General features: G+C 42.2%; 1 protein-coding gene across 4 annotated transcripts; it reads right to left on the bottom strand.

Moving 5' to 3' along the window:
• Positions 1–33,315: 33,315 nt before the first annotated feature.
• Positions 33,316–90,382, bottom strand: GNB1L (G protein subunit beta 1 like). 4 transcript variants are annotated; one of them, XM_073628894.1, is made up of 7 exons: positions 90,240–90,371; positions 77,752–77,886; positions 71,205–71,330; positions 63,864–64,020; positions 53,128–53,226; positions 40,030–40,245; positions 33,316–34,200 (listed from the first exon to the last, which is right to left on the bottom strand). In XM_073628894.1, the coding sequence occupies exons 2-7, from the start codon at positions 77,865–77,867 to the stop codon at positions 33,934–33,936; spliced, it is 981 nt and encodes a 326-aa protein (XP_073484995.1). In that variant the 5' UTR covers positions 77,868–77,886; positions 90,240–90,371; the 3' UTR covers positions 33,316–33,933. The 4 variants fall into 4 exon arrangements, with proteins under 4 accessions (XP_073484995.1, XP_073484996.1, XP_073484997.1 ...); XM_073628895.1 differs by having other exon boundaries at positions 90,299–90,361; XM_073628896.1 differs by lacking the exon at positions 90,240–90,371 and adding an exon at positions 89,136–89,355.
• Between the last annotated feature and the right edge of the window lie 53,797 nt (positions 90,383–144,179).

Raw genomic sequence — 144,179 nt, 5'->3', positions numbered from 1 at the left:
AAAAAAATGTATGCATCAGTTTAGGCCAATATATTCTGTTCTTACATATTTTTGGTAAAAAAAATTGCAATAGGCATATATTGATTGGTTTGCTCAAAAGTTATCACGTCTACAAAATATAGTATGGATTTAGGGACACTTTTTTTAAAGTTGTTTTTACGGGTAATGACGGCGATCTGCGATTTTTAGCGGGACTGCAACATTGCGGCGGACAAATCTGACCCCAAATGACACTTTTTGGGCACCAGTGACATTTCTACATTGATCAGTGCTATAAAAATGCACTGATCAATGTATAAATGACACTGGCAGGGAAGGGGTTAACACTAGAGGACGATCAAGGGGGTTTAGGGTGTTCCCTGGGTGTGTTCTAACTGTAGGGGGGATGGGCTACCAGGGACATGACAGAGATAGCTGTTCCCGATCATCTGGCAGAACAGGGAATTGCCTTGTTTACATATGCAGTTCCCCGTTCTGCCTCTGTACACCGCAATTGCGGGTCACCGGCGGACATCGAGTCCGCCGGAACCGCAGGCACTCACGCTATCTACTGTGCAAAGACCGACGTACACCTATGGCAGTTTGCACAGGAGAGCCGACCTGCCGCAGTATAATGACGGTGGCTGGTCAGCAAGTGATTAAAGTATGAACTTTTGAAGATAGTTTCCCCTCATCTAGCTCTAAAAAGATCTTCTGAAAAACTTGAAATGGTATAATTTAGGTTTTCAGGTTAGCTCAGGCTAAAAGCATAAATTAGTCTCATAATCATTCTTTCTGATACAAAATGAGAGCATTATATGAAAAAAATACACTATACCAATATGCTTGTTTTTCCTGCCAATGCAGCATAAATATGGTATATTTGTTTTTGAACTGTAATAACAAAGTGCAAAGTGGGCGGGGCTTTAGGTTACATAATCTAACGTTGAATGTTTCAATATCTCAAAAACCGGACAAACAGAAAGTTTGTTTTTGTGATACAAATCAGCACAAATGCAGCACAAATTGTATAGTTTTTAAAAAATGTGGGAAAAACGTGGTGCAAAGTAGGAGAGGTTTCATCAACTATAATGCGCAATATCTCTAAAACCAATCCAGCACATACGTTCGTTTTTGCAGCAACAATCAGCACAGATGCAGTGCAAACAAATGCTATCTTTGTTTTTAAATTGTAATAACATTGGGTGCAAAGTGGGCAGGGCTTGATGTTACATAATCTGAACAAAACCGAACCGGCTGAAATATTCATTTTTGTGGCAAAAAATAGTTTTTAAGCTGAACAGCTGGTGGACCCTCACCCTGCATCTTGGTTGTGTTCTGCGCTTATGCAGTAAGCGCAAACTTTGTGTGCGCACAAGTGAGTTGTCTCAATAAGTGTATACAACGGACGTATGTTCATTTATTATAAAAATATTAGTCTGCAAATAAAATAAACATTTTGGATGGTATGTTAAGCAACATTTAAAGCATGCGAACGATATTTGTTTAATGTTCATTCTTACCTTTCAATGGCTTTGTAGTGACTTGAAAAAATTCTTGTCACTGGTGGTGCTCTTTTGTCCTAACGGGCCTCAAACGTATGGGAACTGCCTTGTGCAGGCTTTCAAAGTTCCAAAAGATGTCAAACTTTTTAAAATATACAGCATCAAAACTCGTGCGGTTGCACATTTGGCAGATATATGCGTACCGCAATTTCAGTCAAATGAAAAGATTATTTTTTCAAGTACCGGTAAATGTAACTCAATTAGAATATGGAAATGCACATACCTAAAAGTTTTGTCTAGATTACTCAGTATTATACATTATTTTAGTAAATGTAAAAGGTGTGTTTTAAGAACTAATGAAAAATAAGTAAGGTACTTAAAATATCAAAGTAAATTAATTAACATTTATTTTTATGTTGAAAATTATACATTTTTTATGTTAACCACTTGCTGACCGGCTCACGCCGATATACGTCGGCAGAATGGCACATACAGGCATATTAACGTACCTGTACGTTGCCCTTTAAGACGCGGCATTGTGGGCGCGCACGCGTCGTGAGCTCCATGAGTGTGATCGCTGGTCCCACGGACTCGATGTCCGCGGGGATACCTGCGATCGTCTCACAGAGAGGAAGAAAGGGGAAATGCTGATGTAAACAAGTATTTCCCCATTCTTCCTAGTGACAGGACACTGATCACCGCTCCCTGTAATCGGGAGTGGTGATCAGTGTCGTGACACACGTAGCCCATCCCCCCTACAGTTAGAACACATCCCTAGGACACACTTAACCCCTACAGCGCCCCCTCCTGGTTAACCCCTTCACTGCCAGTCACATTTATACAGTAATCAATGCATTTTTAATCGCACTGATTGCTTTAAAAAGGTGAATGGACCCAAAATAGCGCCAAAAGTGTCCGATCTGTCCACCATAATATCGCAGTCACGATAAAAATCGCTGATCGCCACCATTACTAGTAAAAAAAAAAAATATTAATAAAAATACTATAAAACTATCCCCCATTTTGTAGACGTTATAACTTTTGTACAAACCAATCAATAAACGCTTATTATGATTTTTGAGGAAAAAAAATGTTTTTTTTATATATTTTTGGGGGATATTTATTATAGCAAAAAAAGTAAAAAATATTGCATTTTTTCAAAATCGTCGCTCTTTTTTTGTTCATAGCGCAAAAAAAAAAAAAACAGCACAGGTGATCAAATACCACCAAAAGAAAGCTCTATTTGTGGGGAAAAAAGGACGTCAATTTTGTTTGGGAGCCATGTCGCACGACCGCGCAATTGTCAGTTAAAGCGACGCAGTGCCAAATCGCAAAAAGTGGTCTTTGGCCAGCCAAATGGTCCGGGGCTGAAGTGGTTAAAATTACAAGCCAACAGAATCATTTTTATCAGTGTAAATACAGGTGATCTCTTCAGTATTGTGCAACACATTTGTTTTATTATTCACTGTTATTTAAACTGAAGTACGAAATGACAGTTGTTTTAACCACTTCAGCCCCAGAAGATTTTACCCCCTTCCTGACCAGAGAACTTTTTACAATTTGGCACTGCGTCGCTTTAACTGGTAATTGCGCAGTCATGCAATACTGTACCTAAACTTTTTTTTACCACAAATAGAGCTTTGATTTGGTGGTATTTGATCACCTCTGCAGTTTTTATTTTTTGCGATATAAACGAAAAAAGACTGAAATTTTTTTTTTAATTATATTTTCTACTTTTTGTTATACAAAAAATACAATAAACTCAATTTTGACATACATGTAGGCCAAAATGCATTTAGTCACATGTCTCAGATAAAAAAAAATTCAATAAGCGTATATTTATTGGTTTGCGCAAAAGTTATAGCGTCTACAAACTAGCTACATTTTCTGAAATTTACACAGCTTTTAATTTATGACTGCCTATCTCATTTAAGTGCTATAATGGCAGGGCAGTACAACACCCCCCCCCCCCCCCCCGAAATGACCCCATTTTGGAAAGTAGACACCCCAAGGAATTTGCTGAGAGGCATGTTGAGCATATTGAATATTTTAATTTTTTGTCACAAGGGATTAAAAAAATGACAAAAAAAACATTTACACAAAGTTGTCATTGAAATGATATATTGCTCACACAGGATATGGGCATATGTGAAATTACACCACAAAATACATTCTGTTGCTTCTCCTGAGTACGGGGATACCACATGTGTGAGACTTTTTGTGAGCCTAGCCACGTACAGGACCCTAGAAACCAATCACAGCCTTCAGGCTTTCTAAGGGTGTAAAATGGTGATTTCACTCCTCACTACCTAACAGTTTCGGAGGCCATGATATGCCAAGATAGCACAAAACCCCCCAAAATGACCCCATTTTGGAAAGTAGACACTCCAAGCTATTTGTTGAGAGGCATGTTGAGTATTTTAAAGATCTCGCTTTTTGTCACAAAATTTGGAAAATTGAAAAAATAAAAATAAAACATATATTTCCTTTTCTTTCTTCATTTCCCAAAAAACAAATGAGAGCTGCAAAATATTCATCATGCCTCTTAGCAAATACCTTGGGGTGTCTACTTTCCAAAATGGGGTCATGTGCTATCTGGACATTTCAGGGCTTCCAAAACTGTGATAGGTAGTGAGGAGTAAAATCACCATTTTACACCCTTTGAAATCCTGAAGGCGGTGATTGCATTTCGGGGTCCTGTACGCAGCTAGGCTGCCAAAAGTCCCATACATGTGGTGTGGGTACTCAGGAGAAGCAGCAGAATGTATTTTGGGGTGTAATTCCACATATACCCATGCCATGTGTGAGCAATATTTCATTTAGTGACAACTTTGTGAAAAAAAAAAACAACTTATAAAATATAAAATATTCCATGGACTCAACATGTCCATGGTTTGAACTGTCCTGGTATTTTATGCACAACATTACAAGCTTATGCCACACATCACCCACTCTTCTAACCACTTGAAGACAAAGCCCTTTCTGACATTTTTTGTTTACATGAAATTTTATTTATTTTTTTGCTAGAATATTACTTTGAACCCCCAAACATTATATATTTTTTAAAGCAAAGGCCCTACAGATTAAAATGGTGGGTGTTGCAATTTTTTCTTCACACAGTATTTGCGCAGCCATTTTTTAAACGCAATATTTTTGGAAAAAACCTTTTTGAATTTTAATGCTCTAAAACACACTATATTGCCCAAATGTTTGGTAAAGTATAAAAGATGATCTTATGCCGAGTACATAGATATCAAACACAACATGCTTTAAAATTGCGCACAACCGTGCAGTGGCAACAAACTACATACATTTTTAAAAGCCTTTACAGGTTACAACTTTAGATTTACGGAGGAGGTCTACTGCTAAAATTACTGCCCTTGATATGACGTTCGTGGTGATACCACACATGCATGGTACAATTTCTGTTTACATATGACACGAGACCGACGCTTGCGATCGCCTGTGCGCAAGCAGGGTGAGCACGGGGGGGGGGGGGGCAGGGGTACATTTTTTAATTATTATTTATTTTGCTTTTTTTTTATTTTTATACTGTTCCTTTCATTTTTTTAAAATCATTTTTATTGTTATCACAGGGAATGTAAATATCCCCTATGATAGCAATAGGTAGTGACAGGTACTCTTTTTTTTAAAAAAAATGGGGTCTATTAGACTCTAGATCTCTCCTCTGCCCTCAAAGCATCTGACCACACCAAGATCGGTGTGATAAGATGTTTTCCCAATTTCCCAATGGCGCTGTTTATATCCGGCGAAACCGCTAATTAGCCGATAGGATTGCTTTACATGAAAGCTGACCGCTGGCTAAAAAGAACAATACCAAGATGACACCTAAACCTGCAGGCATCATTCTAGTATAACCACTCAAAGTCCAGCACATACCAGTATGTTGCTGGTCCTTGTTGGGCAAATATTGTAATGTTCTCTTTTTTCATACAGCCTGTGGGCTGAACGAAAAAATAGATTGATTGGTGGATATGCCCACCAATAAAATACCGCCTTACATCCACCCACTTCTAATGATGGGTATACATGCACTTTTTTTTTAACTGTGGTTGTGAAATCACCTCCTACAGCGCTGGAGCCGCTGATTTACGTATCGTGAGAGCAAACTCTGTTGCTGTCAAGATAAATAAATCAGTACTGCAGCTGAATGGTGTACCTGAAAAGCAAACAATGTTAACAATAAAACATTAACTCAATAAAACAATAACAATCTGTATAAAAAAAAAGTAAAAAATATGTGCTGAAGCATGGGGCAAATCGCCCCTCCACCCCTGCCCCCATGCTTCGGCATATATGCTCTTTTTTTTAAAACTGTGGTGGTGAAATCAACTCCTACAGCGCTGGGGTTGCTGATTTACGTACCATGAGAGCAAACGCTGTTGCTGTCAAGATGAATAAATCAGTGTTGCAGCTGAATGGCATCCCTGAAAAGAAAATAATAGTGAACAATAAAACACAGTAAACAGTAAAGTATAAAAGAATTACATACCTGAAAAGCAAACATGATAAAACATAGTAACAATAAAACATTGCAGTTAAAAATACAGTAAAACAGAGAAGAACAATAGAGAGAGAACAACAGAGAGAGACTAGACAGAAAAGAACAATAAAACGACAACTATTTTTGGCTTTTTTATTTTATATATATATATATATATATATATATATATATATATATATATATATATATATACTTTTTTTACACTTTTATTTGTAACTGTAATGTTTCCAGGTTCGGGTCTCTCAAAATGCGGTGGCATTTATGGAGACTCTGTGAAAGTGTGCCCTAGATTGTGCAGTGCTGTACCCTACGCTAATAATCCAATAGTGTGTGGTAGCATTGGAAACATTCACCAATGCAGAGACCAGGTTGGCCAGGACAGGAGGGACAATAATAGCGGGTATCCTGCCTATATCTGCGCTTGCTACAGACAGAACATCTTTGGGGTGCTCTTTGGGTAGGGGTACCAGGGAGGACATAGGGAAAATGCCTCTCATACAGCCGGCTCACTGCATTTGGATTGGTAAGTTGGGCCACAGCACCGTCTGGAAACAGAAAGGCTGTGATGATCTTTTCCTGGAATTTAAGGAAGGATCCAGTTCGTCCTGTCGCTTTGTATAGAACATAAGCATTCAGCAGAGCCAATTGGAATAAGTATACAGACACTTTTTTGTACCAGCATCTGGCCTTACGGGCAATTAAGTACGACACCATCAACTGGTCGTTGAGGTCCACCCCTCCCATATTAAGGTTGTATTCGTGGACACACCAGTCGCCATTGGAATTAGGGTTGTGTTTTGGCCTAGGCCGACAAGGCCTAGGGCGGCACTTTGCGGGGGGCGGCAAAATAGGCCACCCCCCCGCATGAGAGAAAGCCCCCCCACCCGTCTGGCTGATTCCCGGCTCCCGCTGCCGCCTCCCGCACACATGCAGCCCACGGCGGCCGGCTTTCTGTAGTGGCGCCGCTGTGTATGGGCGTGCTTGGCAGAGGGTGGGGGCGTGTATCTCACGCCCCCTACTCTCTGACAAGCACGCCCATACACAGTGGCGCCGCTACAGAAAGCCAGCCGCCGTGGGCTGCAAGTGTGCGGGAGGCGGCAGCGGGAGCCGGGAATCAGCCAGACGGGTGGGGGGGATTTCTCTCATGCGGGGGGGCGGCGTGTGCCACTCGCGCCCCCATAAGCAACAGGTGACAGGTGGAGCCTTAAGCTCCGCCTACCCTCCCCTGCACTGCTTTCCTGCAGTTAATCGTCTCCTCGGCCCTGGGGCTGTGACGTCAGGAGGAGAGAGAGGAGCACGAGGGAAACCCCCAGGACAGCAGGTACAATGATTTAATAAAGTATATCAGTGTTATGGGCACTGGCAGCATTTGATGGGCACTGGCAGCATTTGATGGGCACAGTGGCTGCATTTGATGGGCACAGTGGCTGCATTTGATGGGCACAGTGGCAGCATTTGATGGGCACAGTGGCAGCATTTGATGGGCACAGTGGCAGCGTTTGATGGCACAGTGGCTGCGTTTGATGGCACAGTGGCTGCGTTTGATGGCACAGTGGCTGCGTTTGATGGCACAGTGGCTGCGTTTGATGGCACAGTGGCTGCGTTTGATGGGCACAGTGGCTGCGTTTGATGGGCACAGTGGCTGCGTTTGATGGGGCACAGTGGCTGCGTTTGATGGGGCACAGTGGCTGCGTTTGATGGGTACAGTGGCTGCATTTGATGGGCACAGTGGCTGCGTTTGAGGGCACAGTGGCTGCGTTTGAGGGCACAGTGGCTGCATTTGATGGGCACAGTGACTGCGTTTGATGGGGCACAGTGGCAGCATTTGATAGCACAGTGGCAGCATTTGATAGCACAGTGGCAGCATTTGATGGGTACAGTGGCTGCGTTTGAGGGCACAGTGGCTGCATTTGATGGGCACAGTGACTGCGTTTGATGGGCACAGTGACTGCGTTTGATGGGGCACAGTGAGGCTGCAATTGATGGGCACAGTGAGACCCCCCCCGTGATAGCATTTAAACTCAGCAGCTAAAAATACTGTAGCTGCTGACTTTTAATATTAGGACACTTACCTGTCCAGGGATCCAGCGATGTCGACACCTCAGCCGATTTTCGGATTGGCTCTCGGGTTTTGCCACTATCATTCATGGTAAGGGAAACCGACTGGTTCCCTACTGCACATGTGCGAAGCGCGTTGCACTTCCTGAATGGCCCAGCGGAGGAAGGAGGAGGGGGGGCAAACTTCAGAGGGGACAGCTCAGTCTCCCAGAAGTGGGGAACGGTACCTGTCAGAAACAGGTACCCGTTCCCCCCTGAAAGGTGCCAAATGAGCCTAAAGAGGAAGGGGTGTTGTTTACAGATGATAGGGTGGGTCTTAAACAGGAAGGGGTGTGGCCTCGGCAGGATGGGGTGGGTCGTATTTAAATTAGGGGGGTGCATGCGTTTAGTCAGGCCTAGGGCAGCACAAAACCTAAATACACCACTGATTGGAATTTGGACTGTCGTATCTGCGTGAAGGGAGGACAGAACAAAAACATTCCGATTATCCCTCCACTTCACTGCGAGCAAATTATTACACTTCAGGTAGGCTCTCTCCCCCAGTCTAAGTCGGGATTCTACAAGCCGTTGGGGTAAGCCCCAGCAAATAGATCGCACAGTAGCACATGTGACAATTCCATGATAAAACAAGTAACTAAAAAGTGTCACGCTCATGTAATGTACCCCTTTCCGAATAAGGGTGACACCAAGTCCCAATCTTGCCAGCGCTCCCTATGTAGTCTGGGCAGTTCCCGGGCTCCACATGACTATCTCTTCCCTCGTAAACCATAAAATTATATGTATAGCCTGTTGCCCTGTCACAGAGCTTATACAACTTGACCCCATATCTGGCACGTTTGCTGGGAAGATACTGTTTGAAAGACAAGCGACCAGAAAATGTAATCAGCGACTCATCAACGCAAACAACTTGATTGGGAATAAACAAGGCTGCAAACTGTTGGTTGTGGTTTACGAGGGGCCGAATTTTGTGGAGCCGATCGTATTCAGGGTCACCCCCCGAGGATGACAGAGTTCATTGTTATGAAAAGGCATGAACCGCAAGATCTGTTTGTATCTAGCCCTGGTCATGGAAGCAGGAACACGGGCATATGGTGAACTGGGTCAGTGGACCAAAATGACCGCAACTCACTTTTTTTAGTTATGCCCATGAGGAGGGATAGGCCCAGAAAGGCCTTAAATTCGGAAACCGTAATAGGTTTCCAATCTCTGACAAGGGTCAACTGGGGATTAGTGGCAATGAATTGACCAGCATACAAATTGCTTTGGCCCCCACTAGATCTATAGAGATCTTTTGTGAAAAACAGTGAGTAAAAATCAAGTGACGTAAAATTAACTGTTTCCACTTGAATTCCGGGTTGGCCAGTGAATGGGGGAAGTACGGGTGCTGCAGCAGTGGTGGGCTCCCAATTAGGATTGACATATTCTGCAGGAAGGGCACTATGGGCTCCACGGGCCTGTCTTTGTCTTCTTGGTGGCTGCAGGACACTACTTGTGCTAGCCACCGCACCAGCTGGAACTGCACTTATGGGACTCACCACATCACCAGGTGATACTGCAGTGCTGGATATACGACCAGGGTGTACTGGCCGCTGGTGCTTGCCAGTTCACCAGAAGGATGAGTGGCACTAGTACTGGCTCTCTGCTCCATACAAGAGCCCTGCGGTTCTTGCACCTCAACAACAGAAGAACAGGGTTGGGTACGCCTGACCTTAGCAGGGACCACTTGTCAGGAGTGGGCTCAGCCCTTCCTTCCCAAAGCTGGCTGCTCAGCTGTCGGCTAATTGCCAGCTCCTATCTCTCCACAGTGACTCACCTGTTGATGATAACCTGCCCGTCAGTCCTGCCTACTTAAGCTGTCCAGTCCAGATGATCTCTGCCTTCGCCTTGGTCACATCTCTAGAGACACTTGCCTGTTAAAGACTTGCTTGGCTTACATTCCTTCTGGCTCTAGATCCTGCTTGCTGTTCTACTATGCTCATGTCTGGCTCCCTGACATTTTGGCTTGTCTGACTATCCGTTCCGGTTCCTGAACTCTGGCTATGTTTTGACTACGTTTACTCTGTTTACCTTTTTTTAATTATTATTAAACAAGTGTGATTTAACTGTACTTCTGTCTCAGTCTGATTCATGGATTCTGACAGTAGGCGAAGGCCATGAATTCAGAAGATGCAGTCAATCCACTTGTTGGTAATATTTTTTCTAGATTGAATGAGCAGGATCACCGCATGGATCAGTTTGCCATGGCGTTACAAACACTCCTGAGTCGCACGGCTCATCTAGAATCTTCCACTCTGGCTGCTCCAGTACAACCTGTGTTGCAGGCCATCCCTGCTCCTGCTCCAATCTCTGTGCAGGCACCCGCCTTGAGTATTACCTCTGCTTCTACCAATGCAGAAGGTTTCTCAACCAGGTTGAGATATACTTTGAGATGCTGCCCCAGGCATTTCCCACGGACAGAAGCAAAGTAGGTTTTGTAATAGCTTTGCTTTCTGAGAGAGCCTTGGCAAACCCTCTATGGGAGATGCAAAAACCTGTTGTCTTGAGTTACCCTGAGTTTGTGACTTTCTTTTAAAAGGGTATTTGACATTCTCGCACACTCCGCTTCTGCTGCCAAGTGCCTCATGTCCATCAAACAGAGTACGAGAACTGTTGCCGATAACGCCATTGAATTCCGTACTCTGGCAACAGAGGTTGCTTGGAACAATGAGGCCCTCGTGGCTGCTTTTTCCCATGGATACCATCAAGGATGAGATAGCAGCCCGAGATATACCCACTGAGCTGGAGAGGTTGATCATGTTTGCCATCTTCATTGACTCCAGACTCAGAGAGACGCCTTTTTAAGGAGCGCTTGCAGAAGCCTCCTCTACATTTGTCTCCGAACTTTGCAGTCCCACCCTTGCCTCCCTCACCTCCCATGCCTCCTGGTACTGAGTCAGTATGTGAAGATGAACCCATGTACTTGGGCTTCACGCATCTCTCTGCGGATGAGAGAACCCTTAGGAGGAAGGAGAGATTGTGCCTTTATTGTGGCCAGGCAGGTCACTTTTTGAAGTCTTGTCCTACCCATCCAGGAAACGCCTAAGAATTTCACGATTAAGAATGCCTATTCGATTCTGTTGATTACGGAGTTATTTGACTGCTTCAAGGGAGCAACAGCTTTCAGGAAGCTTGATCTGATAGGGGCACACAATCTCGTGAGGATTAAGGAGGGTGACGAGTGGAAAACTGCGTTTAATGCCAGAACAGGCCATTATGAGTACCTCATAATGCCTTTTGGCCTTTGTAACACCCCGGCAGTTTTCCAGGAATTTATTAACGATGTCCTCTTAGATTTGTTGCAGTTATGTGTGGTGGTTTATCTCAACGATATCCTCATATTTTCCAAGTCTCTGGAGAGCCACCACACAGATGTCTGTCGTGTGCTTCAGAAACTAAGAGAGAACAATCGCTATTGTAAATTGGAGAATTCCATCGTGAACAGGTTAAATTCCTGAGTTATGTCATTTCCACTGCTGGTTTTTCTATGGGCCCAGGGAAACTTTCAGCAGTCCTACAGTGGCCCCAACCTGTGGGTTTACATCCTCTGCAGCGTTTTCTTGGCTTTGCCAACTATTATCGGAAGTTTCGTAACATCTCGTCTCGGATCAAGCCCCTAACTGATATGACCAGAAAGGACGGCAACCCACAGAGTTGGTCTCCGGAGTCCATTAAGGCCTTTGAGAGTCTCAAGGCTGCCTTTGTTTCTGCTCCTGTGTTGGCACATCCTGATCCTACGTTACCTTTTATCCTTGAGGTTGATGCTTCTGAGACTGGAGTTGGCACCCTTCTGTCTCAACGTCCAACCTCTGAGAGCGCTATGTATCCTTGTGGCTACTTTTCCAAGAAATTGTCACCTGCGGAGTGCAATTACGAGATTGGTGACAGAGAGCTGTTAGCGATCATTTTAGCCCTGAAAGAATGGAGACATCTCCTCGAAGGTACCACTGTGGTGGTTCTCATTCTTACTTACCATAAGAATCTCACATTCTTGTCTGAGGCTAAACGCCTCTCTCCCAGAAGGGCGCGATGGGCTCTTTTCTTGTCTAGTTTCAATTACATTGTCTGATTCTTACCTGGTACTAAGAATGTAAGGGCTGACGCTTTGTCACGATAATTTTCCTCCACTTCCAAGGTTCCCGTGATTCCTCCTGATCGTATTCTGGCTACGGTTCGCACCAGTCTCACTTCTCACGGGTGACAAAATTCTTGCTGCTGAGGTCCATGCTCCTCCTGAGAAACCTTGTGACCGCTGCTTTGTCCCAGAGAGTCTCCATACCGCCGTGCTCCAGACTTACCATTCTCCCAAGGCTGCTGGCCACCCTGGGAAAAATCAACTCGTTTGGGCCATTTCCCAACAGTTCTGGTGGCCTAGTCTACGTGCTGATGTAACCGCCTTCGTAGCTGCCTGTTCCGTGTGTACTCAGAGTAAGACTCCACGACACCTTCCAGTGGGCCTCCTACAACCCATACCCAATGGAGAGAGGCCCTGGACCCACCTGTCTATGGATTTCATTGTGGAGTTACCCAACTTCCAGGGCAACACAGTTATCCTTATGGTGGTTGACCGATCTCGAAAATGTCCCATTGTATTCCACTTAGGAAGTTGCCCACTTCTAAGGAACTGGTTTCCATTTTTGCTCGGGAGATCTTTCGCTTACATGGGCTACCCAAAGTGATTGTCTCGGACAGGGGTAGTCAGTTTGTGTCCCGGTTCTGGCGAGCCTTTTGTGCACAGTTGGGAATTCAGCTTGCTTTCTCCTCTGTGTATCACCCACAGTCTAATGGAGCCGCAGAACGAGCCAATGTTCCGCAGAGTATTCCTGCGTTAGAGGAGCATCTCCGTGGTCTTCGTTCCACTTGGGCACAAGTCCAGGAGGCTTTGCGACATGCTAATGATAGGTACAGACTCCATGCTGACCGCAGACGCTTGCCTGCGCCTTCCTACCAGGTTGGGGACAGGGTCTGGCTGTCATCTCGCAACCTTCGACTTTGTGTTCCTTCTCTGAAGTTCATACCTTGGTTTACTGGGCCTTTCCGTATTCTTCGCAGGGTTAACCCAGTGGCTTACACATTAGACCTTCGTTCTAATATGCATATTTCGAATGTATTTCATGTCTCCTTATTAAAACCTTTGGTCTGCAACCGCTTTACCACCTCGTGCCTTGTCCTCACCCTGTACAGGTGGAGAACCATGAGGAGTATGAAGTACAGTCCATTTTTGACTCCCATAGGTTACGTTGGTGCATACAGTACCTGATGCATTGGAAAGGGTACGGTCCAGAGGAACGCTCTTGGGTCTCATCCTCGGACATAGATGCCTCTGTCCTCCTCCGTGATTTCCATAGACGTTTTCCCCTCAAGCCTGGTGGTCCTCCTCCTCCGAGGGGTCATTGAGGAGAGGGTACTGTCAAGGCTGGGTTCAGCCCTTCCTTCTCAAAGCTGGCCGCTCAGCTGTCGGTTAATTGCCAGCTCCTATCTCTCCACAGTGACTCATCTGTTGATGATATCCTGCTCGTCAGTCTGCCTACTTAAGCCGACCAGTCCAGATGATCTCTGCCTTTGCCTTGGTCACATCTCTAGAGATGCTCGCCTGTGTTCCTGTTAACCACTTGAGCCCCGGACCATTATGCTGCCTAAGGACCAGAGGTCTTTTTCCAATTTGGCACTGCGTCGCTTTAACTGCTAATTGCGCGGTCATGCAATGCTGTACCAAAACGAAATTTGCGTCCTTTTCTTCCCACAAATAGAGCTTTCTTTTGATGGTATTTGATCACCTCTGCGGTTTTTATTTTTTGCGCTATAAACGGAAAAAGACCGAAAATTTTGAAAAAAAATGATATTTTCTACTTTTTGTTATAAAAAAAATCCAATAAACTAAATTTTAGTCATACATTTAGGCCAAAATGTATTCGGCCACATGTCTTTGGTAAAAAAAATGTCAATAAGCGTATATTTATTGGTTTGCGCAAAAGTTATAGCGTCTACAAACTAGGGTACATTTTCTGTAATTTACACAGCTTTTAGTTTATGACTGTCTATGTCATTTCTTGAGGTGCTAAAATGGCAGGGCAGTACAAAACCCCCCCAAATGACCCCATTTTGGAAAGTAGACACCCCAAGGAAATTGCTGAGAGGCATGTTGAACCCATTGAATATTTATTTTTTTTGTCCCAAGTGATTGAAAAATGACAAAAAAAAAAAAAAAAAAAAAAATATTTACAAAAAGTTGTCACTAAATGATATATTGCTCACACAGGCCATGGGCCTATGTGGAATTGCACCCCAAAATACATTCAGCTGCTTCTCCTGAGTATGGGGATACCACATGTGTGGGACTTTTTGGGAGCCTAGCCGCGTACGGGGCCCCGAAAACCAATCGCCGCCTTCAGGATTTCTAAGGGTGTAAATTTTTGATTTCACTCTTCACTGCCTATCACAGTTTCGGAGGCCATGGAATGCCCAGGTGGCACAAAACCCCCCAAAATGACCCCATTTTGGAAAGTAGACACCCCAAGCTATTTGCTGAGAGGCATATTGAGTCCATGGAATATTTTATATTTTGACACAAGTTGCGGGAAAGTGACACTTTTTATTTATTTATTTATTTTTTTTCATAAAGTTGTCACTAAATGATATATTGCTCACACAGGCCATGGGCATATGTGGAATTGCACCCCAAAATACATTTAGCTGCTTCTCCTGAGTATGGGGATACCACATGTGTGGGACTTTTTGGGAGCCTAGCCGCGTACGGGACCCCGAAAACCAATCACTGCCTTCAGGATTTCTAAGGGTGAAAATTTTTGATTTCACTCTTTACTGCCTATCACAGTTTCGGAGGCCATGGAATGCCCAGGTGGCACAAAACCCCCCCAAATGACCCCATTTTGGAAAGTAGACACCCCAAGCTATTTGCTGAGAGGCATGGTGAGTATTTGGCAGCTCTCATTTGTTTTTGAAAATGAAGAAAGACAAGAAAAAACATTTTTTTTTTTCTTTTTTCAATTTTCAAAACTTTGTGACAAAAAGTGAGGTCTGCAAAATACTCACTATACCTCTCAGCAAATAGCTTGGGGTGTCTACTTTCCAAAATGGGGTCATTTGGGGGGGTTTTGTGCCACCTGGGCATTCCATGGCCTCCGAAACTGTGATAGGCAGTGAAGAGTGAAATCAAAAATTCACGCCCTTAGAAAGCCTGAAGGCGGTGCTTGGTTTCGGGGTCCCGTACGCGGCCAGGCTCCCAAAAAGTCTCACACATGTGGTATCCCCATACTCAGGAGAAGCAGCAGAATGTACTTTGGGGTGTAATTTCACATATTCCCATGGCATGTTTGAGCAATATATCATTTAGTGACAACTTTGTGCAAAAAAAAAAAAAAAAAAAAAAAAAATTTGTCTCTTTCCCGCAACTTGTGTCGCAATATAAAATATTCCATGGACTCGACATGCCTCTCAGCAAATAGCTTGGGGTGTCTACTTTCCAAAATGGGGTCATTTGGGGGGGTTTTGAACTGTCCTGGCATTTTATGCACAACATTTAGAAGCTTATGTCACACATCACCCACTCTTCTAACCACTTGAAGACAAAGCCCTTTCTGACACTTATTGTTTACATGAAAAAGTTATTTTTTTTTGCAAAAAAATTACTTTGAACCCCCAAACATTATATATTTTTTTAAAGCAAATGCCCTACAGATTAAAATGGTGGGTGTTTCATTTTTTTTTTTCACACAGTAATTGCGCAGCGATTTTTCAAACGCATTTTTTGGGGAAAAAACACACTTTTTTAAAGTTTAATGCACTAAAACACACTATATTGCCCAAATGTTTGATGAAATAAAAAAGATGATCTTAGGCCGAGTACATAGATACCAAACATGACATGCTTTAAAATTGCGCACAAACGTGCAGTGGCAACAAAATAAATACATGTTTAAAAGCCTTCAAAAGCCTTTACAGGTTACCACTTTAGATTTACAGAGGAGGTCTACTGGAAAAATTACTGCCCTCGATCTGGCCTTCGCGGTGATACCTCACATGCATGGTGCAATTGCTGTTTACGTTTGACGACAGACCGCCGCTTGCGTTCGCCTTAGCGCGAGAGCAGGGGGCGACAGGGGTGCTTTTTTTTTTTTTTTTTTTTCTTTATTATTTTTTTGCTTTTTTAATCTTACTTTTAAACTGTTCCTTTCATATTTTTTTTTTAAAATCATTTTTATTGTTATCTCGGGGAATGTAAATATCCCCTATGATAGCAATAGGTAGTGACAGGTACTCTTTTTTGAAAAAATTGTGGTCTATTAGACCCTAGATCTCTCCTCTGCCCTCAAAGCATCTGACCACACCAAGATCGGTGTGATAAAATGCTTCTCCAATTTCCCTATGGCGCTATTTACATCCGGCGAAATCTAAGTCATGAAATGCTCGTAGCTTCCGGTTTCTTAGGCCATAGAGATGTTTGGAGCCACTCTGGTCTCTGATCAGCTCTATGGTCAGCTGGCTGAATCACCGGCTGCATTCTCAGGTTCCCTGTTGAGACAGGAGAGCCAGAGAAAAACACAGAAGACGGTGGGGGGGGGGCATTCCCTCCCACGGCTTGTAAAAGCAGTCTAGAGGCTAATTAGCCGCTAGGATTGCTTTTACATGAAAGCCGACCGCTGGCTGAAAAGAATGATACCAAGATGATACCTAAACCTGCAGGCATCATTCTGGTATAACCACTCAAAGTCGTGAATGGCGTACCTGAAGACAAAAAAATGGTTAACAATGGTTAACAATAAAGCACAGTAAACAGTAAAGTATAAATAATTACATACCTGAAAAACAAACATGATGAAACATAATAACAATAACAATAAAACATTGCAGAATAGAATACAGTAAAAAAGAGCAGAACAATAGAGAGAGAGAATAGAGAGAGAGAACAATAAAACGACAACTATTTTTTTTTATTTCATATTTTTTTTTTTTTTTTACACTTTTTTTGTAACTGTAACTTTTATAACTGTAACCAGTTCCAGGTTCGGGTCTCTCAAAATGCGATGGCATCTTGGGAGACCCTGTGAAAGTGTGCCTAGTCTGTGCAATGCTGTACCCTACGCTAATACTCAACTAGTGCATGGTAGCGTTCAAAACATTCACCAATGCAAAAACCAGGATTGTCAGGACAGGAGGGACAATAATAGCGGGTGTCACGCTTATATCTGCACTTGCTGCAGACACGACATCTTTTTGGGGGGGTTCGTTGGGTAGGGGTACTCGGGAGGACATAAAAATGCCTCTCATGCAGCCGACTGCATTTGGTTGGGGATGTGAATGGGGGAAGTACGGGCGCTGCAGAAGTGGTGGGTTCCCAATTAGGATTGGCGAATGCAGCAGGAAGGGCATTATGGGCACGACGGGCCTGTGTTTGTCTTCTTGGTGGCAGCGGGACACTACTTGTGCTTGCCACCTCACCAGCTTGAACTGCACTTATGGGACTCGCCACGTCACCAAGTGTTACTGCAGTGCTGGTTTGACTACGACCGGGGTGTACTAGGCCGCTGGTGCTTGCCAGTTCCCCAAAACGCTACCAAAAAAACTGTTAGCGATCGCAGAGATCAGGCCTGACTCTGCGAACGCTGCAGTTATGCGTTTAGTGTTTTGTAAGTGACAGTGATTGATCGATACTGCACTTGGGTGGGCTGGGCCGGGCGGAGGGGCAAAACGCAGGTGCTAGCAGGTATCTGGGCTGATCCCGCTAACACTGCGTTTTTGGGAACCCTAAACTGCTGGGGACGCTAGTATAGTTCTGATCGGATCAGATATTGATGCGATCAGATACTATACCACTAAGGGAGGTGTACGGTGCGTGCGTGGGTGTTAGCGGTACTGGCGCTAATCTGACGCTGCCTGGGGCTGGTGCTTGCCAGTTCACCAAAATGTTACCAAAAAAACTGTTAGCGATCGCAGGGATCAGGCCTGACTCTGCGAACGCTGCAGTTATGCGTTTAGTGTTTTGTAAGTGACAGTGATCGATCGATACTGCACTTGGGTGGGCTGGGCTCGCCTGGGCGGAGGGGCAAAACGCAGGTGCTAGCAGGTATCTGGGCTGATCCCGCTAACACTGCGTGTTTGGGAACCCTAAACTGCTGGTGACGCTAGTATAGATCTGATCGGATCAGATATTGATCCGTTCAGATACTATACCACTAAGGGAGGTGTACACTGCGTGCGTGGGTGTTAGCGGTACTGGCGCTAACCTGACGCTGCCTGGGGCTGGTGCTTGCCAGTTCACCAAAACGCTACCAAAAAAACTGTTAGCAATCGCAGGGATCAGGCCTGACTCTGCGAACCCTGCAGTTATGCGTTTAGTGTTTTGTAAGTGACAGTGATCGATCGATACTGCACTTGAGTGGGCTGGGCGGAGGCGCAAAACGCAGGTGCTAGCGGGTATCTGGGCTGATCCCGCTAACACTGCGTTTTTGGGAACCGTAAACTGCTGGGGACGCTAGTATAGATCTGATCGGATCAGATATTGATCCGTTCAGATACTATACCACTAAGGGAGGCGTATGCTGCGTGCGTGGGTGTTAGCGGTACTGGCGCTAATCTGACGCTGCCTGGGGCGACGCATATCACCGCCGGGCGATCGGGGGGCTAAACCTTTATTCGGTAATAAACGGCGGGTGCCCTGACACTATAAAAAATAAACGAACTAACCAGCGTCACCCGTAACGGTTATACGGTGATCAGTGGTGAAAGGGTTAACTAGGGGGCAATCAAGGGGTTAAAACATTTATTAGGTAGTATATGGGGGTCCCTGACGCTATAAAACGCTGACGGCGAACCTAAATATTTACCTCACTAACTAGCGTCACCAGCGACACTAATACAGCGATCAGAAAAATGATCGCTTAGCGACACTGGTGACGGGGGGTGATCAAGGGGTTAAAACTTTATTAGGGGGGGTTAGGGGGGTACCCTAGACCTACAGGGGGGCAACAGTAACTGTGCTAACACAGTAACTGTCACAAACTGACACCATGCAGTAATAGAAAAAAAAAAAACTGCTGGTGTCAGTTTGTGACAGGGGGGGGGGGTGATTGGGGGGGATCGGGGGGCGATCGGGGGGGGGATCGGGGTGTTTTGTATGCCTGGCATGTTCTACTGTGTGTGTAGTGTTGGTGCACTCACATACCTGCCTTCTCTCCTCGGGCCGGAACGGAAACTACCGACCCGAGGGGAGATGACATCACTTCCTTTGCTGCTGTTTAGCATACAGCAGCAAAGGAGTGTTCCCATTGGCCGGCGGCGATCGCGAGGGGGGGGGCCACGAATGGATGGCCTCCCCCTCGTCTCTGATCGCCGGGGGACAGAACGGGACCGCCTCGGGCGGCGGGGGGGGGTCCGATCGGACCCCCCACCCGCGGGAGGCAAATCACGTACATGTACGTGATTTTGCCTGCCCGTGCCGCCTTGCCGACATACATCGGCGTGAGGCGGTCCTTAAGTGGTTAAAGACTTGCTTGGCTGACATTCTTTCTGGCTCCAGATCCTGCTTGCTGTTCTACTACGCTCATCTCTGGCTCCCTGATGTTTTGGCTTGTCTAACTCTCCGTTCCAGTTCCTGAACTCTGGCTATGTTTTGACTATGTTTAATCTGTTTAACTTTTTTATTATTATTAAACAAGTGTGATTTAACTGTACTTCTTTATCAGTTTGTTTGAGAAATTGCCAAATAAATGTGTACCTGAAAACAGGGTGACACTGTAGGTACACCGGTAGCAATGTGCCAACTTCCCGATATTAGACTTATAGAACATTAACAACTAGTAAATGGACTTTAAAGGCACACAGGTATACTATTTATAAAAGATAAAATGGTTTTATTTGGATATGGTCTACAAAAAATATAAAAGCAATTGATGCAAGTAAATACATAGAACAATAAATAATCGCATATAATTAGTTTTTTCTACAGTACATACAACCAGAACACCACTTCATATGATACATGTATACAATGAACCATTCAGAAACAGGTGGGGAACGTATTCCCAAGCAGGTGTTCTGATTGTGGGTGTAAGTAAGCAGGTTGTGGGTCAGATTGTAGGTCCGGGTAGATGTATTCTTAATAGCTCGACATGTTGCGCGTCTGGAAAACGCTTCTTCAGGAGCTAAGAAAACTTCATATGATAGTCAGATATGATGAAAAAGTATAGGTGTAGTAGCTCAGCTGGTAAGCTAGATATCTACTTTTTGTAATGAAAAAACAGCAGTGTGGAAAACCGCTGTGGAGGCACCACAAATAGCCAGGTATCTCAGGATAGGTATGAGCATATATAAATTTCCATATAGAAAGTTTCATAAGTAACAATACATTAATGGCTTGAGGGGGTGAAAACCTCAAGCCATTCAAGAGGGCTATAAAATAAGGTGCAGCGCACAGTAGTTGGTCAGAGTCTGTCTCAGTTTAATTCATGGTTTCTGACACCACTACTCCGTCGTCAGAGCTATCTGTCAGGGTGCCGCTGCTGTCTACAGGTTCGTATACCGAGCCTGAATCTGACAGATGGGTGACTTCCCCATCACTCCAATCTGTCATGCTCAGCAATGTGTAGGCCTCTTCACTAGTGTACCTCTGTTTGGACATTTTGGCCTCTAAATTTATAGGTACAACTAGTGCGACTCACAGGCAAAAAGAGCACCTGATTGTCAGCGACTGCTTCAATTGCTACCAAAAAAACTGCTAGCGTTCGTACGTATCAGGCCTGACTCTGCGAATGCTGCAGTTATGTGTGTTGTGTTTTGTAACAGTGACCGATTGATACTGCACTTGGGTGGGCTGGGCGGAGGGGCTAAATGCGGGTGCTAGCAGGTATCTGGGCTGATCCCGCTAACGCTGCGTTTTTGGGAACCCTAAACTACTGGGGACGCTAGTATAGATCTGATCAGGTCAAAGATATTGATCTGTTTAGACACTATACTAGTAAGGGAGGTGTATGAAGCATACATGGGTGTTAGTGCTACTGGCACTAATCAGATGCTGCCTGGGACTGACGCTAAAACCTAACTGATGTCACCCGCCGGGTGTTCAGGGGGTTAAACCTCTATTGGGTAATATACGGTGGGTACCCTGACGCTATAAAAAACTAACCAGTGTCACCTGTGACAGCTTCATTCCCGCAGCTCAGTGTGAACCTGGGCTTAAAGATGTCCTAAAAGCTATTCTCCACAGATTTTGTCTGTAATCTTCATCCACATTGTCAGCTTCCTACCACCCTTGTCATCTTCATCCCCGTCAGCTTCCTACTATACCACTGCTTGTCATCTTCATCCACCTGTCAGCTTCCTACCACCCCACCCCTGTCATCTTCATCCACTTTCAGCTTCCTACCACCCCTTGTCATCTTCATCCCCCTGTCAGCTTCCTACCACCCCACCCCACACTTTGTCATCTTTATTACCTTTCAGCTTCCTAACACCCCACCCTTTGTCATCCTCATCCCCCTTTCAGCTTCCTACCACCCCACCCCTGTCATCTTCACCCCCCTGTCAGCTTCCTACCACCCCACCCCCTGTCATCTTCATCCCTGTCAGCTTCCTACCACCCCACCCCTTGTCATCTTCATCCCCACTGCCAGCTTCCTACCACCCCACCCATGTCATCTTCATCCCCATTGCCAGGGTCCAACCACCCCACTCCTTGTCATTTTCATCACCCTGTCAGCTTCCTACCACCCCACCCCTTGTCATTTTCATCCCCCTGTTAGCTTCCTACCACCCCACCCCTTGTCATACTCATCCCCGTCAGCTTCCTACCACCCCACCATTGTCATCTTCATCCCCATGTCAGCTTCCTATCACCCCACCCCTTGTCATCTTTATTCCCCTTCAGCTTTCTACCACCCCACCCCTTGTCATCTTCATCCCCCTGTCAGCTTTCTACCACCCCACCCCTTGTCATCTTCATCCCCGTCAGCTTCCTACCACCCTACCCCTTGTCATTTTCATCCCTGTCAGCTTCCTTCCATCCCACTCCCTGTCATCTTCATCCCCCAGTCAGCTTCCTACCACCCCAGTCATCTTCATCCCCCTGTCAGCTTCCTACAACCCCACCTTCTTAAATTTATTGGTGCAAGTCACATATGATGGATGCAGGGACAATTTTACTTCTTCCAGTGACAACACGGACAGAAGGACATTTGTCCAATGGAGGGACTTTTTTTCTTTCAGTGACACCACAGATACCCAAATCCCTGCTCACCCATAGTGCAGTGACCAGTGTTTTTTTACTTACAGTGGAATGTTTTTACTTTTTTTTGCACAATTGCGTATAGTTTATATACTGTTTTTGTGCGTGTTTGCAAAATTAAAGTGGGCCAGTCTGGATGAAGTCCAAGGCCAAATTTTTGTCCCAGTCCAGCCCTGTGTGTCAGTGTAGTGTTGGTGCAACTCACTTTTAGATGTCCTCTCTCCGCACTCTGGAACCGAAAAGAATTCCAGGACCGGAGTTGACATCACTTCCTCTGCCTGTGTTTACAATTCACAGGCAGAGGAGGCATTTCATTCAGAACCAATCAGCAGGTCCAGGCCAGAAATCATTGGCCTGTACCTGAAGACCGATCAGTTCTGCAACAAATCCGATCAAAGCAACGTACGGGTAAGTAATTTTGCGCACTGGTGCCATTCTGCCAACATATATCGGCTGAGCCGGTGGGCAAGTGGTTAAGACACAGTTATGATGGTATTTGCATTGACTAAAGCTGTGTGTAATTCTTTGAACATTTTGTTGTTGGTATGATTATGACAAAATATAGAACACTTTTCCAGAGCATTTTTCTGTATAGCAACAAACAGGAGGGCTAACCCATTCCCTTCACAAGTTAGAGCAAAACTATAAATCCTTAGTACTATTTCTTAATGCAGCATAGACAATTCTTTACGGTGCTAGTTGAGGAAAGACAGTCTATAACAGATGCACCCTACAGATAGCACAATTCAACAATTCTATTTAGTGGGCTGCCAAGCCTGCATGCCATTAGAAACATGGACCATAGCCATGTTTGTGAACAGAACAAGGACAGTATGAATTGTTCTGAAAATAGCCCAGGTAACAATGGCATGAGCCAAAAAAAGACATATGATGAGTGAAAATCTATTTGACACACTTCTGCAATTTCAATAGGAGAAATTTTAAAGCACATAAAAGGTGAAAAACCTCTAGTACAATTTTTTTTTCGCTAACTCCAACTAACACTTTACAAGGAGTGACAATAATGCCGCGTACACACGAGCGGACTTTCCGGCATACTTGGTCCGGCGGACCAGAGGCCGCCGAACAATCCGACCGTGTGTAGGCTCCGGCGGACTTTTTCCCAAAAGCCCGCCGGACCTAGATTTGAAACATGTTTTAAATCTTTCCGTCGGACTCCATTTCTGGCGGAAAGTCCGCTCGTCTGTGTGCTGGTCCGACGGAAAGCCCGCTCGTCTGTATGCTGGTCCAACGGACCAGATACGACGCAAGGGCAGGGTATTGCATTTCGTGCTCGCTGCAATAGAAAAAACAAATTTTCCTAGTGCGGCAAGCGTGGGGCATACCAGGCCCTTAGGTCTAGTATGGATTATAAAGGGAAACCCCTACGCCGAAAAAACGGCGTGGGGTCCCCCTAAAATCCATACCAGACCCCGATCTGAGCACGCAGCCTGGCCGGTCAGGAAAGGGGGTGGGGATGAGCGAGCGCCCCCCCCCCCTCCTGAACCGTACCAGGTTGCATGCCCTCAACATGGGGGGTGGGTGCTTTGGGGAGGGGGCACCCTGCGGGGCCCCCCAAAGCACCTTGTCCCCATGTTGATGAGGACAAGGGCCTCTTCCCGACAACCCTGGCCGTTGGTTGTCAGGGTCCAGGGGCGGAATCCGGGAGCCCCCTATAATAAGAGGGCCCCCAGATCCCGGCCCCCCACCTTATGTGAATGAGTATGGGGTTCATGGTACCCCTACCCATTCACCTAGGGAAAAAGTGTCAATAATACAACACACTACACAGGTTTTTAAAATAATTTATTAAACAGCTCCGGGGGGTCTTCCTCCGGCTTCGGGGGTCTTCTTCCGGTTGTGTGTGGGCAAGTCCATTCGTTTTAAAGTCCGGCGCACCTGGCGGACAAAGTCCGTAGGAAAGTGTGCCGCACCAAGTATGCCAGAAAGTCCGATCGTGTGTACGCGGCATAACAGTTTTGTTCCTTTGGAGATAAAAGTTTTACTTACATGTACTGTATAAGGGTTGAGACCATTGTAAACATCCTGTAAATGGTTTTTCTCAATCCCCTGTTACATCTGCAGGACAGTTTGTTCTGTTGAAAAACAACAGACTTACTGGCTAAATCACCAGATGAAAATAAAGGAAATAAAGTCAAAAAAAGAAAACGAATGCAGCCATCACATCTAATAAATGGTAAGATGCAATACAATAAATAATTGCTTTTGGGTTGAATACCTCTTTAATAGAAGATCATAGTTTTTACCACTTGACAGAGGTCTCAAACTGGTGGCCCTCCAGCTGTTGCAGAACTACAATTCCCATGAGGCATTGCAAGACTGACACTTACAAGTATGACTCCCATAGGCATGAAGAGACTTGTAGTTCCGCAACAGTTGGAGGGCTGCAAGTTTAACCGCTTCAATACCGGGCCAATTCTGACACTTTGCTCCTACATGTAAAAATCATCATTTTTTTGCTAGAAAATTACATAGAACCCCCAAACATTATATATGTTTTTTTAGCAAAGACCCTAGAGAATACAATGGCGGTTGTTGCAACTTTTTATCTCACACAGTATTTGCGCAGGAATTTTTCGAACGTGTTTTTTTGGGGAAAAAAAACTGTTTTGTGTTTAAAAAAAAAAAAAAAAACAGTAAAGTTAGCCCAATGTTTTTGCATTTTGTGAAAGATGAAGTTACGCCGAGTAAATAGATACCTAACATGTCACGCTTCAAAATTGCACACGCTCGTGGAATGGCGCCAATGTTCGGTACTTAAAAATCCCCATAGGCGACGCTTGAAATTTTTTTACTGGTTACATGTTTTGAGTTACAGAGGAGGTCTAGGGCCAAAATTATTGCTCTCGCTCCAACGTTCGCGGCGATACCTCACATGTATGGTTTGAACACCGTTTTCATATGTGGGCGGGACTTACGTATGCGTTCGCTTCTGCGTGCGAGCACACGGGGACAGCGGCGCTTTAAAAAATTTTTTTTTTTTATTGTTAATTATATTTTATTTTTTTTATTTTGACACTTTTTTGAAAAAAAAAAAAATTGATCACTTTTATTCCTATTACAAGGAATGTAAACATCCCTTGTAATAGCAATATGACATGTCAGGTGCTCTTAATAGTGAGATATGGGGTCAATAAGACCCCATATCTCACCACTAGGCTGGGAAGCCTGAAATAAAAAAATAAAACGATCGCTGCTTCCCAGCCGAAGCGGCGCCGTTTTTTTTAATGGAGAGGCCGGGCGTGACGATCATAGAGACTCCGGGGACCATCTGGTCCGCCGGAAATCTCTATGATCTACATCCGGCGCCGGCGGATCTACTCTCCGCCTCACCGATCGTAACGGTGAGTCGGAGCAAGCACCGGAGGGCGGCGGGAGGGGGGGACGTCCCCTCTCGCCTCCCATAGGAACGATCAAGCGGCGGAACGGCCACTATGATCATTCCTATGGTGTAGAGATTCGCCGGCTGAAACCGGCAATATCTGAATGATGTCTGTAACTACAGGCATCATTCAGATATACCTGCTCAAAGCCCAGGACGTCATATGACGTCCGTGGGATTGAAGTGGTTAAGACCCCTGGTCTAGAACCTCGGATGTCAGAGGATCAAACAGGAACCGTTTCTACCATTTTCTGGATGTCTAGGTGATACTGTGTATTATTATAGACCTTCCACTGTCTACTTGGTGTGTGTATTGCATATGTTCTCAGACTCATATTGTACTACTGCTTGCCATCTGACCTTTAACCACTTGCCGACCGGCTCACGCCAATATACATCAGCAGAAGGGCACGTACAGGCAGATTAATGTACCTGTACATTGCCCTTTAAGAAGCGGTTTGCGAGCGTGCCCGCCGCGACCTCCGTGAGTGTGATCGCGGGTCCTGCGGACTCGATGTCCGCAGGGATACCTGCGATCGTCTCACGGAGAGGAAGAAGGGGGAAATGCTGATGTAAACAAGCATTTCCCCGTTCTGCCTAGTGACATGACACTGATCACAGCTGCCTGTAATCGGGAGCAGTGATTAGTGTCATGTCACACATAGCCCCTCCCCCCACAGTTAGAATCACTCCCTAGGACACACTTAACACCTACAGCGCCACCTAGTGGTTAACCCCTTCACTGCCAGTCACATTTACACAGTAATCAATGCATTTTTAATTGCACTGATCGCTGTATAAATGTGAGTGGTCCCAAAATCACGCCAAAAGTGTCCGATCTGTCCACCATAATGTCGAAGTCACGAATAAAAAATTCGCTGATCGCCGCCATTACTAGTAAAAAAAAATTATTAATAAAAATGCCATAAAACTATCCCCTATTTTGTAGACACTATAACTTTTGCGCAAACCAATCAATAAATGCTTATTGCGTTTTTTTTTTACCAAAAATATGTAGAATAGGTATTGGCCTAAACTGAGGGAAAAAAATGTTTTTTTTATATATTTTTGGGGCTATTTATTATAGCAAAAAGTAAAAAATAATGCGTTTTTTTTTCAAAATTGTTGCTTTTTGTCTATAGCGCAAAAAATAAAAACCGCAGAGGTGATCAAATACCATCAAAAGAAAGCTCTATTTGTAGGGAAAAAAGGACGTCAATTTTGTTTGGGAGCCACGTCGCACGACCGCGCAATTGTCAGTTAAAGCGACACAGTGCCAAATCGCAAAAAGTGCTCTGGTCTTTGGGCAGCCAAACCCCCCCCCCCCCCCGACTGCCACATTTGGCACCTTTTGGGGGGGAGCGGGTACCTCTTTTTGATGGGTACCCACTCCCACTTCTGGCTCAGTTTGCCACAACAAAGTGAGCTAGAAGTTCGCCCCCCTCCTTTCCACTGCAACCGGCCCATTCATAAACTGCAGCGCGATTCGTACATGCACAGTAGGAAACTGACTATAAGGCTGCAAGGCTTCACTGCCGGTTTCCCTTAGCCAAAATGGCGGTGCCAGCACCCGAGAACCGATTCAAGAATCAGCCTGGGTGAGGACACTGCTGGATGCCTGGACAGGTAAGTGCCCTAATAGTAAAAGTCAGCAGCTACAGTATTTGAAGCTGCTGACTTTTAAATTATTTGGGGAGAGGGCAGAACTCCTTTTTAAGTTAAACTTAAAGTGGTTGTGTAAAGTCAGAAGATTGTTAATCGAATAGCATTCTATGCATTAAGATAAAAAGCCTTCTGTGAGCAGCAGCCCCCCTCAGACCACCTAATACTTACCTAAGTCCATCTTGATCCAGCGATGTTGCAGGAGTGTCTCGGTTGCCCGGGACTCTCCTCCTCATTGGCTGAGACGGCAGCACGGCGCCGTTGGCTCCCGCTGCTGTCAACCAAAGTCAGCAAGTCCAATGAGGAAAGAGAGGGGCAGGGCCGGGTTGTGGCTCTGTGCCTGAATGGACACACAGAGCAGCGGCTTGGCTCGGGTGCCCCCATAGCAAGCTGCTTGCTGTGAGGGCACTCAGCAGGGGAGAAGGGCCAGAAGTGCCGGCGAGGGACCCAAGAAGAGGAAGATCTGGGTACCTCTGTGGAAAACCACTGCACAGAGCAGGTAAGTATAACATGTTTGTTATTTTTAAAGAAAAAAAAAACTGAGATTTTAGCATCACTTTAAATTTAGAGGAATCTTTAGCATCCAGTAACATTAAAGCCCACACCGAAGAAAATTAGATGTTCAAAAGATGCATTCAACAGAATCGACTTAACGTTTTACCAAAACATTTACATGCCATGAATGATAATTGTCACAGCCACTTGTGTTCTCAGCCGAACTGTCAAGCCATCAAATGATCACATGTGCAGCATCATGGCAATTGCAGATTAAACAGAGGCTAAGATAGCATCTTCCTTGGCTGTAAAGGATTAGAGGGTTTAGTTACAATTTAGGTAAAATATATCCATTAGGTCCATTAACCCCTTAAGGACCGCCCACATACATATACTACGGCAGGGCGGCCCTTAAGCGCAAAATCACATACCTGCACGTGATTTTTTTTCTTGGGCCAGGGGCGCGCGTGCACGCAGACGGCAGTGACCCACCCCTGCTCTGATTGGACACTACGGGAGGCAATCAGCGGGTCCAGCCAGGAACCCGACGATCGTTCCAGGAGAGGCAGAATGGTGGTCTGCCTATGTAAACAAAGCAGATTGCCATTCTGCTAGGAAGGAAGACAGATCTTGTGTTTCTGCTAAGCAGGAGCACGGATCTCTGTCTTCCTACAGTTAAACCACCCCTCCACACAGTAAGAAAGCACTCCCAGGGAACACATTTAACCCTTTAATCGCCCCTGATGTTAACCCCTTCCCTGCCAGTGTCATTAGTACAGTGACAGTGCATTTTTTTTAGCACTGATCACTGTATTGGTGTCCCCAAAAAGTGTCACTTCGTGTCAGATTTGTCGCAAAAAATGGCCTGGTCAGGAAGGGAGGTGAACCTTTACCAGAGCTGAAGTGGTTAAAAAGTGATAACATTGATTAACAGAGCATAGCCAACTGGATATTTTGGAAGTAATAATATATCCTTCTCAGTAGCTCAGCTGGCTATTCACAACAAAATATAGAAGTTGGGGGTTTATTTAACAAAGGCAAATTGATTGATGAAAGAGAAATTTTCCCTTAGATGAGTTAATGTCGTAAAAAGTCACATTGCACAAAATACTCATGAATCAGATGCAAGGCAAATTAAAACAAAATCAGTATTTTTGCTTGCACATGATTGGGTAATAGGTGTCAGCAGATCTTCATCTCATTCACTAAGCTAAGGGAAACTTCTCTTGAAAAATGAGCCTAAATACCTTTAGTAAATTGACCCTTGTAGGTGGATGCACCCATTCTTTACAAGAATCCATTAGACTCCCATTATGGAGCTGAGTCTGGTGGATTACTGTAAAGTGGAGGTTGGAGCTATTATCCATTTACAGGGAAAGAGTTGCCAAATTGTGATAAAAGGTGGAGGTTATAATCTCTTAAAGAGGAGGGCGCATATTTGACCTATAAAAAAAATGTATGGATCAACAACAGCGCATAATAAGCACAAAGAGCGAAGCACTTGGATAAAGTATGTTCCACATCACCGAGCACGAATTTCATTATACACAAAATAAATTTCTAATCTGATATTTCAATAGTAAGTACAGCACATGCTCATTTGTATAAAGGGTGGATATTAGGAAATTTTGGTTGAAATGTAGTAATAAGACAATTGATTAATAATTATTGGTATAATTGATGATGTCTATTGGTAGATCCCCTGCTGAATTGGAGCTGAACAGGATGGATGTCAGTTTTTTTTTACATCCGTGCCCGTTCAGTTTGTGTCTCCACAGCAGACAGGGACAAACCCATGATGACTCTATGGTTGGTCAGATGTAAACAGACCTGTGTCTGTTTACATCAAGCTACCTCTGATCCATTGGAAAAGGATGCAGTCCTTTTCTGTTTTTTTTTCCAGACCTGGACGGCCTCCGAGTTAGGCAGGTGTAAATGGATACATGTCCAATTACATCGGTCTGCCTCTAGACCTACATGGAGCTCATGAGCAGAAGTAAATATACCAAATAGAATGGAAGAGATTAATTTGAATTTGTAGATATAATGTTTCTTGATGTCAAGGAACTGACTACACTAATCCAGGCTTGGGGGGTTCAGGAGACATCCATATTTTAGCATTTATTTTCCGGCCACAAAAAGCAATTTTCAGCTAAGTGAAGTTTAGTCATTTGTCTATAAAAGAAAAACAGGTGTAGGGAGGACCCATTTCCTTAAATGGAAAACATATCACAAATACGCTGTTGTTGCTGGAAGTACTGCAGATAAATATGAGAAATGCATGTCACAAATAAATGTAACACACTCAGGGTGGGTGTCTTTGGATGTCTGCAATGTTGTGGTTTGAAGCTCTCCATATGTTCCAGCTGAACCAAGCATTTTTTTTTGACAAGTATTTTTGCCAGCTTAAACAATTTATGAAACCATTATGATAACCACTAATGTTTATGCAGGTAAAGATATTAAAGCAGGGTCAGTTCTAATAGAAAAAAAAATTACAGAACAGTTCAAAAAAGATCTAAAGCACAAAAGGTCCTTTTTCCAAAAGATTTGCTTTGTGATTTATGGTCTTCCTGTCTCACAGATACATAAGACTCCTCCACAGATATCATTTGCAGCATCTCATAAACGTGCAGAAACTACCAACACAAGAAAGACTCAGAAGGATGATGCTGGCAAAATGTTGGTAAAATGAGAACTGTCTGATACATAATTCCCAGATGATGACTCCTCTCAGCAGGTGTATCAGAACGAGCTTTTGGATAGTCTTCTGGGTCATATTTTAAAGCTTTAAGAAAACTTCTTCGTTTCAAATACAGATTTATGATAGCAGCCACATTCTTATAATAAACAAAGAAGCAGTCTATGGGAAACTAGGTGAAGAGTCTCAGACAGTTTTTCAAATTTAGAAACGTGCTATTGCTAACAAAATTCTGGTAGTCACGTTACCTTCACAGAACTTTTTATTTAGAATGTTGATACTCTGAATCATATACATGACTTAATTAAACCCAGATTGTGTTAGTAGAACTAAAACATCAAGGCTTGTCACGACTTGCTCATAGCACATCTGTATTGTATACCACCCATTTACCGTGAGAAATAATAATGACACCTTACATTTATTCATTACTATATGTGCAGTAAGGAATAATATGATGTCAAACATTATATCTGCCAAATTTCTTAGTTTATAAAATACATTTAAACAATACATCTGCTAATCTGTTTTTTCGCATATGAGTTTCTTAAGTGCTATGAAAACTCAGACATTATTTTAGTAGAAATAAAATATCAAGGTTTGCTCATAACACAATGTAAACCACCATTTATCCCAAGAAATAATGATTACACATTACATTTACTAATTCCAAGTATGACAAATTTCTAAGTTTTATAAATTATATTTAAACAATACATCTGGTATTTTATATAAGAGTTTCCTATGTGCTATGGAAATATGTGTCAGAATGCAGAAGATAAGCAGAAATAAAAACACATTCATTATTATCTGTCTGCAGTAACAAAATAGGCCTAATAGTTAGGATCTGTAGGGGGTTACTAGGTTTCCAAAGCAGTATGATATTGGCTCTAGTCATGGAAGCCAGTAGACATTGTTGTGTAAATGCCTTGTTATTTAGCTTGAGCAAATCTGGCAAAATAAGATCTGCATATTGCTTGTAGATCTCCAAAGGAAGGCCATCGTCTTGCAGGGCCTTGCATGAGGGGAAAGAGCTGGTCGCCTCCTGGATTTTCTCTAACGCAATAAGAGAATTTAAGAGAGCCCGCTGCGGATTTGAAGGTTTAAGTAAGATTATGGATTGCAAGTAATTACATAAGGAGTCTGGGGTGTATTGAGCTTTCGATTGATACAAGTGTGAGTAGAACCGGACCAGTTTGGCCATGACTAAGTCGGGGGAATTATTCAATTTGCTTCCAGGTGGGGTCAGCTCCCCAATATTGGGAGCCACTGGGCAGGCACTGACTACTTTGGCCAGCAGGAGACTAGTTTTCTCCCCCTCTTCAATGCAAGCTTAGAAAAGAACGACTTCTGCTCTGCCTAGGAGTTGGCCAACCAAACACACATTTATTATTACTTTTTTGTTCCTGCTATTGTAGATTATTTCATGCTGTTTATTATTTTTAAACAATTATGCCATAGGGTTAACCTTAATTCCTTGCAAGCACATACCACATCATGATAGATACCTGATAACTACATCCATTGTGATTTTCGGATTTATTTGCAAGCTGTTTGTGGATCTACATAATGGCCGATACTATTCATGAGAACATCAAATTCTGTGTATCTGATTCAGTTATAACCAGATGTACAAATTTCTGCTTCTGCATAACTGTTTTCTTTTTGGTTTTTCATTTTGGTTGACATTTTGTAAAGCTGATCTCCATTTTTCCTGTCACTTTAATTGGTTTGTTTGGACCAAGCTGGTCCAAACAAAATATTTCCTTCACTGAATTGCTGCACTGGCACTAAAGCAATGTATGTAGCTTCAGCTACATACAGTACACAGTGCTGGATTCTGGCTGTGAGACAGACTTCCCGTCTTACACCCGGAACAAAATAAGAGTTGGTCAGAGCAGCGCTCAGCCATTCACAGGCAGGTTGGTATTCTGTGAATGAATACTAAGCTTCCTCTAATTGGCTGTGGCAGAGGGGTGGGCTAATGATGTCACACTCTGACTCGGCCAATCAGATGAAGCTTTTGTGAAAGAAATAGTTCGTTTGGACCAGCTGGGTCCAAACAAACTACTTAAAGTAACAGGAAACATGATGATCATCTTTAAAAGACAATTTTTAGATAAGTGCAGTCACCAGTGGACCAATACTATTTTAGCTTCTGTAATAAAACAGGAAACTATTGGGGCAAGATGCATATACAAAAAGACTAAAAACACAGTGATGGCTTATTGATGATTTATATTCTAAAAGAGAAACTCTGAGGAACAAATAATAGTTGCGAAAAGAAAAATAAATGTTTGATTGCAGAAAATATTAATTCATACAAAATTTTGAGAAGATTGCAATGCTGAGAATTTCCTCTAGTGAGAAGATCCACCTGCATATGTAATCTTTTCTTGGCTGGGACCTCATAGCAGGCTTATAAGTTAGGGATTAATGAAGTATTCACATTTATGTATACATGCTATCCAGACATCAGCATGGGATGATCCGACACCTTGATAGCCAGAGCAGAGAGGCAGCCCAAAACATTACTTAAATGGATTTTGCAAGCCCAAAAAATAGCTATGATTTTAAAAATGGTACACATTTTTGGTACCCAAACTATTTTCTAGTTTACAGTGAGGAAAAAAAAAAAGAGCTTAGTCTGTTCAACTCAAGCCTCAAAACAGGCACAAACATGTAGACTTTGTGGAATAAAAGATTTAACAATTTAATGCACCTGTCTGTACAACTAGACAGGTATTCTGGTAAGTTTATTTGTAGATACCCCAAAATGTGGAAACATAACAAAATATAACTATAACAAACAAATGTAGGGTTTTGCATGAATTGGAAAGATCTATGGAAGAATATACTGTTCAAAGGTGTTTTGATTTATTAATTACTCATTGGGTATAATTGTTCTTTATATGCGGTTCCCAACATTGGACATCAAATGGATAGCAACAAACTTCTATCAACATGGCCTAAATGGTAAAAAGATATGAAAACAGAGTTCAGGCATGTATCAGGAGGCATGGTTATAATAGAGATAGCACTATAGGCGAGGAAAACACAGTCACATGTTTTGGTCTAAGGCATCTGGAGTTGCACATGAAGAACCAATGTTTTGCTACACAGAAAAACATAGTATAAAAAGTGTTTTTTCCAACAGGGCTGCACACTTCTAGATAGGAAGTACTGTATTAGGCACGACCATCGTCCTTATCCATCCACAAATACAGTATTCAACACTGCTTGGCTGTTGTAGTTTTAGCTATTTGTGAAACTCTTACATTATATTTTACCAAAATATATTGGTGAAGCAGTGAACACAATGCATGTTGTCTATGTTTGTGAATAAATTTTCCATATGCTAATACGATGATCTTTTGATCCAGCAGCCAGCAGTCTTTCTTCAGACTTAAGATGGTCTGAAAACGCCACACAATGCATACTTGCTGAATGGTACTGGAGAACAGCTAATGGCTTCATCTTCTTCCATCCAAAAATCCGAATGCGGTGGTCCCAACCTGCAGTTGCCAAGATCTTCCTGTCTTGCCTCAATGCAATATCAGCAATGCCTGGATTGATGATTTCCTGGGCTTTACAGGTCTCAAATCAGAATAAAATTTTAAGGATCAAAAAGCTCAACATAACATTCCATAGCAATAATTAAAGTTAAAGACGTCATGTACATCAATATATGTTAACCATTTACGTACCAGCCTGTAATACCCCTTCATTACCAGACCATGTTTCAGTTTTCAGAGCTGTGATAGTTTGACTGACATTTACTGGCACTGTACTCAAATGATTTTATGTATTTTTTTTCTTTTGGTGGCATTTAATAATTTAGTTTTTTTCCACTATACCTTTACCTTACTTTCGGGTAAAACAAAAATGCCAGAACATTATGACATCCCCCCAAATTACCCCTTTTTGGATCTCATTTGTACCACAATTCTTAGGATATTAAAAAAACATGCTGCTATGGGAATGGTGCACTAGACACATTAATGTTCAAGCCATACACAGAGTATGAGAAAGTAAGGGGGTAGGAGAGGAGGGGGACATGCAAAAAATCAGTGAAAACGGAATGAATCTGCAGGTTCATTCATTTTTTTCCTCAAGTACTCGATCTCTCTCCTTCCCTGTTGTAAGAAAAAGGGGAGGGATCATCACTGTAAATAAAAGCATGTGATCTCTGTGATGACCAATTGCAGTAATCGTATGGCACCCAGCCCTGCTGCTTAAAGACCCTGATAGAAAAGGGTTAAGCAGGTACACTGAGTTTCTCTGGGAAAGTCCTGCCACACTAGTGAGCTTTTGGTTATTATGAAACTTAAACAATTTACTTGCTCTGTTTAATTCTTTTCTATGATATTCAGCTATATTATAATTTAGAGACATTGTTTTCTACAAAACGTATAATATTATGCACATAAACAAAGCCATGTTCTGAATATTACAAGCCTTAAAATACACTGTTTTCTCATTAATATACTTGACTGCATGTAATGCTTATTAGGTGTTTATTTATTTTCATGATGGAACTGCAGTTGGACTGCAGCCCAGGGTTCTGTAGCTGAAGTGACTATACACAAGCATGCCAATTGGAACATGAGAGGAGCAAGCCACTGTGCTCATTTCCACATGATGTCATTAGCTCAGGTACCTGGAATGTAACATTCCACACATCTGCTTTGCATTATTAATGGATGAGTGGGAAAGGAAACCTGAAATCATTCACTATCCCTATCATTTATGTGGGAGGCACATCTATTTATTTTATTAATGCTCACTAAATACCATTTAGGGAAATACATTAGATAGCACATGGAAATGATCAAATGTCAAAACTGTCGAAAAGTATTTAAAAGCCAACATATACTATCAAACTACTATTAAACACTATTAAAAGAAAAGAAAAACAAATATCAAAATGTATAAACAATTTAACACAATATGATACCATTGATGAGAATGAACCTACCTTATAAATGAATAACAGTAATGTAACAAACTGTACTGTCAGCCTTACAAGCTTTAAAGTATATGTAAAGCAAATTTTTTTTTAAATATTTTGGATAGTATGATGAAGGGTTATTTTTTTTCACTGCTGGAGAGTTTCTGCTTTTCTGGGTCATTAGGGTAATCTTTCAATAGGGACACCTGTTCGGGTAACAACTGTCTAAGAGGAGATTTCCTCTCACTCTGGAGAAATGTATTCTCACTTCTTGTTGTGTCCCTGAGACAGGAAGTGAAGGAAACTCTATATACAAAATAGGCAGATAAACAGAGCTGCCTTAAAGACCATAACCATGAGCCACCGGGGTATGGTAACAAAAATCTAACACCAGAATCAATCTATGAAAAATACAAATCAATTGTATTATACACAAAATATAAAATAGTAAATACATATCCAGGAACCACCCACCATCACAAATAAAAAAGACAACGTTGTCTAAAATGTCTGTGGTCCAAGGTGAGGGAGGTTCTAACAACATTGGCTCACATGTCATTGTTCCTTACTATCCAGAATTGTAGGTGAGTTTCCTCATATGGTTGGCCGAAGGGCTCCCAACTGATCAGATATGCTCACCCAATCTGAATACATACAGTCCTGTAATGACCTGTGGCTATCCTCATTTCCTAGGACACGAGGAGTGGTAACCATCTGGCCATTGCCAAATTTGCACATTTGTTAAAAATACGTCTTCACTGATACGGGGTGTTCTACTGTCTATACCAGGGGTAGTGAATTAAAACTCAAGGAGGTCTGGTCACTAAAAAAAGTTTCCGGCCAAGGTCCGAAGTTTGTGTCATGAAAGATTGCACGCATCTCCTTTGCACTCTCTTGTGCTTTTCTTACTGTTTCCTCCACACACTCTGGTAATACTCTGTAAATGTCCCCAATAGTGTTCCCCCTTACATCAGGTGCCCCTACCAAAGTAATTCATTACACTGGGTTCCCTTATCAGACTACCCCTATAAATCAGTTGCCACCATCAGGGCACCCTCTTATATCAGGTGTCCCCATCAGTGTGCCCCCTTACATCAGGTATTCCCGTCAAAGTGCCCACTTACATCAGGTATTCCCATCAAAGTGCCCGCTTACATCAGGTTTCTTCATCAGGAGGCCCCTTACATCTGATGTCTGCCATCAGTGTGCCCCCTTACATCATTTGTTCCCATCAGGGTGCCCCCCTTACATTAGCTGCTGTCATCAGAGTGCTCCTTTAAACCAGGTGTCCCCATCACATCAGGTGTGTCCATCAGAGTGCCCCTTTACATGAGGTGTCCCCATCAGAGTGCCCCTCTACATCAGGTGTCCCCATCAGAGTGTCCCTCTACATCAGGTGTCCCCATCAGAGTGCCCCCCTGCATCAGATGTCCCCATCAGTGCCACCTTACTCTGGTAATTCTGTCAAGAGTACCCCCTTACATCAGGTGTGCCCATCAGAGTGCCCCTTTACATCAGGAGTCCCCATCACATCAGGTGTCCCTATCACAGTGCCCCTTTACATCAGGTGTCCCCAACACAGTGCCATCATACAACAGGTATTGCCATCAGAGTGCCCCCTTACATCAGTTGTCCCCATCACAGTGCCACCTTACATCAGGTATTCCTGTCAGGGTGCATCCTTACATCAGGTGTCCCCATCAGAGTGTCCCTTAACTTAATATGTGCCCATCAGCGTGCCCCCACTACCATAATATGTGCCCATCATATTGCTGATGGGCACATATGTTATTGACACTCTGATGGGCACAACAAAATGTGCTATCAGACAGAAGGAACCAGAGAGCCCTTTGGCACAGTACTTTCTTTATTATCATCAAGTTGGTACCTCTGGCCTTAAAGTGAAGGGCATTTTTGCTCTTAAACTAAGCAATAGACGTGGGGACTGTTCTGTCTAATGGTTTAAACAAAGAATTGAACCTACAGGTCTTTCTAGATTAGGATCCTGTTGATAGAAAAATAACTACTAGTACAAGTGGGACTATTTCTTCTCTTTTTTATCATTATCTTTACATTCATTTAATTGTTCTGGTTTACTTTCTAAACTTTATTTTTGTGCACTTGAGTACCATTTCCAAATGGGGCACCGTATGAGCATGCACATCCACCAAACATGATTGTTTGGATGTTGAGTTTGAATGTATTTTGTATTCAAAACACTTGCATGTCCCCTTTAAAGTGTAAGTTCACCCTTACAGAAAAATATCTGTAAGGTGAACTTACATAGGACCCCTCAGGCTGCTTTACGGGGCTCCGATGAACTTACCCTTTAAGTATGCTTATGAGTTAAAAAGGAAGAATTGCGCTAGGTGTGTGATAAATAAAACGTGTGATAAATTAATGAAAAAAAACATTAAGGGTATCCTGCAGCTAAGCACTATAACGCCGATATATAGGGCACAAAGAGATAAATGTAAAAATAGGAGTGCAGTGCCGGATAATATTACACATATATGTAATGTGTATGATTACAATAGTGCAAATAAAGTGTAAAATAATATATGTAAACAAATGACATCACTAGTCATGCCTTCCACTACTTCCACCTTTCCAGGAAGCTAATGCTGGACCTTTGAGACATAACGGCAGGTGTATACACGTGGAACACAGCATAGCCATAAAGAGCAGCGGCATGCAGTGATCTTCCAACCATTCTCTGAGCAGGTTTGTTCTTTTCAGTATTGATTGGATTCATTTTCTTATTGAGGATCGGTTAAGTACCAGGTTTGAAATTCATATGCTGTTTACAGCACTGCTGGGTTACCAGGACTGGCCTTTTATACCATGATCGAGCGGCTTGAGGTTGAACTGGGATTTGTATGGACTGAACTGTCACTGTCTGCCTTGCGAGTTATATACTATATCTACATATTCCCTCTGCTTCTTGCATACTGATGTCATGCTCACTGTCTTTGGTCTGGTGTCAAGACCTGCTGCTTATTGTCTGCTGCCGCTTATCTGCTCGCTGCTTGTCTCTTCCTGCAATTTTGCTTCATGTTTACCTGACGGCATAATGACCATATGTCCATCTATTATATGCCTACACTGCGGTCAGCCGCATATGGACACTAGCCTGGCTTCTTTATTTGCGGCGTGCTTATAGTACCGCCAATTGGGTACAGTTTACTTAGCATCATACCTTCTTTATTCTCATCTACTTGTGGACTGCCAGCGAACTAGACTATCCATGTTTATTCCTTGTATCTATAGTGCCTCTATCTACCCAGGGACTATACGCATTGATGCTGCAGCAGAGACAGATAATTGACCCACATTGACCTGGATTCTCCATGTCAGTTGGCTTTGCATGTGACTGCTTTGTACCTGTTGCATTACCCTGTTGAGATGTCCTAGGTGTTTTTTGTGTACACATAGTTCCCATATAGTCTACTTTATTTGCTTAGCTATATTAGGGATGATTGAGCTGTGTACATGTGAGTGTGGCGTCTGGCGCACCTTTTTTGATTTGAGACAATGTTGTCTTTTTTATTAGTAATGCTGGGTGGTTCCTGTATATGTATTTACTATTTTATACTTTGTGTATAATAATATTGATTTGTATTTTTCATAGATTGATTCTGGTATTCAATTTCTGTTACCATACCCCGGTGGCTCACGGTTATGATACTTAAGGCTGCTCTGTCCATCTGCCTATTTTGTATAAGCATTGGTTTTTGGCCATAGAGCCCCACTTTAATTCAGTGAGTCGGTAGGTGACCAAGGGTATACTCTGGATACCTTGCAACGTGTAGGTTCCCTTTTGTTTTGTTTCTCCGAAGGAAAATCTATCCAATGGGGGAAAAACACCAAAAATATTTCTCTCGACGTATAGCTATGCAATGCTGCAAAAAAAAAAAAAGTCTTAAACTGTCTTCCATTTAGGAACGATTACTTTAGGTTCAATCAAAAATTTAATTTGATTTGGACTTCATTCTTTTGATTTAGCACATTTTCTTTTTTGTTAATTTCAATATAAATTAGGATCAAAATTCTAATAATTTTCTATAAACCTTTTTTTTGATCAATTTTTATCTGTGTGCTGCAAAATAAATAAATTGAATAAATGTTTGGCATATCACACATGCTTGAATCCCATAGAAAAATATAAAAACATTTTTAACCAAACTTTTTTCTTTTTGGTCTGATTACAAAGAAATTGAAATTCACCACTAAATTTCACAGTTTGATTGTTCATATATAGAATTATACAAGTACCTTTTCTGCCTTCACGGGTTAAAAAAAAGATAAACAAATAAAACAGTCATACTGCATATTTTAAGGCACTCACTCAGAACTAGGATGTTGTAAGCAGTCAATGATGAATTGGCGAAGGGCTGCTAACTAAACATTCTTGCAGCAGCAGTACAAGTGTTGTATGGCTGAATGGGTAAACCAGATGGGATGGTAGTTCTTACCTTGAGGTTCTGCTGCTCGTCAAGAGTCCAAACACTCAGTATTTTCTCAGAGGATCCCGACACCCCCTTGGCATTAATGCAGTCAAAGTCAAGACTCATAACAGGTTCTTTGTGGCACATGATTCTGCTCATTAATTTTTGCTCAAGGACATGCCAGAGGACAACAGAACCATCTTCATAGCCAACAATCAATAAGGGACTGGACCCCGACTTAGGCTGTTGAGAAAATAAAAACAAAGAACATGAAATCATAAAGTTGTTTCTAAAACCAATGCAGTAAACAGAAATGGAAGTGCACCTCCAATCAGATAAATGAAAAAAAAAAGTTGATGTCCCAGGAAAAAAAAAAAAAAATCAATCAAAAGCATATGTTTCACAAAACGAGGAAATGTAGCTCACCTGATAAGCAGCTATATTTGTCTTTCAGAGAACTAAAACATTGTGCTGAGGCTACCTTAATTTCCTCTCTCAGCTGGTTTACCATATTGTGCCCTACTGCCTCTAGAAATGTTCAATCTGGCCCATGATCCTCACCCTAGGTTAACTGTGTAAAGCAAGTCAGTTTGGTGTTGCATGCTAGTGAAGGAAGCCAAGAACTGTGTTCTCTGGCTGTCCCATCTATTAAATGTATGTGCATTGTTAGAAGCAAGAATAGGCGGTTACATTGGCAGCGCCGTTATCGGTCATAAATCCCCTGTAATCATATTGTGAACATCTATATAATTAGTTAGCTGCTAATCCTGAGTATTCCAGGAAACCACAGTGGCATCACATACAGTATCCCACATCATATCCTGTGACACACATTTTGAAAAAGTAATGAAACTACACTTTGAAATTTATATCTTCATCTTAATCATCTGCAATTTTGCTTCCTCTTCCTTTCTCTGTCAGGGTCCCCCAAGGTTCTGTTCTTGGACCTCCAATTCTCGATCTACACCTCATCCCTGGGTCAGTTTATAGCCACCCATGGCTTCCAATACCATCTCTACATTGATGACACCTAAATCTCTCTCTGCCCCACAGCTCACTCATCACAAATTTACTAGCAGGCATAACAGCCTGGATGTCACACCTGTCACACCACTTCCTCAAGCATAATATTTCCTCCCCAATGTGTCCCTTTCCGTAACTTCTCTGTCAAAATCAATGACACAACTATCAACCCGTCCCCGCATGCCAGCTCTCCTTTTGGCCCCACATCTAACCACTGTCCAAAGCTTGCTGCCTCAACCTACGCAACATCTCCAAATTCCACCCTTCCTAACCAATGACAAAACAAAAGCTTCACTCCCTGGTCATCTCTCACCTCATCTACAGCAATTCCCTCCTCATTGGTTTACTTTACATAGGCTATTCTCTCTTCAGTCCATCATGAATGCTGCTGTCAGACTCATCCACCTATCCAACTGTTCAGTGTCTGCTATTCCTTTCTGTCAGTCCCTACATTGGCTTCCGCTCATCCAATTAAATTCAAAATACTAACAAAGTACAAAGCCATTCACAACTCGACTACCAGCTACATCACAAACCTAATCTTTCTCTTTGTTCCTCCCAAGACCTACTGCTTTCTAGCTCCCTTGAGCAAAAACAGAAAAAAGTAGAAAACGGACTTTAAAGGTTGCCTCTATAATCCCAAATAGGAAAGAGGAATGGTCTCGTATTATAATAAAAATATATATAATTTATTTGAATCACATTAAAAACACATATATTAGGGAAAAAAGGTAATATATATACACATGAACATGTCACATCTGAAAAAGTACACCGTCTCATGCAAGAGAACAGATAAGGAAGCTGAAACAAGGACGTCACATGGATGGCCTATAGGACTGGGAAGCCAGGTGGTCCTAGAAGATTCCTTCTGGCTTTGAGAGCATACAAAACTTCAATATCAGTGCCAATGGATCGCTACGCGTTTCGCCTTTAGCGTCTTCAGGAGATCCTATTGGTACTAAGAAATATATCATAGTCACTATTGAGTTCATATATAAATGTATCATATTGGATTGTTATACATCATTCAAAAAATATTTATAGACCATCATCTAGCTAGAAAATATTACTTTTTTACAGTTTTTTTCTTTCTAGCTCCCTTGCTTGTTTCCAGGACTTCTCCCAAGCCTCTCCCATCCTATAGAACTGTCAGGGCTAGGCTCAGCCCTTCCTTCTCTGAGCTGACCACTCAGCTGTCGGCTAATTGCCAGCTCCAATCTCTCCCCACAGTTACTCAGCTGTTGTTGATTCTGCTCGTCAGTCCTGCCTACTTAAAGTCTTCCAGCTCACTTGATCTCTGCCTTCGCCTTTGTCAACATCACAGAGACTTTCTCCTACGTTCCTGTTGAAGACTTGCTCGGCTGATGTTCCTTCTGGCTCCTGATCCTGCTTGCTGTAGTACTGCGTTTATCTCTGGCTCTCTGACATTTGCTTGGCACTACCCGATCCGGTTACTGAACTCTGGCTTGTTTAGACTACGATTACTCTGTTTACTTTATTATTATTATTAAACAAGTGTGATTTAACTATACTTCTGTCTCGGTCTGATTCATGGTTCCTGATAAGAACTCCCTACCCCAATCTGTCCGACTGTCTCCTACTCTGTCTACTGATCCCTGAAAACCCTTCTCTTCAGAGAAGCCTATTCTACCACCTACATAACAACTGTATTTTTACTTTCTCCACCAGCTTATCCCCCACAGTCCTTACTTTTTTTATCACTTGACCCTCCATCTTAAGCTTGTAAGCTCTAAAGGAGCAGGGCTCTCTGATTCCTCCTGTATTGAATTGTCTTGTAACTGTATTGTCTGCCGTCATGTTGTAAAGCAATGTGCAAACTGTTGGTGCTATACAAGTCCTGTATAATAATCACATCATATCTACTGCCCGTTATATAGCTATAAGCTATGTTTGGTTAGTCTCTGTTAAGCTTAAAAATCTCTAACTGAAAAAATTCCCATTTTCTCAGAAGCATCATCAAGCACACTAAAAAGTATCTAACCATTTCTGGTGTGGTATAATTATTCCAATGTGTCTGAGACGATTCCTAAAATTAACTTAGAATTCATTGTGACTGTGTTTTGCATAAATAAGTATGGTGGTCCTTTGTTCAAAATAAATGCTTCTATTGAAGGGTAAACATAGTCTTAGCCACTACTGTAACCAATAAGATATCATTTGATTAATGATGCCAAAGGTCAAAGGCCATGACATGCTGACCAGACACCTCATTTATTTTAGCCTCTGAAATAACTCAAAGGAGATGGAACCTTGGTGGATAGTGTGTCACATTTCAGAGAAAAGGATTCATCATCTCACTAGAGTGAATTATAATAACCAGTCAGACAGGAACTGGTCAAGCCGGGATAAATATCCCTAGGGAATGTCAGGTTTAAAGACTCAGCCTGTTGTATTATAACTGTCATACACTCAGCAGAGCTATGGAATGAACTGGCTACAGTGATGCATTCTCAGAAATTGCACTGTCATTTGTTTAACTTGCAGATTTCCAGGGACTCAATTTTTCATTCACAACTGCTCACATGCCACTATGTCTAAATGGCAACAACTTACTTGTGGATTACAAAGAACAATGGTTGTGATATCAAACCAAGGTAAAGAAAAGTAGGACACAATACATACTGCACTTTTCCAGCTGACCTATTAAAAATGGTAGTATACTGTGTAATACATGGAGATGGAGAAGACCCTTCGTAGAGGAGAATGATCTAGGAAAAAATGAGTTCCCCTTTGTACATCTGGCTGTTCTCTTTTTCAGCATTAGTTTGCATTTTTTTTAATATTTGTTTGAATTCTGCACTATAGAGAAAGTTTTGCATTCAAAATATTTTATCGAGAAGCCAAGAAGCAAAAACAAGACAAATAAATGGATTGAGGATTCTCTGGGCTTTACAGGTCTCAGATCTGAATAAAAATGTAAAAGGGGGCTTTCTAAATGTCATATATGTTAACCACTTAAAGCGTTTGTTCTGTTCTTTGTATTGCTTCATTTATGTGAAATCCCTGGTGTTCCTGCCAGTCCCTCTGCTTTCCTGTTAAAAACTGACCACACTAAGCAGGAGAGCACACCATAATCAATTCTCCAGCTATGCTGGGAACTCAGTCTGCTCTCCTCCAATGATCAGACTTGTCCTGGCACACCCCCGCTGCACAGCCATTCACTGGGAAGCGCACTGTACTGCTGCTTCTCCTCCGCACAGCTCTCATGCAGCTGAGAACAGAGGAAATTTGATCACCTTTAAAAAAAAGATTAAAAAAATAAAAAGATATTTATAATGTTTTTTTATATCTATACACAAATGTTTTCCATTTCATTTCTATTTTAACCACTTGCCGACCAGACGCCGTCATTATACTGCGGCAGCTCGGCTCGTTCCCACGAATCGTCGTAGCTGTACGTTGGCTCTCTACAGAGCTATATCAGGCGCGCGCGCGCCCCCTGCCCAGCAGTGGAGCCAGTACGCGTGGCCGGCGGCCGCGATGTCCCCTGGCCACACGCGATCACTCCACAGAGCCAGAGCGGGGTTCTGTCAATGTAAACAAACAGATCCCTGTTCTGACAGGGGGAACAGAGAGTGATCGTCTGTTCCTAGTGATCAGGAACAGCGATCTCTCTCCTCCTCCAGTCAGTACACTCCCTCCACTGTTAGAAATACCTCCCAGGGAACACATTTAACCCCTTGATCACCACTAGTGTTAACCCCTTTCCTGCCAGTGTCATTTATACAGTAATCAGGGCATTTGTATAGCACTGATCAAAATGTCAGTGGTCCCAAAAAAGTGTCAAAAGCGTCCAATCTGTCCGCCGCAATCCTGCTAAAAATCGCTGATCACCGTCATTACTAGTAAAAAGAAAATTAATAAAAATGCTATAAATCTATCAGCTATTTTGTAGACTCTATAACATTTGCGCAAACCAATCAATATACACTTATATGTAGAAGAATATATATTGGCCTAAACTGACAAAGAAATTAGTTATTTTTTTTTAAATTGGGGGATATTTATTACAACAAAAAGTAAAAAATATTGTTTTAATTTTTTCAAAATTGTCAGTGTTATTTTGTTTATAGGCAAAAAATAAATAAAAACCACAGAGGTGATCAAATACCACCAAAAGAAAGCTCTATTTGTGTAAAAAAAAAAAGGACGTCAATTTTGTTTGGGTACAGTGTCACAGTGCTGTATTGCAAAAAAAATGGCTTGGTCATTAAGGGGGAAAATCTTCCGGTCCTTAAAGTGGTTAAAACTAAATGGGTTGTTTTACTAGTTGATCGTTTAAAATCATTTTAAAGTGTTTGTAAAGCCTTAAGATTTTTCATCTTAATGCATTCTATGCATTAAGGTGAAGAACTCTGTGCTGCAGCTCCCCCCCCTAATCAGATCCAGCCATGTGCACGAGCGCATCAGCTCCAATTGCTGTTGCTCTCCTCATTGGACAGATTGATAGCAGCGGGAGCCATTGGCTCCCGCTACTGTCAATCAAAAGCAGTGACAAGAAAGCAGGGCCGAGTCTTGCTGTCTGAGTCAATGGACGCAGGAGCGAGCCCACACAGGTGCCCCCGTGGAAAACGACTTACTGTGGGGGCACCCGGTGAAGAGGAGGGGCCTGGAGCGCCAGCGGTGGACCCCAGAAAAAGAGGAACAGGGCTGCTCTTTGCAAAACGTTTGCACAGAGCAGGTAAGTATAGGCATGTTTGTTATTTAAAAAAAAAAAAAAGAACATTTACGATCACTTTCAGTACCAGCTTATTATACCCTTCATTACTAGGCCAATTTTCAGTTTTCACAGCTATAATAGTTTGACTGGCACACAGTCAAGTCCTGGCACACAGGACTGACACAGGAAGTTTTGCAAGCTCTCTTAGAAGCCTTTTCTCGAGTCAGTTTGTAAAAGACCCCCCAAACCATATATTTTCTGAAAGCACATGACCAGTAGAATAAAAAGAGGGTGCTACTGATTTTTAAGACTCTGTGATTTGTTTATTATAACAATTAATAGATATTTGTACATTTTAAATTGCGCCTTTTTGCGAAATGGTTAAAATAGAACGTACACAGTAAATATCCCAATTTTTTTATTTTTTTTTATTTTTCACTTACAGCTTCCAGGGTTTATAAAAGACCCCCCAAACCATATATTTTCTGAAGGCGTATGCCCTGTAGAATAAGAAAGTGCTACTGATTTTTAAGACCCTGCGATATTTGCGCAAATGTTTATCAAAGCAATATTTTTGCTAAAAATACACTAAAATCATTATAAGCAGATACAAACACAGCAAATTTTACAAAATTCCTGCTAAATTTCTGCCAAATATAAAAGCTTAAACCTGTATCGAGTTAAAAAAAATAACAAATATTTGTAAAATTTAAATTGCTCCTTTTTGCGAATTGCTGAAAATCTAACGTACCCAAAAAATGTGTCTGAAAGCTGTAAGTAAAAAATTAAGACCTCTAGATTTTTAGAGTTTGTAAAAGGCCCCCCAAACCATATATTTTCTGAAAGCACATGACCAGTAGAATAAAAAGGTGCTACTGATTTTAAGGCCCCTGTATTATTTGTGCAAATGTTTATCAAAGCAATATTTTTGCTAAAAATACATTAAAATCATTAGCAGATACATTACAAACATAACAAAACGTAAAACATTCCTGCCGAATTCCTACTAAATATAAATGAGTTAATAAATATCAAATTTTAAATTTCACCTTTTTATAAAATGGTGAAAAGGGATGGTGCACAAAACTGTAAATAAAAACAATTTACTCAAAAAAAAAAAATATCGGAGGTCATTTTTCATATACAGCTTTCGGAGTTTCTGAAAGCACATGACCTGTAGAATAAAAAAAATGTGCTACAGGTTTTTTTAGGCCCTGCAATAGTTGAGCAAATGTTTAGCAAACCGCCATTTTCACTAAAATCATTATTGGTGCACACAAAGACAACATTACTTTCCTGCTAAATTCCTAAGACTCGTTCACATGGGGCGTACTAAAGTGTATGCCATGGAAGGCGGTATTTACCTACATGGGGAATGTCCAGGTGTTCCATGCATCTCCATGCAGGCAGTCCCAATTATGTCAACTGGGATGCTGCGGCTGCATGGGCACAGCCGCTCCTCCCAATCTGACATCTGTGAGGGTGCACGACCCCGAAAGCAGACAGTATGAGCTCATGCATGAGTACACAGACCCACATGTATGTCAATTTGGGAGCAACGGCTGTGTATGTGCAGAAACTACATCACAAATTACATCAATAGGATTGCCTGCACAGGGATGCACAGAACACCTGTGCATCACTGAGCAGGTAAACACGGCCTTGCAGGGTGTACGCTGTAGTATGCTCTGTGTGAACAGGGCCTTACTATGGTGGCGATTTCTCTCTTTTGAGAGAGAGCAAAGGACTGAAAATAGTCCCTTTCTCTGCATCCTGAGAGCTGCACTGTACTTGAGTTAATAGAGAGATTCCTATTCATTCACATGATCCATCCAAAGAAAGGAAGGGGGGGTGGTAAACACATAACGACCACTCCCCACCTTCCCCCACACAGAAGCTTGCCAAGCAGAAGCTGCAGCCAGCGGTGGGGGGGGAGGGGGAGGAGGGATCCGGCTAGCAGCACAGCACAGAGGGGGCTCCTGGGATCAGGTGACCATGGGGTAACTGGAGGGGGGTTCGGAACAGCCCCTTGAGTACTGGATTCATTTTTTTTTTTTTTATATTGCTGTGGCTTCAGTGCAACATCTAAAGCCAGCAGGAGGGCAAGGAGGGAAGCTGGCAGCTTCAGGAAAGCCACCAAAGAACAATGCCAGCGATTGGTGCTGTTGGGGGGGAGGGGGGTTATCGATGCCGTGGGGACTGGTGCAGGAGGGTAGGGGGAATTAGAGTGGCAGTGGGGAGGGTAATTTTATCAAATGCAGGGTATGTGGAGGTGGGATGCAGCAGTGGCAAAGTGGTAGAGTGGCAGAGGCAGCAGCGACTTTTGGCGGGTGGGTGGGGGGTCACTTTTTGAGGGAATAGCTCTAATCAGGGGATTGTCATCTGCTGATCAGCACTATAGGCCTGCTATAGTCTGCTGAACAATTTTTCTGAAGTGACCATGAGCTTATAGCAGAAGGAGGAATGAGGTCCATATGTATGGACCTGGCCAGCTGGCAGCAGTGCCGTAGGTGCGTACGCCGTACAGACCTGGCAGTGAAAGGGTAAAAAATGGTAAAAAAAAAAAATGGCAGAACAGTAAGAAAACCCCCAAATGACCCCTTTTGGAAAGCAGACAGCCCAAGGTGATAGAAAAAAAAGTTACTACTCAAATCAATTTAAGTATTACCATAGCATGGGTTCATTTTCCAAGCACCCTTGTAATGTAGTAGAATGGGGAACAGAAGTTCCTGGATCCTCCACTGTTCTCCATACTTATAGAATTTTCAGCAGTTCTGGACGCCCAGAAAAAGGCAGTAGAGCAAGGAAGTTGGTGGAAGTAAGGGGGGAGGAATAGCACTATATAGTCACCCATATCCATTTCAAAATTTTAAATAGTGGAGGTGGAGCCAGCCTCAAATGAAATTCATGGCTGGAGCTTTTTAACCCTTTTACTTTTACTTATTAATGTCATATAGTACATTTCTATGGCCATTAAAGGGTTAATATATACCTGGCCTGGGTTACACAATAAAATACCTTAAGTGGCCTCACTTTTAACAATCTGATTGTATGCTATATTGTTGGTGGTACTGTATATCTAAAGGAGATTTTAAAGAGATTTTATAAACAGATTGTAATGTGTGCAGTCAGCTTTGGGGCCCTTTTACACGGACAGACTCCGCACATGGATCCGCCTGCTCAGCAGGAGATCTGTCTGCATGAAGGTAAAAAACCTTCTGTGTGCAGAAGCCCCCCTAATACTTACCCAAACCCCCTCTGGATCCAGCGATGTCCACGAGAGCCTTGGCTCCCGCTGCTGTCAATCACAGCCAGGGCGCCAATCAGGAGATGGAGGGGCGGGGCCAAACCACGGCTCTGTGTGTGAATGGACGGCTCTGGTCCCCCCATAGCAAGCTGCTTGCTGTGGGGGAACCTGACAGAAGGGAGGAGCCAGGAGCGCTGGCAAGGGACCAGAGAAGAGGAGCATCCTGGCTGCTCTGTGCAGATCTAGTGCACAGAGCAGGTAAGTATATCATGTTTCATATTTTCAAAAAAATAAAAAAATGAAAGCTTTACAATCACTTTATTGAATCAATAGGCATTAAAGGCACCAACCTCCCCCCAATAAAACAGTTGTGCTACCTTTTTTTTTTTTTGCGCAATGCATGAATCTGCCTTTGTGCATTGGGGTGCCATTCAAAGTGAAAGGCACTGCAATGCATACATGTAAATGGGCTCTTAATAATGTATTAATAGAGTACACAGTTGCATTAATTTGTGCATTTTACATCTGTCTGAAGTTGAGCATTATATTCACATTAATTTCCAACACCATAAATCACAGGTCATGTTGATAAGAGATGTGGGAGGAGGGAAAGTGGCAAAACTTTGGAGTTGGAAGCTGTTCATTAAAACTTTTTTTTTTTAAACTAATCTCCATGTATGTATGTATGTATGTATGTATGTATGTGTTCTATGCGTTTTCCTTTTTTTTTCTACAATTACTCATTTATATTAGGAGGATCTGTTGTGTTTATCTCTCTGTATCTGTTAACGTTACTGTTTGTATGTTTTAACATGACAACACATTTTTAGCAACATAAAAATTCTACATTTATTATTTGGAGCTATGAAATTATGTATGTCACCTGATTCCCTTCTATAGCTTACAATTTTGCAAGAAATACCTCGAGGTCATAAAGCTTTCAACAGCACATTCACAAAACATCATGTACTTCACAATTTGTACTTCACAATATGTAATTATATAGAGGCTTTCCTTATCTGAACAATTACATAGAGTGTAAAACAATAAATCAGATGCTCAAAATTAAAAAAATAAATAAAATACTAGTACAAAAATGATTTATTCAGTGCTGTTTAAGCAGTGCCATTTCATTTTCCTCCTAGTCCACAATATCTAGGACACTAAACAGCATTTTAGTGGAACCATCCAACAATATGACATAATTATAATACAGGGGAATATTTATAAAGCTATTTATAAAGGCAGCAAATCATCATTTCATAACCTTTTCACCACCAGACACTTATCAGAAAATTCACTTTCTTTATAGTCTATTAAAGTGGTATTAAACCCAAAACCAAAAAATGCATTATACTGCAGCTTAACAATCTTTAGATTTGGTGGCTGCATCCGTTCTCTTCTTTGGTTTTTTTCCCCTCTGTTTTCACCTGAAGATCTGGCCAGTAACACACCTCTTGTATTAGTATGCTCCCACTCTGGATGAGCATTGTCAGTCTGGGGGGGGGGGGGGGGGGGGAGTGTTAAATTTGATAGAATAACTTAAATACATCAACAAGTTGATGCCAAACTCCAGCTCACACTTTAGAATCAGTTACAAACAGTTTTTCCTCTTTTGGGATAAAAGTTTTACATGAATAAATCAAAGTGGATCATTTTAAGAACCCTTGCCAGTGTCTTATCCATGTAAACTGATACATTCTCCTGGAGAGCTTGTGCTTTTGACAGACTTACTGGCTGGATCACCACACGAAAACAGAATACAAGCCTAAAAAAGAAAACTAAGGCAGCCATCACATGTAGGAATTCGTAAGCTGAAATATATTACATGTTTCCTTTTGGGTTTATTACTGCTGTAAGCCCCTATTCATTGAAATTGAAAAAAAAAAAAAAAAAGTGGAGCTACCCGTCAGACTTCACCTTTCATTTTATAGAAAAATTTGCCTCCATTTTGCCAATTTGGTCCCTAGCTCAACCACTTCAAGTCTGGACACTTTCACCCCCCCCCCCTTTCCAGTCCAGGCCATTTTTCAGATATCAGTGCTGTCACACTTTAAATGACAATTACTCAATGGCAACACTATACTCAAATAAATTTTATATAATTTTTGAGACAGAGCTTTCTTTTGATGGTATTTAATCACCACTGGGTTTTTTATTTTTTGGCTATATAAATTAAAATAAGAATCCAAAGTTTTGAAAATAAAATAAGTTTCGGTTATAACATTTTGCAAGTAAATAATCTTTCTTCATGAATTTAGACCAAATGTATACCGCTTTAAAGTAATAGAGCTTACAAACCATAGTTTATATACTGTACGTATACTTGAAAATTGATCAGTCCTAATGTACGGACTGTCTATCTCATTTCTTGAGGCCCTTAAATGCCGGGACAGTATAAATGCCCCCCAAATGACCTTTTTTGGAAAGTAGACAGTCCAAGGTATTTAGTAAGGGGCATGGTGAGTTTTTTAGGTTGTATTTTTTTGCCAACATTTTTTGGAAAATTATAACAGTAAATTATTATTTTTTTTTACAAAGTTGTAATTTTAACAAGTTATTCTAGGGTCATAAATTACACACCTAAATTCCTGACTACCCATCACATTTTTGGAGGCCTTGGAGCACCGTGACAGTGGAAACTTTGAGGGGCATTGGCTCTGTTGACACTGACACTACTATGGTGGTAAGCAGGATGTTGGTAGGGTGGTGATCAGGGCACTGGTATGGCAGTACTCAGGACACTGGTATGGTAGCATTGATCAAGGCACTGGTATGGTAGCAGTGATCAAGACACTGGTATGGTAGCAGCGATCAAGACACTGGTATGGTAAGTATACAATCCACACCATCTGATATATATATCAGATGGTGTGGATTGTATCCTTCTCTCTGGGAAAAATGGTAATGGTAATGGAAACTTGAGATTGTCCATAGCAAGCAAAAAGTGTCCCTTTACGTCAAAAGTGGTTTTAGACCAGCTAGAAACCAGCGATAGTAAATTAGAACACTTGCAGAATTGAGTGATAGTGAATTGTGAGGAAATGAATTTTATTATTACTATATTATTATTTTTTATAATTATTTATAGTTATTTATTATATTATAATTCATGATTTGGTGTTTCAAACTTTATCATACCAGGGATATCTACTAGACTCTTGTTTGGACAGATTTAAGTGTGTTATTGCTAAGAATTACAGGCCTACAATATAAAACGCCAAATTTCTAAGCAAAACAATAGTATCGCTTTGAGACGCAAAAATCTGACATAATAATGCCACCAGGGAGGTTAATAAAAATACCACTAAATATATGCACCCATTCAGAAGACTAATGCAAGTTACATGGGAATGTCAATGCAAGTGAGGACAGGCATACTGTATGTTTCATCATCTGTCAGTTGCTATCTCTGTCCAGGATAACTTTAATAAAATTTGGTTGCTTCAAGGGAACCTTCAAAAAAATTTACGTTATCTGACTGGGGCCCCACCAAATACATTTTCTGTAACTAATGATCATACTTATGTAACAATAAGGTAATGATTCACAATACAGAAGAAAAATTCAGTATTTTAATATTGTTGAAAGCCATTTTATCCCATATTCACTGAAATGTAGTGTTTGATCAAAAAAATGTAAGCAGGACTTCACAAAAACTAACATAAAAAGCTGTACCAAGGTAGAGCTTATAACAGCTGTGCTAATAAAGGAAGTTCAGCCTGTTAATAAATATAAGGGGTCACCAATTTGTACCACTTGCTCTGGACCACTGGTGCTCTCCCTAACTGGAACCCCTGAGACTCAGCTATTTGTAAAGTTTTAAAGAAACAGCTCCAAAGGCTTTCTCTTTTCAGTCACTGTATGAAATGGGTTTCCAAAAAAAAGCATTTAGTTCTGCAGCACCTCATATGTGCCTTTTTTACTGTAAAAAAATTGTAGGTTCTAAGGACACCAAGGCCACATCAAAGGGAACAGTTTCCACACACGTTGAAAGCATAAAATGGCTTCAAAGATACAGTAACTCAAGTAACAGAATAATTAGAAAGCTAAACCTTAATCTAGTAAAACAATTTTGTCTGCTGTTTTCTTCTTGTAAAGCACTGTGGAAGAACTTGTTTTTTATATAAAATAAAACCAAAATATGGTAATAGAAATTAAGACTGCTAACCTGCCAAAGTTTCATGCACATCGCCATTCCCCAATTCCTGTCTGAAACAGGGTCCATGGAGCCTATTATCTTTTTGGATGCCAGGTCAATAACCTGAACCTGTTCAAAATAAGGGGAAATAAAACTTAAAGGCACTTATTACATAAAACATGTAATATAAGTCACAAAATAAACATGAAAATATAAAACTTTCATATCGTTCTTCTCAATCCCTTCTTGTGTGGTATATACAGTGGGGAAAATAATGATTTGATCAATATGCTTTGGGGCTGTTTCTCTGCTAAAGATACAGGCCAACTTTGCTGCATTTAGGGGCAAATGCAAAGGGCCATGTATTATAAAATCTAGGATGAGAACCTTCTTCCAACAGCCAGAACAATGAATCATACCACCAAGGCAACAAAGAAGTGGCTCAAGAAGAAGCACATTAAGGTCATGGAGTGGCCTAGCCAGTCTCCAGACATTAATCCTATAGAAAATGTATGGAGGTAGCTGAAACTTTGAGTTGCCAGGCAACAGCCAAGAAACCTTAAAGATTTAGAGAATATCTGTAAAGAAGAGTGGACCAAAATCCTTCCTGAGTTGTGTGAAAACCTGGTAACCAACTACAAGAAACATCTTACCTCTGTGCTTGCCAAGGGTTTTTTCACCAAGTACTAAGTCATGTTATGGGGCGGTGCAGTGGTGTAGTGGATAACACTTTCGCCTAGCAGTAAGAAGGGTCGCTGGTTTGAATCCCAACCACGACACTACCTGCCTGGAGTTTACATGTTCTCCCTGTGCCTGTGTGGGTTTCCTCCGGGTACTCCGGTTTCCTCCCACACTCCAAAGATATGCTGGTAGGCTAATTGGATCCTGTATAAATTGTCCCTAGTATGTATGAATGTGAGTTAGGGACCTTAGATTGTAAGCTCCTTGAGGGTAGGGACTGATGTGAATGTACAATGTATATGTAAAGCGCTGCATAAATTGACGGCTCTATATAAGTACCTAAAATAAATAAAAATAAATAAATGTTTTGCTTGGGGATCAAATACTTATTTTACCCACTGAACTGCAACACAATTTATAACACTTGTATCATGTGTTTTTTCTGGATTTTTGGTTCATATTCTGTCTCCATCATTTAAAATACATATATGATTAAAATTATAGACCCTTCATTTCTCTGTAAGAGTGCAAAGTTACAAAATCTGCAGGGGATCAAAATTATTTCCCCCATTATACCTTGATTTTAAATATAACTTTCTCTACTGCATAAGAAGAATCTAAGCCACAGAGCAACATCAAAAAAAAAAAAAAATCTACAGTCATGTTGTACAATAGCCAGGAAGAACGTACAATCAAGTTAGGTCAATTATATTCTAGAGCAGGGATGCCCAACTGGTGGGCCCACGGCCTGCACAAGGCCCTTGAGACCTTTTTGTAGTCCACGAGGCAGGTAGAGCGTGGCTCTGTGCTGTCAGTGACAGCTACTGAAGGATAAATGGAGCAGAGAAAATGTCTTTCACAGGGCTCTGATAATTACACAGTGAAAGGTGTTCTCCCTGTGTAATCCAAAAGACTGATCTGTCAGTTTAGGAGCTCAGTCCTGCTCCGCATCAATTTATGAATGAAAGCTACTGTTGTAGGTTTAATTCATAAACTACCATAATGTGTAAAATAAATATTTTTAACACAATTTTAGCACTTTATTAACCCTTAATTTAACCTATTAGATTGTAAATAACTTCTTCATCCCTTTTTCCCCTTTAGCATTTTTTTAATCAATTGAATGTAAACTTTAGCATTCACTTGTTTTTGTACTACTGCACATAAAAACAATAATTTTTACCTGAAACAAAATTCTATATGTCTTCATAAAATGGGAAAACTTGCAAAGTATGATTTGCAGTTATGCCTAGTTAGTTTTTTTAAATGCTAAAATTTGCAGTTAACATTTTAAATAATCCTAATTAATTTTGACATGCACTGGCAGTTTATTTTTTCCTGTCTCTAAAAGCCCCTGCTATTAAACGCTGATAAAAGCATGTGTGCATGGACACATAGGCTACCATGCAGGGGAATTTAGAGGCAGGGGGAAAAAAAATGCCCCTAACAGCAGCTGTAAAAACGTCCAGTGTGCATGAGGCCCAAACATGACAAATTACTGAATAAAACGTTTTCATTTAGAATAAAAATACTTTTGACTAACGCCTTTTTTAGATTTCTGTGTCTCAAGGCCCCGTAAAAAACATTTTTGCAAATATTATCATAAGAAAGCCTAGATTTTCTCTTGAAAAAAATGTATGTTGTAATTTATCACCAAATAAACAGGCCCATAGAGGAAATGTAAAAAATAGGATTTTTTAAAACAGCTTACCTGTAAAATCCTTTTCTTTCGAAGGACATCACGGGACACAGAGCCTCAGTAATTACTGATGGGTTATATAGGTATCACTGGTGATTGGACACTGGCACACCCTATCAGGAAGTTCAACCCCCTATATAATCCCTCCCCCTTGCAGGGATACCTCAGTTTTGTAGCCAAGCAATATAGTGTATTAAAAGAGGGGCGGGACCTCTGTGTCCCGTGATGTCCTTCGAAAGAAAAGGATTTTACAGGTAAGCTGTTTTAAAAAATCCTATTTTCTTTCTCGAACATCACGGGACACAGAGCCTCAGTAATTACTGATGGGATGTCCCAGAGCAATGCTACCTGAGGGGGGGAACCATGACCAAGTAGGGTGCAATCAGACCTGAGGACCCTGTACCGCTGCCTGCAGCACACTACGCCCAAAGGCGATATCCTCATGCCTTCTCACATCCACCTGATAGAATCTGGTGAATGTATGAACTGAAGACCAGGTTGCGGCCTTGCAGATTTGAGCCATAGAGGCCTGGTGATGCACTGCCCAAGAAGCACCAATAGCCCTTGTGGAATGTGCCTTGATCTGAAACGGGGGAACCTTCTGTTTCAAACCGTAAGCTTGAATAATCAACTGTCGAATCCATTTAGAAATGGTAGCTTCTGACACTGCCTGTCCTCTACTGGGACCCTCTGGCAGCACAAACAAAACATCCGTCTTGCGGATCTGAACAGTTGCCCCTAGATAGGCCTTAACTGCTCTTACTACATCCAACGAATGTAGAGATCTCTCTTCCGGAGAACAGGGATCTGGAAAAAAGGAAGGTAGAACAATGTCTTGGTTTAAATGAAAATCAGAAACCACCTTCGGTAAAAAAACTAGGATGAGGGCGTAGTACCACTCTATCCTTGCGTATAATCAAATAAGGCTCCTTACAGGAAAGAGCTGCTAATTCTAATACTCTTCTAGCAGAAGAGATGGCCACCAGAAAAATTAACTTCCTTGTCAACAAGACCAAAGGAATCTGACTTATTGGTTCAAAAGGCTGTTTCTGTAACACAGCCAGAACCAAGTTCAAGTCCCAGGGGTTTAGGGGCGCTTTAACCGGAGGATTAAGACGCATCACCCCCTGCATAAAGTTTCGGACCAAAGAATGCAAAGCAAGTGGCCGCTGAAATAATACTGATAAAGCAGAGACCTGGCCCTTGATGGTACTCAAGGCCAGCTTCATCTCTAATCCTAATTGTAGAAAATCAAGAATTCTACCTATGACATATTTCCTGGGATGCCAACCTCTGGATTCACACCAGGTTATATAAGCTTTCCAGACTCTATGATAAATCATCCTGGAAGCTGGCTTCCTTGCATTAATCAAGGTAGATATGACAGGACCTGAGAGCCCACGACTCTTCAGAACGTGGGTCTCAATAGCCAAACCGTCAAATTTAGCGTTTGTAAGGCAGGATGGAACACTGGACCTTGAGATAACAGGTCTGGGCGTACTGGTAGGGTCCACGGGGGACCTACCGTCATCCTTACTATTTCTGCATACCAAGTCCTTCTGGGCCAAGCGGGGGCCACCAGAAGTACCGACTTCCTTTCCTGCCTGATCCTGCGAAGGAGTCGTGGTAATAGCAGAATAGGCGGGAATGCGTAAATCAGTGAGAACCGATGCCACGGAATCACCAACGCATCCGTCCCGCATGCAAGAGGATCTTTTGTCCTTGCCACAAATCTGTCTATCTTTTTGTTGAATCGGGATGCAAAGAGATCTACATCTGGAACCCCCCATCTTTGGCATATGGCCCAAAAGACGTCGGGATGCAGAGACCATTCCCCTGGAAGTAACTGCTGGCGACTTAGATAGTCCTCCTGCCAATTCTCTATTCCCGGGATGAAAACTGCCGATATGCATGGCACGTGCATCTCTGCCCAGACTAAGATCTGGTTCACCTCCTTTTGAGCAGCTCGGCTCCGGGTGCCTCCCTGATGATTGACATAAGCCACTGCTGTGGCATTGTCGGACTGGATACTGACCGGACAACCCTGTAGCCTGATAGTCCAGGCTTTTAGAGCTAGATGTATCGCCCGGATCTCCAGAATGTTGATGGGTAAGGTCCTCTCTGTCTTGGACCATACCCCTTGGACCGCAGCCTGTTCCAGAACTGCTCCCCAACCTGACAGGCTGGCATCTGTTGTTACCACCGTCCAGGTAACCGGTAGAAAGGATTTCCCCTTCTGCAGGTTTTCGGGTATGAGCCACCATTTGAGGCTCTGACGCACCGCATGCGACAGGTGCATCGGAAAGTCTAATACCTGAACTTCCTTGTTCCAGGTCGACAGAATACTGTGTTGCAACATTCTTGAGTGAAACTGAGCATAGGGAACTGCTTCGAATAAGGACACCATCTTCCCTAGTAGCCTCATACAAAGGTGGACTGAGGGACCCTTCTTGGTCCTTACTGCCAGAATCAGCTCTCTTAAAGCAGCGATCTTTGTCTGGGGTAGAAATATTTTCTCCTGGCTTGTATCTATAATCAGACCTAAATACTCCAGTCTTCTTACTGGTTTTAGGAAAGACTTTTCTAAGTTGAGGATCCAACCCAGGTGTTCTAGATACCTGACTGTGGTCCTCAAGTTTCCATTCAAAGAGGCTACCGACCGGTCTATCAAGAGCAGGTCGTCTAGGTATGCTATGACAGCTATACCCTGAGCCCTTAATCTGGCCAGAGGAGGAGCCAAGATCTTTGTGAACACTCGAGGTGCAGTGGCTATCCCGAAAGGCAGAGCCACAAACTGGAAATGGCGCCCTCCTACCTCGAAGCGCAGAAACTTCTGATGAGCAGGAAAAATGGGCACATGCAGATATGCATCTCTGATGTCTATTGATGCCAGAAATTCTGCTCCCTGCAGGGTGGGAACTACTGTTCGAATTGATTCCATGCGGAAGGATTGAATCCTTAGGAATCGGTTCAGATCCCTTAAATCCAGAATGGGCCTGACATCCCCATTTGGCTTTTGGACCGTAAAAAGGTTGGAATAGAAGCCCAATCCCTGGTCCTTTGCGGGAACTATCATAATGACCTCCTGCGACAAAAGTCGCTCTAACGCTAGAAGGAGCGACTGCTTCTTCTCTGGGTCTCTGGGAACACTTGATCTGAGGAACCGAGGAGAAGGGAATTCCTGAAACTCCAGCTTGTACCCTAAGGTTACCGTGGAGATTACCCATCTGTCCTGGAAGTCCTCCTGCCAGAGCTCTGAGAACTGTCGCAGTCTTCCCCCCACTCGAGTGAGCGGGGGCGCCCCCTCATGCAGAGGTCTTAGTGTTTTGCCTAGTAGGCTTCTTTCCCCAGGACTTCTTTTGTCCCTGGGGTTGACTCTTGTCTCTGGACCCCGATGGAGGTGGCCGTCGAGACTGCCTGGAGGCTGAAGCCCCCGGCGCTGGGGAAAGAGTCCGTTTGAAAGAGGGACGCTTACTCTTCTTCTTGACAGGTGCTTTTCCCACAAGAGATTCTCTTGATATAGTTATCCAAGTCCTCTCCAAACAACCTTGCACCACGAAATGGAAACCCAGCCAGTAGCTTCTTACATGGTGCTTCGGCTGACCAATTTTTCAACCATAGGATTCTACGTATATGCACCAACCCCAGTGAAAGACGGGAGGTTTGCACGATAGAATCTCTAATGGCGTCAACCACAAAGCATAAGGCCGCTGGAAGGTTAGCAAACCCCTGGGCCTGCTGTTCAGGTAATACTTTGATGACCTGCTTAACATGGTCTCTTAAGTATTGACAGACTCCAATCGCTGCTACTGCAGGTTGGGCCACTGATCCTGCTAAGGAGAAAACATGCTTCAATAGGGATTCCATCCTTTTATCTACAGGATCCCTGAGCATCTGAGCATTGTCTACAGGACAAGTCAGGCTATTATTTACGGAGGAAATGGCGGCATCAATAGCCGGTATTCCCCACATTTTAATAAACTTTTCTTCCATCGGATAAAGTGTTGAAAACTTTCTCGGCGGAAAAAAACGTTTGTCTGGGTGATCCCACTCAGAATAAATGAGATTTTCAAGTAAAGTATGAACAGGAAAAGCATGTGCTGCTTGGAAAGGTTTCAGTGACCCCAAAGCAGATGAGGATTCTTTAGCAGTTTCAGGTATGGGCAACTTAAATGTGGATCGGACCAATCCAGTGAGGATCTGCACTAAGACTTTCTCCTCTTGGGAAGTTGCAGAGGGTCCCTCTCCACCTGAATCCTCGGAAGAGGAATCATCCGTCCCATCCTGATCCTCTGAAAGGGATTCATCTCCTTTATCCCAGAGCTCCTCTGTCTGAGGGTCTTGGGGAACAGAGGAAAGCCTAGTGCGTTTTCTTCCACTGAGTGAAGACGTAATCACGGCCATTAATCTTTCCTCTAGACCATTATTGGTTGAGGAAAAAACCTCTTGTGTAATATATACAGGGGCTGAAGTGCCAGAAGCAGGTGTAGCCCCTGACCCCGATGGCTCTCCCTGGCTAGCCGTCCCTGGCCCATCTTTAGGGGGGGAGGATGCTGCCGACAGGGGGCCCTCAGAACCTGAACGAGATCCCCTAGTGTCTCTGGTTCCTGGGGTGCTTGAACCTCATCTACCCATAGTGCAAAGCAACAAGGTGTGAGGTATACAAATGAACACTGCCCGCTGAGCGATGTAGTCTGGCTAAAAGCCTTGCTACCCAATGCTCAGTCTGGTGTTACTTCAGTAAATGCTGCCTAGGAGAATGCCTGTTTCCCACCTTACATGCGACCGTCAGCTCTGTGTCTCTCAGAAGGCTGTGTGCACCTGTACAGAGTGCCTTTAATAGCCTGCAGCTGGCCTGAGTGAGAGTCTAAGCACCTGTGCTGATGTCCCGCCCCCTCCTCTACCACCCCCCCCTCGAGTTTTGAAAAAAACGAGCGCTTCCCGCGCTGGCCGACTCTCCTGACGCGCTGGCCGACTCTCCTGTCATGCTTCTGGAGAAAGGCTGGGGATGGGGGGGGAGGGGGGGAGGCTGGTAACAAGATCTGCCTGAGCGGCTATCTTCAGAGATGGTGGCCATTAGGCCGCAGAGCCCGGGTGGTATAACCACTTTCTAGACCCCTGTGGCCCCTCTCTAGCCTGGGGGGGAACATTCAAACATGAGAAATCCCCCCTTCCATCTTACCTTTTTGCAGCCTGCTTGAGACGCTGAGAAAAAACATGTGCAGCGATGAAAACACTGAGACAGACAGTCAGCATGTGCAGGTTTGTGCTCTTGGCAGCCCCCGGTGGTCACAATAGGCATAGCATGCATTTACCTTAAAGGAGAAAAGCCACTAGAACTCAAAAATTCTGTGGAATCTCCTCTTACCTTATCCAGCTGCAGGGTGCTGTTTACACAGACCCAATCTTCACCTCTCACGGTGGGCTCCATTTGAAAAAACCGTCAGAGACTGGGGCCCCCTACGAATAGGGGGATCCAACAGTTCTGGGACCGTAAAGCACCTCGCCAGAAATTAGGAAGTTTAAAGCCATTTTCTGATCTGCGGGGTCCAGCTCTCTAAAAAGAGAAGCGTTACGGGTAAAACCTCGTTTCTTCGGACACGAGGCCCGGGTACCATTCAATTCGGCCATGAAAAGACACTTTGAATGGATCCGGTTCGCCTGGCTTGCCCCAGTATAGGATATAGGATATTCCCTTTGGAGCTCAGCACAGGACATCTTTACACGTCCATCACCTAAGACACTGGCGTTATTAATGTTACCTACAGGTAAGCTTTATTATAAGCTTACCTGTAGGTAAAAATGTCACACAAGAGTTTACTACCACTTTAACAAATGTTGCATCCCAGTGTCTTACAAGCCCAACTTTACCCTGAGACAAAAGCTTGCACTTTTTACACAATGCAGAGGATTAAGTTCCACAGTGAGTATAACGAGCATGCTATTCTGCATATACAGACTGATTTTACTGTTGTGGGTTTAGTAACACTTTAAGCATGAGCTCAGAGAGTTTACCATTAGCACACTGGAGAAATGGCTGCCGGAAAAATGATTGAGTCATATGAAAATAATAATTTGTAAATCAGTCATTTCAAGCAGTAATAATCATTTACAACATTGGCAAGGCAATGGCTATATTATTAAATCAATTTAGGGTACCTTAATTAAAAAATGGATCAGTGGTTTAAAAAAAAATAAAGATATTTTCAAACTTTTAAATGCTAAAGTATATTTTTGTGCATTTTTAATAGCACTTTTTATTCATTTGCTAAGCAATGCAAAATTATTTTTGGTGCAGTTGCTCAAAGAACATCTTTGTGCAACTACCATTGATTTTAACCTCTTCCTGACTAGCCACTGCAGTTATACTATGGCAGGTTGGCTCCCCTGGGCGAGCCATCGTAGCTATACGTTGGCTCGCCTTTTGACCACTTTTGACCACTAAGGGGGCGCGCCACCAGAGGCGCGCCCGCGACGCCAGAGCCGATGCACGTGCGGGCACCTGCGATCGCTCCACACAAAGACAGAACGGAGATCTGTCAATGTAAACAGACAGATCTCCGTGCTGTCAGGGGCGAGGAGACGATCTGTTGTTCATACTAAGTATGAACAACGTTCGCTCTCCTCACCCAGGCAGTCCCATCCCCCACAGTTACAATCACTCCCTAGGTAACACATTTAACCCCTTCATCGCCCACTACTGTTAACCCCTTCCTTGCCAGTGACATTTACACAGTAATCAGTGCATTGTTATAGCACTGATCGCTGTATAAATGCCAATGGTCCCAAAAGTGTCCGATCTGTCCGCCATAATGTTGCAGTCCTGATAAAAATCGCTGATCACCGCCATTACTAGTAAAAAAAAAAAAAAAAAAAAAAGATAAAAATGCCATAAATCTTTCCCCTATTTTGTATAACTTTTGCGCAAACCAATCAATATATGCTTATTTCAATTCTTATTACCAAAAATATGTAGAAGAATACATATCGGTATAAACTGAGGAAAAGATGTGCTTTTTTTAAAAAAAGCAATTATTATTATATTATTATTATTATAACAAAAAGTACAAAATATTGTGTTTTTTTCAAAATTGTCGTTCTTTTTTTGTTTACAGCGCAAAAAATAAAAACCGCAGAGATGATCAAATACCACCAAAAGAAAGCTCTGTTTGTGGGACATAAAGAACATCAATTTTGTTTGGGTACAACGTCGCACGACCGCGCAATTGTCAGTTAAAGCGGCACAGTGCCGCATCGCAAAAAATGGCCTGGTCATTGAGCAGCCAAATCTTCCGGGGCTGAAGTGGTTAAAGTGCACGCTTCAAAGATAACTGTACTTGTAGCCCTCTGCTCCCAGCTACCCCTGAACCTCCCAGTCATATAACTGTCTTCGGTTCTCCATGATCCCTGCTTGTGTAGCCTGCTGGGAGCTGCGAAGCCTCTTCTCTGATTCTTCTGCTTATCTCCATTAAATCCTATGGAAAGGTCATCCACTGTTGGGACAACTAATATACTGCTTTTCAATAGGAATAAATAGAGATTCATGGAAGAAACACTATTCTGCCAGGGGAAAAAGCTGTGCATCTCCAAGCAGGTCACACAATGAAAATATTCCAGAAACAGATCAATTTGAGATTTGGGGGTTGATGGGGGCACATTTACAGCATAACTGCACCAGCAGCTATTCTATCAGAGAACTGCGCAGTGCAATGTTCATGGAAAATCTAAGTAACCTTATCTACAGTTCAAGGCAAAGCCTCCCTAGCAACATGTAATCATTCTTTTCTCTCCCTCGCACTATACAACTGCATGGGCAAAGCATGTTTGTTTTAAAGTGTGTGTTACCCTAAAAAGATCCTGTTCCTTTAAAGCATGTTATACAGCACAGTGCTTGTGCTGTGTAGTTTGGCACCCTGTAACACCTAAAAATACCTAGCTGATCCTGCCTGGTTCTCCACTGTAAACTGACCACGGTATATCTCATGGCTGCTGAGTCCTGACAGTCCTGTGGTCAGTTTACGTGCCTCCGTCATCCACAGCTTTCCTGTCTCTCTTCCGTCCTCTCCCCCCTCCCCTCCCTGCCTGTCTGCTCTGTGTTAAGTGTCCGCCCCCTCCCTTCCTGCTGCTGAACATTTAATGCAGTATATACCAGATGTCAGAGCGCCGCTCGGCGCATTTTTTTTTAATCAAAATTTTTTCATTAAATCACAGAGACAGGAGCGCACAGGATTACAGTATATAAAGTTAAATGAATGGGTTAACAAAGTTTTTTATTTAAAAATGACTAATTTGGTGTAAAGTTGGGAAGGAGGAAGACCTTTTAGCCATTTTCACAATGAAAGTGCTGTTGTCCTTTGAAAGATAACCAAATACATATATTTCTTACCTGTGAGCTTTCTTTTCCTGGCATTGCTAGTAAACAATTCTCATTATTTAATAATGAGCACTTACAAAAACCAACGCTATCTACTGCAATAGAGTCAGTCACTTCATTCCTTCCTTCTGCCAAATTCCAAGTATGTATCTGCAGATCACGACCCTGACTGGGAGAAAAGGAGGAAATTATTAATGTACTGACCGTATCAAGATCATTTTCTGGAAAAATTCTTGTCCAATGTTACACGATTTAGAATTGACAATAGAAAAACCATATAGTTTTTATATTGTGGTATGCCTGCTAAATCAATTACATGGATGATTAGGATTCAAATATTATGTTATACACATAAATGTAAGATATCAAGAGGAAGTGTTCTGGGTAACACTCCCATTGCTACTGTCTGTCACATAACTAAATCTAAGTGAGGTTGCTTTTAGTGAGACCCCAAATCTACTTTAACCTCGGTAGCTTTACTGTATATTTGTACTCCTCGTGTTATAACAAACCAGCACCAATTATAGTACCATATGGTCTATATGTGTAGAAATTTCCTCTTGCCTAAAGCTTTCAATATTAAAGCATTTGTAAAGTCATTTTTTTTCTTTTAACCACTTGAAGACCAAGTAATTTTTGGCACTTTTTGTTTACAAGTTTAAATCAGCATTTTTTGCTAGAAAATGACTTATAACCCCCAAACTATAACTATAGTATATATATTATATATATATATATATATATATATATATATATATATATACACACATATATATATATATATATATATATATATATATATAATTTAGCAGAGACCCTAGGGAATAAAATGGCGATCATTGCAATTTTTTATGTCACACGGTATTTTAAAGAAATCCCATTATAGACAATTGCCACAGGAACAGGTATCCTTACCTGCACATTTCCCTTCACCTCCTGTTCCAGTGACAACTGTGAAATTTCCCCTCACTGTCTGTCCTGGGGACAACAGACATCAGCACAGAAAACCAGAGTGAATCTCCACACTAGGGAAGACAACAATTAAAAAAAAACAAAACAGAGGCTCTAACCCTTCTACGCTCAAAAATAGTAAAAATAAAAATGGCTACTGTTTCACTTTAACAGTCTAAAAAACTAATAGCACAAGAGAAAGATATACCGTTATAGAACAAAAATTACATGTCCACCAGCAATCACTTAGATCATTGCTTTTTTAAATACCACACTACCATCACGGAGTAAATTTCACCCCTATGTGAAAACCTGCTGAATTAGCATAGTTGACAGAAGATTCGTTGTACATGAAGCGTAATGCGCTGCTATCATACGGACCATTAAACTAACACGATATTACAGAAGGGATATGATTTTGGTTGAAAGACAAATTGGGATCATTGTCCATACTGTTAAGAGATGGTTTGGCACTGCCTCTTCCTTGGAATTTTGTCCCATTAAAAGTACTATTCAGATTAATATAGAACAATGACACCCTGAAAAAGCTTTTCTCCAACCTGAAAGACACTGGGTTACAGCAGATATGTTTCCATGAAAAGCAATAACTTGTTAATTGCCTTCCGGGTAAAATTACAAGCAATTGCAAGTACAGTTCACTTCTAGCCAACAGTTTTCATAAATCTGATCCAATGATTTGATGAAAGATAAAATGTAATAGTGGTTCTGCCCTAGACTAATCAGTTGGTTAAAGAGCCATGAAAAAAAAAAAAAAAAAAAGAATCCTCTAACAATCCACTTAAGAGACACAAAAATTGCAGTAGACAATATACAGATAGGACAGGATTTTTTAGGTGCTCAAATATTGACATAATTCAAGTTTACAAAATCATTTATTTTTTCAATTAAAATATTATTCGGTCATTCCAAAAATCATAGTATGATGCCATACAACAATGTTTGATCCGAACGAAAGTCGATCAAGCTACACATGTTATATTCTCTACATGTTTCGCTATAAACACGGCTTCTTCGGGAGTTATTGTAGCAAGATACAATTTTCAGATGATGACTGTTGTCAAACCAGAAAAAAATCTTCCATATGTATACTGTGATTTTTGAACTTTTCGTGCACACACAGGATGCAGCTTATCGGTGATCATGGGAGAGACAACGGTCCTGGATATGGACCATATGAATAATACATATATTTTTCTCTTCTATTGTCTCTCCTATGGTTACCTATAAACCGCAAGCCTATGGCATTGTTTACTCCCACCAATGCCAGGGCATTTTCTACTCCCACAGGCCACAGTCAGGCCCCCTAATGTTTGAAGGGCAGTAAACCAGTCCTTTGTTTCAAGTTTGGAGACTCCTGATCTACATGAATAATTTAAAGCTTAAAGCGGATGTGCACTCCCGATTTTTTTTTTTTCTTTTTACATAGTTAAAAATTCCCATCTTTCCAATGTCACACTCACTTTTAGTGTTCTTTTCCTCCATCCATGTCCGTTTTTCTTTAAAATTGTAACTTATATAAATAATATACTGCAGTTTTCATCTTGCTTATGGGCATTTGAAGCAATCACTTCCTAGTTCCAGTACAGTAGATATACCAGCATTCCTTGCTGGTTCCCGCACATGCTCAGGGGTAACTGCGCCGAGCGGCGTAAACATCTTTGTTGCCATCACAACGGGTGGCGTCTTAGGAAGTTCCCGCCCCCGTTGTGATGAAATCCAGTTGAAATCCCGCGAGATTTCACGGCGGCTCTCCGCCGCACTGACTCCTGGATGAATAACACGAGATCCCAGGAGACAGTGCGGCGAGGACAGGAAATGATGCGAATACCCACAAAATCCCCGCCCACAGCTGCAGGGACATAACACAGGCAACATAAACCGGACCACATATCTTAAGGTACGAGCAAAAAAAAAAAAAAAAAGGTCCATTGAGCACTCTGTTCTATATTTATAAACCAGTGAGCTTAACTTGCAATATTGTGTGAAGATCCGCTTAAAGTACAGCCGATTAGTTAAACAGTTGAAATGAGCAAGGGATTTGTAATTCTGTTCAGCCAACCTGTGATCCGGGCATGCCTGCCAGACACAACAGGGAGCTCCATCCCCTCTGCAGCAGTATGGTCAAGAAAACTCCCCTAGCAGTAGCTGGACAATAAATCAGCAGCAGGACACTAATAAGGTTATCCCCCTGCCCACTATGTTTTGGACAGCACATAGCATAACTGGCTCCTAATGCTGCCCCTTCTTCTATTCCTTTCTACTCCAAACAGTAGTTAATCTAATCCCCTTGAATTATGTATTTATATTACTGGAGAATATAATGGAACTTACTTGCTCATTGCACTTTACTTCAAGTAGTACACAGCAATAATAGCCTCAAAGATAAAACAATGAATACCCGCAGGCACCAACCTTGTTGGGAAATAGAACACTTGAGTATTTAATGGGGTTGTGAAATCAGAAGTTTTTTTATCTTAATGCATTTATTAAGATAAAAAGCCTTCTGTGTGCAGCTGCCTCCTAACGCTTACCTGAGGTCCCTCTTTGTCCAGCGATATTCACGAGTGTCTAAACCACACGAGATTCTCCTTCCTGATTGGCTGAGACACAGCAGCATCGCCATTGGCTCACCCTGCTTTCAAAGTCAGCTAGCCAATTAGGGGAGAGAGGGGGCGGGGCGGGCCGGGTCGGGGCTCTGTGTCTGAATGGACACAGGGAGCTGTGACTCAGCTTGGGTGCACCCATAGCAAGCTGCTTGCCGTAGGGGCATTGAACAGGAGGGAGGGGCCAGGAGCACCAAAGAGAGACCTGAGAAAAGGAGGATCTGCAAATCCACTGCAACAGAGCAGGTAAGTATAACATGCTTGTTATTTTTATATGAAAAGAAATAAGACTTTACAATCACTTTAATAAAATAACATCTAATTTTACAAGACCACTGAGTTAGCCTTTGAACAAATGTAGACACAATTATAAAATCGCATCATTACCTGTATAGGTTAGAAGCTGTGCAATGTGATATACTGCATTGCAATATGTAATATTTCCCAAGATAACAGAGGCATAATAGATAGCATCTCACTGGCATAAAATACAGAGGCTCATGCCAAGTAATTACAACAGTAGCGAGACAACTATCCTAGACTGTATCTACCCTGGCTCCAAAAAAATAAAAGGCGGGCTCCAGGATCTTGTTTAAAATGATCTGTCCATTTCTTGCCAGCACACTGGGAGTTACCTCTAAAGACTAGTACACAAAATTAAACAAAAAAACGATTATACAAGGTGTATACTATAAAAATTTTAAAACATTCAATACTAAATGGACCACAAGAAGGTTATCTCTCAAATAAAAGCAAACATTAGAAATATTTCCTTAAATAGGTTTTTTATATAATAGTTACACGAAATAGGTTTCATACATGGTTACACAATTTTAACCTGATTCATTATGTCCTTGGGGAATCTGGGAATGTGGCATTTTACCATCTTGTAAAAGGCAAACAAGTGCTCCAAGTGTTCTGCCAGTATGTTGCCACTGTTAATAATACTGATTGTTGCAACCCTTACGCATTCCAGAAGGACTTTTGCAATATGCAAACCTCTTTTTAATGCCCTGCATTTTTCACTGCCTCAGAGCACATGCACCTAATATTTAAACATTCAAAACTTATTGCAATATGCTTCAAGTAGCAATATTGTCAATAATGCATATGCAGGTCACGTGTCATCTGCAGATCCAGCATGCCACTTGATACAAGCATAGGGGTTGATTACTAAAGACAAATACAATGTTCACTTTGCAAATACAGTGGGGACGGAAAGTATTCAGACCCCCTTAAATTTTTCACTCTTTGTTATATTGCAGCCATTTGCTAAAATCATTTAAGTCCTCATTAATGTACACACAGCACCCCATATTGACAGAAAAACAAAGAATTGTTGACATTTTTGCAGATTTATTAAAAAAGAAAAACTGAAATATCACATGGCCCTAAGTATTCAGACCCTTTGCTGTGACACTCATATATTTAACTCAGGTGCTGTCCATTTCTTCTGATCATCCTTGAGATGGTTCTACACCTTCATTTGAGTCCAGCTGTGTTTGATTATACTGATTGGACTTGATTAGGAAAGCCACACACCTGTCTATATAAGACCTTACAGCTCACAGTGCATGCCAGAGCAAATGAGAATCACAAGGTCAAAAGGAACTGCCTGAAGAGCTCAGAGACAAAATTGTGTCAAGGCACAGATCTGGCCAAGGTTACAAAAAAAATTCTGCTGCACTAGAGCATAGTTGCCTCCATAATCCTTAAATGGAAGACGTTTGGGACAACCAGAACCCTTTCTAGAGCTGGCCGTCCGGCCAAACTGAGCTATCAAGGGAGAAGAGCCTTGGTGAGAGAGAGGTAAAGAAGAACCCAAAGATCACTGTGGCTGAGCTCCAGAGATGCAGTCGGGAGATGGGAGAAAGTTGTAGAAAGTCAACCATAACTGCAGCCCTCCACCAGTCGGGGCTTTATGGCAGAGTGGCCCGACGGAAGCCTCTTCTCAGTGCAAGACACATGAAAGCCTGCATGGAGTTTGCTAAAAAACACCCGAAGGACTCCAAGATGGTGAGAAATAAGATTCTCTGGTCTGATAAGACCAAGATAGAACTTTTTGGCCTAAATTCTAAGCGGTATGTGTGGAGAAAACCAGGCACTGCTCATCACCTGTCCAATACAGACCCAGCAGTGAAGCATGGTGGTGGCAGCAACATGCTGCGGGGGTGTTTTTCAGCTGCAGGGACAGGACGTTTGGTTGCAATCGAGGGAAAGATGAATGCGGCCAAGTACAGGGATATTCTGGATGAAAAACTTCTCCAGAGTGCTCAGGACCTCAGATTGGGCCGAAGGTTTACCTTCCAACAAGACAACGACCCTAAGCACACAGCTAAAATAACGAAGGAGTGGCTTCACAACAACTCCGTGACTGTTCTTGAATGGCCCAGCCAGAGCCCTGACCTAAACCCAATTGAGCATCTCTGGAGAGACCTAAAAATGGCTGTCCACCAACGTTTACCATCCAACCTGACAGAACTGGAGAGGATCTGCAAGGGGGAATGGCAGAGGATCCCCAAATCCAGGTGTGAAAAACTTGTTGCATCTTTGCCAAAAAGACTCATGGCTGTATTAGATCAAAAGGGTGATCAAAATACTGAGCAAAGGGTCTGAATATTTAGGACCATGTGATATTTCAGTTTTTCTTTTTTAATAAATCTGCAAAAATGTCAACAATTCTGTGTTTTTCTATCAATATGGGGTGCTGTGTGTATATTAATGAGGAAAAAAAATTAAAATTAAATGATTTTAGCAAATGGCTGCAATATAACAAAGAGTGAAAAATGTAAGGGGGTCTGAATACTTTCCATCCCCACTGTAATACACTATCACACGCAAATAAAATAAAATAAATTCTGTTGCTTGCACATGATTGGATGATGGAAGTCAGCAGTATTTTACCTCATTCACTAGGCTCTGGGGAAAATTCCTTTGCAGAGTGCAACTTCACTTGCAAATTGAAGTCTGTTGCTTTTAGTAAATTTCAATCACCAGGCCATTGCATCATACACAAAGGCACAGATAAAGAAATGCTCCCAGTACGAAATGATTTGAATAAAATACAGAAAAAAGAAATTGCACTCACAAACATATACTTAGCATTGGGAATATAGACATGAACCAAACCGCATACTTCCTCCTCTTGGTCGTCAATATAAATCCATAGCCCAGAGTCTGTGCAAGAAAGTCCTGGCAGGTGGCAGGTCCAAATACCCCATTTCTTAGCCCCAGTCCAATAGAAAAAAGGGGGTTCTGTTTTGAAATTATGACAGAAAATGGGCTCATCACGTGGGACAAGGTGTTCTCCATTCCATTATTCATGGCTGACGACCTAGATACTGGAGATTTGGAAATAATCTTGAAGAAGGAAATCACAGTCCTAATTTTCTGATGGTAAATGTACAGAACTTAGTCATGTATGTAATGTTTGTATGCCTGAACTGGGGCTCAGAAACCAAGACAGTTTTTTTAATTTTGTGAATGTGCATGTAAGGATGATGTATTCACCATGGAGTCCTGCACAACTTACATCCTATTAGATCCGGGAGGGAAAAAAAAAAAATCTAAAGATTTGTTTACAGTCTATGTCAGGAAAATACTGTATTTATAAAGCTATCCTCCTCATTTGCAGGAACGTTTTTAACAATCTACATTACAGTATACTCTTAAAAGAGCAAAAAATTGCTGACGGAAGAAATTATTCAAACAGAATTATGTAGTGCAGAAACAGTACCTATCGTTTCCAGAAATAAGATAGGTTGTAAGGTTTTATTACCTCATAAGACAGTCTTTGCTGTGAAGAGTATGGATCCAGTAGACAGATTTGCCATCATGTCCATTTAGTACAGTCTCTGTTCTTCGTGTACTTACATTCCAAACATGAACTAATCCACTGGATGACCTGGTCATAAAAAAAATCATATCTTAAATTAGGCATATTTCAATTATATCATATAAATATAAATCATATAAATCATATTATTTGTCCAGTTCTGGAGACCTCACTTATAAAAATATATTGATAAAATAGATATTGATAGAATAGAGTCCAGAGACGTGGAACAAAAATGGTGAAGGATAAAACATATCAGGAAAGACTTGAGGAACCTAAAGCGGTAGTAAACCACTGTAGAAAAAAAAAAAAACCTGCAAGACAATGGCATAATACTGCATGCCTCGAAAAATGTAGTTCTGACACCTGGATCAGCTTCTTGGTATTCCAAAGCTGTATCAGCTGAACTCCGGGTTCCGGTGACGTCAATGGCGGTGACGTGAGTCCCTCTGGTGTTCAGTCGTGGCAGGCAGTCTCTCAACAAGGATCTGCTTCCTTCTGGGTCCCCCGACATATTCCTCCTGCTGCAAGCCCGTGCCTGGTCAACCACTGGTAATACTGAATAACATCCGATCAGGTTTCTCATGCTTTTAACTTGTTTGGAATAAACTTTTGACCTTTTCTTGGACTTTTATTTTGCTCTCAGCCTTTTATACACTCTCCACCCATAGACGGTATCCATGTGCTTTTTCAGGAGCGCCTACTGGCGTTTTGTTTTTACGTCTCTCCCCATCAATTCCAGTGGTCACTTTGGGTCAGCTGATCCCCCAGGAATCTTCTAGATTTCTGGAGGTCCCCTTAGGATAAGTCAAAAAAGGTCATCTGACACCCAGGAATGTTCTGGAATTCCTGGTGGTCCCTATGAAAAGGGCTCAGTGTAGGTGCTTTTTGCCAGTTTCCAGAAAGGATTAATCTGGGCAGCTCCCTGTCCCCTCCTACTGAGCCGTCGGCCTTGTGATGTGGTGGGTCCCTTTTGTTTTTACAAAAGGGGACAGTTAATAAAGTTTTTTGATGCTGAAGTTTATTGCGGAATAAGAGATATACTGTCTTACTTATTACTACAATGTAGTCTTTTGTAGTTTGGTTGGCTGTACACATTGGTCAATCTTTAATCTGTCTGTTGATTGTTCTGGTTTGTACACTTTGAGCGTCAATAAACTTTGATTTAAGAAAAAAAAGGGGATTATTGTGGCTCAAGTCTCAGTGGCTAGGCTGTTTACCAAGTAGTGGTTTACTTTATTCTAACACAATTTGCAGTTTTATTTGTGAAATGCGTTTTTTAAAATTATTAATCAGTTTGAAAACCAATAATGAAGGCCGCAGCCATTATTCATCCAGTTGGGTTCTTTGTTTAACAATTTATTTGTATGCTTGCCTGGAATGACTGCTGTCTCCAATCCCATGAATGTATTCCAATGAGCCTAGTTTACACCAGTGCAGTGTTTTCATGCGTGTTTAAAAAAAAAAGTACAGCATGATGCATTTTTCCACACTGGAACGTCCCCAAATGCATGAAAACACGCACAAAGATGCATGAATGTGTGCAAATGCACCACAAATGTGCATTAAAATGTGTAAATGCAACTTAGTAAAGAAAATACATTGAAATATATGAAAAATAAATTACAAAAAAAAAAAAAAACACACGAAAAACCACTGCAAACACACTGAAAAACACATGCACCTGAGCAGGCAGAAATGCATATCGCAGAGACAGTGGTGTAAATGAGCCCTTAGGCACATTGCTGTACTTTTTTTTTTTTTTTGTTTTTAAGTAGCACAATGGTCTTGGTAAGGCCATAGATTTGACACCTACGAGCCCCGTCGCAGGGGCCAGCGCCGAGATGGCTCACTCATCGCGAAAGGAAAACTTTGTTTTCCTTCCGCGATGAGTGACAGGCAGTGCTGAGAGCTGTCTGGTATGAATCCTGAGGCGGGAACACCGCGCCAAATTTTAAATGAAAAAACCGGCGTGGGTTCCCCCCTCGGAGGCATACCAGGCCCTTAGGTCTGGCATGGATTGTAAGGGGAACCCCCCTATGCCGAAAAATCGGCGTGGGGGTCCCCCCCAAATCCATACCAGACCCTTATCCGAGCACGCAGCCCGGCCGGCCAGGAAAGGGGGTGGGGACGAGCAGGCGGCCCCCCCCCTCCTGAGCTGTACCAGGCCGCATGCCCTCAACATGGGGGGGTGGGTGCCTTGGGGGAGGGGGGCGCCCTGCGGCCCCCCCCACCCCAAAGCACCTTGTCCCCATGTTGATGAGGACAAGGGCCTCTTCCCGACAACCCTGGCCGTTGGTTGTCGGGGTCTGCGGGCGGGGGGCTTATCGGAATCCGGGAGCCCCCCTTAATAAGGGGGCCCCCAGATCCCGGCCCCCCACCCTGTGTGAATGAGTTTGGGGTACATGGTACCCCTACCCATTCACCTAGGGAAAAGTGTCAATATAAAAAACACACAGTACACAGGTTTTAAGAGTAATTTATTAGTCAGCTCCGGGGGTCTTCTTCCGACTTCGGGGGGTCCCCTTCCGACTTCTCCCGGTGTTCGGCCTCTTCTCCCGGTGTTCGGCCTCTTCTCCCGGGCCCCACCGCTATCTTCTTCCAGCTCTATTGCCAGCGAGGGGCCCGGTCTGCTGCCGCTGTCTTGTCGCCGCTGTCTTGTCGCCGCTGTCTTGCCGCCGCTGTTTCTCTTCTTTTCTTCTTCCCCGATGTTGACACGACGCTCTCTCCGGCTCGAATGCTGTGTGCGAGCTGCGGAGCCATTTATATAGGCGGTAACCCCGCCCCCTTACGACGTCATGGTCCCAGCATGCGCAGGGACTCTGGGGTCACGCCCCCTTATGACGCCAGAGTCCCTGCGCATGCTGGGACCATGACGTCGTAAGGGGGCGGGGTTACCGCCTATATAAATGGCTCCGCAGCTCGCACACAGCATTCGAGTCGGAGAGAGCGTCGTGTCAACATCGGGGAAGAAGAAAAGAAGAGAAGAAGCGGCGAGACAGCGGCGGCGAGACAGCGGCGGCGAGACAGCGGCGGCGAGACAGCGGCGACAAGACAGCGGCAGCAGACCGGGCCCCTCGCTGGCAATAGAGCTGGAAGAAGATAGCGGTGGGGCCCGGGAGAAGAGGCCGAACACCGGGAGAAGAGGCCGAACACCGGGAGAAGTCGGAAGGGGACCCCCCGAAGTCGGAAGAAGACCCCCGGAGCTGACTAATAAATTACTCTTAAAACCTGTGTACTGTGTGTTTTTTATATTGACACTTTTCCCTAGGTGAATGGGTAGGGGTACCATGTACCCCAAACTCATTCACACAGGGTGGGGGGCCGGGATCTGGGGGCCCCCTTATTAAGGGGGGCTCCCGGATTCCGATAAGCCCCCCGCCCGCAGACCCCGACAACCAACGGCCAGGGTTGTCGGGAAGAGGCCCTTGTCCTCATCAACATGGGGACAAGGTGCTTTGGGGTGGGGGGGCCGCAGGGCGCCCCCCTCCCCCAAGGCACCCACCCCCCCATGTTGAGGGCATGCGGCCTGGTACGGCTCAGGAGGGAGGGGGGCGCTCGCTCGTCCCCACCCCCTTTCCTGGCCGGCCGGGCTGCATGCTCGGATAAGGGTCTGGTATGGATTTGGGGGGGACCCCCACGCCGATTTTTCGGCATAGGGGGTTCCCCTTACAATCCATGCCAGACATAAGGGCCTGGTATGCCTCCGAGGGGGGAACCCACGCCGGTTTTTTCATTTAAAATTTGGCGCGGTGTTCCCGCCTCAGGATTCATACCAGACAGCTGTCAGCACTGCCTGTCACTCATCGCGGAAGGAAAACAAAGTTTTCCTTTCCCGATGAGCGAGCCAGCGCGACATTCACAGTACCCTGTCGCAGAGAACCAGCGCGATGGTATCGCGCTGGAAACACAATCTCGCAGTCAGGTACTGTATATGTCCAATCACCAAGTGCATCAGTGGCCAGACAGTTCCAGCACAGAACTGACAATTTGTTACCGGACATTTACTTGTCAAAGTAATTAAGAAATACATATTTTTTAGACACATTTGTTTCTTATTTCCACTGCCTCAGTACCGAGTACTCATTTTCTTCTGGCAATGTCAATGTAAGCATTACATTTCCTCCTCATGCCCAGGAGAGCTGTAAAAACGAACAAAACCTGTAACATCAAACACTAGCTAAAAGAGAATCCCAGTTAGTAATAAAAAAAAAGAGTGATCTTCTTTAACTTAACCATAGCAACTTGGCATTTCTTTGTGTTAAATACAGTACATAGACCATTGAGGTGTAGGAATCTGAAAACCCATGCAACTTGAGGCCTTTTCTGCCACATGGTACATCCACAAATAAACTACAGACAGAGATCAGCAGCTATTCATACAACTTATTTATTACTGAATTTAACATGCTGTGTTTGCTGTAAGACTGTTGTTTGCTCCAGTATAACTAAAGTTGTCCGAATTTCCTCGCTTTCACAGCAAGTCAGAATTGAGGAAGGAAATAAATGTACGAAAATTCTCCTACGACAAAGGCTTTTTTTTTGTTGTTTCTGATCATGTGTAGTCTTTCTTTTCAGATTCTTCTCATATGAAAATTGCACGAAAATGGTACACATTAAACTAAATTTGTTCATTCTGCTCACGTATGAGAACATTTTTGGAATTTGTCCCTACGGAAATTTTTGTTTGGAAGGTCAGAATCGGCTGTCAAAAGTTGAGTACACACTATCAGAAAATCATACGATCATTCCAAGGATGAAAAAGTTCGCCCGATTTTCTTATAGTGTGTACGAGCCTTAAAGTGGTTGTACGCCCTGTACAACCACTTTTACCTACAGGTAAGCCTATTTTAAGGCTTACCTGTAGGTGCTTGAAATATCTCCTAAACCTCCACGGTTCAGGAGATATTTACTTAAAAGCCGAGCGCCGATAACATCGGCGCATGTGCACTTTAGAAAGGGCACATCGTGCTGTTTCTATTAGGGGTCATGCTGTGACTGGCGGCTCCCGCGCTGATGCGCGGGAGTGACGTCATGCGACTCCGGCCAGTCACAGAGCCGGAGTTTGCGGCCCAGGAAGGAAGAGGGTCGAAGATAGACGCTCCCTGCTAGTGGGGACAACGGTGACATCGCGGGCTTCGGTTTCAGGTAAGTGACACATAATGGGCTACTATGCGGTGCATAGTAGCCCATTATGCTTTACCTTTGCAGGGAAATAAAGAGGAAGTAAAACCCACCAGGGTTTACTTCCTCTTTAAGAGCTTATGCAAAATGCCGTAAGGCAAGAGCATACAGAAACTACAAAAAATCTTCCCCCCCGAGCCACAGCTGCTGTGTACAGCCACTAATAGAAAGAAGTTGCGAGATGCAGCTGTACAAGGGTATACGTTGGCACTTGCGTAAACACACTCATTAGAGATAAGGGTTGTATGCCTGTGCATGTACTTATGCAAGTGCTGAGATAGGCCAGCACACAGCAGGTCCTGCTCTTGCATGCTGTACTGCCCCCTTGCAGCCATGTGCTCGAGTTCTAAACTGTAACATATCTAAGTAGATTCCTATGTAACAGGATTTGATTCTCCTACTCAGCATTATCCATTGAAATGGTTTTAAAGCAGAACTAAACCCTTCTACACTTTACAGCCAAAGAAGCTACCATCTTGGCCTCTGATGATGTTGCACATGTGATCAGTTATGACCCCAGACATTTGATGGCTTGACAGTAGTGGTGCACCGAAATAAAAATTCTGGTGCCGAAACTGAATGTTTTTATAAATAATTGTATTATATTTACTTTTAAAGTAATATCATGAATTTAAATAAATATGAATTTGTCAGCCATTATCGGCACCTTTTAAAGCGGTGTTAGCACCTCCCCACTAAAATGCATTGAAAATGCAGCAACAATGCATCAAAAATGAACCAGTGTTGTGTTTTTGATGCATTTTTTGAGTCACATGACCCATAAAAAATACACCATAAGCACTGTATAATCACAGGTGTTTTCGGCAGCTATTATCGGCATCTTTTGTGCTTTCGGCAAAATGCTAAAAACCCTATTTTCAGCGGCCGAAATTTAGATGCATCACTACTTGACACATCAGATAAGAGCAAAAGCAACTATGACAGTTATCATTCACCACATGCTTTGAATGTAACTGCTTTGGGTAACCTCTATGAATAAAGGCGGGTCAAAACGCATCAGTGGGTATGGCCAGAGAGGGACAGAGGCTGTTTCATTGTTTTCTTATTATGTCAAATGATGGGAGTGCAGTGTCCTTAGACTTCTTCATACTATTACTATACCTGTCAAATACATTTAGGATTAACAGTGAATAATAGAATAGACTATATATATAGATATATCTATCTATATATCTATATAGATATATCTATATATAGATAGATATATATCTCTATCTATCTATCTATCTATCTATCTATCTATCTATCTATCTATCTATCTATCTATATTTTATATGAAACTTACCCAGAAAATAGAAGGGGTGGACATGGTTTATGAACTCTGCAGTGAAAGTGAAGGCTACTGACTTCTGCACCAATTCCTCGAAGGTCAAATTTTGGATCCGGTGGAGCAAGAGTCATTGTAAATACTAAATTCTACCTAATAATAAATAGAAAAAGGTAAGTACTGCTTGCATTATTATTATACAGGATTTATATAGCGCCGACAGTTTGCGCAGCGCTTTACAATAGGGCAGACAGTACAAATACAATACAATTCAATACAGGAGGATTCAGAGGGCCCTACTCATTAGAGATTACAATCTAGGAGGGAGGGTCAAGTGATACAAAAGGGTAATAGCTGTAGGGGATGAGCTGATGAAGAAAGTAGAAGTGTAGTTGTTGGGTGGAGGGAGGATAGGTTTCTCTAAAGAGAAAAGTTTTCAGGGATCGCCTAAAAGTGGATAGATTTGGAGACAGTCTGACAGATTGGGGTAGGGAATTCCAGAGGATGGGAGAGGCTCGGGAGAAGTCCTGGAGGCGAATATGGGAGTAGGTGATGAGGGAGCTAGAGAGCAGGAGGTCTTGGGAGGAACGAAGAGGACGATTAGGTTGGTATTTTGAGACTAGGCTAGTGATGTAGCTGGGGGCAGAGTTTGTAACTTATTGTTAGTATTTTGAATTTAATTTGTTAGGCGAGTGGCAGCCAATGGAGGGATTGGCAGAGAGGGGTAGAAGATACTGAGCGTTTGTACGGTGGATGAGTCTGGCAGCAGAATTCATGATAGACTGAAGGAGGGATAGTCTATCTAAAGGTAAGCCCATGAGGAGGGAGTAACAGTATTCAAGGCGAGAGATAACCAGGGAGTGAATCAGGAGCTCTGTGGTTTCATTGGTTAGAAAGGGACGTAGTTTTGAGATATTACAGAAGTTGAGGCGGCAAGCTTGGGAGAGTGATTGGATGTGGGGCTAAAGGGAGAGTTCAGAGTCCAAGATAACACCTAGCACCCTGACATGTGGGGATGGGTGGATGGTTGTGCCATTGCTCTTGACAGAGAAGTCAGGGAAAGAGGCACATGAGGGAGGAATTATTATGAGCTCTGTTTTGGACAAGTTGAGTTTGAGAAAACGTGTGACATCCATACAGATATGTTGGTTAGTAAGTTAGTGATACGTGAGGAGACTGATGGAGTGAGTTGAGGGGTGGAGAGATAGATTTGGGTGTCTTCAGCGTAGAAATGATATTGAAAGCCGTGGGAGGCAATCAACTGACCCAGGGAAGAGGTGTAGATTGAAAATAGGAGAGGTCCAAGAACAGAACCTTGGGGGACCCCGACAGAGACGGGAAGAGGAGGGGGGGTCAGTAGAATTGTAAGTGACACTAAACGTGCATTGGGATAGGTAGGATGAGAGCCACGGAAGAGCACAGTCACGGAGACAGAAGGAGTAAAGTTTGAGAAGGAGGTGGTGGTCAACTGTCTCAAAGGCAGCTGAAAGGTCCAGAAGTAGGAGTACAGAATAGTGTCCGTTGATTTTTGCAGTTAGTAGGTCATTTGTGAGTTTTAAAAGAGCAGTTTCTGTGGAGTGTTGAGGGCGAAATCCAGATTGAAGAGGATCAAGAAGGTTATTCTTAGCGAGGTGGTCACTCAGCTGGTTGTAAACCAGGCGTTCAAGGAGTTTAGAGGAAAAGGGGAGCAGGGAGAGAAGGGCATAGATTGTTAAGATTGGTAGGGTCCAAGGATGGCTTTTTAAGTATGGGGTGAACGATGCGTGTTTTAGAGCATTGGGGAAGATGCCAGAAGAGAGGGAGAAATTGAAGATGTGGGTTAGAGAGTGTAGGATAGAGTCAGAAGATGACCGTAGTATTTGAGAGGGTATAGGGTCCAGGGGACAGGTGGTTAGTTGGGCGTTAGAATGGAGTTTAACCACTTTCTTTTTTAGTAGCAGGTTTGAAAAGGGGAGTGTCAATTGTATCTGTTGACATGGGGTCTTAACTGGGGGAGGATACCTGTAGAGTGAAGATTTCATCACGAATTGTATCAATCTTGTTTTTGAAGTGATTAGCAATCTCCTGGGCAGTGAGTGAGTCAATGGGTGGAGGCGGTGCAGGATGAAGTAAAGAAGAGTTGACGGGGATGAGAGTGGTAAAATAGGTCTGCTTGGCAGTGTGGATGAAAGAATAGTATTTTTGAAGGGAAGATTTGTATTGGTTGAAGTCTTTGAGAGACTTAGTCTTGTGCCACAGACGCTCAGGAGCACGACTAAGTTTTTTGAGAATTCTGGTTTCATCTGTCTACATGGGTTGTAGGGGTCGAGGCCTGATTCTGTATGTAGTGAGGGGAGCGAGCTTGTCCAGGGTGGAGGACAGGGATGTATTGTAGATGGAAGTGGCTTGGTTGGGGTAGGGCAGGGGTGAGGTTTTGTCATAGAGGTGGTCAGTAGTAGAATAGAGGAGAGATGGGTTGAAGCGGCGAAGCTTTCTACGGGTGATGGTTAGGCGAATGGAGGGAAGGGTGGTGGAAGACAGGGAGAAAGACTAATAAGGTGGTGGTCAGAGAGAGGAAAAGAATTGTTGTAGAAGTTGCATGAAGTGCATAGGTAGGAGAAGGTCAAGGGTGTTGCCATCAGAGTGAGTAGAACCCTGTACCCATTGCTTCAGGTCAAACGAGGAGGTTAGACTAAGAAGTTTAGATGTAGCAGGAGTGCTTGTATTAGCGGGGATGCTGAAATCACTGAGAAGGATTGTGGGAATTTCAGAAGATAGAAAGTAGGGGAGTCAGGACAAAAACTCATCAAAGAAAGTCGATAATGGTCCAGGGGGTCAGTAGATTACAGCAATTCTTAGGGAAGTTGGAAAGAATAGACGTATACAGTGAGCTTCAAATGATGAGAGGGAAAGAGAGGGAGGAGAGTGAAGAACCTGGAAGGTGCTCTGTGGGGATAGGGGGAATCCCACTCCACCTCCCTTGCGTCCATAAGGCCTAGGGGAGTGAGTCCAGGGAAGGCCATCATGGGAGAGGGAAGCAGGAGAAGGAGTGTCGGATTCATGGAGCCAGGTTTCGGTGACAGCAAGTAGATTAAAGGAATTAGTGATAAAGAGGTCATGAACAGCGGTGAGTTTGTTGCAGACAGAGCGGGCGTTCCAGAGAGCACAGGAGAAGTGGAGGTTGGTTTTGGGAAGAGTAATGGAGACTAAATTGCGTAGATTGCGACTACTGCCAGAGGGTGTGGGGTGATGGGGTTGGGTGTGTTGGGTACAGTTAAATAAGGGAGGCCCAGGGTTTGGGGAAAGATCTCCAGAGGTTAGGAGAAGCCGAAGAGTAAGGGAGGTAGTATGAGAATACTATTTGTATGAGGGGACATGCTTCAGTATCCTGGGGGGTTTGTTAGCATATGGGCTTGGAGTTAGAAAGAGGTGATGAGTGCAGTAATAGGGAGAGGGGAGGGAGAAGTGAGGGTTATATGTACAGATTGTGGGGTGGAGAAGAGCGGTGAAGAAAAGAGAGCTTGAGAAGAGAGATGTTTGAATCACATATCAATACATTCCACGTGTATGTGACAGAAATATAAACTTTTAATTGATTTTCTTGATGTCATTACTGGATTGGATATCAGGGGCCTAAAGTAGGGTTGCCACCTCATCCCTTTAAACCCGAACACATATGAATTACACAGGTTCTGAGGCTAATTAAATGCAGATAGGGCAACAAGTGAGTTTAATTACCACCTTAATCAGCCACAGAACCTGTGTAATTAATATGTGTTCGGGTTTAAAGGGATGAGGTGGCAACTCTAGCCTAAAGGCAATACTGTATACTCAGAAAAGTCACAATGTGGACAGTTGCCAGAGTGCGACTGTTGGAGATTGGAAGTGTTATACTGTATGTCCAGCCAAAAGCTTTTTTAATTAGTTTTGGATGGGGAAGTTTTAAAACCCCTGCCAGGTTTTCATGGCTATCTCGGGCTCCATTAGAAGTATTTATCCTCACTTCCTGTAATGCTGACAATGATTTACCAGACAGGAAGTAAAGTAGAGGAAGGTTAGAACCATATTTCTGTATGTGTTGCTGTCTGGTGAAACTGTTGTCTGCAAGACAGGAGGTTATAGGAAATCTCTGTAACAGAGCTCTTGAAAGCAGTAAAACCTGACAGGAATTCTAAACCTTCCCACTCATGCCAAAATTTGAAAAAGAAATTTGGCTTGGCATACACTGCAAAAGTGCTTCCTGACTGTAGTCTGTGAACTGAGGAAGAGGCTTCTTTGCATCAGGTGTCCAGAAGAGCACAGCAAGGCCTTGTATCAATGGGCCGATTCAGCACACTTTCCTGAGTACTTAAAGTGTAACTAAAATGGCAAAACTTTATTTTTTTTCTTTTTACGTTTTGGAGAGATGGAGAGGAATCAGAATGTGTTAGGCTTTTTTTTTCTGTCTGGGTTGACATCAAAACACTAATAGAGGGGAAATCTTACAATGGGGGCACTAGTTCTGCTGACACACCCCAGGATTCCCTCACTTTGGAGAGATTTACTCTCACTTCCTGTTTTTGGCTGTAGGACAGGAAGTGAAGGTAAATCTCCCCAATAGGCCGCAGTGGCAAAAAAAAAAAAAGAAGAAGAAAAGAAAAGCAGGATTTTTTGTTACTCACTACAAAATCCCTTTTTACAATTTCATTGATGGACACAGATTCTCCTCATTCTTTTTCACAGGGTTATAGCACCATCTACAATAGTAGGACATTAGGCCGAAAAAGAACACAGCACCAGCCATGGGCAGTCCTAGCTGGTATAAACTCCCTCTCTGCTATAGGCAAGCCAGTTAGTCAAAAAGCCCTACAAGACCAAAAAAAAAAGACCAAAAGAAGGGTGGGTGCTGTGTCTGTCAATGAACTCAGAGAAAGGGATTTTACAGTTAGTAACAAAAAATCCCATTTTCTCTCATGTTCATTGATAGACACAGCTTCTTATTTTCGACCATAGGGACGTCCCAAATCAGTACCTAAATGATGGGTGGGAAACAAGGCAGGAGTCAACAGGCAAAAAAGGCAGCCACCCAAAGAAATCGCTCAAACAGCCACCTGCAAAGCCTTGCAGTTAACACAAGGCTCCAAAGATGCAAAAACATCAACTGTGTAACAATGTGGTATTATATGCAGATATGACCAGATAGCCACCTTGCAAACTTGAGACAGAGGCGCTGGAACTCGCAACACCCAAGAGGCACAAATCGCACTGGTAGAGTGTGACAAAAACGGGGAAGGGAGAAGCCCGACCTTTAATGGCACAAGCCTTAACCATCATCTGCCTTATCGATCAAGAAATGGTGGCAGAGGAGGCCATCAGGCCATTTTGTGGCCTGCCTGTAGTCACAAAAAAAGAGAAAACGACCTCCAAAAAAGAAGCTGTAGGGAACAGGTCTACAATAATCATCCGGCCACACCCAGGGAGTACAGTGCAACCTCCTTAGCATGCAAAGGACGTGGACACAGTGAAGGTAAGACAATGGCCACAAGCAGATGAAAATCAGATACCACCTTCAGAAGGAACAGTAGAACGTGAACAGGCAACAACCATATTCAAATGTCAGACCAAATAAGGGGACTTATGGGACAAGGCCGCTAGCTTTGACACACGGCACACAGAGGTAGCCGCAATCAAAAGGGCAAACTTCTGAGAGCGCGTGAGCAAAGGGATTTCTCTGTACTCAAAAAGAAGGCTTCTGAAGGACCGAAAGAAACATGCTTAGGTTCCGCTGTGGAATAGGTGAACGCACCAAGCATACCACATGATGAACCCTTGAATAAGGGTATGAATCAAGGAGTACGTGGCCAAGAGACGGTGAAAAAAAAAAGACCTGAAGGGCAAAGATCTGACCCTTAATGGAACTCAACGCAAGCTTGTGCTCAACGCCAAGGTGAAAAAAGGCCAAGATCCGAGCAACCCAGAAGGCACACAGAGAAACAGCCATAGCCTTGCACCACGATATATATAAACTTTCCAATTGTGATGATAAAACCCCCGGGAGGTACATTTATGGGCTGACAAGGGTAAGCTGGGCCAACGAGAATGACTGGAATCCCTTTGGCCTCCATCTTGCGAAGCAGACGAGGTGGAAGCCCGAGAAGAGGAAATGCATAAACGAGACAATAATGGCTTCACTGTGCCACCAGAGTATTTCTCGCTGTTTCAACAGTAAAGTGCCATGTTTTGTGGTGACGGGATGCCAGGAGATCCACATCCAGCGTGTCCCACCTTAGACAGAGTTGTCAACATTTTCCTGGGTGAAGGGACCACTCTCTCTGACCCAGCATCTGATGATTCAGGAAATCAGCCTGATAGTTGCCCATGCCTGGAAGAGAGAGCTGGTACAGTAAGCTCCATCCACCAAAGGATTTTGCCATGAGAAGAAAAGTGCAACGCCCTGACAGATTCCCCAGGGAGGTTGACTGACGGTGCTCCTGCTCAGTGCCTTCCCAACACTAATGAAACATGGAGGTATAAGGTGAAGATCCGGCAACTTGTCCATCAGAAAAAGTCACTTTATTACATTGAGTGGAGAGTACAAAAGACAGCGGCTTACGTGTTTTGGCAATAAGCCTTAATTATAGCCAATGGCTATGATTAAGGCTTATTACCAAAACGCGTAAGCCAGTGTAATTTGTACTCTCCACTCGATGTAACAAAGTGACTTTTTCTGATGGACAAGTTGCCGGCTCTTCACCTTATACCTTCATGCAAAGGATTCTGGTCAGGGTCAGAACGGACAGTTTAAGGTATAGCACCCATCCAAAGTCCTACAAAGCGTGCATCGTGTTTGCCACGTTGTCCATCAAAGCAGAATAAGTCTCCACATAGCCAATCACGGCAATCCACCATTGTCTCAGCAACACCAGAACCAGGGTCATCATCTTATAAATAACAAGGAGTGGCGACAAACCAAAGGGATTGGCCACAACCTGGTAATTCATGTCCCCGACTGTAAAGCATAAAAAGCGTTGGTGCTTCTTCACATCTATGGAGGCCAAGTTATCCCCCTATGAAAGGAGGCCATCACCAAATGGATGTTTCCATTTGGAATGTCTGCAAATGCACCAAGCAATTCAGGGCAACGGGGTCCAGGATGGGACTAACGCCCACTTTTTTTATTTTTATGGGCCGCACACAGGAGTACAACCCTCTGAAAACTCTCTAGTTTCAGTATAGGGGCTGTCTCTCCTTGAAGAAGAAGAATGGAAGAACAGAACATGTCTTGTGGGCAAACACAAAAATCTAGTTTGTAGCCTGGCAGGATCAGTTTTCAGACCCACTGATGGTAAGCAGAGAGGTTCCCAAGTCCGCAAACCAACAATAATCACCCTCCACCTCACCCACCTAAAAACTAAAAAAGTGGACTTTAAAGGCACACAGGTAAACCATCTAAAAGTAATAAATTGGTTTATTTTGTAGAAAACTGATTGAAAAAATTATTACATACAGATACATGTAAAATTCATGAAATTGATATTGTAAACCCCACACATAAACTCTCACACCACTTAGTAGGATAGAAAAGTACAATAATACATCCACAAGAGCGGTAATTGGAATTCCTGTAGTAATATCCAAATGGGGATGTAAGTGGAGAATACTGTGGGTCAGGATGTGGATCCGGGCACAAAATTCACTTCATCGCTCGACATGTTGCGCGTACAGGGACGCTTCTTCAGGACTAGAAATTTCTTTCAAAATATTGGGGGGCCTGGGGGGGGGGGGGGGGGGGGGCTAGGTCCACCTCTTCAGAAGGGCCCCTCACAGGAATAATGCATTCCAGGACTATAAGTGCATGTTTTGGGTGCCCTCTCGCCTAGGAAATAAATCAAAATAGGAGGGGCAGAGGAAAACAACTTGGTAAAATGCACCGGCAAAAGTGTACTAAAAGGGGACAGTCACTGCCTCGGCAGCCCCAGAGCCCTTAATCTGCACAGGGGCAATGTGTGCAATCACCAGTGCCTTATTATGTGCAGTAGCAGAATCGACAGTGACACAATGCCAACAACATCACTTGCAGCGCCACTGCCAGGGAGCCCTCTGCATGTCTGAGTGGACAGACCCACATGACACAGAGTGCACTACCGGGTTAGGGGACATGTCGTGGCATTGAAGGCCAAGGAAAAAAGGACGGAAGTCCAAAATCAAAATGGCAGCTGCAACAGCCTGCCTCAGGATCCAGCAGGATGCCAGATCAGCGGTGGAAATGGCAGTAGGAAAGGGCACCTGCTCAAAGGCAAGATGGTGGGCGCTACACCCCAATCTAAAAGACCCCAAAGCCGCGGCCTAAATTTTCAGGCAGCCCAACCACATGGTGGCAACAGGCGGGCCCATACCAGAGTCCCCAGTCAACAATGGGCGAGAAAAATACATCCTAGGGAGCAAGATAAAATACTTGCCTTGCATGGTCCCAGCAGCCTCAAGGTTCTCAACCCGTGAAAAAGGGTGAAGGAGGAAGGCGCACAGGCAAACACTACACATTGTCTCCACAGCTACAACCTGCGGCACAGCCAAAGCATGGGGGGACAAGGTACCAAACCCCACACCAATTCACCCCAGAGGGCATAGGAGAAAAGGAGGGCTGGCAAAGGGACACCACATCCAAAGAGGGAAAGGAGGGCATCTACTTACCAGTCCAGCAGAGTGTGCAGGTAAGACTTCCATGACAGATCCTCCTCTCCACTAATATGGGTAATACTATGACACAGACTGCAGGTGCCCGGTCATATATGTTCCCGCAAGACGTTTACATCACCGGCTGCCCCAGTCCTGTTGCTGCCGGCACAGTGTGTAGCTAAAAGTTTGCATGCATGTGTTGGCCAGACTGGGGTGACCACTGGATCTAGATTATCCAGCCGGCTGTTGATTGAAAATCTCTGCAGGAAAAAAGGAGAAAAAAAACTATAGAACCACAGATCCCAGCAGGGAACTAGGTCAATATTCCTGAAACACTAGACAAAAATTACTGGCTTGCCTATAGCAGAGAGGGGGTTTATACCAGATAGGACTGCCCATAGGCAGTGCTGTGTTCTATTTTTGGATAGTGTCCTGCTCCTCTAGGTGGCTCTATAACCCTATGGTCAAGAATGAAGAGAAGCTGTGTCCGTCAATGAACGTAAGAGAAAAAAAGTTTTGCCTTTAGTTACACTTCAAAGCAACCTTCACTCCCTCCAAGTACTTTGCATCATGTGAACCCTCCACAAAAATTAAAGCTGATATTTTTTTTTGTTTGTTTGTTTGTTTCCCTTTTTTTCAAATTGCTTTTTGGTCTGGCCCACCCCCTCCCTCCCTCCATTCTTACCTAGGCAAGAATGATGTGTACTCCGCTCTGGCAGCCCCCTGGGGTATCCATGTCGGGTGTTCCCAGGGGGCATCAAAGTGGCTGTAGGAGGGTGGACCTGGAGGTGGGCCATTGCAGGCTGCAAGAATCAGGAAGGAACAGCTGACTCCTGATGACGTCAGAGAGGAAATGGTGGGGCGTGACCTGATATGTGGTGGGGGGAGGTCGGCAGATCACAACAGAATAATGCTCGATAAACTGTGTGGGGGAGTATGTTACTTGAAGTGATTGTAAACCAACCCATTCAGTTTAACTACTTCAGCCCTGGAAGATTTTACCCCCTTCCTGACCAGAGCTTTTTTTGCGATTTGGCACTGCGTCGCTTTAACTGACAATTGCGCGGTTGTGCGACGTTGCACACAAACAAAATTGACGTCCTTTTTTTCCCACAAATAGAGGTGGTATTTGATCCCCTCTGCGGTTTTTATTTTTTGCGCTATAAACAAAAAAAACTGCGACAATTTTGAAAAAAACGCATTATTTTATACTTTTTGCTATAATAAATATCCCCCAAAAATATATTAAAAAAATTTTTTCCCCTCAGTTTAGGCCGATATGTATTCGTCTACATATTTTTGGTAAAAAAAAAGAAAAAAAAATCACAATAAGCGTATATTGATTGGTTTGCGCAAAAGTCATAGCATCTACAAAATAGGGGATAGTTTATGGCATTTTTATTTTTTATTTTTTATTAGTAATGGTGGGGATCTGTGATTTTTATCGGGACTGCGACATTATGGCAGACACATCGGACACTTTTGATACTATTTTGGGACCATTGTCATTTATACAGCGATCACTGCTATAAAAATGCACTGATTACTGTGTAAATGACACTGGCAGTGAAGGGGTCAACCACTAGGGGGCGATGAAGGGGTTAAGTGTGTCCTAGAGAGTGATTCTAACTGTGGAGGGGATGGGCTTCAAGTCACATGACAGCGATCACTGCTCCCGATGACAGAGAGCAGTGATCTCTGTCATCACACAAACCAGAATGGGGAAATGCCTTGTTTACATAGGCACTTCCCTGTTCTGAGGCTCCGTGACACGATCGCGGTACACTGGCGGACATAGAGTCCACTGGTCCCGCAGGCACGGTCACGCTATCCATGCCACACAAAATGTATAGGTATGGCCATTTGCCCACCGCTGCCATTGTCCTGACGTATATCGGCGTGCAGCGGTCGGCAACTGGTTAAAACTGAAATGAAAGGCAAGACATTTGCATACCTTACAACTTTTTGAGATGAGAGCGAGGGACACCTATTAGCAAAAGTATGTTCATAGGCCACACCCCCTGCCACGCCCCTCTTAAAGGAGAATTATACAAAAAAAAATGATTAGTTAAAACCAAAAGTGTTTTTTTTAACCACTACTATTCTTTTATACTGGCTTTTAAAATTTACAAATGCAGGAATTTAGAAATTGGATGAAAGGTTTAGCACTGAGAAACACTTTTTGAAAGATAAAAAGTGCATTTTTTATACAACTATATAGATCAGTTTACAATGAGGGACAGATGAGGAGGAAGGAGGGACAGAGGGACATTGCTCCAAATCAGGGACAATTGGGAGCTATGCATTTGCATGTAGATAAAAAAAAAAAAAAATTATAAAAACCTTTTTTCCCTTTTTTATAAGTGACCACATTCCCTCTGTTCTCAGCTGCATAAGGGCTGGGGGGAGGAGAAGCAACAGTACACTGAGCTTTCCAGTGACTGGCTGTGCAGCGGGGGCGTGTAAGGACAAGTCTGATCATTGGAGAGCACACTGAATTCCCAGCATAGCTAGAGAATAAGGATGAGCTCAGGCGTGTTCACAACTCCACGTGCCCGCACCCGCCAGGAAACTGACACTCTGCAGTGCTAATCACAGGTAGCGAGACATTTCCCAATCTGCAGCTGCACAGATGGGGAAATGTCTTACTGCCTGTGATTAGCGTTAAAGTGGAGTTCCACCCACTTTTGCAACTCTTCAGCGTCCCTCACTAAACTGTGCACTGTAAACAAATTGGATATTTTTTTATTTTTTTTCTCAGTACTTACTGTATATCTGCTGTATTCAATTTTTCTCTTCCTCCTCCCTGGCTGCGGACCATTGCATCATTTCCTGTTTGCAATGCCTTCTGGGAAGGGGCGGCAACTTCCTCTGACACTGCCATTGCTATGGAAACCTGACCTGAAACCTATTACACTGCTTGTGCTGCACTGAGCATGTGCAAGATCTGCAAGGATGAGATCCAGGAAGAAATACAGTCTGGCTTCAGATGCCCACACTTAAGATGGCCACGGCCTGCTGTAAGTTTATAAAATAACAAACTACTGCTATAAACAAACAAAACAGACCTTAGTTTACAGACTAACTTTATTAGAATACATTAAGCTTGTGTATTATAGGGGTATTTTTATTTAAAAAGTATAATTTCGGCTGGAACACCACTTTAAGGAGTGTCAGCTTCTTGGCAGGCGGGCGCACGCACTTGGAGTTGCAAACACGCCTGAGCTCATCCTTACTAGAGAACTGACCACGCTGTGCTCTCCTGCTTAGTGTGGTCACTTTTTAATAGAAAAGCAGAGGGACTGGTAGGAACACCAGGGATTTCATATAAAGGAAGTAATACAAAGAGAACAGGAGACTTTTTCATACAAGTACATGGAACAGCAGGCACATATCAGGAATATGAACTGTTGGGGTAACAAACACTTTCAGCTGAACTCTGCAGATGAGGTAAAATAGGCTAAAACCCAACCTGTCGTACCTCTTCAGTTTGAAATGTTCATGAACTGGGGCAGCCTGGAATTAGGCTTTCACTGCAGTGAAGAAAAGTGAGCACAACAGAATGGCTGTACTGTGTAGCAGAGCTGTGTAAAACCCAGCGCTGGATGGACAGATATACAACTCCTTTGCCAGGTAACACAGCCCATGCATGTATCCCATTCTGTATATACTGCTGTTAGTCTAGGAATGCACAGCTTTACTATATCAAGCTCAAAAAAACAGCAGCGGAGAAGACGATGGCTAAATAAAGCCACAGTCCTCATATACATATAGATTAGTGGGGGTGTAACACTATTATTATTAATAGCCCACACTGGAGCACGTGGAGGACAAGGGACTGGAATAAAAAAGAAAAAGAAAGCAAAAACTACCTTCCTATCACAGAAGGGAGTAAGATTGCTCCGCCCACTCCGTGGCTCGTTATATATACCCGTTCATGCCGCACAGCGCACCGGGAGACACCACACACTTCCGGGTCGGCACTGCATCTCACGTGATCGGTCATGTGATCCGTGATGTCAGCGCTCTAGGCGAAGTTGCTGGATGGGATGTGTGGAGGAGGAAAGAGGAACGATAGTACGGTGTTTCATTGTATGCATAAGAGGAAAGAAAAGTGACGGAGTGCAGAGAAGCATGGGGGCACAGGGCTGGGCTGTGAGCATTAGAGAAGGTGGAAGGGCTGGGGCACAAAGCAGGAGATGTGGGATCACGTGTAATGACAGTGCAAACATGAGGGGGTATTTGGGGCTCAGAATGTGTATGAGACCCATGAAGGTGACGGCGTTCCCTTCATTCCTGGATTAAGGAGAGGTACTCCACACATATTAAACTCTTTGTGCCACTTTTTTCCCCTAAGTATAACTAAAGGTAAAACTTGTTTTGAATAGAGTGGAGAGGGATTGGAACCCCTATCAGTTTTTATTGCTGTCTGTGTCCCCGTTAGGTAGAGTCACCGTCTCTATTTGTCCTGTTTACTATTACCACCGAAAGTAAAAGAAAATCGCAGATTTTAGGTTGTCCTCAGAACAGTAATCTTTCCAATAGGGGTGCTGTTTGTGATGATAACCAGGAATTCCCTCACTTTGCAGGGATTTTCTCTCAAATCCTGTTTTGGTTATAAGACAGGAATCGAAGGCAAATCTCCCTAATAGGACACAGATGGAAAAAAAAAAAAAAAAAAGACTGACGGGTTATAACCCTCTCTTATGCCCTCCTATTTTGCCTATAGTTCAACTTTAACCACCACTGCTGCACATGATCCGACACTTCTGGGGGGTGCATGCATGCCACCGCTGGCCTTCTCCTGCTGTGATTATACACAGCGGGAACTGATCGGTGGGTACCACAGACTCCATGTCCGCTGGCACCCTCTGTTTAAGCGGTAGTAAACCGCTGCAGAAAACCCCCCAAAAAAATAAACCTGTAAGACAATGCCATAATGTGCTAGTATGAATTGCATACTAGCACATTATGAAAGTCCTTCCAGTGGCGTGCAGGAGCCCTCGGTCCTGGCAAGAAGCTCTGGCACGGTATGTCAGTGACGTCAGCGGCTGTATGCATGGTGAATATCTCCTAAACGCTACATGTTTTGGAGATATTAATTTTACCTACAGGTAAGCCTTATTATAGGCTTACCTGTAGGTAAAAATAACAAAGCAGGCTTTATTACTGCTTTAAAGTAACGCAGTGCAAAAAATGGCCTGGTCATGAAGGGGGTAAATCTTCAGGAGGGCAAGTGGTTAACCCCTTGCCGACTGCTCACAGTAAATATAAAGCGAGTGGGCAGCAGGTGCAGGCTTGGCAACTTACCTGTACATCGCAGCCTTTGTTCCGGGTTTGATGCGCGTGCCCCCTGCTGACCTGTGCTGTCATTGGCTACAGCACAAGTTTGTTTCACAGGTTTCAACCAATGATTTTGGCTGTGAACCTGCTGATCAGCTGTAGCCAATCACAGCCCTTTTTAGTTCAGGAAGAGAAGAAAGTAAGACCTTTGCTAGTGTAAATGTGCTGCTTTTACTCACAAACACCTGTTAGGCACGTTTAACCCTTTGATTGTCCTGTCAGCCAGCCAGTGCTATTAGTACAGTGTCGGTGTACAGTACTGATCACTGTATTAGTGTCACTAGCAGCATCAGAGTCAATGTCCCTTCCAGCCAGTGTCAGCACCATTGCCACCACACTAAAAGTCGCTAATCACGCCATTGCTAGTATAGGGTCTGTACAGATCAGTGTCTTGATCACATTTAGAACTATACTGTTGTCTCCAAACATGCAGCATGAGCAGGATCAGCCCTGATCACTGCCAGCACTTGCCATTATCAGTGTTGGTATACATTTTCTGATCACTGCAACCTCTGATACATTGCCCACAGGAAACAGGATCTCTGCTAGCACTAGCAGTTCATTTTCTTTCTAGAACGCAAGCAGTCCCTATTTGCTAGCCATGAGCTCTTTTTAGCATAGTCAGCACTAAGTACCTGTAAATTTAGTGCCCAAAATATCCCAAAAAAGTACACTAGTAAGGAGGCCTACAAGATTTTCAACATGTCAAATGAGAGCAAAGGAGAAGCCTCACTGTCAGAATCTGGCCCAGAATATGAACCTGTAGAGAGCGGTGGCATCCTGACAGTTAGTTTAGATGATGGTGAAGAGGTTCCTGGTAAAATCAGGCATACCCGATCCCATGTTGCTGAAGTGGTAGAAACACATAATTATGCAGCATGGCGAAAGTACTAGTGCTGCATTCCATTTTAGTGATCTGGTAAGCACCTGTGACGTAGTACATCCTGCCCTTTTAGACACGAGCACTGCAGTATTTCATGGCGAAGTGGTGCGCACCAGCAGTTCATTACAAGCTGGTGAGGTGGCTAGCACTTGTAGCGTAATGCAACCGCAGCCACCAAGAATTTAAGCACAGGCCCGTAAAGCCCATATTAGCCTTCCAGAGGTGCCCAGCCCAGGGTACGGGTGGAAACAGCAAACGTAACACCTCTGACATTTTTTAGCTGTTTTTCACCGAAGACCTCTACAATTTGATTGTGGACAAAATAATTTTTTTGCCCAACAGTACACCACCAACCCAAATTCATACTTTGTCAGGCCATGCAAGTGGAAACCTATCACCATTTCCAAATTTAAAACTTTTTTGGCCCTAACCCTTCATATGAGCGTTACAAAAAAAGAATGAATTATCTATGAATGTACAATGTACTGTATATGTAAAGCGCTGCGTAAATTGACGGCGCTATATAAGTACCTGAAATAAATAAATAAAATAAATAATCTATGTTCTCTGCTTCAATAGCAAGGAAAAGATATGATATAATGTGTCTTATGTATTTCAGTGACATTAACCTCTGCCCTCCCTGGGGGGACCCTGACTATAATCAGCGCCACAAAATTCAGCCCCTCATAAACTACCTGTTCCAGAAATTCGCAGATGTGTATGTGCCCCAACAAAACATCTGCACAGGCAATTCCCTTGAAAAGTTTCTGTCAGGCTTTCAATTAAGCCATATCTCCCCAGCGTGCCAGATATGGGGTAAAAATGTATAAATTCAGTGAGAGGGTCACAGGCTATTTGTAGCAATTTATAATTTATGAGGGAAATGACAGGTCAAGTGGAGCCCCCTGGATGCCCAGACTACGTGGGAAGCAGTGGCAAGAAAGTGTGGGACTTGTTGTCACCCTTGCTCTGTAAGGGGTACCAGTTGAATGTGGACAACTTTTATGCAAGTGTGCCACTTTAGACATTTTTTCATTAAAGAAACTGAATTCTGTGGTACTGTGCAACCTAATCGCAGGGGCTTTCCCAGCAGCTTATTAACATCCCACTTAGAAAGGTGGAGAAAGCCTGGTTGCGCAATGAAGTACTACTTGCAGTAAAGTGGAAGGACAAACGTGATGTATTCATCCTGTCTTCCATTCACCCGGCACAATAGTCCAAATTAACCACTTGCCGACTGCATAACTTACAAATATGGCGGCAAAGTGGCACAGCAGGAGCTGATCGGTGGGTACCAGGGAATCGATGTCCATCGTAACCTGCCAATCATTCGATACAGGAGGGAGAATGGCGGTCTACCTATGTAAACAAGACAGATCGCTGTTCTGTCAGTAGGGAAGGCTTGGATCCTGTGTTCCTGCAAAGAAGGGACACGGATCCACACCTTCCCCTTGTAAAAGCACCTCCCACAGTACACTAGCTAGGCACATGGTTAACTCTTTGATCACCCGTTAACCCCTTCCCAGCCAGTGTCAGTACAGTGACAGTGCATATTTTTTAGCACTGATCACTGTATTAGTGTCACTGGTCCCCAAAAAGTGTCAGTGCTGCACTGTCTGCTGCAATATTGCAGTCCTGTTATAAGTCGCTGATCATCGCCATTACTAGTAAAAAAAATAAAAATATCCCATAGTTTGTAGATGCTCTAACTTTTGCCCAAACCAATCAATATACGCTCATTGTGAATTTTTTTTTACGTTTTTGCATCAAGGACTGCTTCTGTTGCTACCACACACTAGTGGACTATTAGTCTCTAGAGTACATCACGGCACGCAATTCTGCAAAAGGTCTCTAAAGACGGGGAGATTTCTCCATCTGCAGTTGCAAAAAAAAAAAGTGTAAAAGAGTGTGTATGCCCAACATTAGGAGCCTGGGTTGGTCAGCGGGTGGTAGCTCCTATGCTTCGGCATACACATTATTTTCTGGCAGAGAAGTCTTCATCCACATCGATATGACAAAAAATGAGATCTATAAAATACTTTCTATGTCTTTTATCAAATAGATTGGAGTGTCTACTTTCCAAAAGGGCTCATTTGGGGGGCATTTGTACTATCCTGGCATTTTAGTGCCTCCAAAACTGATAGGTAGTACAGAAATTAAAAGTTACGCCCTTTGAAAGCCTAAAGATGGCCATTGGATTTTGGGCCACTGTATGCGAATAGGTTCCCAAAAAGTCTCAGACATGTCATGTTCCCATACTCAGGAGAAGTAGCTGAATGGGTTTTGGCGTGTAATGTCATGTATACCCATGATGTGTGAGAGACATTTGAGGGGTGTTTACACTCTCCTGGCATTTTAGGGCCTGAAAAATGCAATAGGTAGTCAGGAACTCTAATGCATAATTAACACCCCTTGAAAGTCTGAAGGTGGTCACTAAATTTTGGGCCCTGTACATGGCTAGGCTCCAAAAAAAGTCTTTCATATAGGGTATCCCCATACTCGGGAGATGTAGCTGAATATGTTTTGAGGTGCAATTCCACATATATCCATGGAATGTATGAGAAATCTCAATACAATGACAATTAGTGTAAAAAATTTTGTTGTCATTTTCCAAAAACTTGTAAAAAATAAAATCTTTCATGGGCACAGCATGCCTCTCAGCAAATACCTTGGGGTGTCTACTTTGCAAAAAGGGGTCATTGTGGGGGGGGGGTGGACTGTGCTGGCATTGTAGCTCTTCAAGAAATGTGATAGGCAGTCAGAGCTGCATAATTTCCAGTATATACAGTTGTGCTCATAAGTTTACATACCCTGGCAGAATTTATTATTTATTGGCCATTTTTCAGAGAATATGACTGATAACACAAAAACTTTTCTTTCACTCATGGTTAGTGTTTGGCTGAAGCTATTTATTATCAATCAACTGTGTTTACTCTTTTTAAATCACAATGGCAATAGAAACTACCCAAATGACCCTGATCAAAAGTTTACATACCCCAGTTCTTAATACCGTATATTGCCCCCTTTAACATCAATGACAGCTTGAAGTTTTATGGTATTTGTGGATGAGGCTCTTTATCTTCTCAGATGGTAAAGCTGCCCATTCCTCTTGGCAAAAAGCCTCCAGTTCCTGTAAATTCTTGGGCTGTCTTGCATGAACTGCACGTTTGAGATCTCCCCAGAGTTGCTCAATGATATTGAGGTCAGAAGACTGGGATGGCCACTCCAGAACCTTCATTTTATTTTGCTGTAGCCAATGACAGGTCGACTTGGCCTTGTGTTTTGGATAATTGTCATGTTGGAATGTCCAAGTATGTCCCATGCGCAGCTTCCTGGCTGATGAATGCAAATGTTCCTCCAGTATTTTTTGATAACATACTGCATTCATCTTGCCATCAATTTTGACCAAATTTCCTGTGCCTTTGTAGCTCACACATCCCCAAAACATCAGTGATCCACCTCCGTGTTTCACAGTAAGAATGGTGTACCTTTCGTCATAGGCCTTGTTGACTCCTCTCCAAATGTAGTGTTTATGGTTGTGGCCAAAAAGCTCAATTTTGGTCTCATCACTCCAAATGACTTTGTGCCAGAAGGTTTGAGGCTTGTCTCTATGTCGTTTGGTGTATTGTAAGCAGGATACTTTGTGGCATTTGCGTAGTAATGGCTTTCTTCTGGTGACTCGACCATGCAGCCCATCTTTCTTCAAGTGCCTCCTTACTGTATTGTGCATCTTGAAACAGCCACACCACATGTTTTCAGAGAATCCTTTATTTCCCCTGAAGTTATTTGTAGGTTTTTCTTTGCATCCCGAACAATTTTTTCTGGCAGTTGTGGCTGAAATTTTAGTTGGTCAACCTGACTGGTTTGGTTTCAACAGAACCCCTCATTTTCCACTTCTTGATTAGAGTTTGAACACTGCTGATTGGCATGCTCAATTCCTTGGATATCTTTTTATATACCTTTCCTGTTTTTTTACAGTTCAACTACCTTTTCCTGCAGAACCTTTGACAATTATTTTGCTTTACCCATGACTCAGAATCCAGAAATGTCAGTGCAGCATTTTAAGGTGGTTTTCTGCTGAAAGAGCCTCACAGGCACCACAACTAAGACTGTCTCCCAGATTAAAAGGTACTGATTTAAGCAGAGCACTTATAAACACTGGCCTGCATTTCTTGGGCTTGCTGCATATTTTCCCAAACTGTGGGCATGACTTGCTGTCCTACCCTGCACCTGATAAATGTTGTTAATGATACCTTTGTGAGATGGAACCTCATGCTTCAGGGGGCTGAATCCAAGAGGAAGTGGCAGCTTTATTGACAAGAAAATTACAATTTTGATTCATAGCTTACTGTTGAAATAATATACCTATTATGTTAAAAGCCTTTAAGTAATAATTCCACAAATTTTTGATATAACCATTTAATTTTCATATGGTATTTGAGAGATCGATCATCTGAAGAGTTTGGGGACCTCTAGTATTAGGTGAACACTCAGCTGAAAGCATGGGATAACTTACCCTTGTCCCTATTAGGGTGCATAAACTTGCTAAAGTTGAAAATACTCCCAAAATGTACTTCTCTTTTTAGACACTCCCCTCACTGGATTCAGAAACCCTCTCTCTCACAACGAAACCAACTTTTTTCTACCTTTATGTGGGGATCCAATCCTCCACGTTACAAATTGGCTACGCTGATGAGACTCGCCTCCAGACTGTCACAAATATTTTTTAGCCTCACAGTTGGTAACAGCTAGATGGTGGCTGTGCCCTGACCAGTCCAATACCTCCACGATCTTGGAGGCGGTGGAGTTGAATTCCTTAGAGGCCCTTCAGCATCTTCTATTTTGAGGTCCCAAGGCTCCTTACCACTTGACCCCCTCCACGGTCACTACTCTCAAGGTCTGGAAAGCAGGTCCAGCTTATGAAGACCTACCACGTAATACTATATCCCTGAATACTCCATTGTGGTATAATCCAATCTTTCCTCATTTTTATACATTGCCAGATCCATAAGTTTGACAAGTGTCATTTTGTATCCAAATACAAAATGACACTTGTTTACCAAATAGTTGCTAATTACTCATTGTGGCCCCTCACCTCTATGATAGAGATAGAGATATCCTGGCCTCTTAGTTAGATACCTTCAGTTGTCCCATGCTTTCGGCAGCCTATTTCCAAATGCTTCATTAAGGTTTAAACAATCTGACCTGGAGCATCTGCTCTGGACCGAATGCTCAGTGAAGCCTACTTCTGTGTTGAAAAATCACCTTCTTTTAGCCTCCCTCCCTGACTTCTGTACCCTTCAGCAGAAGTGGCTGAGGGACGTCCCTGACCTAGATGATGAGGACTGGAAGCACGTTTGGGACCTTCCCTTTCGCTATTTGGTCTCCTTAGGAGACAGGCTCATTCAATTCCAAATTGTGCACAGAACTTACTTTACCCCTTACAGACTGCACAGAATGAACCCTTCGGCCTCCCAAGAGTGCTGGTGGCATGACCACTCTCCTGGTGACTTTTCACATATTTTTAGGGGTTGCCCTGCAATTGCTAAACACTGGAAGAAGGTGATCTCCATTGGTCAACACAATTGCTAAGATCTCGCTTGTGCCCACAATGAGTCTTTGTCTATTGGGGTTAGTGGAGAAGTTGGTTCCCATGGTTGCAGAGAAGATCGTACTAAGTTTGCTCCTTTTCTATGCTCGTAAGGCTATAACAATGGCATGGGAGAAGGCCGCACCTCCTTCCCTCACACTTTGAAAACATTTGGTCAATGTTAATCTACCTTTGTACAAAAATGTTAATCTACCCTTGTACAAAGACACTTACACTAGTAGGGGTTGCCTATGATAATATGATAACAAAAATCCGAAGTCTCCTGCGAGTCGCAGGAGTCTCCCGCATTTGACTGTGAGCTCGGGGACACCCGCGAGCGCCAGGCGATCTCCCAGCTGGGCTTGTCACTCAACCACAGACAGAGCAGCCAAATGGAGTAAGGCCGCAGGGCCTGCTCGGGCTGCTCTGTCTTCTGTCTGTGGTTGAGTGACAGGCGGATGTGATGACGTCCCAGTCTGTGCGAGGTGGAGGACTGTAACAAAGTCCCGCCTCCTAGATAGACGGAACACCTATCCAATGATACATTGAATCAGTGTGACATGTATCATAGGAGGCGGGAATTTGTTACAGAAAATCAGTTTCAGAGCTCAGGCTGTATTCCATGGGCACTGGTAAGGCTGTATTTCATGGGCACTGGTTAGGCTGTATTCCATGGGCACTGGTGTAGCTGCATTTAATTGGCACTGGTATAGCTGCATTTAACCACTTGCCGATCGGCTCACGCCAATATACGTTGGCAAAGTGGCACGGGTGCGCAAAACGATGTACCCGTACCTCATTCCATTCTCAGCAGCTAGCGGGCACGTGCCGCGGGACTGAGAAAACTCAGATTGCCACCATTACTAATAAAAAAAAAATTACAATAAAAATGCCATAAACCTATCCCCTATTTTGTAGATGTAATAACTTTTGTGCAAACCAATCAATATACGCTTATTGCGATTTATTTTACCAAAAATATGTAGAATACATATTGGCTTAAACTGAGGAAGAAGTTTTTTTTGTTTTTGTTTTTTTTTTTTTTTTTTTGGGACATTTATTATAGCAAAAAGTAAAAAATATTGCTTCTTTTTCAAAATGGTCTCTCTTTTTTTGTTTATAGCACAATACTAAAAGAAAGCTCTATTTGTGGGACATCAATTTTGTTCGGGTACAACATAGCACGACCCTGCAATTGTCAGTTAAAGCGAAGCAGTGCCGTATCGCAAAAATGGGCTTGGTCAGGAAGAGGGGAAAATCGTTCCGGGGCTGAAGTGGTTAATTGATACTGGTAAGGCTGCTTTTAATTGGCACTGGTAAGGCTGCATTGAAATCCTGAGCCATTGACACCTGATGGCGGATGGCCCAAGATGCCCCCACACACCCTCATTGAGAAACCAGTTGGCCCCTAATATCTTGAACCCTCCGGTCACAAAACCAACTTTTTTGACCAGCTAACTGGTTTTTACCAATGCAGAAAATGTAGAGTCTGTACCTTGTGTGCATGTTCCCATAGACGTACTACCACCTTCATTTCTACTAGCACACAGGAGAGACACATCATTAAACCATTTATTACTTGTGCCACTGAAAAAGTTGTTTATTTGTTGCAGTGCCCATGTGGCCTGCAATATGTGGGCAGAACTAAGCGACCTCTTCAGGTGCGACTTAATGAACACATCACTAATATTTTAACAGGCTTCAGGAATCATTCAGTGTCCAAACACTATTTATTGGTGCATGATAGGAATCCCTCCAAAACTATTTTTTTGGGGATAGATAGGTTTAAACCCCACTGGAGGGGGAGTTCACTGAAAGGGGGATATCCCAATTAGAGATGAGCTGGATCCATAGGTTGAAGACCTACGCCCCCTATGGATTGAATATTGATACAGATGTAAATGCTTTTATTGACAATTCTTAAGTATTTGAGTTTGTTTGTAATTTTATAGAATGATGTGAACTCGCTCTGAGCTACTGGCTAGAGGGTAATAGGGTGTGGAAATTCATATAATTATGGAATTTTTAAATTAATTTTTTTTTTAAATCTAATATTTAATTTAGTTTAATTTTTGTCACAATTTTTTCATTATATTATCCCTATAGGTTATAGTAAATTTAACATATTTAAATAATAAATTCTAATAATAATTTACACATGTGGGTTTATACACATATTTTTTGATTATATATTATATCAAAGTTTTTACACTTTTTCATTTATAGATCGGGCATTCACTTAATTTATCCATTTTTATCAATTTAATTAGGCACACTCACCAAGATACACTATTAATTATTCTTTTTGCAGAAATTTTTGCAGAGGTTAATTTATTTATGGATCCGGTCATCTATCTAGATTGTGTGTTTACACAAATTTATTTAGTCATGTCTAAAGAGGATCCAATTAGTCATACTTTTTATAGGTTTCTTTTTAAATATATAAGATTTTCTTAATAGGCGTTTTTTTGTTATTTATGTTTGATTTTTAACTTTGGCAGCAACGTTGCTGGGCACGCTCCTGGGATATAATATCTGCATATCCCGTTTGAAGTTTGGGCGGTTGCCCATATTTAGCATGGCGTTGCTAGTTGCTCCTTTTGGGCTATGTATTTTTAACCATCCGCACATCCTGGTGGATGTCAGGGCATTTGCCCATACCTAAGATGGCGTCCTTGTGCTTGTATCTCAGAATGAGGCTTGGTCGCTTATATAAGGTGGTGGCTCACTGCGCTGCTCGTCCCCATTGAGAACGTCCATTTGATGACGAAACGCGTCTGGGTACGCACGTAGTGACACTACCACGCGACCAGGAAGTAGGACGAGCTCCGCTTTGTGATTTTAAGCCGGCCGGCGTCTTGTACATATTCATGCGAATTCATCCTTCTGTTTGTAAGTGCATTACTTTATCTATTAAAACGTTCTTTGAATGTATTACACCATGGATAGTTTATTTCCTTTTTGGGTCATGTACTGAGGATATGGATTTCCTGGCTACAGAGGGCGAACTATTCATTTCCTGTCACCTATCAATTGATTCCTAGTGTGATATAGAGCCTAGCTACTATTGTGAGTCGTATTTACTGAGGGAATCATATCCTGAACCTGGACAGAGCAGATCGGTTTCCATCTCAAAGGCCCTGGCTGGGTTTATGCCATCCGTCTATTTTGTTTGGCGTTCTGGTAAGGGCAACTTACTCTTGCGATTTCTGGACTGTTAATGTATCCATATATGTTGAAGTATTTTGGCGATCTGGAGTTTTTTCATCATAGGAGATATCTGGACTTTAATTTTTAATTTAAAAATTTTTTTTTGGTATTCAATTTTCCACCTAAATAACGTTTTAAATAACGTAATGAGTATTTAGCGCAGTTTATTATTTTTACATTGATATTTGGTGTTGTCGCACTGTTTACTGCTGCTTTATTTTTGCTTTTCCAGCGTGTGATTTTTTATTATATGGCCAAATCAACTGTTTGGAACATCCTTAAAAAGAAAGAACGCACCGGTGAGCTCAGCAACACCAAAAAACCTGTAAGACCACGGAAAACAGCTGTGGTGGATGACCGAAGAATTCTTTCCCTGGTGAAGAAAACACCCTTCACAACAGTTGGCCATATCAAGAACACTCTCCAAGAGGTAGGTGTATGTGTGTCAAAGTCAACAATCAAGAGAAGACTTCACCAGAGTGAATACAGAGGGTTCACCACAAGATGTAAACCAGGGATATGCAATTAGCGGACCTCCAGCTGTTGCAAAACTACAAGTTCCATCATGCCTCTGCCTCTGGGTTACAGGCTTGTGGCTGTCAGAGTCTTGCTATGCCTCATGGGACTTGTAGTTATGCAACAGCTGGAGGTCCGCTAATTGCATATCCCTGTTGTAAACCTTTGGTGAGCCTCAAAAACAGGAAGGCCAGATTAGAGTTTGCCAAACAACATCTAAAAAAGCCTGTGATGGGAAGAGAAGAGTGATGGGAAGAGAAGAGTATGGAGAAGGAAAGGAACTGCTCATGATCGAAAGCATACCACCTCATCAGTGAAGCATGGTGGTGGTAGTGTCATGGCGTGGGCATGTATGGCTGCCAATGGAACTGGTTCTCTTGTATTTATTGATGATGTGACTGCTGACAAAAGCAGCAGTATGAATTCTGAAGTGTTTCGGGCAATATTATCTGCTCATATTCAGCAAAATGCTTCAGAACTCATTGGATGGCGCTTCACAGTGCAGATGGACAATGACCCGAAGCATACTGCGAAAGCAACCAAAGAGTTTTTTAAGGGAAAGAAGTGGAATGTTATGCAATGGCCAAGTCAATCACCTGACTTGAATCTGATTGAGCATGCATTTCACTTGCTTAAGACAAACCTGAAGGGAAAATGCCCCAAGAACAAGCAGGAACTGAAGACAGTTGCAGTAGAGGCCTGGCAGAGCATCACCAGGGATGAAACCTAGCGTCTGAGGCTGTAATTGACTGCAAAGGATTTGCAACCAAGTATTAAAAAGTGAAAGTTTGATGTATGATTGTTAATCTGTCTCATTACTTTTGGTCCCTTAAAAAGTGGGAGGCACATATACAAACTGTTGTAATTCCTACACCGTTCACCTGATTTGGATGTAAATACCCTCAAACTAAAGCTGAAAGTCTGCAGTTAACGCACATCTTGTTTGTTTCATTTCAAATCCCTTGTAGTGGTGTATAGAGCCAAAAAGATTAGAATTGTGTCAATGTCCCAATATTTATGGACCTGACTGTACATGCATCTATTATTATGGCTTTATTAGGTAGTTATGGGTAATTATTTATGAGTAACTATTACTATGTCTGTATAGGTAAGAATTACCCATTGATATACACTCATCGGCCACTTTATTAGGTACACCTGTTCAATTGCTTGGCAAAACAAATTACTATTCAGCCAATCACATGGCAGCAACTCAATGCATTTAGCCATCTAGATGTGGTGAAGACGACTTTCTGAAGTTCAAACCGAGCATCAGAATGGTGAAGAAAGGGGATTTAAGTGACTTTGAATGTTGCACAGTTTTTGGTGCCAGATGGACTGGTCTAAGTATTTCAAAAACTGCTGATTTACTGGGATTTTCATGCACAGCCATCTCTAGGATTTACAGAGAATGGTCTGAAAAAGAGAAAATATCCAGTGAGTGGTAGTTGTGTGAACGAAAAAGCCTTGCTCAGAGTCAGGTCAGTGGAGAATGGGCAGACTGGTTTGAGATGATAGAAAGGCAATAGTAACTCAAATAGCCACTCGTTACAACCAAGGTATGCAGAATACCATCTCTGAACACACAATACATCGAACCTTGAAGCAGATGGGCTACAGCAGCAGAAGACCACACTGGGTGTCACTCCTGTCAGCTAAGAACAGGAAACTGAAGCTACAGTTCGCACAGGCTCATCAAAATTGCACAATAGAAGATTGGAAAAATGTTGCCTGGTCTAATGAGTCTTGATTTCAGCTGCACAATTTAGATGGTAGGGTCAGAATTTGGTGTAAACAACATTAAAGCATGGATCAACCCTGCCTAGTATCAACGGTTCAGGCTGGTGGTGGTGGTGTAATGGTGTGGGGAATATTTTCTTAGTCCCAATTGAGCATCGTTTAACTACCTCAATACAGACCAATTTTCAGCTTTCAGCGCTCTCACATTTTGAATGACAATTACTCAGTCATGCAACACTGTACCCATATGAAATTTATGTCCTTTTTTTCACACAAATGGAGCTTTCTTTTGGTGGTATTTAATCACTAGTGGGGTTTTTATTTTTTGTGCTATAAATAAAAACATACCGTAAATTTTGTGAAAAAAATGCCATTTTCTTTGTTTCTGTCATAAAATTTTGCAAATTAGTAATTTTTCTTCATAAATTTTGGCCAAAATGTATACTGCTACATAGCTTTGGTAAAAATAACCCAAATTAGTGTATATTATTTGGTCTTTGTGAAAGTTATAGAGTCTACAAACTATGGTGCCAATCACTGAAAATGAATCACATCTGATCTGGCCTTCAGTACATCAGGTGTATCTCATTCATTTCTTGAAACACTAACAAGTCAGGAAAGTACAAATACCCCCCAAATAACCCCTTTATAGATATGCATAGTACTCATTCCAAGGTATTAAGTAAGTAGTAAGGTGAGTTTTTTTAAGTTGTAATTTTTTCCCATAATTTTTTGCAAAATGAAGATTTTTTTTTTTTTTTTTTACAAAATTGTCATATTATCAGGTTATTTCTCTCACACGGCATATGCATACAACAAATTACACCCCAAAATACATTCTGCTACTCTTCCCAAGTATGGCAATACCACATGTGTGAGACTTTTACACAGCCTGGACACATACAGAGGCCCAACATTGAAGTAGCACCTATAGGCGTTCTACGAGCATAAATGACACATCTAATTTCTCAACCACCTATTACACTTTTGAAGGCCCTGGAGACCAGGACAATGGAATTGCCCACAAAATGACCCCATTTTGGAAAGCTAGGAGGGGCGGGGGGGCGCAAGGAGGGGCACGAATTGGGGCACTGGTGGATCACTATGATCTGTGATGAAGAGGTAGTCCCATGTATTGTCTGTGAACAGTGCTGAGCAGATAAAAGCAACCAATCCAATATTATAGATGGCAAGGTACATCGGTATGCAAAGTAGTGCTGTGCATGTATCCTGGTTGGAAGAAGTAAAGTCAGTGTAAAGCACCTTTTTTGGCCATACTATTGGTAAACAGAAGAATGAAGGTAACCTGGTACATTACCACTTCCGGGTTCTGGATTGATATCATCAGATACTTCCGTAGTGTTGTACAGCATTCATTGTATTCTGTTTCCAGTGGATGCTTGTGATAGCATAATGATGTTGCTCACAAGAGCGCTGTGCTCCGAGAAGCGCTGTGTAAATAGGCAAGTGGCAGTCCATGGAAGTGCGCCTGTTATTTCTCCTATGGAGCGGCCCCGACCTGCTGGTAATGTTCCATCCCTCGGCATGCGAGCCAACAAACCCCTATGAGGGATAACAACAAGACGTGATGTCCGGGCTGAACTGACGTTAACGCGTTTCACATTACGAAGATGTGTAGCTTCATCTGAGTTCCACCCGGACGTCACGTCTTGTTGTTGTCCCCCATAAGGGTTTGTATAAGGGCTCGCATGCCGAGGGATGGAACATGACCAGCAGGTCGGGGCCGCTCCATAGGAGAAATCACAGGCGCACTTCCATGGACTGCCACTTGCCTATTTACACAGCGCTTCTCAGAGCACAGCGCTCTTGTGAGCAACATCGTTATGCTATCACAAGCATCCACTGGAAACAGAATACAATGAATGCTGTACAACACTACGGAAGTATCTGATGATATCAATCCAGGACCCGGAAGTGGTAATTTACCAGGTTACCTTCATTCTTCTGTTTATCAAGAGTATGGCCAAATAAGGTGCTTTACACTGACTTTACTTCTTCCAACCAGGATACATGCACAGCACTACTTTGCATACCGATGTACCTTGCCATCTATAATACTGGATTGGTTGCTTTGGTCTGCTCAGCACTGTTCACAGACAGTACATGAGACTACCTCTTCATCACAGGTCATAGTGATCCAGCAGTGCCCCAATTTGTGCCCTTCCTCGTGGCCCCCCACCCCCACCCCTCTTAGCTCAAGTCCCCCTTCACCCTGGGGGGTTGATGTCAGTCTGCAACCACATTCAGCAACTGCTGGACACTCCTCATTGTTAGCTGGTTGAGCAGACATCAATTTCCTTGGCGTCCAGACGCCATTGTTTGTCATTTGTTACATGTTGTTTTGTCCCCCCAGTCTGTGTCTGTATTGACTGACCCCTTTAGGCCAGCTGATCTTTTACCCAGGGCAGAATAGTATTCGGTCTATACTCTTTTATCTACATGTAATCATTTTTTGTACTATCAATAAACATATTTTGTTATTTCCCTTATATCGCGTTTTGCCCTTTAATGAGCCCCATCTTTTTTTGGTCCCCCCTCTGTCTGGGACATTTTTTGATTTTGCGTTTTTTTCAGGGGCTGAAGAGCAATTACGTTCTCTTTGGTACATTAAATTACATATTCATACATGTTAAATCAAGACTCTTCTGGCCAAATTTGTTCTGTTCTCAAATCATCTTACCAGTGGTTTCTTGAACATGACAACGAGTTCACTGTACTGCAATGGCCTCCACAGTCACCAGATCTCAATCCAATAGAGCACCTTTGGGATGTGGTGAAATGGGAGATTCGCATCATGGATGTGCAGCCGACAAATCTGCAGCAACTGCGTGATGCTATCATGTCAACAAGGACCAAAATCTCTGAGGAGTGTTTCTAACACCTTGTTGAATCTATGGCATGAAGAATTAAGGCAGTTCTGAAGGCAAAATTGTAAGCTCTAACAAGCAGGGCCCTCTGATTCCTCCTGTAAATTGAATTTTATTGTAACTGTAGTGTCTGCCCTCAAACACTGCGCAAACTGTTTGCGCTATATAAATCCTGTATAATAATAATAAAAAGGGGGCCCAACCCAGTACTAACAAGGTGTACCTAATAAAGTGGTCTCTGAGAATACTGTAGGTCTCAGAGTAATGAAACAAATCAAAACAAAAAAAGTAAAAAAAAGGGAGGGATATTATGCGTCCCAACAGTGGACTACCTCTCTATAAGTTAAATTGAGATTTTTTACACAAGCTGGGCCAGGTAGCTACTGCAGCAGCAGTTATACGGCTCCCAGGTAACTGCATGGAATAGATCTTGGTGGAGCGAGAATAGGTAAATATAAGAATCGAGAATGGGGTCAAATAAAGGAAGACTAAACGAAAAGTTTTGGACCAAGTGGGGGAAGGATTTATTAGGTACCAAGTCTTAATTAATTGGGAGCTGTGCCAATTACAAATAACACAGACAGAGTTCCACTTTAATCTCATCCTTGCTGTTTCTGCATTATCAGAGAAATAGGGCTAGAATTTCAATAGCCCCTACTACTTGGCCAGCTCAGAGAGCCCTAGAGAACTTGTCTAATCATTGACACAAATTAGATAGGGTGTTTATTTACTGTACAGAAACTGAGCAGAGTAGAAAAAGATATTTGAAACCAAAGCACCCATGTGTTACATTAACCCAGCAGCAAAGAAGCCATGTGTTTGCTTTATCTGGCAACATAATACTAGCATGGTCAGTGAGATGGAGAAAAAGCAACACACCATTGGCAGCAAACAGGAACAAGAGCCAATAGATGATATAATTTTGTTTCAGGAGACCCCAGAACAATAGTACTTTCCGTGCAAAACTCATCGGAAACTTGTTTTTCTTTCCCTTTTTCCAGTCTGGGTTCCTATGCACAAAACAGCCACTGATCTAGTCGGAGTCCAAATGAAAAGCCGTTATAATGATTTTTCAAGGGAGTTTGCCAGCAAACATATGGATTTCATTGCCACTTGTACTGTTTCAGCCAGTAAAACAAATGCAATTAATCAATATGTAAAAGTCATAAATTAACATAAGCATTAATCATTCTAATATGTAAAAGGCCTGCATTAACATAAACATTCATCATTCTTACTCCATATGTGTCAGGCTGCAGTCTGTTTTTTAATCAGTGTTTTTGTCTGTCATTTTTACCCCTTGGCTACCAGTTAGCTGACCATTCTTCACATAACTTTCTCTGCTATAAAATCTCCATTCAAATGATTTTCTTAAAAAATACATGTGCTTTGTGAGCCTTGTCCAAGTTTTGGTGCTCATGTACAGCTTTTCAAGCAGATGACACATACAAACTATTTTTAATCGGGATGCTATTTTTGGATTGCCACTTAAGTGCTGTGGATTTTACAATATTTTGCCTTAAAGTGTATTTCCACTTTTGCAGTCAAATTGGGATAACACCTACTATTTGTTACATGCCCCCATTCACATAGCTTAACTCTAACATAACATATTTTAAATTTGCAACTTATCTTTTTTTTTTTTCAGATGCTCTATTCCCCAGCAAGGAAAAAATCATACGTAGTCCTCTTTGTTTATGAGGTGTCTGTGCAGCCGATTTTACCACAATTAACCCTGTCTGTATTGTGCAGGCATCTTCATTATGAGTTGTTGATAGATTTGAACACTGTCTAATATAAGGACAGGCTTCTTGCATTGCATATTAATGAGAATAGACTTAGAATAGGCACTCTGACATTGTTAACAAAAAAAAAAACTTTCAGTCAGCCATGAAACCTTCTTCTGAAAAACATATAAAAGATAAAAAATATTTTTTGCAAAAAAAAATAGATATGCTGTGTGAATGGAAACACAACCAACATATAGTGGGCTTTTCTCAAATATGACTGCAAAAGTGGGAATACGCTTTAAATTGATAAATAAATAAATCACTGTGCCGCGCTGTGTTAAAACAGTTAAAATCTTTATATTAACATAATGTTTAAAAGTGAATTAAAAAAATATTCCACAAGATATATACCTTATATCATCACACACATATATCCAAAGTAACAACCATAAATAAATTCATGCAATTAATATGCTGACAAAATTCCGTAAATAGCTCAAATAAATGTTAATCAAATAAAAGTGCTGTCCATATAGTGAATCCATAAGCCACTTAGGCTACTTTCACACTACAGCGCCCGGCTCGTTTTTGCTGCGCTTTTCGGTCGCTAGTGGGGAGCTTTTAACCCTCACTAGCAGCCGAAGAAGGGGTTAAAAGTGCCCATGTTGCTGTGCTTCCGAAGTGCTTTTCAGGCGCTTTGGAATAGCTGCCCATTAAACAATAAACTGCACTTATGAATATGTGAATAAATATCAAATGCAAAAACACTGGATATGTGATGTCATTAATTCATATGAAACTTGTAAGCAATTAACAAATGTGCAAAATAGACTGTCCATTAGAAACACGGAGTAGATCCCTGGCTCACTGCCACGAGGGGGGGGGGGGGTGTCAGATGCTGAACATGTTACATTTTACAACCTAAATATGGATTTAACATGTTCAGAAAGGTAAACTTTTACTTTAAAACCTTTGCCCACGCAAGAATTTTGGCAAGTTAATGTGGTATCAATTTAAACACTTGTGTGTCACTGTGAACAATTTATATAAAATAACAAGTGAACTTGGGTATATTCATACACCATAAGACATGTGGAAAGGAAAAAGCTGCGCTCACCCTACCACCGTACAAAATCTAGTATTCTACAACCTAACATGCAGTGCATATGAACCTACTTAAATTATATACCAGTAAATCAATATTATTTACAGTCCACATTAAAGTGCTGTGGTGCCAAATAAAGTGCAAAAAATGTGTGTAATCTTTTCTAATTAGTGAAATTATGACCACCTGTGTGCAATCTAAGTTTCACATGATCTGTCATTACATATACACACTTTTTTGAAAGGCCCCAGAGGCTGCAACACCTAAGTAAGAGGCACCACTAACCAAACACTGCCATGAAGACCAAGGAACTCTCCAAACAAGTAAGGGACAATGCTGTTGAGAAGTACAAGTCAGGGTTAGGTTATAAAAAAATATCCAAATCTTTGATGATCCCTAGGAGCACCATCAAATCTATCATAACCAAATGGAAAGAACATGGCACAACAGCAAACCTGCCAAGAGACGGCCGCACTCCAAAACTCAAGGACCGGACAAGGACGGCATTAATCAGAGAGGCAGCACAGAGACCTAAGGTAACCCTTGGAGGAGCCGCAGAGTTCCACAGCAGAGACTGTACATAGGACGACACCAAGCCGTACGCTCCATAGAGTTGGGTTTTATGGCAGAGTGGCCAGAAGAAAGCCATTGCTTTCAGCAAAAAACAAACTGGCACAGTTTGAGTTTGCGAAAAGGCATGTGGGAGACTCCCAAAATGTATGGAGGAAGGTGCTCTGGTCTGATGAGACTAAAATTGAACTTTTTGGCCATCAAAGAAAACGCTATGTCTGGCGCAAACCCACTCTGGACTGGGGAATTGGTCAGAGTTGAGGGAAAGATGGATGGTGCTAAATACAGGGATATTCTTGAGCAAAACCTGTACCACTCTGTGTGTGATTTGAGGCTAGGTCGGAGGTTCACCTTCCAGCAGGACAATGACCCCAAACACACTGCTAAAGCAACACTTGAGTGGTTTAAGGGGAAACATGTAAATGTGTGAAAAAAGATAGACTTTCAGAAGTTGGTCTGAGGAGTTGCCACCATCCCTAAACAGTACAAAGAAGAACCTCAAGCAAGTGGGATTTTAAGGGCAAAATCACTTTGAAAAAATTATATTAATTAAAAAGTAAAATTTTTATTATACAAAAATTAAAAACAATTTCTACAAAAAATGAACGTATAGAGACAATACAATTACAGTGCGTTACAGTAATGACAAAAATTCACATCCAACGCGTAGCCATTTCGAAACGCGTTGGATTTGAATTTTTGTCATTACTGTAACCCACTGTAATTGTATTGTCTCTATATTCGTTTTTGTAGAAATTGTTTTTAATTTTTGTATAATAAAAATTGTACTTTTTAATTAATATAATTTTTTCAAAGTGATTTTACCTTTAAAATCCCACTTGCTTGAGGTTCTTCTTTGAATATGTAAATGTGTTGGACTGGCCTAGTCAAAGCCCAGACCTCAATTCAATAGAAATTCTGTGGTCAGACTTAAAGATTGCTGTTCACAAGTGCAAACCATCCAACTTGAAGGAGTTAGGACCAGTTTTGCAAGGAGGAATGGGCAAAAATCCCACTGGTAAGATGTGGCAAGCTCAGTGAGACTTATCCAAAGCGACTTGGAGCTGTGATAGCCGCAAAAGGTGGCTCTGCAAATCCTCAAACGATCAATGTTAATTGAAGGTTGGGAGGCAAAAAGACACGAAAAATGCCAAGGGGTGAATACTTTTGCAAGGCACTATAGTGCGAGAAACTTTCCCTCCCTAACCCTACCCCATCCCCTACCTACAATGGTGTTTGGTTCATTTATGCAGTTGTTATAGCATAAGATTACTGTGAATAACTCTAAAGTCTCATGCTTTGAACTACAATTAAACATTATATAAACAGTATGTGTATATTTTTCCCTGGAAACATAATACCATTCTGAATCTCTGTTCATCGATTGAATGTATACATTCAGCTTCCTCCCAGAAATCTTCTATATATTTCACAAACCTGGCATCTGATAGATCCTCAGTTCCTCACAGAGATATTTTTCTAGCCCCTTCATTAGTTCTGCAATATATTGCCAATCTAATATATCCTGGTTTCAATAGTGGCCTCTGCCTTTTGAGAATCTCATGCAGGGAGAAGTTAGAAAACACTAAATAAACTGAAGTAAAAAAAGAAATGGACACCTTATCTTTTTATATTACTGTATACCCGCTGGTACTGGACTCTTCCTCTTAATGCTAGAATGTGATATCCTGTAGTAGCAGCTGACCTGCTTTTCTACCCTGCTGTACTTAAGGCCTTCTCTGAGGGTGAGGAAGACCTGGACTTGGTGAAGGAACCTTTCCCTCCCTAGCCCCACCCCATCCTGTTCTCTAAAACCAGCAGTGGACACCACATAGGAGTTGATTTACTTAATGCCAATAGACTGTGCACGTTGGAAAGTGCAATTGCACTCTGTTCAAGTTCAGCTGCTCCAGAGCTTAGTAAATGAGGTAAAGCTTCACTTTGCAAAGAATACCCAATCACATGCAAGGAAAATAAAAAAACAGCATATTTGCTTGCACATGATTGGTTGATGAAAGTCAGCAGAGCTTCTGCTCATTTACTAAGCTTTGGAGCAACTGCTCTTCCAGTGTGCAACTGCACTTACCAAAGTGCACAGTCTTTTTGCCTTTAGTAAATCAACCCCATAGTCTGGTTCATTTTTGCAGTTGTTAGTGCATATGATTACTATCTATAAAACAAATTTCTCATGCTTTGTATTATGATTAAACATAACATACTGTAGTTATTAGCATGTGGCCAAAACCAAAGTATGTAATACCAGGAAGCAGTTCTTTCTAATGAAGCACTGTGAAATTCCTGCTGAATTTGCATTTCATTGCTTACATAAAACTCAGATTTATAGTAAATTGAGTTATCACCCAGAAGCACATGAGCTGAGCTTGCAAATTTCCGGAACTAAATGTTATGAAACTCTGATAATACAGTTCATTGTTTGTTATAATGAATTGCCCTTTAGTACTTGTTGGTTAGCAAACCAAAAGCAAAAACAACGCTATAGGTGTTTATACAGAGACAAATTGGGAAAGTGAACTCTAGATGGACTTTTTAGGCACCACAATATACACAGTCATCTAAAAATAATAGTTTATTGATACAAAATTATAAAATTGACAAAGTACGGATTAAAATTCCTAGCATCAAATGCTAGAGAAACTAACACATAAGCATAACCACAACCACCCCATGGACACACTATAATTCAGCATAAAACTTGTGTAGATATGATCATCAATATCAGAAATGGGCCTGGTGTAGGTTGATGTCAAGGGTAGAAGAGCTCAATGCTCTACATGTTTCGCGCTTACGCACTTCTTTGAGAGCTTCAGGTAGGTACTCTATGTACCTACCTGAAATACAAATGGTATGGTAACCAATAAGAGATATAGGGTGACTCACAATAACATAAGTATGCATACATCTAGCTGGTGCAACATCGCAGGGCACCAGGGGGTGGAAACACTAAATAGATGTGGGGACACAGACAGATGGAGACACCCACCACCACGATGAGCCGTGACAACCCAAAGGGTAATGAGACACGGTAATACCATATGGCATAATTAAGCAATCACCTAGCAGGTTGTGTATCACCAATTGGGCAGGAGAAGGTCCATGGGATAGTATAAACTAGAACCTCATGAGAAATATGCTTACATAAAAAATACTTGCATGCCCCGGATAATCTTGCAGTAGTGAGAAGACGTAGGCCAGGGGATATGGTATCTAAGGTTCAAATAGGGGGTAACGGTTAAATCTGTGTGTTAAGGCTAAGAGCACAATATCAGAAAGAGTATCACCAAGACAGTGAAGTAAGGGAAAAAGAGGGAGAGGGGGTGGAAAGAAAGGGGGGAGGGGGGAAAGAGAGGCAAAAAAATTTGGAGTAAAAACAGAAAAAAAAGGGGGGAGACAGAAACCAGAAAAAGAGAAAAGGGAACAGGAAAAGGAAAAAAAGGAAAAAGAGAATAGAAAAAAAAGAAGAAAAGGGGGGAGAACGGAGGGGGGCCAGACAGAAGGAAATGGGAATGACACTTACCCACAGCAATGGTAAACAATGTAGTAAAATTGGGAATGGTTGGTGGCAGGGAGGATGGGGTGGGGAGGAGATATGTACTGGAAGAGAGTATATAGATATCATATCTACACCAGGCCCATTTCTGATATCGATGATCATATCTACACAAGTTTTATGCTGAATTATAGTGTGGCCATAGGGTGGTTGTGGTAATGCTTATGTGTTAGCTTCTCTAGCATATGATGCTAGTAATTTTAATCTGCACTTTGTCAATTTTATAATTTTGTATCAATAAACTATTATTCTTAGACGACTGTGTATATTGTGGTGTCTACAAAGTCTATCTAGAGTTCACTTTCCCAATTTACCTTCAATTTAGGATGTGGCACTTGTTTTCCACAGCACCACCCAGTGGGGATGCCCCTCTTTCAAATTCAACCTTTATACAGAGACAGGTGCAGGATTTTGGGAAGTGGGAATTCAATCCTAATTTACCAAATGTTCATATATTATGTTTGCCCTTTTTGAAGCTTTTAGCTATTTCTTCTTATTTGGTATTTGGATACAGTTTACAACTTAGCTTATTAGCTGTGTTATTTTGAATTTTTTTGTTACACTTACACCTTGGTGCATACAGCTTGGTTAGGGGTAATGCACAAATTCGTGTTTATATAATTGAATTTAAGTGCATTTGCATTTAGTTGAATTTAATTGTTTTCTCATTTAATTTTATTGCATTTTACACATTTCTATAGCACTCTGTTCTATATTCGAGAGAACATTGAACCATCAGTCCTGTTCCTCAAAGGAACAATTTAATGTTTCTCTCATAGTCATATATACACCTACTGCTATAGGGACAGTTTTTGCCAGAAACCAACTAACCTACCACTACACTGTAGGAATCCTCTACTGACACAGGGTGTACATAAAAACATTAAAAAAGTGGGATCAAACTCAGTACCCAGAGCAGCAAAGCAAGTGTGCTAAATTAGCAGCCAATACACTGCCACTCAAGGGTCTCAACAGGTTAGCTTCTACAGTATGTCTTGAATTGAAAGATCTCCTTTATTAACTTAGAAATAGTACAACTCAAAAATGTTAACTAATCTTTTTTACTTTCTTGACACATGGTAAGCCCAGTTCAAGTTCAATAAGGCTCATATATTTTAAAATAAGTTATTTTTGAAACATTTGGTTGCAGTTTCCCATAATAACAAAGGATGTTCAGCTACTCAGTGAATGCAAGCATTACACGCTTCATAAACTTTTGCAATTTAGCAGAACACAGATAAGCTCAGTTTCATTAACAGGTTGTTTAAAGCTGATTTTACAGCTCACTTATCTTTAGCCATACACTTTCTACTACTGCAGATTTCTATTTTGTATACACATGACTGGGATACCTTAAAAGGAGTGTACCATTCCATGTATTTTCTTTTGTTATTATCACCAGGAATTATTTTTTTTTTTTAGCTAGGTAAATATAAAAAAATAAATTGATATTTGAATTTTTAGCCAGCAAGTGAAGCTACAGTATGAGTCATAAACATTCTGTTGCTTACAGACCTCAACAGCTTAAGCTTAAATTAATTCACACAAGAAAATTAGACAAAGGGAGGGAAAAGGCAGAGAATGACTACTGTCACTGTCTATAGCTAACCCATGCTGTTTTTATACATAAAAAAATGGTAATGCTTTGCCATATACATGATGTTTATATAGTAAAAAAAAAGATTTAAACAGTATGAGAATTTATAAGCTTATAAGTAGGGGTGCAATGGATTGTTATCGATCCGTGATCCGTACGAGTCAACCTAGCTCCGGAGCGGTGGCCATCTTGGTACACCCGGCGGCGGCCGCTGTCTCGTCAGGAAGTGACGTTTCGTCACCGCCATCTTGCTACACCCCACACTCCTGCACAGTACTGTAATGTTAAATGTGAAAATCAGAGGTGTTCTGTCACATTAGCAACCATGTAAGGTCAGCAGGTTTACTGTTGCTTTTAAAATTTAACATCTAAACAGTCCGTCCGATCTACAAATACTGTATTTATGCATATAAGCTCCGTTTTGTGTTTAAAATAGCTGTTAAATCTAAAACTCCGGTGGGTTTAACAAGATTTGTCTTTTTTTTTTTTTGCTGATCCGAAAATGATCCGATCCGTGAGTTTTTTGATCCGTTGCACCCCTACTTATAAGCAATGAAAGCAAACTTGAACCTGTGGTCATACAGGGCACAGCAACAGGTTCACTCTATTGGCGGGCTCACTAGCTGCTTATACTAACCTCCCCATCTCTCCTACGCCACTATTTTGGCTGCCTAGAGTGAAGAAGAACAGCTGGTACTTCTGGGCATGGGGAGAATGTGATTCTCATGTGACAGCACTAGCGCTTGGCCACTCAGGCATTGAGCCCTGTTATATGTAATAGGGAGAGAATTTCTAGCCCTATTTAAGCTCCGAACCAGCAACTTTTTTTATACAAGACTTCCACTTTTACACCCGTGTGGCTGAATGGAGCAGCAGAGGAGCAAATTAAGGTAAAGCAGCAGTAGTTTTACAACAAAAAAACCTTAAAATATAACTCCATCTCTTTTAGCAGAAGTAAACTACTTTGCTTTAGTTTTTAATGGCATAGAATTGATCTCTATGCTCTAGCAATAGCTAATGCTTTATTCCTAAAGTAATCACACCCAATCTACTAAGTATCAAAGCCACAATATTAGCATGGAAACACATCCTTTCTAAAACAAAAAATATAGAAATAAAATCGAAAGTATTTATCCCAACAAAAGTAATAAATGATTGTAGAATTCGATAAATGGATCAAACAAGGCTACCATATATACAAAAATCTACCTTTGGACTTCAGGTCTGTAATTGTCAGTAAGCTTGGAAAGTGAGACCGTTTAAAGGATTTCAATCCCAATAACCATATTGAAATTCCATCAATATTGTGGGAGTTTTTACTCACCAAAAGGAACAAAAAAGGAAACATATTTCCATTTTCTATCATTTACTGACCTCCCATTCAAATAACAAAAATGCACATATGATGAAATGGGAGAGAGATTTAGATAAAAAATTTTCTTGGGGCCAATAGAAAAATCCTTACAAATATTTAATAAATCATCATCGTGTATTGAACACTGGGACAACGTGCAAAAAATAACAAACAGATGGTATTTAACTTCATACAATTGATCAAAAATCCATCCTTCCACATCCGACATTTGTTGGAGGTGCAATGAGCAAACTGGCAACCTTCTACACATTTTATGGAGCTGTAAAAACCTGAAAAGCTTTTGGAATTCAGTAACATCCTTCATAACAGATATTGCAGGGAAACTTTCCACGCTTACTCCTGCCACAGCCTTATTAAGTATAAATCTTGATAAATATCCCATAATATACAGGACAATTGTGGTTCATATTTTAACCCCTTCCCGCCGACCGTACGCAGATATGCGTACTCGGCTTTCCGGGGTTATACCGGGATGATGCCCGCAGCTGCAGGCATCATCCCGGTACCGTTGTTCACAGCGGGCGATCGGCTACCCGAGTATAACAACCGATGTGGCTAAAAGCCGCTCGGCTGTTATACCGGAGGAGCGGGAGGGGACATCCCCCCCCTCCCGCCGCCTCCCGCCGCTCTTACCGGGCCTCCCGTGCGATCGGGAGGCCCGGTGTCCAATCGTGTGCCTTCGGCGGCTGGGGGCGGGCTGGAACGAAGCTGTGGGTGGCTTCGTTCCAGCCTACTCGTTGTAAACGCGGAAGCGACGTCATGACGTCACTTCCCGTTTACTCGGCTGTCAATGGCGCCGAATTTTTAAAAAAATACAGTATTCAGAATCGCCGTTTTCGGCGATCTGAATACTTTGAAGTGCAAAGGAGGGATCGGGGGTCTTTTAGACCCCCGATCCCTCCATAAAGAGTACCTGTCACGACCTATTACTGTCACAAGGGATGTTTACATTCCTTGTGACAGCAATAAAAGTAAAAAAAAAAAAAATTTTTTTTAAACACAATTTATAAAGTAAAAAAATAAATAAAATTTTAAAATAATTTTTAATGCGCCCCCGTCCCCGCGAGCTCGCGCAACGAAGAAAACGCATACGGAAGTCGCGCCCGCATATGTAAACGGTGTTCAAATCACACATGTGAGGTATCGCCGCGATCGTCAGAGCGAGAGCAATAATTCTAGCCCTAGACTTCCTCTGTAACTCTAACCTGGTAACTGTAAAAAAAAAAATTTAAAGCGTCGCCTATGGAAATTTATAGGTACCGTAGTTTGTCGCCATTCCACGAGTGCGTGCAATTATAAAGGGTGACATATTTGGTATCTATTTACTCGGCGTAACATCATCTTTCACATTATACAAAAAAATTGGGGTAACTTTACTGTTTGGATTTTTTAAAATTCATGAAAATGTCCCTTTTCCAAAAGTTTGCGTTTAAAACACCGCTGCACAAATACCGTGTGATATAAACTATTGCAACAATCTCCATTTTATTCTCTAGATTCTCTGCTAATATATATATATATATATATATATATATATATATATATATATATATATAATGTCTGGGAACTCTAAGTAATTTTCTAGCAAAAAATATGGATTTTAACTTGTAAACACCAAATTTCAAAAATAGGCTTAGTCATGAAAGGGTTAATAGCCGCAAGACTCACAATAACGAGTCTGTGGAAATCTATTTATACACTTAATCTATCTATGGTTATATCCAGACTAAATACTCAAGCACAATTCAAACTGATGCTAGCTTACAAGAACTACTCCACGCCACCTTTAGAAAGAAATGGAACTGGTTATCTCACCCTAGAGCCTCTAATTATTTAAAGGAATGTAAATTATAACTTTAACCCTCAGATTGGAATACTCTGAACAGTCAAAAAGACCTCAGATCTCATATTTACACTAAATGCAATTAAAAAAAAACAAACAAAAAAAAAGTCATTCTCCTTTAAGAGCTATGGGCGGAAGGCCATCTTCCCCTCGGTAGGCAGCTAGGCATCCACAGGAGAGGATGTGATCTTAAAGAGAAACGCACGGTGTTCCTGAAAATACCAAAAATAGCTGCTGCCATAACCCCGGTATTTAGTGTCAAAGTACTGATGTATGGGTACGTCGTTTTGCGTGAAGTGGTTAAAAAGGTTAATCAATTGTGTAAAGAAAGCACAGCTCAATTTAGCTACGCGCTTTACAATTTCACACAATGCTACACACGGATGGAGCCACCCTTGGCTGGAGCCAATTCTCTAATTGTATACCTTGGGTGACCTACTGTCTGACTCTGGTAACCCAAGGCATACAATTTGAGGTATACCGTTAGGACAGTTTTTGAGGGTGTGAAGAATCTGCTGTGATCAAGGGATGATCTATTGAAACATGTGGGGCAATATAGGAGCCACCATGGGACAGCGGTCTTTTCCACTGCCTTAAATCTGTTCAATAAGATCAAAAGAATAGTGGAGTGATACCTTCTGATCTTGGTTAATGATGGGTATATGCCCAGGTTTTAGCAGGTGGGATCTGAACTCCAGGCAAGTGACCTCCCTAGAGAGATATTTTGCCCCAGTTTTTTTTCCTTACTTACTACACAAGGTCAGAATTGGCTCCAATTTAAAGGAAATTATAGGTGTCTGTTTTTATAGGAAGAAATAAAGTGCGGCCGTCTGGAGTATTTCTTTCATACCATTAAAAGTGTTGTTTGTATTTGAATTGGGTGGGTAATGAAAATCAATTGGTCCTTTGGACCAAGAACTTACTAATGTGAAACAGTTGCCCAGAGCGAACAGAATTAAACAAGAGATTGGATTACTTATCCTGGTCTTTACATTAAAGTGGAGCTCCACCCAAAAAGGCAAGCTCCGCTTGTTTGCACCCCCCCCCTCCACTGCCAAATTTGGCACTTTTTTGGGGGGGGGGGGGGGAGAAGGGTACCTTTTTGACAGGTACCCACTCCCACTTTTGGGTACGATCGGCGATCTATGACATTTCCGGCCCCTCCTCCTTCCACACAGGTCCCAGAAGACAGCAGGACCTTTTCAAGTGCAGCGCGACTTGCGCATGTGCAACAGGAAACTTCCAGTGAAGCCTGAAGGCTTCACTGCCGTTTTTCCTTACAATGCCGGTGCCTGCACCCGAAGCTGATTGACAAATCGGCTCAGGGTCCCGACATTGCGGGATCCCTGGTCAGGTAAGTGTCCTTATATTAAAAGTCAGCAGCTACAGTATGTGTAGCTGCTGACTTTTATTTATTTTTTTACAAACTGGAACTCCCCTTTAACCACTAGAGGACCGCGGGGGGACGACGGAGCCAATGCGTGTGCCCGGCAGCCGCGATGTCCACCAGGCACCCGGGATCGCTCCTGAGAGAGACAGAACAGAGATCTGTCAATGTAAACAGACAGATCTCCTTTCTGTCAGGAGAGAGGAGACAGATACTAAGTATGAACAGTGATCGGTTTCCTCCTCCAGGCAGTCCCATTCCCCCACAGTTAGAATCACTCCCTAGGACACACATTTAACCCCTTGATCGCCCCCTAGTGTTAACCCCTTCCCTGCCAATGACATTTATACAGTAATCAGTGGCGATTTTTAACTCTGATCGCTGTATATATGTCAATGGTCCCAAAAAAGTGTCAAAAGTGGCCGATCTGTCTGTCGCAATGTCGCAGTCCCACTAAAAATCGCTGATTACCGCCATTACTAGTAAAAAAAAATTAATAAAAATTAAAATGCCATAGATCTATCCCCTATTTTGTAAATGCTATAACTTTTGCGCAAACCGATCAATATACGCTTATTGTGATTTTTTTTTCACCAAAAATATGTAGAAGAATACATATCGACCTAAGCTGAGGAAGAAATTTGTTTTTTTTATATTTTTGGGGGGGATATTTATTATAGCAAAAAGTAAAAAATATTGCTTTTTTTTCAAAATTGTCACTCTTTTTTTATTTATAGGGCAAAAAATTTAAACTGTAGAGGTGATCAGATACCACAAAAAGAAAGCTCTATTTGTGGGAAAAAAAGGACATCAATTTTGTTAGTGTACAACGTTGCACGACCGGGCAATTGTCAATTAAAGCGATGCAGTGCTGTATTGTAAAGAATGGCCTGGTCATTAAGGGGGCAAATCCTTCTGGGGCTTAAGTGGTTAACAAAGGCTTTTGAATCTATCAATGTGCCCATTTGGAAATGTTCAAATTTTACAGCCTAATCTACAGCAGGCAACAGCTCTTAACTTGCAGAGAATGGGGGATAAATCTAATGTTTTACTGTTGATTCTTTAACTACTTGATTTGGGGTGTACTATATATGCCTAATGCTTCCTTTTTCACTGTGGCTGCTATAGCATTGTTTGCAGGGTTCACTAATACATTAATTCTTAAAATAATATTGTTACTGTGTAGTAAGTAGTCCTTCTGTGTATAGAAGATCAAAGGCATATCATTTCAGTTCAAATAAGCTTACAAGTGAAGAAAAAAGTAATTTTTTATTTAAAAAGTATAGCCTTCCAATACCCCTAAATTAGTCCTAATTAGCTCCTTCATCCTGTTATTTATCACCCTCTGCCCTTAGACCTTTTCTGATATTTTTTTGAACATTAATATGTAATCTTTTGCTTTAGCGTTCATTAATTTTGTTTGTTTTTATGAAAAAAAAAAATAAAATACACATACTTTGTAAGAGTAGGTTCACATATGTGGGTCATGTGTGCACAATTGCAAAAAAGATTTTTATAAGAAAGGATGAGTTTAGAGATGGGCAACAAAAATGGTGAAAAGTCTGAGGAAGAGACGTCAGGAACCTAATATAACAGTCTGGAAGAAAGAAGGGAAAAGGGAGAAATGACTGAAACTTCCAAAAATATATTAAGTGAATAAGGTTTAGGAGAGCAGTATTTTCAATATAGAGCCAAGATCAAGAACACAGGAACATGACCTCAAACTAGTAGGAGGAAAGTTCAACACAAATCTTAGAAAGTATTACTATACTAACAGGATAGTTGATGCTTAGATTAGTCAACAGTAAGTGGATTAAAAAATGCCTGGAACAAACATAAAATTATACTTGAAAAAAAAAATGGGTCAAACTTGATGGACCACTTGGTCTTTTCCTACCGCTACTCTCTATGTTTCTATACTCTGGCACATTTGTACCTGCAAGTAACACAGGGAAAGAAGTCTCCAACCCTTTCTTAAAATGTGCTGCACGGAACTGCATGGGACTGTGGCACCATGCGGTTTCATGCAAGCTAAAATGCACCACATTTCTGATGCATGTGTGCCATTATTAATTAATGGCACCCCCACGCATCTGCTAAAGACCAGCGTGTTTTGCCCGTAGGTCTGGAATGCAAGCAATTATGTTCCCGACCCGTACATGTGAACTTAGGCTAATAATGCCTTTATTTTATTTGTAAATACAACCCCTGACTCAAAAGTATGGAATCACCACTCTTGGAAAATGTTCATTCAATTGTTTAATTGGGTAGAAAAAAATAATAATCACAGACGTGCCTCAATACTATTTTCATTTAACATTCCAACCTTCTGGCTTTAAGAAACACTTAAAAAAACAAAAAAACTGTAGTCAATTGCAACTGTTTTTACAGATCCAACAGAGGAAAAAAAATGGAATCACTCATTTCTGAGGAAGATATTATGAAATCACCATGTACTTTGCAGTTCTAAATCAAACATCTGCATCAGGTTACATCTGCTAATTAGTCTGTAGTTAAAAAAGAGTGCGTGCACACCTTGGTGAGCTGTTGCACCAACCTGATTGACATGAATCATGGCTCCAACATGAGAGATGTCAGTTGAAACAAAGGAGAGGATTATAAAACTTCTTCAAGAAGGTAAATTATCACATAATGTTGCAAAAGATGTTGGTTGTTCCCAGTCAGCTGTGTCTAAAATCTAGACCAAGTACAAATCAAATGGGAGGGTTGTTAACCACTTTAAGACCGGGCCTATTTTTCAAACTTGATGTTTACAAGTTAAATCTTTTTTTTTTTTGCTAGAAAATTACTTAGAACCCCCAAACAATATATATATATATATATATATATATTTTTTTTTTTTTTCTAACACCCTAGAGAATAAATTGGCGGTTGTTGCGATACTTTCTGTCACACCTTATTTGCGCAGCGGTCATATAAGCGCACTTTTTTGGAAAAAATACACTTTTTTAAAATCAAAGCGTTTGTAAAGGTGTTTTTTTTTTTTTTTTAAAATAACAAACATGTTATACTTACCTTCACTGTGCAGCTCGTTCTGCACAGAGTGGCCCCGAACCTCGTCTTCTGGGGTCCCTCGGCGGCTGTTTCAGCTCCTCCCCGCAAGCATTCACCACCTTAATGCGAGCTCCCTCGCACGGTGGTGAGTGCTTGCGGGCGCGCTCCCGTGATACAGCCGGCGGCTATAGCCGCTCGCTGTATCACTCGGCCCCGCCCCCCGGCGCGCCGCGTCATCGGATGTGATTGACAGCAGCGCGAGCCAATGGCTGCGCTGCTTTCAATCCATCCACTGCAGCCAATCAGCGGCCAGGGTGAGCGGAGGAACAGATGTCGGGAACGCGAAGCTGACTTTCGAGGCGTCAGGTAAGTAAAACGGGGGGGCTGGGGGGCGGCGGTTCTGTCAGAAGTTTTTTCACCTTAATGCATAGAATGCATTAAGGTGAAAAAATTTTTACCTTTACAACCCCTTTAAAGCATAAGACAACAGTAAACATTTTTTTATATTGAGAAAGATGATGTTACGCCGATTAAATTGATACCCAACATGTCACGCTTCAAAATTGCACCCGCTCGTGGAATGGCGACAAACTTTTATCCTTCAAAATCTCCATATGCGACGTTTAAAAAAATTCTACAGGTTGCATGTTTTGAGTTACAGAGGGTGTCTAGGGCTAGAATTATTGCTCTCACTCTAACGACCGCGGCCTCACGTGTGTGGTTTGAACACCGTTTTCATATACAGGCGCTACTCATGTATGCGTTCGCTTCTGCGCACAAGCTCGGCGGGATGGGGTGTGTTAAAAATGTTTTTTTCTTATTTATTTTACTTTTTATTTTTACACTGCTCTTTAAAAAAAAATGTGTCACTTTTATTCCTATTACAAGGAATGTAAACATCCCTTGTAATAGAAAAAAAGCATGACAGGACCTATTAAATATGAGATTTGGGGGTCAAAAAGACCTAAGATCTCATATTTACACTAAAATGCAATAAAAAAAAAAGTTGTTTGAAAAAAAATGTCCCTTTAAGAGCTATGGGCGGAAGTGACGTTTTGACGTCGCTTCTGCCCTGAAATTGTGTGGAGCCGAGCGGGGGGCCATCTTCCCCTCACTCAGCTCCATGCCAAGCAGGGGAGAGGATGCGACCTAACCTTACATGTTTGGTTTGAACACCGTTTTGCGGTGCGAGCGCTACTCATGTATGCGTTCACTTCTGCGTACGAGCTCAGGGGGATGGGATGCGTTAAAAAAAATTTTTCTTATTTATTTTACTTTTTATTTTTTATTTTTACACTGTTCTTTTTTTAAAAAAATGTGTCACTTGTATTCCTATTACAAGGAATGTAAACATCCCTTGTAATAGAAAAAAAGCATAACAGGACCTATTAAATATGAGATCTGGGGTCAAAAAGACCTCAGATCTCATATTTACACTAAAATGCAATAAAAAAAAAGTTGTTTAAAAAAAAAGTCCCTTTAAGAGCTTCTATGGGAGGAAGTGACGTTTTGACGTCGCTTCTGCCCTGCAATTGTATGGAGCCGAGCAGGGGCCATCTTCCCCTCACTCAGCTCCATGCCAAGCAGGGGAGAGGACGTGATCACCTCCGCCACTGCCGGTAAGCGGCGGAGGGCACCGGAGAGCGGCGATCTTGTGGCGAATCCGCCGCAGAGACCACTTTTATCTGAAAGCGGACCACCCGCTGAAGAAGAGGATATCAGGGTTATGGCAGCTAGCTGCTGCCTTAACAACGATATTCCTCTTCAAAGTACCGCTGTATAATGACGGCGGGCGGTCCGTAAGTGGTTAAAGGGACTCGTACTGGTAGACCAAGGAAGACATTAAAGCGTCAAGATAGAAAACCTAAAGCAATAAAGCAAAACAGAAAATGCACAACAAAACAAATGAGGAACAAATGGTCAGAAACTGGAGTCAATGTCTGTGACCGAACTGTAATGCCCTGTACACACGGTCGGATTTTCCGACGGAAAATGTGTGATAGGACCTTGTTGTCAGAAATTCCTACCGTGTGTGGGCTCCATCACACATTTTCCATCGGAATTTCCGACACACAAAGTTTGAGAGCTTGCTATAAAATTTTCTGACAACAAAATCCGTTGTCGGAAATTCCGATCGTGTGTACACAAATCCGACGCACAAAGTGCCACGCATGCTCAGAATAAATTAAGAGATGAAAGCTATTGCCTACTGCCCCGTTTATAGTCCCGACGTACGTGTTTTACGTCACCGTGTTTAGAACAATCGGATTTTCCGACAACTTTGTGTGACCGTGTGTATGCAAGACAAGTTTGAGCCAACATCCGTCGGAAAAAATCCATGGATTGTGTTTTCGGAATGTCCGATCGTGTGTACAGGGCATAAGACATTGCCTAAAGGAAATGGGATTCACATACAGAAAAGCCAAACGAAAACCATCATTAACACCTAAACAGATAAAAACAAGGTTAAAGTGGGCTAAAGAAAAGCAATTGTGGACTGTGGATGACCGGATGAAAGTGATATTCAGCGATGAATCACCAATCTGCATTGGGCAGGGTGATTATGCTGGAACTTTTGTTTGGTGCCATTCCAATGAAATGTATGAAGACGACTGCCTGAAGAAAACATGCAGATTTCCACAACCATTGATGATACAGGGTTGCATGTCAGGTAAGGGTATGCGGGAGATGACAGTCATTAAGCCCAGGTTCACACTGAGCTGCGGAAATTAAGCTGTGCGAATCCAGCTGAACTCGCACGATTTCACTCCCGCATGTCAGTGCCGATTGCCGATTTCAGGATGCTAATGCATCTTGCCTGAAGGCCATGAGGCAAAAGCTGTGAAAACTTTCCTTCAAGAAAGACATATAATGTCAATGGCATGGCCTGCAAATAGTCCGGACCTCAAGCCAACTGAAAATCTATGTTGGAAATGAAAGAAAATGGTCTATGACAAGGCTCCAATCTGCAAAGCTGATCTGGCAACTGCAATAAGAGAAAGTTTGAGCCAGATTGATAAAGAATACTGTTTGTCGATAGTTAAATCCATGCCTCAGAGAATTCAAGCTGTTATAAAAGCCAGAGGTGGTGCAACAAAGTACTAGTTGTGTAATGTAGTGTTTTTATTCATGATTCCATAATATTTTCCTGTAGAATTGAGTGATTCCATTTTTTTTTTTACCTCTGCTTGATCTGCAAAAACAGTTGCTATTGACTACAGTTTTCTTTCTTTTTTATTTTCTTTAAGAGTTTCTTAAAGCCAGAAGGTTGGAATGTTAAATGAAAATAGTTTTGAGGCATGTCTCTGATTAGTTTTTTTTCTACACAATTAAACAATTGAATGAACATTTTCCAAGACTGGTGATTCCATACTTTTTGCCAGGGGTTGTACACAGTACCAGAAATGTAATATATAGGACATTATAAATGAGACAAATCACTGAAAAACTTTGCACTTCCCACTTGTGCAACACTGATTATTTTTACAACTAGCACCAGTTAAGCTAAAAGAAATCATATTTTTTGTTTACTTTGAGAAGCTTGTGCATCACATATTAGTTGGATTGAGGACGAATTCACGCTGTTATTGAGGTGCCTGTGGTTGTATTTAATAAAGACATGGTTCTGGTTTGACACTTGGACTGTTATTCTGGAAAAATATATTTCAATCAAAATTAAGCAAAAGCTGACACATTTGGGAGATTTACAACTGGTACATGTTTTATTGTATTTTACACTCACACACCTTCTTTAGCTTCTGTGGCTTCTTTAGCCAATCAGCGGGTCTGGCAGGATCGATGTCTACTGGCCGCCCATGATCGTTCCCGGCAGAAACAGAACGGGGATCTGCCGAAGTAAACAAGGCAGATCTCCATTCTGACGGGGATGACACTGAGATCTGTCTTCCTGCTAAGCAGGAAGATGGATCTGTGTGTTTCCCCAGTCACACAGTCCCCCATACAGTTAGTAATCACAAACAGGGAACACATTTAACCCCTTGATCACCCCTGATGTTAACCACTTCCCTGCCAGTGTCATTAGTACAATGTCACTGATTGCCACCATTACTAGTAAAAAAAAATTAAATAATAAAAATCCCATATTTTGTAGACGTTATAACTTTTGCGCAAACCAATCAATATATGCTTATTGCGATTTTTTTACCAAAAGTATGCAGAAGAATACATATTGGCCTAAACTGATGAATAAATTCGTTTTTTTATATATTTTTTTGGATATGTATTATAGCAGAAAGTAAAAAATAGTTTTTTTTTCAAAATTGTTGGTCTTTTTTTGTTTATAGCGGAAAAGAAAAAAAAAACGCAGAGGTGATCAAATACCACTAAAAGGAAGCTCTATTTAAGGGAATAAAAAGGACGTCAATTTGGTTTGGGTACAACTTCACACGACCACGCAATTGTCAGTTGAAGTAACGCAGTGCCGTATTCACAAAAAATGGCCTACTCATTAAGGGGATAAATCCTTCCGGGGCTGAAGTGATTAACTAAAAGAAAGAAAATTCATTCAAAACATTCATCCATAGAATCCTATATAAAAAGAGGTTAAATTTAGTATTTGCTACCATAGGAAAAACGTTCCTTACTGATACCTTAACCCCTTGCAGCTGGCGCCTGCATGTCCCTTAATAGGTTTTACATGCCGGGAGGTGGGGTGGGGCTTAAGGTCATGTGACCGCTGTGATTGGTTGTCACAGCGGTCACATAAACCGGAAAGCTCCTGATCGCAAGCAGCGATTGGCAGTTTTCCGTTAGCCACCAGTAACTGTGTCGGTAGCGCGCAGGGTCTGCACTCTCAGTACAGCACTATACACTAATGCATGCAAATATGCGGCCGATCTGCACCAAGGCCAGCAAGAGGCTGCATATTTGCATGCAGCCAGCACCAAGGTGTTAAGGTATAACAGAAGGCTTTTGACTTTTTTAGTTTTGGATAAATTGGAGAGGGGTCAGAAACCTGTCAGATTTATATTGCTGTCTGTGTCCCCGATTCACCCTCTCTATTTATCCTGTTTACTTTTATCAATAAAAGTGAAAGTAAATAAAATCCCAAACTTTGTGTTGTAAAAATTAATAGAAGGGGAATCTTCCAATGTGAACACTAGTTCTGGGGGCCCCAAGGGAGTCCCTTCATTTGCAGGAATTTCCTCTCACTTCCTGTTTGGCTATGGGACAGGAAGTGAAGGTAAATCTCTCTAATGGGGCACAGATGGCAAAAAAAAATCTGAGAGGTGTTATAAGCCTTCCTTACGGTATCCACAATGAAAAAAAAAAGTTTTGCCTATAGTTCTACTTTAAGACAGCCGAGTATTCCCTGGATCAACAATCTACATTTATTACTTAAACACATAATCCTCATGACTAAGCTCTGTGGGTGGAGAGAAATGAGGTGGGAGCTGGGGCAGAGGCTGTCATACACCTTCTTACGGGGCTTTGCAGAGATGTACGACTTCTAGGACTTTTCCCTTTTCCATTAAAAGTATAATATTTATATTCGAAGTTGGACTACTGTAATCAGTAAATGTGAATTACTGAAAAGATTTAGCAATGAAAGCACTGCAAAATGGGGCTTCTGAACAGCAGATATCATTTCTTTTTTTAAATGGAAGTATTATAGGTGTGTATCAACATAAAATGGTAATACAAAAACAGTTTTTTTTTTTTTTCAAGTATAATTTTTATTAATAAACTCCAAGAAAGGGCAGGGCCCAATTATTACAATGGTAACATTCAACCGATGGGGTCGCAGCCTCAAATCACAATAACATATTAGACAAAATAACATATTACATTAAGCAGGGGGTGTACAGTATTGTAAATATTACATATGTGTGTGATTCCACAAATAAAATTCTCGGTCCTCACTTATTTTTGCCTCCCCTGTATTTTAGGTAACTTGTGTACAATTGTTATTAAGCAAGACAGATAGGGCAGCCCATTCTTGGTTTCCATTTTTCTATAGTTAAAAACAGTCATTTATGTTAGAAAGGAATGAGATAGAGTGGGGTTATCCAGCAAAGAGAAAAGGGGGGGTAGGGAGGGGGAGAGTAGGTGGCGGAGGTGGAGGGGAGGTAGTTGAAGGTAGGGGCGTAGGTACAGCTATGGCTCAGGTCAGCAGTGTCGTTTAAGCGCTTGATGTTATTCAGTGGCTCAGGGCATAGGGAGGGCTTTCCCCTCATCCGAGAATATGAACAAATTCCAGAGACTCCAGGTTTTCGTGTAGGTCTCGCGCCTGTCTTGTGCTGTCAGGATCAACAGTTTGACTTTTTTATGTTTGAAAGAAAATAAAATTCCTTGATACCTTAATACAATTGGACATTCCCTGGATCAACAATCTATGTTGTTGCTACTTAAAGTGGTTGTTAAGCCACTATATCATCTGTATACCATCCCATCTATTATATGCTATATGTCTCAGTGCCTGTGCTGTATATAAAAAAAAGACAATTTCTACCTATATCAGAGCATCTCTCGGTGCTCACATGACTCCTCAGCTCTCTACTCTCCCTGCCTGACAGCTCCAGCGGGAGGGGCCGAGAATCCCCCACTGACATCAGCCGGAAGGAGGGAGAAGAGGAGCAGAGAGCCAAGGAGTCACGTGAGCTCTGGGAGACACTCTAAGATAAGGTAGAAATCTGCATTTTTTTTATACAGCACAAGCACTGGGACACATAGCATTTTATAACAGATGGGATGGTATACAGATGATATCATTTTTTATAGCAGCAGGAGGGGGGGGAGCGGGCAGTGTCTGGAGCTAACAGGCAGGCAGGGGAGGGGGGAGAGGACGGGGGAGCGCAGAGAGGAGAGCAAGGGATGACGGAGGCATGTAAACTGACCACGGTGTCAGGGCTTAGCAGCCATCATAAACTGTTGTCAGTTTACAGGGGGGAGGGCAGAATCAGGCAGGATTAGCCAGGTGTTTCAGGTGATACAAGGGGCCAAATTACACAGCACAAGCACTGTGCTGTATAACATGTTTTAAGGGAATAGGATCTATTTCTTTTGTTTTTTTTAGGGTAACAATAACAAACACTTTAAAAATATTAATAGTCAGTTATAGTCTAAGCAGGAATACTGTAATTCGTAAGTTTAAATAACTGAAAATATTTAGTAATGAAATAATTGCAAGGTGGGGCTAACAAAAGCAGATAACATTGTAGGCATTCTCAAATGGAAACAGGTGTATATTTACATAAAACTATAACACAAAGACAGTTTGACTTTAATGCCCTGTACACACGATCGGACATTGATCGGACATTCCGACAACAAAATCCATGGATTTTTTCCGACGGATGTTGGCTCAAACTTGTTTTGCATACACACGATCGCACAAAGTTGTCGGAATTTCCGATCGCCAAGAACGTGGTCACGTAAACCACGTTTGGCGAGACTATAAAAGGGCAGTTCAGAACCAAGCGCGGCACCCTATGGGCTCCTTTTGCTAATCTCGTATTAGTAAAAGTTTGGAGAGAGACGTTTTGCGCTTTTTCAGACTTGTGGTTTTCAGATCGTTTTTTCTGCTGTTCAGTTTGTGCTTGTGGGTTTGTATCTGGTCTTCAGTGCATGCAGTGAGTTCGTATTTGACTATTCAGTGCGTTCTTGTCCGCTCGTTGCTGTTTTTCAGGTTGCTCTTCACAGGCCTTGCTGTTCTTCAGTGTGTTCTGTTACTTCGTTCTGAGCAGCCGACCGTTTTCTAGCCATGTTGCGTATACATACTCCTCGCAGAGTTCGTGCTGTGTGGGGGCTTGGTGTTGGGGTCCTTACTTTGACACAAGTCCAGTCCATAAAAAGGGTGGGGAGGAGTTCATGGACCAAGAATTGGTTGCTCCAGCGTGACCAGTTCTGGCACATGCCTTTGCTCCGTGAGATCCGTGAGAATAATCCTGATGATTTCAGGAACTTTCTGTGGATGACGGACCCCGTATTTCACCGTTTGTTGGCTTTGCTGACCCCCTATATCAGCAGGCAGGATACCTGCATGAGGCAAGCCATCACTCCGGAGCAGAGGCTAGTTGCCATCCTGCGGTACTTGGCGACAGGGAGAATCCTGCAGGACCTCAAGTTCTCGACAGGCATCTCCCCCCAGGCTCCGGGGATCATTATCCCAGAGACCTGTTCTGCCATCATTCAGGTCCTGCAGAAGGATTATATTAATGTAAGATTTTTATCCTTTAATCTCAAATTTTATTGTATTTAATGTTTGTTAATATATTATATTTCTTTCCTCATTCCCTAATTAACATGATTGTAATATGCTGTGAATGTCCCCTTTGTCCTCATGCATGCTGGAATTTTAGGTTTTATTTTTTGTCCTTCATGCATATTTGCCTTCACTTACCTCCCCAGCATGCTCTCCTGGCCCTATATCCACCTCGTGTAGTCACTTAACAATGTATTTTGTCAGCTCCATAGTAGTGCTTTACCCTAAAAACCCCCTAAAATTTTGAAAATTGTGATGTGTTTGAAATTCTGGCAGAGTGCTTTTTTTTGGTGTCCCAAAATCATTTGGAACCCTTCCTCCCCCCCAACTGCTAACTCAGCTGATACCAATCCTCTATCTGCTGACTTTGCCAAACCCAAACACACTATACCCACCTCTTTAGTGGTCAGATTTATGGATGAATTCCCCAAAGCATGTAGTGCAAGGGCCTGCCTGAATACTTTCAAATGGTACTGTTTAAAGTTTTTGTATCCTATTATTTTCTTGATAATTAATAGCAGAATGTAAAAATGTGCTAAAATGTGTACAGTATGTATTTATTTCTTTGTATTATTATGACACTTCTTACCTGTCCAGTGGGCTGCCAATAGTGTAAAGTAAGGAGGGGCTGGCCAAAGTAATACACATTATTTAGGCATTCATCTCTCAATGAAGTGGAGATGGTTACCTGTCCAAAACATCTCCCCCCATAAAATTTTACAAATGGCCCATGGGGGGGGGGGGGGAATCTGATAGGTGGACCTTATACCTTTGTCTTTAAATACTCCCTAAAATAAATGTTATACTGATGTTGGCCAAGAATGTTTGTGTCTAATCTGCTTGCAATGTTTCTGTGCAAAATGATTATTTTCTTTTTCTTGTTTGACTCCTTCCACGCTACAGGAATGGCAGACTGCGGTGGGACTTTCCTAACTGCGGAGGGGCAATTGATGGGAAACACATCCACATCGCCCCACCACCCAACTCGAGGTCATACTATTACAACTACAAGGGGTTCAATAGTATTGTGATGTTGGCGGTGGTGTCGGCTACTTATGAGTTCCTGTATGTGGACGTGGGGAAGAATGGGCGGATGTCCGATGGTGGAGTCATCACCCAGACGGAGTTCTACAGGCGTCTCCAGAATGGCAGCTTGGACTTGCCACCTCCAGAAGACAATGTGGAAGGACTCCCATTCGTCTTTGTTGCGGATGAAGCGTTTACACTGGGGGGCCATTTTATGCGGCCATTCCCTATGAGGACCCTCACCCCGGACCAGAGGATTTTTAATTACCAGCTGGCCAGAGCTAGAAGAGTGGTGGAGAACACGTTTGGAATCATGGCCAGCCGGTTCCGCCTATTTCTTACACCCATACATATGGCGGAGTATAAACTCAATCATATCATCCTGGCTTGCTGTGTTCTCCACAACTTTTTAAGGTGAAATTCTGCCAACTATGCTGCCTCAGTTGGGCCTGAGGCCGGAATTCAAGTAAATGAACCAACCCTGACAGCGCTTGAGGCTGGCCGTCCTGGCTTGCCCCCCCTGAGTGCCCGCGAGGTCCGTCTTAGATACCTTGATTACTTTGCGGGTAGGGGGGCCATCAATATGCCAATGTCTGATACATTTTTCAAATAAACAAAAAATTTTAACTACTAAAATCTTTGGTGACATTTACTGCTTGTGTTTCTTTTAGCTGACCCTGACAGAAATGTGGGGAGTCCTGAAAATGGCGTGATTGTGTAACCTTAAAAAGCACTTTTGGGTGTTATTTACTAAAGGAAAATACACTTTGCTCTACAAGTGCACTTGAGACTGCACTGAAACTGCACTTGTAGTGCAAAGTGGATTTGCCCTTAGGAAATAACCCCCATTGTCACTGAAAACACCAATTTTACCACAACTAAATTTTAGGAGCATTGAAACAATAATCCACACATTCTTGAGTATCAATCTTTTTAATACCAGCACAATCACATGTGCATTTATAAAAGGTTTTTAAAACAAACCAACATTGTTATATGTTGGTTTGTTTTACATATACATATGTTATATGTATATGTTGTATAACAATTTTGTGGGTCACATTAATAAAAGTAGAAATGTCCATTTAAGGTAAAACAGGCATGTTTCAAACAAACAAGAAAGACACAAATCTGGAACTTACAAAGTTCAACTTTTGTAGAAATTGAAGGCAATATCAGACATGAGTATTTATAAACTGTGTTTGATATTGCGTTCAGATGGGGTGAAGTCACCCCTGGAAAAGCCAAATTTTGAAGATGCACACAAATTGCCGAATGTCAACAAGTATTGGCTGCCATTACGGGGGATCAAGGGACGTGTTTTGGGGGTGCAACCCCTTCCTCACAGCTACTTTATTATTGAGGAAGGGGTTGCACCCCCAAAACGCATACATTGATCTCCCGTGATGGTATCGCACATGTTGACACACTGTGTGCATCTTCAAAATGTGGCTTTTCTCGAATATGTCCAAAAATGTGAAAAATTTTTCGATTAAAAAAAAAAAAAAGGAAGGGATTTGGAGGTGTTTTAAACTCTCCCTAAAACATCAGTGTTGTCCTTCATTTTGTTTTTAACATCATTGATGTTTTTCTGGATGTTTTCCAAGTCCCTATTACACCCCATGATCTCCCTGATCAGGATCTGGGCACTCTCACTGGTGAAATGTCCTGCATCCACAACATCACGATAACCTAAAAATATAGAAACAAAAACACACCATGTATTATAAATATGCTGGCATCAATCTCTTACCTGAGCCTGTGGTCGCAGACACTCACCTGTTGTGGTGACAATTTCCACCACGTGTCCCTCGTCCTCCTGTTGACTTTGTTGGATTTCCACTTCTTCATGAGGTGGGGGGTCTGTGGTCTCCTCGGATGAGGGGTGTCCTCCGAGTCTTTTCTCCCCTATGTTAAAAAAAATAGGTATACTTAACACACAGATATTTGATGACAGAAATAGGAACATGAAACATTGCTTGGAAGTGGGATACAATTGTCTGTTATGGCAGTTCCAAGATGAAGAAATATTTGGGTTACTTTGTCAAGCTTGAATACTAACCTGTTTTGTACAAGCTTCACAGATGGAGACACCCCTATAGTATAAAGATGTGAGTAATTAACCAATGCAGCGCTAAATAAAATAAATAAGGGGATAATGAACTCATACCCTGTGCACAAATAAATAAATGAGGGGATGGTAAACTCATACCCTGTATACAAAATATTGTGTATAGTGATTACGACAAATATTGTTTATAAACCAAAATAAACATAATAAACAAACAGTCTCAAACGACTGACAAAAGTGTCCATGGTAATATAAAAATTCATCCACATATGCAGTGCAGTGTTCTTTAAGTGAACAAAAAACGGATGTGAATGATGCTTTCAATTCAAAGAGAAATCTTCATATATTCTGAATCAATGTGTAAATGGCAGAAATAGATACTCTTACCAGAAGAGGTGGACATAGTCACCGTACGGTGGAGTGTCATACGAGCTTTAAGGATCAATCGATCCCAAGGGTATTTGGCTGGAGGGCACTGGTGGTAGGTTCCATCTGAGACAACCGTGGCTGTAAGATGATGTACGGGTCCAAAGCGGATGGATGACCTTCAGAAGAAGCAGACTGCTGGGGGAGACGGCTTCCACCCCATAGAAGCTCAGTTCATAAAGGAAGAAAAAATCTCCACATAGGGCATGAATCCGGTATATAAAGGTCATTTTATTAAAAAAGTGCCAGAAAATTCTTGACAGACACTGAATAAATGGATAAAAAGTGATCACAAAATAGTTGTCAAATCGCATGGTGAAAAGACATCAAAAGCTTCAGCGACCCGACATGTTTCGGACGATGGTCCTTCAACTGGGGCATATGGCTCAATGTCTGGCACCACGCTTTCATTTATACACACACAAAGTTATAAAATGACAGCTGTGTATGCCGCCGCTGGGCAGACAAAACAGCCAATCAGCACTAAACGTTATGCTTGCACACTTCATTGCTGACACAGGGGGTGGTGGCCTCCAATTACAGCCTATGAGACAAAAACATGTGACAGCGTCATTGCGTATGATGTGATCGTGCACCAGCTGATGCGCTCCAAGCCTCTTTACCATTTGTGGAAACGGCCAATAGGCACACGCAGCTGGGGGTGAGATAACCCCACCCACGGGCTGCGGATGGATGTCATTGCGCACCAGTATGAAGCGCTCCAATACACGCCGCTTTCGGTGTCTATGGAAGGGCAACAAAGACGCTGTTGGGGTAAAAAAGGAGAAAAAAGAATAAAAAAATAAAAGAATGAAAACCTTTTTGTGTGTGCAATAGGAGGGGGATGTCTTACATATTAATACATCTGGTCAAGGTATAAATGTAGGCAACATCATAGATATGTACATTGTCCAAGACTGGCATACATCAAATGTGAATGCCCCATTGGCAAGATGATACCAGGTTGAATAAAATAAATCATGAAACAAAAAATAGGTTTTAAAGCCTTAAAAGTTATGTAAACCTCCCATATAAGCAAGCCCTCCAGAAGTTATGAGAAATACAATATTTTAGGAATTGAATATGTAAATATATTCTAAAGAAAGAGGAAAAAAAGGTCCACTAACGTGTGGACAAAAATCGGACAATAGGGGTGTAACAAGATACAAAATGGGTACCATAAAGGTATAGAATACGAAAAGGTAAGTATACATTACTTGTAGAATAATTCAAGGTGATCCCACCATATAATAAACTTCAAAAAATATACTTAAAAAAATAATTGGCAAATTAATTATAATAATAATAATTCTAATACCACAGGGGAATATAGGTTCTGGGAACCATTCCAGGCTATCTAAGATTTGTTTATGAATGTGTTTATGTCCCATTCAACATTTAACCCATATAGGGGGAGTAGCTTTTTAACTGGTAAATCCAGAACGTTTCGAGTTTGGATACCCCCCTAGTACGTGGGCCTCCCTTCCATGATGGGACAAATTTGTCAATAACTTGGAATTTGGAGCCCTTGGAGTTCCTATCGTGGAGCTCTAAAAAATGACGGGGAACACTGTGATTTGTATGGCCTTGCTTAATAGATGTAATGTGTTCGTTTACTCGAGTACTGAACGTTCTTATCGTGCGGCCCATGTATTGCATATTACAGGGACATGTAATAAGATACACTATATAGCGAGTAGTGCATGTAGTAAAGTGTCTCATCTGATAAGTAATAGAGGTAACTGCAGACTGAAAGGATTGGGATTTTCTATTACCACAAAGATTGTAAGTGCATACACTGCATTTCTTGCAGGGATAGTAGCCTTTGGTCTCTGGAAAAAAGGATGGCTTTGTGGGAGCTTCAATAACATTGTGAGAAATGCGGTTCCATAAGGATGGAGCTCCTCTGAAGGTAACGCTTGCTCTGGTGGGGAGCACTGGACCTAAGATAGGGTCGTTTCTCAAGATGTTCCAATGACGGTTCAGAATTTGTTTGATTTGTCTGTATTGAACAGAAAATTGGGTAAACAGAGACCATTTAAGCTTATCGCTAGGGGTTGGCTTAGATCGTATAGTTGTAAGTGTCTTACGATCGATGAGAGAGACCCTTGTTATCTCCTGGTCTATCTGGGACGGTTGGTAACCTTTTTCCATGAAGCGTTCCTTCAGGAACTGTGCTTGTTTCACAAAATCAGAGGAGTTGGTACAGTTTCTGCGGATTCACAGCAATTGGCTGCGAGGGACAGATTCAAGCCAGGGGCGGTAATGGCAGCTGCCCGTGGAGATGTAACCATTTCTGTCCGTCGGCTTGAAATAAGTGGTGGTCACAATGCGGCGGTCAGAAATGGAGATCTCCAAATCTAAAAAATGAATCGAAACTGTACTTATCTCATACGTGAGAATGATTCCCCTTTCATTCTGCTTGAAAGTAGCCATAAAGTCATGAAGAGTTTCCTCATCGCCTTTCCATAGGAGGAGGATGTCGTCTATATGCCTGGCCCACAAGCACAGCTCAGGTCGCTGTGCAGGATAGACGACATCCTCCTCCCATAGTGCCATAAAAAGATTGGCGAGGCTTGGGGCAAACTTGGCCCCCATTGCCACGCCTTTCTTCTGTAAGAAAAATTGGTTGTTATACCAAAAGTAGTTTGTTTGTGTGGCAAAACGAAGGAGTTCCATAATATAATATTGCTGTGATGGTGGAATACTTTCACTGGTGGCTAAATAGTGTTCTACAGCCGCCAAACCTAATTCGTGTGGGATGCAGGTGTACAATGCTGTGACATCCGCAGTAACAAGAATGAGGTTGTCTTGATATTCAACGCACTCTAAACGGCGGATGCTATCACCTGTGTCCTTAAGGCATGATGGCATTTTACACACGAGTGGTTGGAGGTAAAAATCTATGTAGCGGCCGACCCGAGAAGTTATCGAGTCGATCCCACTTATAATAGGTCTGCCGGGAGGTTTTGTACTATTTTTGTGTATCTTTGGGAGATAGTACATCACTGGGATACGTGGTCCTACCGGGACCAAATAATCCTTCTCTTTTTTGTTCAAAATTCTCTGTTGGAAGCCACGTTCAACTAAGTCAACTAGGCATTTTTTGAAATCTCTGGTGGGATCTAGGGGGAGAGCCATATAGGTTTTGTCGTCACTGAGAATATGACACATCTCCATATGGTAATCCCTTTTGTCCAGAATGACCAGGCCCCCCCTTTATCAGCGGGGCAGATCACAATATCTTTGTATTCACAAAGAGATTTTAGGCCTATTTTAATGTTGGGATGATCAAAAACATGCTTGTCAGGTAACCTTTCCGGGTCTTTTAGTACTAAGTCACAAAAAACTTTAATGGAGGGTGCTGTGGCGTTAGGGGGGTTAAACAAAGAGGGGTTTGCTAACCCAGAATGGAGAACTACTTCCTTACAAGCTACGTTATTCGTTTAATTTCTAGTTTTAGAGCTATCAAGGTTGGTCAGAAAATGTCTTTGAACATTAAGTCTTCTTTTAAGTTTCTGGATATCTATAAAGGTCTCGAATCTGTTCAATTTTTTAGAGGGAGCAAACTTGAGACCCTTGTCCAGCACATAAAGCTCAGCCTTAGAAAAAGTTTTCTGGCTCAGATTAAAGATGCCACTAGTTTTTAGTGTCGTTTTCTTTTTTCCTGGCCTGCCACCCCCCTCTGGAACCTCGTTTGCGTCTGCTCTTCGTTTGGACACAGGTGGTCCCCGGGGAAAATCCTCATTACGGGGGGGGGGGCTGGAAAAGCATGGTTGTACGTATATGGCGATCTATCGAATTGATTGAATTCTGTACTATATGGTTCTTCTCTAAGAGGTGAAAATCTGTTGTGGGTACGGATAGGGGTGCGGTATGTGTGATGTTGTTCTGAATACTCCCTTGGATAGTAATTGCGTGGGGGGGATCTAGTGTGGTTGTATGGGTCTGGGTGCCCATAGCCCTTATTCCTCCCCTGGAGATGACCTCTACCTCTCTGGGTACCCCCTCTACCTCTATGAGGGTATTGATAGTTGTATCCAGAGAGATTGTTGGGAGTATGATTCCTTTCATGTGGTCTGTTGCGATTTCTAGGGGTGGTGGGATGTGGAATATTTTTCCGTGCAATTGCATGGGTGTCATGTGTCACAGGAACTGTGGGGATTGTTCCATTACCTGGGTCTCAAGGAGGGGAGGTATCCATCCCCACCGAGCTAGAAGTCTCGGTGGGAGTGCCACCTTCCTTTTTCTGGCAAGTGAACACAAGACCATTCCTGTAGTCATTGGCATCACGTGTATACTTTTTCTGTTTTTTAGTACGTTGGTCCTTTTCCTCTTTTTCCAAGGGCTCTTTAAGTTGGCCGAGAGGAAAAGGTACTCAGGTGTAGATTTGTGGGGGAGAAGTTCCTCTTTTAATTCCTTGATTTCTCTGTCGATAAGCAATAGTCTGTTCCTCTTCCTATCAACGAGAAAACTGAGGAGATTAATGCCCGCTTCATTATAATAATGGAACCAAGTTTCCACTTCGACCTCATCCTGTTGAAGGTGGATGTCCCACCTTAGGCCTCTAGGGACTTAAAAGAAGACTTAATGTTCAAAGAAAATGAAACGAATAACGTAGCTTGTAAGGAAGTAGTTCTCCATTCTGGGTTAGCAAACCCCTCTTTGTTTAACCCCCCTAACACCACAGCACCCTCCATTAAAGTTTTTTGTGACTTAGTACTAAAAGAACTGGAAAGGTTACCTGACAAGCACGTTTTTGATCATCCCAACATTAAAATAGGCCTAAAATCTCTTTGTGAACACAAAGATATTGTGATCCGCCCCACTGATAAAGGTGGGGGCCTGGTCATTCTGGACAATAGGGATTACCATATGGAGATGTGTCGTATTCTCAGTGACGACAAAACCTATACGGCTCTCCCCCGAGATCCCACCAGAGATTTTCAAAAAATACCTAGTTGACTTAGTTGAACGTGGCTTCCAACAGGGAATTTTGAAAAAAAAGGAGAAGGATTATTTGGTCCCGGTAGGACCACGTATCCCAGTGATGTACTATCTCCCAAAGATACACAAAAATAGTACAAAACCTCCCGACAGACCTATTATAAGTGAGATCAACTCGATAACTTCTCCGTTCGGCCGCTACATAGATTTTTACCTCCAACCACTCGTGTGTAAAGTGCCATCATACCTTAAAGACACCGGTGATACCATCCGCCGTTTAGAGTGCGTTGAATATCAAGACAACCTCATTCTTGTTGCGGATGTCACAGCATTGTACACCTGCATCCCACACAAATTAGGTTTGGCGGCTGTAGAACACTATTTAGCCACCAGTGAAAGTATTCCACCATCACAGCAATATTCTATTATGGAACTCCTTCGTTTTGCCACACAAACGAACTACTTTTGGTATAACAACCAATTTTTCTTACAGAAGAAAGGCGTGGCAATGGGGGCCAAGTTTGCCCCAAGCCTCGCCAATCTTTTTATGGCACTATGGGAGGAGGATGTCATCTATCCTGCACAGCGACCTGAGCTATGCTTGTGGGCCAGGTATATAGACGACATCCTCCTCCTATGGAAAGGCGATGAGGAAACTCTTCATGACTTTATGGCTACTCTTAACCACAACGAAAGTTGAATCATTCTCACGTATGAGATAAGTACAGTTTCGATTAATTTTTTAGATTTGGAGATCTCCATTTCTGACCGCCGCATTGTGACCACCACTTATTTCAAGCCGACGGACAGAAATGGTTACATCTCCACGGACAGCTGCCATTACCGCCCCTGGCTTGAATCTGTCCCTCGCAGCCAATTGCTGCGAATCCACAGAAACTGTACCAACTCCTCTGATTTTGTGAAACAAGCACAGTTACTGAAGGAACGCTTCGTGGAAAAAGGTTACCAAACGTCCCAGATAGACCAGGAGATAACAAGGGTCTCTCTTATCGATCGTAAGACACTTACAACTATACGATCTAAGCCAACCCCTAGCGATAAGTTTAAATGGTCTCTCTTTACCCAATTTTCTGTTCAATACAGACAAATCAAACAAATTCTGAACCGTCATTGGAACATCTTGAGAAATGACCCTTCAGAGGCGCTCCATCCTTACAGAACCGCATTTCTCACAATGTTACTGAAGCTCCCACAAAGCCATCCTTTTTCCAGAGACCGATGGCTACTATCCCTGCAAGAAATGCAGTGTATGCACTTACAATCTTTGTGGTAATAGAAAATCCCAATCCTTTCAGTCTGCCGTTACCTCTATTACTTATCAGATGAGACACTTTACTACATGCAATACTCGCTATATAGTGTATCTTATTACATGTCCCTGTAATATGCAATACGTGGGCCGCACGATAAGAACGTTCAGTACTCGAGTAAACGAACACATTACATCTATTAAGCAAGGCTGTACAAATCACAGTGTTCCCCGACATTTTTTAGAGTTCCACGATAGGAACCCCAAGGGCTCCAAATTCCAAGTTATTGACAAATTTGTCCCATCATGGAGGGGAGGCCCACGTACTAGGGGGTATCCAAACTCGAAACATTCTGGATTTACCAGTTAAAAAGCTACTCCTCCTATGGGTTAAATGTTGAATGGGACATAAACGCATTCATAAACAAATCTTAAATAGCCTGGAATGGTTCCCAGAACCTATATTCCCCTGCGGTATTAGAATTATTATTATTATAATTATTTTGCCAATTATTTTTTTAAGTATATTTTTTGAAGTTTATTATATGGTGGGATCACCTTGAATTATTCTACAAGTAATGTATACTTACCTTTTCGTATTCTATACCTTTATGGTACCCATTTTGTTATTTTGTTACACCCCTATTGTCTGATTTTTGTCCACACGTGAGTGGACCTTTTTTTCCCCTTTCTTTAGAATATATTTACATATTCAATTCCTAAAATATTGTATTTCTCATAACTTCTGGAGTACTTGCTTATATGGGAGGTTTACATAACTTTTAAGGCTTTAAAACCTATTTTTTGTTTCATGATTTATTTTATTCAACCTGGTATCATCTTGCCAATGGGGCATTCACATTTGATGTATGCCAGTCTTGGACAATGTACATATCTATGATGTTGCCTACATTTATACCTTGACCAGATGTATTAATATGTAAGACATCCCCCTCCTATTGCACACACAAAAAGGTTTTCATTCTTTTATTTTTTTATTCTTTTTCTCCTTTTTTCACCCCAACAGCGTCTTTGTTGCCCTTCCATAGACACCGAAAGCGGCGTGTATTGGAGCGCTTCATACCGGTGCGCAATGACATCCATCCGCAGCCCGTGGGTGGGGTTATCTCACCCCCAGCTGCGTGTGCCTATTGGCCGTTTCCACAAATGGTAAAGAGGCTTGGAGCGCATCAGCCGGTGCGCGATGACGTCATACGCAATGACGCTGTCACATGTTTTTGTCTCATAAGCTGTAATTGGAGGCCACCGCCCCCTGTGTCAGCAATGAGGTGTGCAAGCATAACGTTTAGTGCTGATTGGCTGTTTTGTCCGCCCATCGGCGGCATACACAGCTGAGTGTCATTTTATAACTTTGTGTGTGTATAAATGAAAGCGTGGTGCCAGACATTAAGCCATATGCCCCAGTTGAAGGAACATCGTCTGAAACATGTCGGGTCGCTGAAGCTTTTGATGTCTTGTCACCACGCAATTTTACAACTATTTTGTGATCACTTTTTATCCATTTATTCAGTGTCTGTCAAGAATTGTTTGGCACTTTTTTAGTAAAATAACCTTTATATACCGGATTCATGCCCTATGAACTGAACCTTTATGAACTGAGCTTCTATGGGGTGGAAGCCGTCTCCCCCAGCAGTCTGCTTCTTCTGAAGGTCATCCATCCATCCACTGTGGACCCGTACATCATCTTACAGCCACGGTTGTCTCAGATGGAACCTACCACCAGTGCCCTCCAGCCAAATACCCTTGGGATCGATTGATCCTTAAAGCTCGTATGACACTCCACCGTACGGTGACTGTGTCTTCCTCTTCTGGTAAGAGTATCTATTTCTGCCATTTACACATTGATTCCGAATATATAAAGATTTCTCTTTGAATTGAAAGCATTATTCACATCCATTTTTTGTTCACTTAAAGAACACTGCACTGTATATGTGGATGAATTTTTATATTACCATGGACACTTTTGTCAATCGTTTGAGACTGTTTGTTTATTATGTTTATTTTGGTTTATAAACAATATTTGTAGTAATCACTATACACAATATTTTGTATACAGGGTATGAGTTTACCATCCCCTAATTTATTTATTTGTGCACAGGGTATAAGTTCATCATCCCCTTATTTATTTTATTTTGCGCTGCATTGATTAATTACTCACATCTTTTCACTGCACAGTTTACCACACTGTTTAATGCTGGCAGCTACAAGTTTACTATTTTATTTTTTGTAGTAGCGCAACAATTTATTAGTCATATTTGTTTACCCCTATAGTATACACTGGAGCACCTGTGTGGGACCCCCTAATTAAAAGGGTGTTCTTGTGTCCCACAATAGTGCTCCAGTGTCCAGATGTGTAAACAGCTGCTGAGTGTCCTCTCCTTACACAGAGTCTAGTTTGCATTTCATTCTAGTTACCAACCCATCTAGACACCAAAATTATTTGACGAGAAGTAGGCTAGCAAAAATGTATTCAAATGCATATGTCCAAAACATGGTGTTTTCTATGCCGAACGAACAATGTTTCATACGAACGAATAATGTGGCCATGAACATGAAAGTTGCCATTTTAAACTGTACAACGCAAAGAAAAGCACATGGAGCAGCACGGACGTTAAATGAAAAGAGAATAGCAACACAGGACAACTACTTACTTTTTTGCAGAACTCTCCGGATCCTTCTGTACTGCTCATGCTCCCTTAATTTGAGGTCTGACCACCGCTTCCTGAGCTGATCCTTGGATCGTCGTACCCCAAAATTCTTCTGCAGACTTTTGACTACTTTCGCAATTATCTTGGCCTTTCTGACATTGGGGTTGGGGGAAGGTCCATACTTCCCGTCATAGTCGGTCCTCTTCAGGATGTCCACCATCTCCAACATCTCCCCAAAGGACGTATTTGAGGCCTTAAATTGTCTCTTCTGGGATCGGGATGTTTCTGGCTCCGGGCTTTCCTCCTCCTCGTTGGTGTAATTATCGCACAACTGCTCTGTCTCCGCCATGTGCTCTTCCCCCACTGCGCCGAACGAGAAGGGGCGGGGAATAGACTAGAAAGAACGTCAGGGGCAGGCGGAGTTTCACGCATGCGCAGTGTATATAAAGCGTAACACGCGTGCACAGTACATACGATCTGTGAGCGGAGGAAGGAGTATCGGAGGCGCCGATCGTCATAACGAAGGTAATGCCGCGTACACACGGTCGGACTTTTCGTCTACAAAAGTCCGACAGCCTGTCCGACATACTTCCGACGTACCTTCGGCGGACTTGCGGCAGACTTTCTTACGAACGGACTTGCCTACACACGACCACACAAAAGTACGACAGCCTAGTAAGCGGTGACGTACACCAAGTCCGACGAGACTATAAAACGGAAGTTCAATAGCCCGTACGACACCCTTTGGGCTCCTTCTGCTAATCTCGTGTTTATCTCGTGTTAGTAGAAGTTTGGTGAGAGACGATTCGCGCTTGTGAG

This window comes from Aquarana catesbeiana, linkage group LG01 (assembly GCF_042186555.1).
Source record: "Aquarana catesbeiana isolate 2022-GZ linkage group LG01, ASM4218655v1, whole genome shotgun sequence".
Taxonomy (NCBI): domain Eukaryota; kingdom Metazoa; phylum Chordata; class Amphibia; order Anura; family Ranidae; genus Aquarana; species Aquarana catesbeiana.
The sequence above is the reverse complement of the archived record's forward strand: the minus strand, read 5'-3'. Positions and strand labels throughout refer to the sequence as shown.

Excerpts from the sequence above, each read along its gene's own strand:
- GNB1L (XM_073628892.1), bottom strand. The coding sequence starts at position 90,373 with ATGACCGATCACGTGAGATGCAGTGCCGACCCGGAAGTGTGTGGTGTC. Across the intron at positions 71,331-90,239 it reads CTCCCTTCTGTGATAGGAAG|GTCATCCAGTGGATTAGTTC; the intron begins GTAGTTTTTGCT and ends TTTTATGACCAG. Across the intron at positions 64,021-71,204 it reads AGCAAAGACTGTCTTATGAG|TCAGGGTCGTGATCTGCAGA; the intron begins GTAATAAAACCT and ends CTTTTCTCCCAG.